Source organism: Musca autumnalis, unplaced genomic scaffold (assembly GCF_047663935.1).
Source record: "Musca autumnalis isolate F117 unplaced genomic scaffold, ASM4766393v1 scaffold_5, whole genome shotgun sequence".
NCBI lineage: Eukaryota > Metazoa > Arthropoda > Insecta > Diptera > Muscidae > Musca > Musca autumnalis.
The window spans coordinates 92,815,076-92,959,254 of NW_027412088.1; the positions used below are offsets into that span (position 1 = coordinate 92,815,076).

General features: G+C 35.4%; 5 protein-coding genes across 6 annotated transcripts; 2 read left to right on the plus strand and 3 right to left on the minus strand.

Annotated features, from left to right (window-relative positions):
• Positions 1-1,243: 1,243 nt before the first annotated feature.
• LOC141405830 (uncharacterized) lies at positions 1,244-12,322 on the plus strand. Its single transcript, XM_073990572.1, has 4 exons — positions 1,244-1,495; positions 11,622-11,716; positions 11,800-11,935; positions 11,990-12,322. Exons 1-4 carry the CDS (start codon positions 1,294-1,296, stop codon positions 12,076-12,078), a joined length of 522 nt encoding a protein of 173 aa, XP_073846673.1. The 5' UTR covers positions 1,244-1,293; the 3' UTR covers positions 12,079-12,322.
• A 26,043-nt stretch (positions 12,323-38,365) lies between these two features.
• LOC141405829 (uncharacterized) lies at positions 38,366-52,085 on the plus strand. Of its 2 annotated transcripts, none has more exons than XM_073990571.1 (3): positions 38,366-38,624; positions 38,695-38,851; positions 51,864-52,085. In XM_073990571.1, the coding sequence occupies exons 1-3, from the start codon at positions 38,388-38,390 to the stop codon at positions 52,010-52,012; spliced, it is 543 nt and encodes a 180-aa protein (XP_073846672.1). In that variant the 5' UTR covers positions 38,366-38,387; the 3' UTR covers positions 52,013-52,085. The 2 variants fall into 2 exon arrangements, 1 of the variants encoding a protein (XP_073846672.1); XR_012413270.1 differs by lacking the exons at positions 38,366-38,624; positions 38,695-38,851 and adding exons at positions 47,223-47,506; positions 47,567-47,723.
• Positions 52,086-68,355: 16,270 nt separating this feature from the next.
• LOC141404719 (uncharacterized) lies at positions 68,356-77,779 on the minus strand. The gene is made up of 4 exons (XM_073988370.1): positions 77,642-77,779; positions 68,863-68,969; positions 68,645-68,804; positions 68,356-68,557 (listed from the first exon to the last, which is right to left on the minus strand). Exons 1-4 carry the CDS (start codon positions 77,763-77,765, stop codon positions 68,433-68,435), a joined length of 516 nt encoding a protein of 171 aa, XP_073844471.1. The 5' UTR covers positions 77,766-77,779; the 3' UTR covers positions 68,356-68,432.
• A 24,803-nt stretch (positions 77,780-102,582) lies between these two features.
• On the minus strand, positions 102,583-114,691 carry LOC141404720 (uncharacterized). The gene is made up of 4 exons (XM_073988371.1): positions 114,415-114,691; positions 103,551-103,663; positions 102,820-102,973; positions 102,583-102,756 (listed from the first exon to the last, which is right to left on the minus strand). Exons 1-4 carry the CDS (start codon positions 114,536-114,538, stop codon positions 102,677-102,679), a joined length of 471 nt encoding a protein of 156 aa, XP_073844472.1. The 5' UTR covers positions 114,539-114,691; the 3' UTR covers positions 102,583-102,676.
• Positions 114,692-123,730: 9,039 nt separating this feature from the next.
• LOC141405717 (uncharacterized) lies at positions 123,731-134,915 on the minus strand. The gene is made up of 4 exons (XM_073990382.1): positions 134,812-134,915; positions 126,329-126,435; positions 124,050-124,209; positions 123,731-123,953 (listed from the first exon to the last, which is right to left on the minus strand). The coding sequence occupies exons 2-4, from the start codon at positions 126,350-126,352 to the stop codon at positions 123,832-123,834; spliced, it is 306 nt and encodes a 101-aa protein (XP_073846483.1). The 5' UTR covers positions 126,353-126,435; positions 134,812-134,915; the 3' UTR covers positions 123,731-123,831.
• Between the last annotated feature and the right edge of the window lie 9,264 nt (positions 134,916-144,179).

Here is a 144,179-nt window from a genome sequence, read left to right on the forward strand (position 1 = left end):
CGTTATCTACATTTTAGGGTAAAATTGGATATCGTTTGGCATTTATGGTGTCCAGTGTTTAAAAACGTCTCCATAAAAATTGTTGACACAGTCCCACGTTGTCGTATAGCCCCTATATAACGGTGCCACACAATTTAAGGTATTTTCAAGTTTTTAGCTGACCAAAGTAGCTACAGTTAGAATTTGGGGTTCCCAGTGGTCAAAAAACTTCCCCACCTAAAATTGTGGGCATTTGTACTTCCGCAACAGAAAAAAACTAACTATTCCACATAAGTTCATGATATTTCATGGTGGAGGGTATATAAAGTTCATTCCGGCCGAACGTAAGGGGTTATGGCCAATTAAAAAAAATAGGATTGATGGCGAAGAACTATCCAATCGAAAGTTTGACATTGACAGTTCATATTTTTTTTGAATTCCTTTTCGTTTAAGGACAAAATTATTATGCTCTTAATGATCTCACAAAAAAAAAAAATGTGCAGATCGGTTAATTCCTTTTCGCACCGCAAACTGCTTTAGCAAAAACAGTGTTTCTTATGTAGTCATTTGTAAGAACACAGTGCAATATTTCAGATGAAAAGAAAATCTTCGAAAAAGTTTAATAGATTTCTTCTAAAATATCATGAAAATGGAATTTTTTGGTGCTTAATAGGTGGCCATAACGCTCATATCTAAGCTAATTTTTGTACGAAGTTTTTTGCACATATTATATTCTATCTATACCATGGCACAATTACCCAGGTAGTGGCATCGTAAAATTTTGAATATGTTATGTCAAAACTTTCTTTATGTTGTTGGGGAAATTACAACAGAAATTATTTTTTATAAAGGGATTTGACTTTTCATATTCGATCAGCTGGTGTGACACCACTACCTGGTAGTTCTGCCATGATCTATACTTTAAAATGAACCAATAAAACATTTTTAGATTTTGTAAAATTTTCAAGTGACCCTTAGCACTTTTCTACTTGTTTTTTTTTTTAATTCGCAAAATAGTACTTCAATGTAGTAAACATCTTGTGCTGATTTCTTTGAATTTCAGAATTCATGTACGTATTTTATACCCACATCATATAAGATATGTATATATAAAGCTATTTTATAGTAAATTCTCTTCGATAAGATCAATAATAGTGGTCAATCGCATTGGCTGAAATCACAATCTATTTTCAAAATCTTATATCTGCAGAGAAACCTCAAAAGACCGTTTTTACTAGCAAATATGACAAAGTATCAATTACTGCTGTCAGTAGTTAATTACCCTTTGAAGAAACGAAAAGGGTCTCCGATAAGATGCAGAAGGAAACCAGAATTATAAAATTAAGAAATAAAATGTGTTCCAAAATTGGTTTCGGTCTATTCATTGGCTATGGTACTCTGATTGCCTTTAGTATTATATTGATCGGAGCTATTGGATGTTTGGCTGATAAAAATTTAATCGATGAGTATGTCCGAGATATGGCTGCCAAGGATAATGGAACAAATATTTTTGCAAGTATGTATGTTTTGATTTATTGAAAAGTATTACAAAAAATATATATACAGTGGCGGCCATATAATTAAGAACGACATCGTATTAAAAAGTATTTGACTTGCTACGTTCCAAATATTTGAATATTTATATGGAACAAAATTTGTTAATAAAGTACACGGTAAGCACTTTCAAATAAAGCCAAAACATGTTTTAATTCTCCCTCGTTTATACGAAAGAAACCACGATTTATTAAAATAGTCATAAATCGACCTGGCCACATAATTAAGAACGATATAAGTAAAGTTTACTTTAAGGTAATTTTCATACACAATATGTGAATATATCGTTATGTATTTTAGAAATCGGTTACTTTGATTCATTTTTAGTATCAAATGTCCTTCAGTGGTACATATTATTGAGTCTAAGTTTGATAATTAGGGCATACCTAACGTTTTCAAAAATTTGCCCATAATTTGACGAATTTATTTTATTTTTGGGATTTAAACCACAGTTTTGGCTTCCTCTCATTCCCTCGATGACGCTCTAAACGATACCCTGTGATTGTCGTTCCATAGTCGGCGCTTACTTACCCTTAAATTGGCTTTTATCCCACTTCTTTGAGTCCTTGACGAGGAAATTGTCTTGGAAATAGTTTCGTAAGAGCAATTTCCACCTTATAAAGCGGTAGGATTTTTGTCTGCAGGTAGTAGACAGGAAATGAAACAATGATATAACGTCTATAAAAAAATTTGAAGAATTCCACACCGAATATAATATTAATTAACATAATGTTTTGAATGCTCGAATTCCACAATAATTTTGTGTATGTACATCAGACATTAGTTTATACAAAAATTGTATTTTCTTCCATAAAAATTATTGATTTGACTGGTTTTGATATTAATATGAGCTTCATTGATTAAAAAGTCTTACATAACTATGCCTATCACACCCACAAAGACATTGTGCAATGAAACCTTTCAAAATATTAAACCTTTCATTTTTGTTCGGTGTACCTTAGGCCAATTTTTTGTACAAAACGAAATTATTTTTTTATTTCCTGTCTACTATCCGCAGACAACAATCCTGCCGATTTATAAGGTGGAAATGGCTCATACGAAACTATTTCCCAGACAATTTCCTCGTCAAGGACTCAAAGAAGTGGGATAAAAGCCAATTTAAGGGTAAGTAAGCGCCGACTATGGAACGACAATCACAGGGTATCGTTTAGAGCGTCATCGAGGGAATGTGAGAAAGCCAAAACTGTGGGTTTAGATCCCAAAAATAAAATAAATTCGTCAAATTATGGGCAAATTTTTGAAAACGTTAGGTATGCCCTAATTATCAAACTTAGACTCAATAATATGTACCAATGAAGGACATTTGATACTAAAAATGAATCAAAGTAACCGATTTCTAAAATACATAACGATATATTCACATATTTTGTATGAAAATTACCTTAAAGTAAACTTTACTTATATCGTTCTTAATTATGTGGCCAGGTCGATTTATGACTATTTTAATAAATCGTGGTTTCTTTCGTATAAACGAGGGAGAATTAAAACATGTTTTGGCTTTATTTGAAAGTGCTTACCGTGTACTTTATTTACAAATTTTGTTCCATATAAATATTCAAATATTTGGAACGTAGCAAGTCAAATACTTTTTAATACGATGTCGTTCTTAATTATATGGCCGCCACTGTATATATATGGTGGCTTTTTGTCCACATAGAAACTAAAATGCAACAAAACCTTCAAAATATGTCATATCGATTGACGACGTTAGTGAGTTTTGAAAACAATTTTGTGTACAGGTTTTCTATCCAATGAAACTGCGAAATTCATATATTTTTTTAAATATCTTGACAAATATGTCCAATATGTTAAAGCGGGCTGATAAAGTAAACGGTCCTCAAAGAAAATGTTTTATATTTCGCACAATGTTTCAGAAATCGCTTTTCCTGGTCAAAATCCCAATATATCAAAACGTACACCTATACCGACAATTCTTTGTAGGAATGTTTTATATTCCCAACGATGACTATATACGGAATTTTAACCTGTAGGATAATGCGGGTAAAACCCAGAAAATACCGAAAATCAGGTGACATCTTTCTATGGGGGCTATACAAAATTCTGGGAGAAAGATTTGTAGCCTCAAGGGAGACTAAATACCAAATTTCAGGCATTTTAGTGTGATAATGAGGCTAAAACCGGCTAAAACGTGGACCTTAGACTGGTTTAACGCAAAGGGAAAAAATGTTAAGTTTGTTAAAAATTAAGATTGCCAAAATTTGAGCTCAATCGGAATATGTTAACATGTGCCACTGGGGTCTCAAAGTTTCCATGGGCCCTTTATATAGCTAATATTAAAATCTAACCCGATTTTCATTTTTTTGTCGAATTGGTTTTTTAGCCACTACAAAGAACTGGTAAACTATTTTCATCAATTGGACAATAAATGTGGCCTGTAGAGCGATTTCTTTAAAATTCGCCTTTGGCCCTATACAAATTTGTATGGGACCAAAGGCGAATTTTCACAAAATCTCTCTACAGGCCACATTTATTGTCCAATCGATGAAAACAGTTTACCAGTTCTTAGCTACATTTCTCAAAATACTTAAAATCGGGAGGTACCGTTATATGGGGGATATACCAAACGACGGACCTATGTTGAAAACTTTTGGTGGAGATGCGTTGTGACCATTGGGAACCTTATATGTTAAACTACAGATAGTTCGGTCAAAAATGCAGCTAAAATCCTCAAACTATCGATTTATGAGGGCTATACCAAAACATGGCAATTTTTGGTGAAGTAGCTTTGTGACCTCTGGGACCTTAAATGCAAATTAAAGGTAGTTCGGTCAACAAATGTAGATAAAAATCCTCTAAACACCGAAAATCGGGAGGTACCGTTATATGGGGGCTATACCAAAACATGGACCCATGTTGAAAATTTTTGGTGGAGATGTTTTGTGATCACTGGAAATCTCAAATGTTAAATTACAAGTAGTTTGGTCAAAAAAAGGTAGCGAAAATCCCCAAAATAGCGAAGAGCGGGAGGTAATGTTATATGGGGGCTATACCAAAACATGGACCTATGTCAAATTACAGCTAGTTCCGTTAAAATTTTAGCTAAAATCCTAAAAAAAACCGAAAATGGAAGGTAATGTTATATGGGGGGCCATACGAAAACATGGACCTCTGCCCATAATTTTTGGAATATAAGTTTGTTGATCACTAGGAACCCTAAATGTCAAATTATAGATAATTCGGTTTGAAAATATGACAAAAAACTGAAATCGGGTGGTACCATTATATGGGGGCTACACCAAAACATGGACACATGTTGAACATTTTTGATGGAGTAGCTTTGTGACCTCTGGGAACATCAACGTCAAATTACAGGTAGTTCGGTCAACAAATGTTGCTAAAATCTTCAAATTACCGAAAATCGGGAGGCACCGTTATTTGGGGCTATACCAAAACATGAACCAATAGTAACAAATTTCTAGGAGACAGTTTTGCAGCCCCAAGGAAGATTAAATACTAAAATTCAGCCAATTCGGTATAATAATGATTCTAAAACCTTAGAAATACCGAAAATCCGGAGGTATCGTTCTATGGCGGCACCAACGAATATTTTGATGCGTAGCAAACGGTTTGACAAATTTCAATATACCCTCCATATTATGGTGTAGAGTATATTAAGTTTGATTTTCCATTTGTAACGCAATGAAATAATTATGTAAAGTATATGACGAAAAGTAAAAAAAAATTTAACATTGATGAAGCCAAGGTTTGCACTGTTATAATTCGCGAAATATTGCAGTGTGCCACGAAATATGACCATAGTTGGATCAAACGAAGTGTTTTTAATCAAAGCTCAAAAATGTGGCTAAAAAAGTTTATTTGCGCGGAAGCTATGACCGCGTAAATGAATCAAAATAGGTAAAAACACGTTGAAGCAAACGAGTTTTTTTACGTTGTTATTCGATTGACGGTTAAACCGTTTAAATTACGGATATCTGTCCAAAGTAAAAGTAGAAGAATACAAAATGAAGATTATACCCTAGACAGACGGCAGAGTTAATTTGCATTAAAAATGTCCTAATCTGAATTAATTGTTCACCCTGATAGACGATAGTATCTGCATTTATGAAACAGCTGTTTGTGTTGTTTGTTTGTACCCAGCAGACCATTTCATAGAGCTTTACAAAAGTTCGTCAAAATATGCGAAACAAATACACGTTCTACCTTTGATCGTTTCACCACGATGAAGCAAAAATAAATTTAATTTATTCGCGATATTTTTGAGTCTTTTTAATATTATAAAAATATTGCAAAACTAGAAACATTGTGGCGTTTTTTATTGGGATAGCGTTTGCAATTTTGTTTTTTCATATTAGTCTGGCTTAATCCCATTGTTGTTGTTTTAATATTTTAAAACAACTAGTTTATTAGTGGAAAAGATTTGGCATTGTTCGCCAAGGGGTAAGGCAGGGAATACTATAGTTTCGATCCACGCCACTGGATCTAATCAGTTCCCTTGTTTCTTGTTTGTGGATATTCTCCACCGAAGTTATTTTTCAATAACTTCTTCAACAAGAAACTTTTTATACCCGAACATCAATCGTCAGCTCGAAGTATAAAGGTAAGCAAAGAAAAAAGTTCAATGAGAAGTTTTTCCTTGGCAACCTCACGCAACTCCGACGAAAGTGTCTGCGAAAACAATTCAAACCTCTTCCACTAGTATGTGTCGTCGAATTTCGACGAATGCACACACACCAAAATTTGGTTGGTCTGCTTTACAGCAAAAACAACACACGTCGTGCCAGTGTCTTCAATTAGAAACATTGTGGCGTTTTTTATTGGGATAGCGTTTGCAATTTTGTTTTTTCAAAATAGTCTGGCTTAATCCCATTGTTGTTGTTTTAATATTTTAAAAACAACTAGTTTATTAGTGGAAAAGATTTGGCATTGTTCGCCACTTTCGTCGGAGTTGTGTGAGGTTGCCAAGGAAAAACTTCTCATTGAACTTTTTTCTTTGCTTACCTTTATACTTCGAGCTGACGATTGATGTTTGGGTATAAAAAGTTTCTTGTTGAAGAAGTTATTGAAAAATAACTTCGGTGGAGAATATCCACAAACAAGAAACAAGGGAACTGATTAGATCCAGTGGCGTGGATCGAAACTATAGTATTCCCTGCCTTACCCCTTGGCGAACAATGCCAAATCTTTTCCACTAATAAACTAGTTGTTTTAAAATATTAAAACAACAACAATGGGATTAAGCCAGACTATTTTGAAAAAAACAATATTGCAAAACTTTAAAAAAACATTTGAGGAATATATAATTTTCGATAGAATTGGTATGGTGGGTAATGAAATTTTTTGTGAAAATAAAAATTTGAAAAAGAGATTTGTTAGAAGGCGTGAAAAACGATTAGCTGCTATTCTACTCGCGAAAGACCACTACTTATTTTGAAGAAACACGAAAATTGCTGATTTCCTTTCCCTTTTTATTTTCTTAAACATGGAAATTTGACAAAAGACAATTGATAAATTCAGTTTAAATTTCCTTTGATTTTGTGCATTAAGAATGTGGATAATGCACGAATTAATTTGAATTAAGGCAGTTAATGCAAATTAACGCTGCCGTCTGTCTAGGGTATTACACTTCTAATATATCACATTTAAAAATTTTGAAGCCAGATTTTAGGTGTTTTTGTATTTTTGATCTAACTGCGACGCGCATTCGGATATTTCAGAGAACATATAATAGAATCAAAGTACTCGCGATTGCGCATTATTTGATATGTATATTGGCTATGTAGCTTAGACAGCATCACAGTAATCCACTGCCAAAGGTCAAAATTTAGTGAGATATTTTTTTAGGAGTTTTCGGGCACAGTATTTACAATATCCTTTTGATTGTGCTGGGACCCCAAGATATTTTAGTTTTTTGACGGTCCGGATCATATTAATCATAGATCGTGAAAATCCATCCACTAGAACGGCGAAAACAGCAACTGCAAAAACCGAAAAATGTGCGTAAAATGTTTTTGAAAATATCGCGGATTAAATCGCGTTTTCTGTGGATCATTTCTTTTTCAATGAAGAAACTAGCACACGACTCGCGTTTTTGCGAAAACAGTGGTTTAAAAGATTCAGTGGCATGGGAGCTTTATCCGATTTATCCCAAAAATAGTGTGTGATGCTACATCCACGGTTCTTGATGGATTTTATAGAAATAGGTTTAGATCGATGTATTTTTTCATGGATGATAGTGAAATCGGATGCGCATAAAAAGTGTACGTATGCACTTTGTGCAATTTATAAGCGTTATACAATTTGTTGCACACTAAACTGCAGGCGATGCTACATCCTAGCGGCCAAAGTAAATCCTAGCAAATGTGTACAAATTAAAAGAGAAGAATTCGCTGTGTTGGTAAACCGCATGCGCATCAAGTGATTTTGAGGATTTCGCGATTTACACGAATTTCAAAATGAACATTACCCGTTACAGTTTTATTTCAAGAGTATACACCATTTAAAGGAACCCAACACTTATTTGAACGATACCCATATGTTCCGCTAGATGTTAGCGTGTATTCGAGAAGTGATTAGAATAAAGAATGTGATTTTTTGCGTGAAATTTAACGAAAATAGAAGAATAAATCCGACCTATTTTTCCTACATTTTTTTTAACTAAGTCACAAAATAAATTTTGATAAATATTTTCTCTTACAAAATTTTTATAAATTTCCTCAATATATTTTGTTGTTGTTGCTATAATATGCAACCTACTAACCGGATTTGTATAGTTTTGGTTTCATTTGAATCTTCGCGCCGTTTAGATTACGTACGTTTTTATATCACTGTGCGACACGAAAAAAATTAACCACATTCTGACACCGCAGCGTGATAGAAGACGAAAAATAAGAAGACACGTGTCTCGGCGTTTTTCCCTGTTACTTCGAATTTCGCGGGTATGGGCCCCCAAAGACCTGAGGCCTTGATGTCAAAAAGGGCCATTTTGTCAGGCTCATATCTTCTAAACCGCCAAGAATTTTGGTTTACTCGTGGAGACAAAGTTGTAGCTCTCATCTTAAAGAATAATAATTGTGAAGACTTAAAACCCATTCAACCTTATCTTCAAGGTCAAAATCGTTAAGGTCAAGTTTCCGTTATAATTTTTTCTCAGATTTTGGCCTACAGATATCAAACCGATCAAAATTGAATCAAACAACCAACTACAAAAATGTACCTTAGATCTCAATAAACAACTTTCTTGAACATGCGAACCCTGTAGAAATGGTTCTTAAAGGTCAAAATAGCAAAACAAATGCAATTTCTATTTTCTTTTTTCGGTTTCTGCTCCATAGAAACTAAACCATTCAAAATTCAAGAAAACATTCAACCACAATAATGTAGCGAATATATCAGTATACAACTTTGTGGAACATCAGAGCCCACTACGAACTGTTCTTAAAGGTCAAAATAGCAAAACACTTTAGAAAATATTCGATTTTTATACTTTTTTCTCCGATTCTGGTCCATAGATACCGAACCGTTCAAAATTCAAGAATACAGGCAACTACAAAAATGTACCTAAGATCTCAGTTAACAACTTTCTAGAATATATGAACATTCTAGGAGCGGCCCTTTAAGCTCAAAATTCGATTAGTTTTACTCATTCTTTCCTGGTCAGGTCCGTAAATAACAAACCTTTTAAATTTTCTAGAGTATTGAACAGTTTGTTATTTCCAGACCTGAGCATTAACCATAATATAATTGTTAGTGAACTTTGAACTTGAAGGACCGTTCCTAGAATGTTCATATGTTGTAGGAAGTTGTTAACTGAGATCTTAGGTACATTTTTGTAGTTGCTTGTATTCTTGAATTTTGAACGGTTCAGTATCTATGGACCAGAATCGGAGAAAAAAGTATAAAAATCGAATATTTTCTAAAGTGTTTTGCTATTTTGACCTTTAAGAACAATTCGTAGTGGGCTCTGATGTTCCACAATGTTGTATACTGATATATTCGCTACATTATTGTGGTTGAATGTTTTCTTGAATTTTGAATGGTTTAATTTCTATGGAGCAGCAACCGAAAAAAGAAAATAAAAATTGCATATGTTTTGCTATTTGACCTTTAAGAACCATTTCTACAGGGTTCGTATGTTCTAGAAAGTTGTTTATTGAGATCTAAGGTACATTTTTGTAGTTGGTTGTTTGATTCAATTTTGATCGGTTTGATATCTGTAGGCCAAAATCTGAGAAAAAATTATAACGGAAACTTGACCTTAACGATTTTGACCTTGAAGATAAGGTTGAATGGGTTTTATGTCTTCACAATTATTATTCTTTAAGATGAGAGCTACAACTTTGCCTCCACGGGTAATCCAAAATTCTTAGCGGTTTAGAAGATATGAGCCTGACAAAATGGCCCTTTTTGACATCAAGGCCTCAGATCTTTGGGGGCCCATACCCGCGAAATTCGAAGTAACAGGGAAAAACGCCGAGACACGTGTCTTCTTATTTTTCGTCTTCCATTACGCTGCGGTGTCAGAATATGGTTAATTTTCATTACACAAAAAATTACACATAGTGTATATTTTTCAGATGTATAAACAGGTTGAATTTTATTAAAACAAGTTGCAAACTACCAATTGTTTGGAATTCTTTTCTAATTTCCGCGAAAATGTACATCTTTTTCACTAAAGTTATGGGACCTCAGTAAACATATAGTATGTAGGAAGCCATAAATTAACAATGTTTATAGCATTTTTATAAGATTTTTTTTCTAATAATCAGAATTGAAACCGCCATAACTTTTGCGCGCAATATCCAAAATTAGTATCTCGAACAGATTTGAGAATGGGAATTTTTTCTCAATCCATGCACCAAAAATCGTTCCTGTAGCATCAAAAAATTTTATTTTTTTTTTCAAATGGAATGTTAAAAATTCTGACTTTTCCTCATATATATCAGGGTAAAATTCTGAGTCAATCTTTGCATGACCGTCTTTCAGTCCGCCCGTCTGTGGTAATTGATCCAGCATCTACAAAAATTGAGATAAGATGCTGAAGTTTTGGAAAGATGCGTCTTTTCTTTGCAGGCAAGTCAAATTCGAAGATGGGTTATATCGGTCCACGTTTTGGAATAGGCCTCATATAATAGTATCCCACTATTTTTTAGCTTAATTTTCGGATCAAATTAGGTATAATTTGACATTAAGGGTGCATAGGGGTCAAGGAAATCGACTACCAAAAATTTTGGGCAAAGGTCCACATAACGGTTTCCCCCGATTTCGGTTATGTTGACGTTTTTAGCTATATTTTCAAACCAAATAAACTATATATATTAGCTACATTTTCAGATCGAATTAGCTATAATTTGGTATTCAGGGTTCTTAAAAAAATTGTGTACATAAGTCTACGTTGTGGAATAGCCCCCATATAACGGTACGACCTTATTTTACTTATTTTCACGTTTTTATCTACATTTTCAAACCGAATGTGTGTTCCAGAATTACAAAAATCTACTTATTTTTACTATTTTCCTTTTTGATATCATAAAGAAAAATTCTTATCGTAGCAAAACTTTGCAGGTTATGGAACAGTCATCGAATTAGCTATAATTTGTCATTTAAGGTTCTAAGTGGTCAAAAAACCTCTCTGTCAAAAATTGTGGACATAAGTCCATGTTTTGGAATAGATCCCAAGTAACGGCCCACACGATTTCAGGTATTTGTATGGTTTCAGCTACATTTTCGAACTGAATTAGCTATAATTTGGCAATTAGGTTTCCTATTGGTCAAGAAACTTATCCACCAAAAATTGTGAACATACATGTAGGTCCATGTACATCTCCATTTAAGGTATTTTGATGTTTGGGCATTTGGGGTTCTTAGTGGTCAGAAACCTTCTCCACTATTTAGTTTGGACATATGTCCACGTTTATCTGTCAGATAAACTACGTATTTGACCTAAATACTTATTTAAGTGCAAGTGTGAAGTGGACCTTGTACAATGCATTGAGTAAAAGAACACACCTAGTATCTTATTCACGACCTAACTGATTTTGATGCCATGTTGTTTGCCTTTAACCATTTCATAACCTCTATGTTTTCAGCTGCGAGTGCCATACGTTTTCTCACTGTCTTCTTGTTGATTGCCGGTGTTTTAATGATAATTGCAGCGGTCCATCTAATAAAAGGAATTGAGAAGGTAGGTTACCGAGAAGATATTATAATAAAGACCTCACCCGATTTTTCCAAGCTTCAAACTTCAAATACTATTCTATTCCTTAGAAACGTCCCACGTATTTAATACCCTGGCTGCTGATAACATTCATTAGTATAGTCGGAGATTTTATTTATAATTTTGTGGTTTTATTGAAATCGGAGAATCCTGCTATTAAGTTTATGTTTGGCATGTCTTTTGTTGGTAAGTTGGAAATTTAAAAATTTATTCAATAAACTCATTCCATTTTTTCATCAGTTCTGCAAGCAGCCATATTCTATCCCATCTATTCTCTGTACCGTCAAATGCGCAAAGCAAAATTCCAAGCAACAGGGGAAGGTCTTTAATATGGATCAATGCAATTTGCCTTGATATGCATATGGTAAAACCTAAATTTCTTTTGCAATTCTATTTGAAAAAATTTAAAAAAATTTTCTGCGAGCAAATCTACGCTTTTTAGTATGGAGGTTAAGAAAAAAAATTTTGTTTTCAAGTTCGTTTGCGTTTTCTTATTCTCACATAAAGAAAAAATATTTAAAAATGTCTTATTTGTTTTTATAAGAAAATGTATGCATTTTCAATCGCTAACAGCATTCCATATCTATTTGTAGATGTTAAAATATTTACTACATTTATTTTTATTTTCGCGAAAAATAAAAAAAGAGTCCTATCCTTCAAAAAACATATAAAACAAATTTATGGAGATTGGGTATATAAATTGCATATTATATCAACAATAAAAGAAGAAATAAACTTATTGTTGGAATATTGTTTTAAATATATTTTTTTGGTTCGATTAGAAACTTTAGGAAAAAAATATTTGGGAGTTCTTCAACTATTTCGCTAAAATCCCATACAATAATTAATACTTACTTACTTACTTAGCTGGCCCATTACAGAACATTTGTTCTATAGGCCGAACTAAGAAGAGATCTCCATTCCTCTCTATTTGTTGCTTTGCACACTGGAATACCGCGCCTTGTCATCTCATCATCCACTTGTTTGCGCCATCTATTCCTTGGCCTGCCAATTCTGCGTGCACCGCCATGTGGCATGTATTCATACGCCTTTTTAGCGGGTTCATCATCGCTCATTCTTATGATATGGCCTAGCCAACGCAATCGCTGCATCTCGATACGTTTAACAATATTCATGTCGTTGTATAGCAGATACAGCTCGTGGTTCATGCGACGTCGATATTCACCGTCAACGCAGATTGATCCATAGATCTTTCGAAGAATTTTTCTCTCAAACACACCAAGCACTGACATGTCTGCTTGCGCAAGTACCCAGGCTTCGGAGCCATACATCAGCACGGGTAGTATCAGTGTTTTGTAGAGCGTTATTTTTGTTTGACGAGATGTGGCTTTGTTTTTAAACTGCTTACTTAATCCAAAGTAGCATCTGTTGGCCAATACAATTCTTCTTTTTATTTCACAACTGATGTCGTTTGTTGTGTTGACGGAGGTGCCGAGGTAGACGAAGTCTTTTACTACCTCAATATTATAGGAACCAACTTCCACAGTCGGTCCGAGCTCAATGGACGCATTGCGCGTCGACACCATCAACTTGGTCTTCTCACCGTTTACCGCCAGACCCACTTTAGCAGATTCTCCTTCGACCTTTATAAAGGTATCAGTTACTTCTTTTACTGATCGACCCATGATGTCTATATCATCAGCATAAGCAAGTAACATGTGACTGTTGGTGTAGATTGTGCCACTTCTTTTGACGTTTGCCTCTCGTATAACCTTTTCTAGCAGGATGTTGAAGAGGTCACACGAAAGGCTGTCTCCTTGTCTGAAACCTCTTTTGGTACCAAACTCTTCGGAGAGGTTCTTTCCTATTTTAACTGAGGACCTCGTGTCAGTTAAAGTCATTTTACAAAGCCGGATGAGCTTTGCGGGAATACCAAATTCAGACATGGCTTGGAATACCTTTGAGCGCAGCGGACTGTCGAAGGCTGCTTTATAATCGACAAAAAGGTGGTAGGTGTCGATCTGCATCTCTTGGGTCTTCTCCAGGATTTGCCGCAGGGTAAATATCTGGTCAATGGTGGACTTGCCAGGTCTAAAGCCGCATTGGTATGGTCCAATAATCTCGTTGACCATTGGCTTTAGTCGTTCGCACAATATCCCTGACACGATCTTGTAGGCAATAGGGAGTAGACTTATGCCCCTATAGTTAGAGCATACAGTCTTATCTCCCTTCTTGTGGACGGGGCACAGGATACTCAGGTTCCAATCGTCGGGTACTCGTTCTTCCTGCCAGATGGTGCTAACTAGCTGATGAATACACCTTATCAGCGTGTCGCCTCCGGTTTTGAACAGCTCGGCTGGTAAGCCATCGGCCCCTGCTGCCTTATTATTCTTCAGCCGATTTATTGCTGTCTTTACCTCATCTTGGCTGGGCGGTATACATTCAATACCATCTTCTGGGATTGGGACTGTGGTATCTTCGTCGTCTTCGCTGCTATTGGATACCAACAGATTTGAAAAATGTTCTTTCCATATCCTGAGTACACTATCTGTATCAGTTACCAAATTACCTTGCTGGTCTCTACAGGAGGATGTGCCTGTACCAAAGCCATCAGTTTGATGCTTGACTCTTTGGTAGAATTTTCGGACTTCATTCTGGCTCCTGTACATCTCGATTTTTTAACACTCCCGCTTTTCCATCTCTCTCTTTTTCCTGCGGAAAAGACGTTTCTCCTCTCTCCTTTTCTCCCTGTATCTCTCTCGTGCGATACGCGTTGCTACAGATTGTAAAGTAGCCTTATATGCCGCATTTTTCTCTTCGGTGGCAGCACGACACTCCTCATCATACCATGGATTCCTTGGTGGAGGTCTCTGGTATCCAAGTATGGATTTTGCGGCTGTTTGCATGGAGTGGGCAATGCTTTGCCATTGCGCTGATATGTTATCGGGATGAGGAGGGCTTTGATTAAGCAATTGGGCTAGTTGAGTGGAATATGCTGTGGCTATCTGTTGTGATTGCAGCTTACCGATGTCTAACTTTCGTGTTGTGTATGTTCGTACTTTGTTTGCTACGTTTAAGCGGGTGCGTACCTTTGCTGCAACAAGGTAGTGGTCCGAATCAATGTTTGCGCCTCGGAACGATCGTACATCCAACACGCTCGTTGAATGTCTTCCATCTATCACAACATGATCAATTTGGTTTCTTGTTTTCTGATCTGGAGACAGCCAGGTGCCCTTATGAATATCGAGATGATTAAATCTGGTACTGCTAACTACCATGTTTTTTGCAGCTGCAAAGTCTATCAGTCTCATACCATTGTCAGATGTTTCACTGTGGAGACTGAATTACCGACTGTTGGGCCAAAGATATTCTCCTTTCCAATTTTGGCATTAAAATCGCCTAGAATGATTTTAATGTCATGGGCAGGGCAACGGTCATATGTTTCTTCTAAGCGCTCGTAAAATATATCTTTGGTCTGTTCATCCTTTTCTTCAGTGGGAGCATGAGCGCAGATAAAGCTGATGTTGAAGAATTTAGCTTTTATTCGAATTGCAGCAAGTCTTTCATTCACTGGAGTGAAGCTGGATACAAGATGCTTTAGTCTCCGACTAACTACGAATCCACAACCAAACTCATGCTTTACGTCATGGCAGCTATAATACAGTGCGTCACCTTTAGGTGTTGTTGTGACGCCTTTCCCAATCCATCGTATTTCCTGTATGGCAGTAATATCGGTCTTGTACTTTTCAAGTACGTCTGCCAATGCGAAGACTGCACCTTCTCTATAAAGAGTGCGAACATTCCAGGTGCAGATTCGCAGATCATGGTCCTTAAAACGTTTGCGGGGTTCGTCAACTTTAGAGGGGTTTGTTTTTCTTTTCTTTCGTTTTTTCATAGTAGGCTGTTTTTTCTAGGGGAGGGTTACTAACCCGACGCCCAAACCCAAGTTTTTAACGTTCTTATGGGTGAACGCGCGGCACATGTTAGCTCACTACCTTTAACGGGTGTTAAAGGCAGTTCCCCAGGTGACACCACGGGGAGGTCAGTGTCCACTTGGGATGAAAGAGGGACCAAGATAAATCCTGGGCTTTGCCATGTTAAAACCGGTCAGGACCGTTCCTTGGTATCTTCCATCCCCTACGTCACAATAATTAATGTACTCTACTAAAACTTCATCAAGAAATATGGTTTACCAACGCGACAGCTTAGTTGCTTACGGTGATAACTTATAAGGATAGGAAAGTAAGAGTAATTTTTGCATATTTTAGCATATAATAGCCAAACCATTGAGATTTCCGATCCAACACTAAGATCAAAATTGTAGCCAACACAATAATTAAGAACTCTCTAGTAGATCGCAAAAGTATTGGAATGCTCCTACAGGCAATTTTTGCCTTGAGACTGCGCAAATTTATCGGTAATATCGATTAATGACACTGTGCTACAAAAGTTGACCACAAAAGTATTCATGCGTTCTGATGCAAAAATTTTATTTTGTTGTAATCACGCTATCTTCCGAACGAGTCAAGCTACACATGTGTTTTGGTCAGAACTTAGATCAAGTGGGTAACAACTTGTATTCACTGCCCTGCATATGACGGTAAAAGTTTCATCAGTGACAAGTCCATCTACTTCGGGTAACCCCCACACAAAATTTCGGGACATATCTTTCCTTCACCGACAGTATAGCGCTTTTTATGCTGATTCCAAGGCTTTTGTTGGGGAAATGTATACTTCCCGAGATATGGGAACTCGGAAGTTCCGAAAATTCCTTTGTTGAAAGGCCGGATACTTAGAGAAAATGTTTAATTTAAAAGAAAATGTTGTTCCCATTCCCGAGATTGGCTCCTGTCCATAGGAGAAAGTTTTAAATCCCCGGCCGAAGGCCGGATATTAAAAGAAGCTTACGATTTAAAAAAAAATTGCAAACTGTCGGTAAAGGAAATTTGTTCCAAGTTCGGATAAGTTCACTTCAAGATCTGCTCTCGGATCACATTGATTTTTGTTGAAGCGACTTGCATTCGCTGCTTGAAATACGACGGTAAAAGTTTTTTTCAGGGGCAAGTCCATACTTTTTGAGAAAACAGCCAGAAAGGTTTAGAAACCCCCATATGTCACCATATATAATGGATGGAGAGCACGAAAACTATCGAACTGATCAAACGATTTGGTCCAAAATTTGGCCTTCGTCATGTTTTGCCCAAACTTAGTTTCAGTTCGAAAGAAGGGCAAAGCCGGTTTCCAACTTCCGGTACTTCCCCGACCTAAACGGTCGACGCCTGTTTTTTCGGGCTCCAAAGCTATAGGATATATATATATATATATATATAGGATGATCGTTTATCGACATACAAACCTTTAATTAGATCGATGCGCTCTTGCCGTGAAAATTGTCGAATATTGTGAAAAAGAATCGGACGAAAATGTTCACACATAAATTCCTTTTTTGTACAAAGTGATTTTTTCAAGTCACTGTAAATAAACAGACACATGATCGTATGTCAAACTGTCCTGAGTACGTTTGGGCTAAAAACTGTCAAACTTTCCAACAAATGTCAAATGGCGTGTGGCCAAACTAGGTGTTGTCTAGGCCAGTTCTAATTCCCCTCGTATACAACTCTTGTGCCAGACATTGAAAATATCACATGACATTTTTTGAACTTTTTGGAGAGAGCGGAGGTTTCACTTCCGGATCTCTTATCTTATATAGATATTTTGCACATACATATGTATATATTTTTTTAAAGAAGTGAAATTATTATTATTTATTATACCCTACACCACTATGTGGAAAGGGTATTATAAGTTTGTTTTGGTAAAAATTCATGTAACATCGCGAAATATTCGTCAGAGACCCCCAATGTGGTATACCAATCTTCATATCTCGGCGAGATAAAGCGATTTTGAGATGTGTGTCCGTCCGTCCGTCCGTCTCTCCATTATAAATTGTAATCAAACTCCAGGCCGCAATTATGGACCGATCGTCACGAACTTTGGTATGGAGGTCGGTTTCACATCAGAATAGATCGCTATTTTAATTAGTGATGATCGTGAAATATTTAGCGGGTGAAATGGACCAAAAACATAATTTTTATCCGATTTTGTAGCTGCTCTGTAGGTTGCAATAATAGTCCGATCGTCTCGAAATTTTAAATAAGGTAAGAGTATATGACAAAGAAGAAGCTTGCAATCTGAGATGGCGATCAGATAATATTTAGAGGGTTAAATGGACCACAACTTTTGTGTGAAAATTGTGAAAATTTTTAATATACAGCTTATACCTTTTTTCCTGGAAGAGACATTCTGGGGAAGTAAGCTATACTTGGAAGAGGAACGCTTGACCTTTCTATTGATTTCAATTGCGTTGGTGTACATGATAAGATAACAGAGTTACAGCCTAATATACCCAGTTATTTGTTTGTAGTGTTATCATAAACACGCTAGTGCTCGCAATTATAGCTCAATAATCACGATATTTTGCACGAGGTAAAAGTTTAGGTAGAAGAAGATGCTTACAATTTTGGATGATGATCTGATATTATTTAGCGCGTGAAATGGACTATTACTTTTGTATGAAAAATACAAAAAAATATTTTTGGTCTATATTTTATTTCCTGGAGGGCATATGCCGGCAAAGTAGACTACATATGGAAATAGAACTACTGATCTTCCCCCTGATGCAAATTGCAATCATGTGTCTGCTAGCTAACGGGCCTACTGCTTATTTTATAATGTGTTTTGTGTAGAGAACCACATTTTCCTATTCCCAGTTTTTGCATTATTGCAAATTACATAGTGCGCTAACGTTTTAATTGTCCATTTGGTTTTTTATACATACATTACAGCAAGGGTCACTTTGCCACCTTTTTGCAAAACTATTCCCCAACCAGGCAAAATCAAATTTTCAACGGAGGCAAAATATCCTTCAGCAAGGTTTGCGACATTTTCTGAGTATTTTAAGGGCACGCCGTTCGGACTTGGAGATAAGCTGTGAGTCCCATATATTGAGCGAATATGAATCGGGGTACACTCACTCATTGATATGAGAGAAAGCTCCCTTTTCCCTTCTGAGATGTTTGTGAAACAATTATTATACACTCCGCGTCAGTAGAATAGAACACCTAAATTTCTGTTAATGTTAGCCTATTTATCCCGAAGCGAATGAATCTACGTTTTTAATCTTGTAGGGATATAAAGCCTATGATGTTCCGTATTAAACACAGAAAAAACTATGTTTATAGCTTTTCGCGAAATGATTTTCTGATCATTTTTCCGATAGTACTATGAAAAATAGGCATTTATTTTCGGTCATCAGGATAGAACAGTCATTTTATTTTCGCTAATTGTAGAGATATTAACGCCGAATTTTCTTTCAGTCGATAAAGCGGGGCTTTCTAATCATTTTCACCAAAGAAAACCTATAAATTATTCCGCGGACATCGAAGTAACAGCGTAAAAAGGTTTAAATTGACAGATAATTGAAAGATCTCGGAATATCAATAAGAGCCGCGCAGTTATGTCATATTTCTTCACAATAAGATAGAATATGACACAGACAACCTCGACGGATACATTCGAGTGCTGCGTATGCTGATAACATGGAACATTTTCAAAATAAGTATGCAAAACGTCAAAATTTCTTATAAAAACCTTGATGCTTTGTTCAATAATATGATTTTTCCGCGAACAAGTCTGCCGTTTAAAGGTTTGGACATGTGCTCCACATTGGAGGATGATAATCTGATATGAAAACATCCGCTATTTTAATACACTGAGGGAAATTTTAGCACATTTTTCAAATTGAACACACCCTTTGGACTTTGCATTTTATATGTGTTCTTATTTCGGCGTCCGCGACTTTTCTCAATAGTGTTATGTTCCAATAACAATGGACCAGGTTATGCTCTCCATATCGGATTTTACGAATTAGTCGTTATTTTAACTGAACTCGCATATGTAAAAGCCCCGTTTTCGCGGGAAAACACAGTCATGGAAATTGAGGTTTTAGGTTGCGTAAGTTGCTTTTAAAATGTGCTAAAATTTCCCTCAGTGTATTAAAATAGCGGATGTTTTCATATCAGATTATCATCCTCCAAATGTGGAGCGTATGTCTAAACCTTTAAACGGCAGACTTGTTCGCGGAACAATCATTTTACGAGGGCGGTTCGGAAACTTCTTAGCCTATTAATGAAAGAGAATAGTTAGTTTTTCAAAAATATTTTTATTTTTCAATATAATCTCCTGGAACTTCAATACACTTAGTCCAACGCTTTTCTAGCAAAATCTATCCCTTGATTAAAATAGTTTTCCTCAAGGTCTTCAAAATAGTGGTTTACAACTGTAATTGCATCTTCATTTGAGGAAAAACGCTTGCCAGCAAGGAATTTTTTTAAATTTGGTAACAAGTAAAAGTCACTGGGAGCTAAATCAGGAGAATAAGGTGGTTTGTCAAGCAAATCGTACTTTAATTCGTTGATTTTAGCCATTGTTAAAACACCCTGGTGCGCTGGTGCGTTGACTTGATGAAAAATTATTTTTTTGTGTTGTAAGCCAGGACGTTTTTCTCGAATTTGTACATTTAATTGATCCAAAAGATTGCAATAGTACTCTGAATTTATTGTTTAACCCTTTTGCAGATAGTCAATCAATAAAATACCTTTGAAGTCCCAAAAAACCGTTTCCATAACCTTACCAGCCGATTGAATTGTTTTTGCCTTCTTTGGGGCACTTCCTCCAGCTTCAGTCCATTGTTTGGATTGTTCTTTTGTCTCTGGAGTATAGTGGTGGATCCATGTCTCATCAACAGTTATGAAACGACGCTTAAAATCCATTTTATTTCGCTTAAAACGATCCAAACAAGCTTGAGAAATGTTCACTCTTATGCGTTTCTGATCGACTGTTAACAAATGCGGCACCCATCTTGCAGAAAGCTTTTTCATCTGTAGTTCTTCATGCAAAATTAAATGGACTCGATCATTTGAGATGCCCATGATATTAGCAATTTCACGCACTTTTATTCGTCGATCATTTAATACCATATCATCCACTTTGGCTACAATTTCTGTTGCTGTTGCTGATTTTGGACGTCCACTACGTGTTCATCTTCAATGCTTGTACGACCACGTTTAAATTTAGCAACCCAATTTTTTACTGTTGCATATGAAGGAGCACAAAACGACCACGAAAACTCGACAAAATCGATTTGTTGTCAATGGGAGCCGTACCTAAAATTTTCTGACCGACATTTTTGCAGAACATTTCGAAGCTGAAAAACGTCATCTTGTGGTACTTTATTAGCGGCTCTTAAAATAAAGGACGAAAAGGACATTGAAGGAAGCGAGCTAGAAGGTCGAAGTGTTCTACGAAAATAATCCTCATTCGATTTAACTGAAGACATGTCATCTCAAAAATAAGCTAAAGCAACAGTGAACAACGATATAACGCTAATTCCTGATGGCTTACAGGGTCTCTAGCAAAAACTTCATCACGCCATATCGCGAAAGTTCGACTCAGGGCGAATCTGTCCTTAGGGGTTCTGTATATACTCACCAAGGGCTTTCATCTCCAATAGGAATTTTCCACCCCCCAAAATGTCGGTTCACAGTGTAATTAACAATATTTTTCGGTAAGTTAGCGACGAAAAGAAAGTAGTCGTAAAGTTCTACCGATAGCAACAGTGTTGTCAACTTTTATTTGAACTTTTCATTCATAATTTTACGTTTTAATTTTACCGACATTTGTCGGTAACTCAAAAAGTGAGTTTGAGAATCGCACTACTGGTTAATTGTGTCATGGATTCGAATACAAATTCGTTCGAACTACAACCAACTTTTTTTTTTGAAAATATTTGAATTGATTTTATTTTGAATCAAACAAAAATGTCCTACAACAATAGGAGTTTGGTGGTAATTCGAACGAATTTGAATTCGAATCTCCTTAGAGAAACAGGGCATTTGTTTCAATTAAAAATAAATACCAAATATTTCTTTTCTCACATGAATATATGTATGTACGTGTACAATGTTAAATTTTTAAATGTGTTACATAAATATTGTTGCTTTATTTGTTCTTCATGAATTGCTCGCAAGAAAATTTTTGATAGCAAATAAAGGTCGGAATTCGCCTTTTGTATCACATTCAAAAATTTGCCTTGATTTGATCCTTAAATTAAATAACATTTATAATTCGTTTTTATTTCCACCTTCATATTGTCGTCCGGGGAAGAAGCACCATATTCCATTTCCTTTTGCAGATAACGATATAGGCTGAATATAGGAAAAAATATTCCACACTGAATAACTGAAAGATAAAAAATTACAGTTTTTTTTTTATAAAATTACGTAACAAAACATATTTACATCATAGATTTTTATTTTTTTTTAATCTAGTGCAATGTAATACAATGTTAACGTATTAATTAGGTTGTCAGGTAGCGAAATATTGCCTACTAAGTAGTTTCCAACATAATTAGCTCCGTTCCAGTACTCTTTTAATAGTGAGACTCGCAAAAGATTGTTCAACAAACAGTCCACTCAATGCACAAGGCTTTGAATTAAAACTTTCATCTACGGACAGATCGAATGTATTTGTGTCTTTCAGAATTTTGTGGCCCTTTTTGGGCATTTAAGCTTGCCGACAAAAATGTGGATTAGAATTAAAGTTCAAAAGTGTTGCGGAGGAGGTATTTAAAGGAATGGACCGACTTGGCCCATTATGGAAGTGGATATCGATAGATATCGCGCACACTAGTCATCTCAGTGGGTCATCGTATAACTTTTGGACCAGTATGTCAGGAAACATGAACTTGTCCCTGAAAAACATAATATCGGTTAATCGAACACCATCTGTATACATTTCCAAGGGATCTTCGAACAGATCCTAAACTAAATTTTGACACAAATTTTGAACTTTTTTGGGGGAAGAGAACCGATATGGGTAATTTTAGAAGTTAAAGTTTGGACCAAATTGGTTGCACCGTTCAAGAGATATCGTGCTTACAATTTTAGGGAAATTTTTTAAATCTTGGGGGAAGTACCGGAATTTGTGAACCGGTATTATCCATCTTCGAACTGAAACCAAGTTTGTATAAAATATGACGAAGGCCAAATGTTGGACCAAATCGCTTGATCAGTTCAAGAGTTTTCGTGCTCTCCAGCCACTACATATGGTGCCATAGGGGTTTTTACACATATCGGGCTGTTTTCTCAAGAAGATGGACTAGCCCCTGAAAAAACTTTTACCGTCGTAATCGAGGCAGCGAATGCAAGTTGTTTCAAAAAAATCAAAGTGATTTGAGAGCAGGTCTTTAAGTGAACCCAGCAAAATGTTCGATGCCAAAGATGCCATTCAATCATGGGTGCAAGTGATGTGGCATGTCATCTTTTTCATCAAGCCTATTGTAAATAATTACTCTTATATATTTAGAAAAAATGTGTATAAATAAAAACCCTAAATTCATCCTTATTGGATCGATGGAATGGGTTCAAATGCTGATGAAAAGATCGGATCTTTCACGAGTTCCTTTGAATGTGTTCAAATGCTGATAAAAAGATCGGATCTTTCACGACTTCCTTTGCATTGGTTCAAATGCTAATGAAAAGATCGAATTTTTCACGACTTCGTTTAAACCAATGCAAAAGATGCCATGAAAAAAACGTCATCGCATGGAATCCCTTCCTTAAAATTCTGCTGGGTACTTATAACAAATTTGTGTGGAAGTTACTCGAAGGAGTGGACAAATACAGTCCATATTCTAACCTAATCTATATATGGTACATATATTAGTATGTGTAAAGTAGGAACCAACTCGATCACTCCCATCAAGAGTTATCGTGAGCATAATTTTTCCGAAAAATTTTGAACTTTTGTGTGGGACGTACCTGAAGGAGTGGACCGATATGGCTTATCTTCGAACTTAAACTAAGTTTGGACAAAATATTACCAAGGCTAAATTTTGCACCGGATCGGCAGATACGATCGAGAGTTATCTTGCTCTCCAAACACTACACACGGTGTCATAGGGATTTTTTGAACCTTTCAGGTTATTTTCTCAAGAATTATGGACTTGCCCCTGATTGAACTTGTACCATCGTATAGGGAACAGTCAATACAAGTGTCTGTAACAGAGTGATTCGAGAGCAGGTCCTAAACTGAACTTTTCCTAAATTTTGTGTGTGAGGCACCCGAAGTAGTGGACCGATTGGGTCCATATTGGAACTTCGTCTATGTCTGGTTACTATACAGAGGCGTAATTAGACCAATCTTAACATACGCGTCTGTTGTATGGTGGACAGCTATGGACAAAAAATTCAATGTGAAAATATTGCAAAAAGTCCAAAGAATATGTTGCCTAAGCATTAGCGGGGCAATGAGGACCACACCGACTAGGGCTCTAGAAACAATTTTGTTTATACACCCAATAGAAATTCAGGTACGGCAGCCATCGCAGCTACAAGGCTAGAGTCGATGAGCGAGTGGATCAGTAGAGACCACCAAACATACCACCAAAACATACTAAAGGTCATAACGGGTGAATCTATAAACCAAATAGTATCAGACCGCATACCTGAAACTAGTGAAGTAGCTTTGTGTGAAGTTTCAATACTAGACAGAGACATCTGGATCGATGGAACTCTAGCACAGATTCCCGCTGGAAGCTGCGGGTTACAGATGGGGCTGTGCTAGAGGGGAGAACCGCACTGGGTCTATATATAATGGAACCGGAAACGAAAATCTCCCTCCGACTGCCGGATCATAATACGATTCTTCAAGGGGGAAGTACGAGCGATAATAGAGTGTCTGAACTGGTTTGACACTCACACAAAGCCTACCACTGCGAACATCCTTACGGACAGCAAAGCAGCCATCATGGCTATAACGGCCAAGACAGTGAAATTTAGAACTGTTTTGGAATGCATACAGTATATTAACAACTACTCCCAACATGGTACGGTAAACATTATATGGGTACCAGGGCATATTGGGATTAGGGGTAATGAAATAGCAAACTCCTTAGCAAAACAGGCAAGGGAGCAACCTTCAATCAGCCTAGATAATGCCAAGCCCTTAAAGGCGACGCGCATAGAGCTAAAGGCATGGGCAAAAGTTGCACATATATTCCTCTAGAATAGAGAAGACAAGGGAAAAACACAAAAATCCTATGGGGGAACTCAGACGAGGACAAAACAAATGACACCTAGGTCTACAAGCGCTCCTGCACAAAATAGCTTGTGCAGGAAGCAGTGAATGCAGGGCATGCAGAGAGGACGACGAAAAGTTGGAACACTACCTCTGTCATTGCCAGGCCTTCACAAACCCGAGAAAACAGCTACTAGGGAGCGACATAATACAAGGACTCGACCACATCACGACAATCGAGCTCAAAACATTAAGAGACTATGTCAATATGACAGAAATCTTAGACTAACGTCAATAGAATAATTAGGAATTTTAACTAATTCATAAACTAAATTTACAACCTCACCCTGACCGCAAATTAGAGCGCACAACAGGCCTACTTTCTGGCTTAAGTGTATGTCCACACAGACATGTGGTGATCCTGCATCACCCCTCTTTTCAACCTAACCTAATTCTGGTTAAACTAAGTTTGGAAAAAATATTACGAATGCCAAATTTTGGACCGAATCGTTTGATCCGTTCGAGAGTTATCGTGCGCTCCAGCCAGCCAGACAGACGGGAGGACATGGCTAAATCAACTCCAAATTGTCTGAAACGGATTTCGTACAAACATACTTGGGGTCTAAAACCATTAATTCAATGAGGCACATTTTGCCCGTATGAAAGTGTATATACCCTCGTTAGCATAAATGCTGAGAGTATAAAAACGTGCGTTTTTGTATATGTAATATTAATAAAAAACAAGTAAAAGAGTATCAGTCGGCTTTGCCGACAGAGATATGGTAATATTCAAAAAAGTTTTACAATCGTTGAAGTTGAGGTTCACCATTTAATAAGTCGCGAACTGTTAATATATTTTATAAAATATGAATATATTTATATTAATTGAAGTGTTTTAGCCGGGGTCTCATAATATAGACCATAATAAATAAATTACGTGGAAGCTGTGTTGGTGGTAATATAAAAAAATGGGTAAAAATGTGTTGAAGTTAGCAAGGTTTTTTGTGTTATTTCTCAGATCTGAGCTCAAAGAAAGAATTGAAGAATATCCCTTGGGCAACATGGTTCTAATGTATGACTTCTCGATATATACAGTGCATCCCCCTTAAATCGACGCTGACATTTTGAAGTTTTGAAATCGGGGGTTTTTGAATTTTTCTTATAATTGGAGGGCGCAACCAGATAATGACCTAATCTATTTATTGGATTGTAGAACTCGTGATTCCACGTCGTTTGATGTATATCTCATGAGTGTGCTCCGTACAGATCCCTAGTAATAGGAGTCCAAAGTCGAATTTTTCGTGCGTAAATTTTCTCTAAAAACCTATTTTGTGGCTTCAAAATTTACAACTGTGACTCAGGTACCCATGAACCCCGCGTGATTTTAGTTTTTTTCCGCGCCGGATTTAATGAGCCCTACCGCGATCGAATCCATCCACAAAAACAGCTGATATAGATACCCTGAAAATAGGAAATTAATCAAAATTTTATTTTGACTAATCCGCATACTAAACCGCGATTTTCCTTAAAATTTTATACATAAATGGAATCCTTTATACGCGATTAAAATATTTGTCAAAAGGTGTGTCATAAATTACAGAGACTCGGGAGTAGTATTCGTATTTAACCAAAAATAGAATCAGGTAGCACATCCGCGGTTCTTGACGAATCTGTATAAAATCTGTCTTATTGACGTATTTTTAACAGGGGATCACTGAAATCGGATGCGCCTTATAATCATATGAACATCGCGTTATTTTTACCCACATGAAGCATTTTGGTGTAGTAAGATGCAACTGATGGCACACTTTGGTCGCTGAATGAAACATGGAAAAATGCGAACATATTGACAGAGATGCACTCGCTCTATACGAAAAGCACATGCGCCTCAACTGATTTTAACTATTTCGCGCGATATACGGTTTTTAACTTTTATGTTTTTTCTTTGATTGTAATATCAATATCACTCTTTATTTCTTAATTCTACTGCTTATCACATTAAGCAAATATACTTTCACGATGATAAACTATTTTCCATGAAGAGGTTTTAGCAAAATAATTCAGGTTTTGTTTGGAAATTTAGCGAAATAGTAAAGTAACTTCCAAAAAATGTTCTCAAATTTTTGGTATTAAACCAAAAAATATATTCTTGAAATAATGTTCGAACAATAAGCTTTTGTCTTTTGTTGTAGCTGCAATATGTAATTTAAAATCCTAATCTATAAAATTTTGGTCTGACATTTTTCTGGGCATTGTCTAGATTCTGTACGTATTTTTAATTTATTTTTTTTAGAGATTTTTATGGACTCTGAGTTAGAATAAATAACATTTACTCCAAGATTCCATCATTATTTTTTGATTTTCCGCGAAAATGAAAATAAATTTAGCAAATATTTAGGCGTCTACGGATAGATATTAAATGTTGTTACCCATTTATATATACATTTTGGTATTACAACACAAAGGGAATTTTTAAATATTTTTTCTTTATAAGGGAATAAAACCCCCCATAACTTTTGGGCGCAGCATCCAATTTTGTGAACGCGAACAGATTTGAAACCACAATTTTTTTCTTAACCCATGTACCAAAAATCGTGAATGTGCTTGTAAAAAATTTTTTTAATTTTTTTTCGATGGAATTGTAAAGGAAATTTGAAATTTACCATATACCCTCAGCCTGTGTATATTGAAACAATTTTTTCCCAAAATACGTACAGTGTCCCACAAATGTCTTCGTACCCCAAATATATTTAGAAATATTCATGAAAAACGCGAAAAATAAACGAAAATGTTCAACATATTTGAGTGTAGATTTGTTTATTAAACACTTAATTTATATATAGATGATGAATAAATGTGTTTAAGTTACTTGTAGGTAAGATATCAACGAAAAACTAAAATAAGATCAAAATTCAATACCACAAAAGTCTTCGTACTTTTTGAGAGTTTGCAATAAAATTAATAAAAAGTGGACAAACATAGTCCATATTTGAACCTGATCTATATCTGGTAGATGTATTAGGATGTGTAAAGTATAGCCCAATTTGGCAACTACCTTCAAGAGTTACCGTACGAACAATTTTTCCGAACATTTTGGAACTGTTGTGGGGGAGGTACCTGAAAGAGTGGACCGATATGGCTTATCTTCGAACTCAAACTATGTTTGGACAAAATATTACTAAGACCCCATTTTGGACCGAATCAGCAGATCCGTTCGAGAGTTATCTTGCACTCCAACCACCTTACACGGTGTCATAGGGTTTTTTTTGCAACTTTCATGCTATTTTCTCAGGAAGTATGGACTTGCCCCTGATGAAACTTGTACCGTCGTATGGAGGGCAGTGAATACAACTTGCTAAAACAAAAATCAAAGCGATTCGAGAGATGGCCCTAAACTGAATTTTTCCGAAATTTTGTGTGGGAGGTACCCGAAGGAGTGGACCTATTGAGACCATATTGGAACCTCATATTACTCTGGTAGAAAGTTTACACTATCCAAAGTATGGACCAAATCGGTCACTCCCTTCAAGAGTTATCGTGCGCACAAACTTTCCGAACATTTTCGAACTTTTGTGGGGGAGGTACCGGAAGGAGTGGACTGATGTAGCTCATCTTCGAACTTAAACTAAGCTTGGGCAAAATATTACGAAAGCCAAAATTTGAACCGAATCGGTTCATCCGTTCGAGAGTTATCGTGCGCTCCAGCCAGCAGGACAGACAGACAGACGGACGGACATGGCTAGATCGACTCCAAATTGTCTGAAACACATTTCGTCCAAACATACTTGGGGTCTAAAACCATTATTTCGATGAGGCACATTCTCATCGTATCAAAGTGTATATACCGTCCTTAACCTAAAGGCTGAGGGTATAAAAAAGTAAAAAAAGTGTTAAACGGACGGAACGAGGTTACAAACGTAACCGTTGTTGTAACTAGTTTCAGTTGAATAAGATAGAATCAATAAGTTATCGTTCTGGTCAGTCTTTTGTGTGTTTTTTTAAGATAAGTATTGGCTCTACTGTGGGAGGTACTCAAAGGAGTGAACCGATATAGTCCATATTCGAACCTGATTTATGTCTGCAAGATATATAACGATGTGAAAAGTTTGGACCAAATCGCGGAAGCTTGGACCCACAGGCGAAAGATATTTTAATATTACCTGACAACCCACTAAAATTACCCACCTAAAGTGATTGTTAAGACAATTATTAGAACTTTGGGATCTGGGTGCCACAGTAAAGTTGAAATAAGACCACATAGGGAGGCAGCAATTTTCATAATAGATAAAACCAAAAAAGGTTTCATGGCCTGGGGATTTATCTATAGGAAAGACAGAGACTTGATAATAATGTTAGCAGATCTGTGAGTTACTTCCCCATGATTTTCAACTTACATGATTAATGCCCTGTATAAGACGTATGGAGACAGTGATCGTGACAGCACAAGCTGTAAGTACGATTAAGCCAGCGATTACAACAAGAACTGAAATAATATTGAAGTATATTTCAAATAATACCTATTTACAAATCAATTTATGACTTACCTGCGATATCATTATCGACAATACGATTTTCTGGTTCGGATTGCAGTATGTCAAAGCTAAAAAATATCAGAAATATGAACGTTGCAAATGCTATCGTTCCACCTGAATAGATGTTAGTGGCAAATTTTGATTGATCTCTCATTTTATAGATAAAGTTTTTATTTTTTAAAATTTTATACAAATTTAATTATTTAATAGATTTTTTACAGTTGTTTTCACTTTGAAGTGCTATCTCTTAATGAATAAATGGTAAGACAGTATGTCGAGAACGATCCTAAACGATTTTGTTTATATTATCATCTTTCAGATCAGTAGCCAAAATTTTACATTAACATCGGCAATGGATTTCATTTCATAATAAAACCAAATAAATATGAAGCTGGTAAAACGCGGCAGTGATAAGTTTGTGTAGGCTTGATTATATGGCTACAGTTTATTTTTTCTGCTGGGTATTTCTACGTATATAATACTAGCAAAATATCCGCTACTTCATATGCGGAAAGGGAATAAACAATATTTGATATGGAAATGGTGAAGTATGACAATTTTGTTGTTAATTGATATTTAATTTCATTTAAGTACTCGTCGCACCCCTTTAGTCCGAATTTCCAAAAAAATCGGTCTATCTCGCCACAAAACATCAACAGCCGTCAATTTATTTAAGGTATTTCGATTAAGGGGTAATAACCTTCTTGTAAAATATTCTCAAATATGTCTACATTTCTAAATGTACTTACTATAAAGTTAAAAAAAAATCAATATTTCAAACCCTTGATCTTATTTAAAATTTAACAGTTTTTGTACTCCTTGTTCGCCTAATGCCTTTAGCATTACATGTAGAAACATGTTATACGTTCCCAAATGTCGAAGCGCTGGATTTAGCCGTTCACTCAATATTCGTAATATGTAGTACTAGTATTACACTTAGCGTTCATTACCCTTTATAAATTTTAGTACACTAATAGTATAATTCCAAATTACATAATTTCAGCTATATTCTCACACGCAATACCAAAATGGTACGCATAGTTATAAGCTTAAAATAATACCTTCTTATATCAACCATATATACCAACCGGGATTCTCATTTCCAGCTTTATCTGTTTTCCCAGAAACAGTTTTCATATACATAAGTACGAATTTTCAAAATCTAATATTTCTAATAATATTTAAAAATTCTATCTCATTCCTTTGCACAAAAACAAAACTATACCAAATTCTGTACCATTCAGTACTTTACTTAAGTCCAAATTTCAGGATTCCAGACCTTTCTGTTCACACAAATCCAAACTGTACCAAATTTTGTACCATTTTGTACTCATAAGTACGAATTTACAAAACCTCAACCTTATCTCCACTCTATACACCAACTGATATCCCAAAATTCCAGCTCTGCTCCTTTAGTACTTATTGTATTTCCAAAACTTCTATATCTCAACCCTACACTTCTACCTCCCCTATATCAAAACCCCACACACAACAAGGGACTCTAATACCAAATTTTAGAAATCCAGGGCTGACCGTACAACAAATGCCAAATTTAGATCGATTTTTTACTTTTCGTATATACATATATGGTGCAAACATATTTCCGAAACCAACTCGATATACCAACGCTTCACTCCAGCTCTATCCCTACATCAAATAACAAATTGACTAACATTTAGTACTTTTCACATACGTATGGAACTTATTTCCACAACAACATCCCAACGCACCAACAGCGAGTTTAATACCAAATTTTTGAATCCCAACTGTATTCCTTAACACACCATCATAGTTAGTAGCATTTAGTACTTTTCGTAATTTCTTATCTCCATTCTACACACTAACACTGATCCTAATACTAAAATTCAAAATTCCAGTTCCTTATTTTAGCAAATACCAAACTTTTCCAAATTTAGTTCGTTAACATCTTTATATATAAAACTCAATTGTCGTTTGTTGGTAATTGAATCAGTTGAAAACGGCTGGAGCGATTTGGATAATTTTTTGTGGAAATGTTAGTCATAGTCTAGTTTAGGTTTTTATGCAAAGAAAAATTGGCCACGCCCACTTTTCCGCCCACTTTTATAAACATGTTATATTTACGAAACTACTCAACAGATTTTCCTGAAATTTTCAGTGAACGTAGAGTGATGGCCCCCTGTTGAAATAGGCTACACATTTGGTTGAATTTCGGATCGGGCGGGGTACCTCCCCTATGCCCTATTTTTGTAAAAATGCAATATTTGCAACAATTACAAATGTATCGCTTTGAAAATTAATTTCCGAGTCAATGGCGATTGTGTCTCCGACCTTACGTGCTTATTTGGGGCATTAAGAATGGACAACGCCCACTTTTTTAAATAAATTATATCTACGAAACTACTGAACCGATTTTCCTGAAACTTTCAGCGAATGTACAGGGTTGGTCCCCGATAAAAATAGGCTACATATTTTTTGACTTTCGGATCGGGCGGGTACTTCCCCTATGCCCTAATTTTGTAAAAATGCAATATTTGCAACAAATACGAACGTATCGGTTCGGAATTTATTTGCGAGTCAATGGCGATTGTGCCTCCGATCTTACGTACTTATTTTGGGACTTAAGATCCGACCACGCTCACTTTCTAATTAGGTTATACCTACAAAACTACTGAAGGGATTTTCGCGGCTTGTCTAAACTTTTAAATCTTTAAAAATAAAAATCAAATGTCGTTCGTTGGTCATGGCATCAGTTGAGAAAATGTACGCCCACTTTTTTCAATTTTCAATTTTTATCATTTCTACAAAAACTACTGAACCGATTTTCCTGAAATTGCCAGGGAATATACAAGGATGACCCCCGCTTAAAATAGGCTACAAATTCAGTTGAATTTCGGAAGGGGCGGGGTACTTCCCCTATACCCAACTTTTTTAAAAATGTTATATTTACAATAATTACGAATGTATCTATTTTGGAAGACCTTACCCACTTTTTTAGGATCCAATGACTTGACCACACCCACTTTTTAAAATATGTTACATCTACAAAACAACTGAACCGATTTTCCGGAAAATGTCAGGGAATGTACGGGCGTATTTTCTTGAATTTTGAAGGGGGCATATTTGAAAAAAAACCTTACCTTTATGAATAAAAAACAAATGCTGTCATAACCCAACTTAGGTTTTTTGGAAAGAAAAGTTTACCAAATGTATGATTCTATCGGTTTCAGCATACATTTTGGTAGGCAATGATGTTGTGTGCACCCTAGGTACATATTTGGAGCCAAGATACCGGACCAGGCCTACTTTTTTTTAATATGTTATATCTTGAAAACTGATGACCACGCCCACTCTTTTCAAAACATTTTTTTTCCAAAACTACTGAACCTAATATTCAGAAAATGTTCAGGTATGTCCCGTGGTCAAAACTGCTATATATTTGTATACGAATTTCGGGGCCGATTATTTGATAATCGCTGTATTTGCTAAACTTAAGAGTGCATCGGGTTGCAAATTAGTTTTCGAGACAACGGTGGTTGCGCCCCCAATCAAGAAAAACTATATATTTACAAATTTACTTGAATGGTGAGGTTCAACGGTCCATCAGCCATGAAAACTAAAACATATAAGTCTCATTAAGCGGGAGAATTCGATTTAACCACTTTTTAACCTTTAAAATTAGATCGATTTAGGATAAAGACAGGGACATGGACGATAATAAATCCTAAAAAGCATAAATTGGCGAAAAAATCCGACAAAGTCCGTAAGAGAAAAAAAGGTTATAGACAAAAAATCCTTCTCGGTTTGACAATAGACCGAAGAAGTGAGGTAGAAAATACCTATTTTTGAATTTTCAAGCATAAAGTCGATAAAAAGTTGTCATTAAAACTCATTACGACGGGCCAGCAACGCGGACCGGGGCCTGCTAGTATTAATATATTAACCCCACACGTTAATATATTAACCTTACACTTAATTCCAAATTTCAAGATTCCAGCTCTATCTAAGTATAAATTTCCAAAACCTGTTCCATATCTCAATACTACACAGTAAAAGTAATCTTAATTCCAAATTTCGGGATTCGAGCTTTATCTTTTCATTAAATTGAAATTGTACCCAAATTTAGTCCCATTTATTACTTTCAGTAGACATAAGATAAGTTTCCAAATCTACATCCATACCTCTATCCTACACTTCAAGCGTAATTTTAGGTCTTAATTTCATGATTCCAGCGCTATTCGTTCAACCCAACTCCAAAATGTACCAAATTTAGTACCATGTACCATCTGGTTCACAAAGGTACGATTCCAAAAATGCCTCCATATCTCAATCCTTCGCTCCAAATCCAAATTGTACCAAATTTAGTACCATTTACTACAACCCAATACGAATTTCCAAAACTTCCTTCATATCTCAATATGACACTCCAAAAGTGATCCTAATTTTAAATTTTAGCACCCCAACTCTGACCGTTCACCCAAATCCAAATTGTACCACATTTAGTCGCATTTAGTAGCTTTGATACACATAAGTACGATTTTCCAAAACCTCATGCTTATACTCCAACAGTAATCATAACTTCAAATTTCAGGATTCCAGCTCTATCCGTTCTCCCAAATCCAAATTATATCATATTTATTACCATTTACTACTTTTCATACACATAAGTACGAATTTCCAAAACTACTCCCATGTATCAATCCTACAATTCAATATTTATTTAAATTCCAAATTTCAGGTTTCCAGCTCTATCCTTTCACCCAAAACCAAATTGTACCAAATTTAGTACCATTTAGTACTTTTCGTGCACATAAGTACGAATTTCCAAATATACCACAATATCTCAATCCTACACTTCAACAGTAATCCTAATTCCAAATTTCACGATTCCACCTCTATCCATTCACACAAATCCAAATTGTACCAAATTTAGTACATTTAGTACCTATCTTTTGGCCGATTATAAAGCAGCATTTGATAGTTCCCTACACTCAAAGGTATTCCAAGCCATGTCTTAATTCGGTATCCCCGCAATGCTCATACGACTTTGTAAGATGACTTTAAATGATACCCGGTCCTCACCTAAAATAGGAAAGAACCACTCCGAAAGGTTTCAGACAAGGAGGCTGCCTCTCGTGTGATCTCTTCAACATCCTGCTGGAAAAGATTGTACGAGATGCAGAAGTTAAAAGAAATTGCCCAATTTACACTAATAGCCACATGTTACTTGCATATGCTGATGATATAGACATCATGGGAGGATAAGTAAGGGATAACTTACCTTTAAGAAAATTGAAGGAGACTCTGCTAAAATGGGTCTGGCGGTAAACGGCGACAAGACCACGTTAGTAGTGTCGTAGTGCGTCCATAGACCTCGGACTGTGGTAGTTGGTTCCTACAATTTTGAGGTAGTTAAAATAGAATAGACTTCGTCTATCTCGGCACCGCCATAAACACCACAAACAACATCAGTTGTGAAATAAGAAGAAGATTTGTATTGGCCAACAAATGCTACTTTGGCTTAAGTAAGCAGTTTAAAAACAAATCCACATCTCGTCAAACAAAAGTAAGACTTTACAAAACACTGACAATACCCGTGCCAATTGTATGGCTCCGAAGCATGGGTACTTGCGCAAGCAGATAAGGCACAGCTTGGTGTGTTCGACAGAAATAAAATTTCGAAAGATCAACGGGCCAATCTGCTTTGTCGTTGCATATCGACGTCGCACAGTGGTTCAGAATCGTTTTTTCCTGGTCAAAGTTCTGTAACTATTGAACGGATAAAGATACAATTTTAAATTTTTTTTGTTCGACAGATAACATAATCAGTAGTTGCAGAAGAATTCAAGGCCAAAGTTAAAAATTTGAGTTTTTTTCATATTTTGCATCAAAATATGAATGTTTTGAGTTCTTCATAAATTCTAACTATTTCATAAATTCTAACTATTTAAACAACCCATAAAAATACAACAAATTAAAAAATGGAAATGGAAATTAAAAAAAATCTTGGAAATTTTTAAAATTTTTTTTTTTCAAAAAAATTTTTTTTTTTCAAATTGACAAAAAACAAGTAAGTACGTATCAGTCAGCTGTGCTGAGGGAGAAATACCCTCAGCCACTGACCAAGAAAAACAACAAAACCAAACCAAACACAATAATTATGCCGTGGGCTTATACCAAATCATTGACATATACCAAACATTTTTGGCAACCAAACTTCCTCATAAAGGACTCGAAATATTAAATTATGTTAAAATAAGTTTGAAAGAAATTTTTGAAAAAGTTTTAGAGTTATCTTGCACAATATCCGACAGGGTTTTGAAGCTTTTGGACCATTATCTTAGGAAGTATTGACTTACTGCGGAACAAAATGTACCATTGTAAATGAGGCCGCTCCAACAATCTACTGAAAAAGAGCCAAAACGATGCGAGAGGAGCTCCTAAACTTTACTTTATCCGAATTTTGTGTGGGAGGTACCCGAAGGAGTAGACCGATATAGTCTATATTTCAATCCCATACTGGACTGGATGAAATAATACGATGCGCTAAACCTGCATCAATCAAAAACTCCCTGCGAGGATTATCTTGCGGATTTGCCATTTTGGTTGGTGCCGTCAGGGTTTCTTGGAGCTTTTAGGCCAATATCTCAGAAATTATTGACTTACTCCGGCAAAAAATTGTACCGTCGTAAAGCGAGCCACAAAAAAACGTACTGAAAAAAAAATTTCAAAACGATCCGTGAGGAGCTCTTAAACTTCACTTTATCCGAATTTTGTGTGGGAGGTACCCGAAGAAGTAGACCGATATAGCCTATATTTCAATCCCATACTGGACTGGATGAAATAATACGATGCCCAAAGCCTGCATCAATCAAAACCTCCCTGCGAGGATTATCTTGCGGATTTGCCATTTTGGTTGGTGTCGTCAGGGTTTCTTGGAGCTTTTAGGCCAATATCTCAGGAATTATTAACTTACTCCGGCAAAAAATTGTACCGTCGTAAAGCGAGCCACAAAAAAACGTAATGAAAAATCAAAAACTCCCTGCGAGGATTATCTTGCGGAATTGCCATTTTGGTTGGTGCCGTCAGGGTTTCTTTGAGCTTTTAGGTCAATATCTCAGGAATTATTGACTTACTCCGGCAAAAAATTGTACCGTCGTAAAGCGAGCCACAAAAAAACTGAAACAACAATTTCAAAACGATCCGTGAGGAGCTCTTAAACTTCACTTTATCCGAATTTTGTGTGGGAGGTACTCAAAGGAGTGGACCGATATAATAAATATTCCAACCTGATACATGACTGGATGAAATAATACGATGTGCAAAGCCTGCACAAATCAGAAATTCCCTGCGAGGATTATCTTGTGGATTTGCCATTTTGGTTAGTGCCGTCAGGGTTTCTTGGAGCTTTTAGGCCAATATCTCAGGAAGTATGGACTTCCGCAAGAAAAAAAATTGTACCGTCATAAAGGGAGCCGCAAGGAAGAGGAGCCCTTAAATTTCACTTTATTCGAATTTTGTGTGGGAGGTACCCGAATTAGTGGACAGATATAATTCATATTCGAACCAGATCTATATCTGGAAGGAATAATACGATGTGCAAAGTTTTGACCAAATCGATTGTTCCCTTTGAGAGTTATCGTTCAGACCATTTTACAGAAACATTTTGAACTTTTGTGGGGGAGGTACCAGAAGGAGTGGACCGATATGGCCCGTTATCTAACTTAAACTAAGTTTGGACAAAATATTACGATACCCAAAATTTGGCTTGAATCGGTTGAACTGTTCGAGAGTTATCGTGCGCACAAGCCCGACAGACAGACATTTTTCGTATCAAAGTGTATATACCCTTCTAGCCTAAAGGCTGAGGGTATAAAAATACTCCATGGGGTTTAATTAAACGTATTAAAACTCATATAACTCATATTAAAACTCATATATTAAAAATTTCCATTTGTCTAAAAAAGCTATAACAAATTTTCAACCAAGTATTTTCAAAAAATTTAAAAAAGTATTAAACGGACGGATTGGGAATTGTGCAGTAGTGTATATGGGCTGAAAGAGGGCACTCTCTGGCATCATTCTGTGAAAACAGAACTTTGTTCGAAGCTGTTCTCTAAAAGTTCAAGTGCACTAAATTTGGAATTTCACTAAAATGTTGTACCTGAGGACAAATAAAATAGCTTACTTCGTGTAAACTAAACGGTATATTATTGGAACGGTTCTTAAAGACAACAATCTTACCTACATAACAAAAAAACAATGAACACAATATCTCTTATAGTTTTCGGAAAATAGCTATTTCTTTTTTCAGAAATTTGCAAAAATGGCGTATTTTCCAAAATTGTAAAAAAATTCTAGTCTTTAGGAACACGCCACGCCCACACCTTCCCATATTTTGACCTAGTTTTTTGGTTCCCTTACTATCGAATCCCATATAGAAAGTAACGACAAAAAAAATGGGATTATGGCCAGGAAAATCGATTTCTGAACCACTGTGCATAGTATGAACAACGAGCTGTATCAACTATACAACGACATCAGTATAGTTAAACGTATCGAGATACAACGATTGCGTTGGCTAGGCCATGTCATAAGAATGAGTGATGATCGCCATATCCTAGATTGGGAAAATACAGATACAAACAGAGAGGTTTGGATATATTTGATAATGGAACAAATGTTCCGTAAAATGCCAGCTACGTAAGTAAGTAAAAAATTCATTTCTGACTCCAGTTAGATGTTAAGATAACATCAAAGTGATTCTGTATGTTCTCTTAAGTGGTCCAAAATAGTCTTGTCGTTAACCACTCACACATTTTTTTGCTTCTTATATGCAACTTAAAGCAACATTAAAGACAAAAATAATTTCTTTTGAAAGATATGGATTTGGGGTCAACCGCAAAATGTATGGCTCATAAATGTCCATAAGTATGCCATGTATCATAGCAAAACTTATTTAAAGCAGTTGCAAGAGAATCAGGCTAGCGGTCATATCGATATTTAATCTCGAAAAAAAAAATTACATAATGAACGCTGCGAAGATATTTTCCCATCCCATAATTGGTATATTTGTGACAATTGTTCACCTTACAGCCTGCTCTCTGTTAATATTTCATTTAGTGTGGTGTTTAAATCAAGCAGTGGATAGTGAAAACGATAATGAAAAATCCGCCATCAAATATCCAACAATTCTTCTGGGATTTGTGGCTTTATGTCTAGTACAAATAATCATGTGTCTTATTTTAATTGTAGGAATTCTTAAGGTACGCCTAAAAATACATTTTGAAATTCATATAATACTGATGTTATGTGTTTTTTTTTCTTGGTCTACAGAAAAATCATCATTTAATGGCGCCTTGGATTGCAACGACATACATTAGTATGGTTGCTGTGTTCTTTTATACGATGGTCTCAATCAGTTCCAGTTTTATTAATAAACAATCACTAAAACAAAATATTGATCGAATTAGACCGGGTCTTATAGATTTTAGTAAGTATTTATTTTTTATTTTTTATACCCTCCTTCATAATATGGAAGGTTTAATTACATTTTTCTTTCCGTTTGTAACTCATCGAAATATTCGTCGAAAACCCTATAAAGTATATATTTTGTTGATCGGCATAAAATTATTAGTCGATATAACCATGCCCGTCTGTCTGTTGAAATCAAGATACAGTTCGCAATTTTTCAGATAAAGCTTTGTAATTTCGTATAAAAGTTTCTATTACTCCTAGGATGTTTGGTATAGAAAATAGGCTATATCTGATCACGTTTTGATATATCCGCCATAGAACGATATTTATACGCCTTTATGGCGGGTTCATTATCACTCATTCTTATGACATAGGCATACAATAGCACGGGCAGTATTTTAAAAGCGTTACTTCTGGTTGACGAGATGTGGCTTTGTTTTTGAAGTGCTTTCTTAAGCCAAAGTAGCATCTGTTGGCCATTACAATTCTTCTTTTTATTTCACAACTGATGTCGTTTGTTGTGTTTACGGCGGTGCCGAGGTATACGAAGTCTTTTACTACCTCAAAATTATAGGAACCAACTTCAATAGTTGGTCCGATCTCAATGGACGCATTGCGCGTCGACACCATCAACTTGGTCTTCTCGCCGTTTACCACCAGACCCACATTAGCAGATTCTCCTTCGACCTTCATAAAGGTATCGGTTACTTCTTTTACTGATCGTCCCATGATGTCTATATCATCAGCATAAGCAAGTAACATGTGGCTATTGGTGTAGATTGCGCCACTTCTTTTGACGTTTGCCTCTCGTATAACCTTTTCTAGCAGGATGTTGAAAAGATCACACGAAGGCTGTCCCCTTGCCTGAAACCTCTTTTGGTACAAAACTCTACTCCTATTTTAACTGAAGATCTTGTGTCAGTTAGAGTCATTTTACAAAGCCAAATGAGCTTTGCGGGGATACCAAATTCAGGCATGGCTTGGCTATTATAAAACAATATCATGGCTGCAATTTCCCAACTTAAAATTATATATCTCAAAAATGGTACAACCTAGGAAAAAATTACGAAAGCCAATCTTGTTTAGAATTTTCACAGCATAAGATTTAGTCCCATTTCGATAAGACTTACCGTTTCAAGCAAATCGTGAAAACATAAAAAAAACTTAAAAATGTGACCTGAACTTCTATGTATCAAAAATTGCAAAACCTAGGAACAAATCATAACGGTCAAACCGCTAGAAAATGTTCACAGCTACAACATTTTCTTTAGCCCCACTTCGATAGGACTTGCGGTTTCCAAGCAAAATGGCAAAAAACCTAAAATAAGCCTAAAAATGTGAACTTAAAAATCCCTCCAGCGATTTTTCCCGTCTTTGGATTTTTCTCATCTATGAACATTACTGTTTCAAAATCCGCAAAAACTGTGCGGTTGTAAGCGGTTTTTACTTGAAGTTAGTTAAGGCGCACCATGTATGACATTGTTTTATAAAGAAGTGATACAGTCAATGTATTGTCCCAATTTAAACTCCTATATCTCAATAACGGTAAACCGTATGAAAGGTCCCATTTCGATAGAGCTTGCGGTTTCCAAGCAAAATCGTGAAAACCTAAGAAACTCATAACAAGTAAGAGAGGGATAGAGTCGGACGGGCCGACCAAGTGATACCCTACAACACTACATATATGTATTAACTCATCGCGTATTAAAACCGTTTTAAAATTTGATTTTGCCTGGCTGGGGAATCGTTTTGAAGGAAGGTGGCAAAGCAAATCATGCTGCAATGTATGTATAAAAATCCAATTGGACAATCAAAACCTTAGGACACCATGTAATATGCAACAATGCAACAACTGGGAATGGGAAAATGTGGTTCTTTACACATAACCCAGTATACATATATTAAGCAGTAGGCCCGTTATCTAGCAGACACTTTATTGCAATTTTCATCGGGGGGAAGATCAGTAGTTCTATTTTCATATGTAGTCTACTTTGCGGGTATATGCCCTCCAGAAAAAAAATATAGACCAAAACTATTTTTTTTGTATTTTTCATACAACTGTAATGGTCCATTTCACCCGCTAAATAATATCAGATCATCATCCAAAATTGTAGGCCTCTTCTTCGACCTAAACTCTCACCTCAGGCAAAATTTCGTCATTTTTGAACTATATTTGCGACCTCTACCCTGTTTATCATTACACTCACGGTGCTCTTGAAACAATTTTAAATGGAAGGTGCTTACACCTCGGAAGTTTTTGCGGATTCTGAAACTACAATGTTTATAGAGCGCTTTTTAAATAAATCGCAATTTAAGTTGACATTTTTAGGGGTTGTTTAGGTTTTCACGATTTTGCTTAGAAACCACAAGTCCTATGAAAATGGGACTGAAGAAAATGTGGTAGCTATGAAAATTCTCTACAACATCGACCTTTACGGTATTTTCGTAGTTTTTACCATTTTAGAGATATAGAAGTTCAAATTGGGATTTTCATAGCTACAAAATTTTTTTTAGTGCCATTTTGATGGGACTTGCGGTTTCTAAGCCAAATCGTGAAAATCTAAACAACCCCTAAAAATGTCAACTTAAATCGCGATTTATTTAAAAAGCGCTCCGGCGATTTTTTTTGTTTTTTGATCTTTCTCATCTATAAACATTGTAGTTTCAGAATCCGCAAAAACTTCCGAGGTGTAAGCACCTTCCATTTAAAATTGTTTCAAGAGCACCGTGCACTACAAACAAATAACATGGTATATTAGGCTGTAACTCTGTTATCTTATCATGTACACCAACACAATTGACATCAATAGCAATGTCAAGCGTTCCTCTTCCATGTATAGCTTACTTGCCCGGAATTTCTCTTCCAGGAATAAAGATATAAGCTGTATACTAAAATTTCTCAAAATTTTCACACAAAAGTTTTGGTCAATTTGAATCGCGATTTATTTAAAAAGCGCTCCGGCGATTTTTTGGTTTTCGGATTTTTCTCATCTATGAACAGTGTAGTTTAGAATCCACAAAAACTTCCCAGGTGTAAGCACCTTCCATTTAAAAGTAGTTCAAGAGCACCGTGTACTCCTTACGATACTTATCGTTTATACCAGTCATTTTAGTTAATCATCGTATGAGTTTTTATAGAGCTTTCGAATCATTATGTCAGGAAACGTGGACTTGCCAATACATATACAAATTATATCGTTATATTGTTTAACTGAACATTTTTAACTTTAATGGGGGAATACCCGAAGGATTTTTCCGTGATGGATATTCTTGATCAGCATAAAATTTTAAATCCAAATAACGATGTCCGTCCGTCTGCCTGTTGAAATCAAAAAACAGCTCATACAACTTAAGACAAAGCTTTGCAATTTGGTAAAGAAGTTTCTGTTACCCCCAGCATGTTTATTTATTATTGAAAATGGGCTATATCGGTCCACTTTTGAACAGTATTAACCGATTTTTGGTATTTACACCACTACGTGGGGAGGGTATTATAAGTTGGTTGTGGCCAAAAAGTTTGTAACGCATCGAAATAATGGTAGTAGACCCATGCTTATATACCAAAATATCTCGACGAGCTGAGTCGATCTGGCTATGTGTGTTCGTCCGTCCGTCTGTCCATCTAAACCTTGTAATCACGCTACAGGTTGCAATTTTGATCGGATCGTCACCAAATTTTGGGTGTTGATGACGGTCCCACAGATTGATTTTGGTGATAGTCGCATAATATTTAGGGGTCGGAATGGGAAAAACTTATGTGGAGACAAATTCAAAGTTTTATTCTTTGTGAATAAATCGGCTTCTAGTAGGGATATTCCAACGGCAAAGCTGTCAATGGAAGAAGAAAATATTACCTTTACATTGGTGTAAAGTAGGTTGGCGAAGATGGTCAAACAAGGTAGATACCACAATAGTCGCTAATGCATCCAATTCTTCCATTTTTGCAATCACGTTACAGGTCGTAATTTTGATCGGATGGTTACGAAATTTTGGTTGCTTATGGGGGTCCCAGAGAGTTGGAGGCATATTATGTTTGGTGGTATTCGGATTATATTCCCTAAAAGAAATGTTTAGCAGTGAAAAGCTTATGCACAGGGGTAGTGGTGTAGGGTATCACATGGTTGACCCCGTCCCGACTATAGCCTTTGCTCACTTGCTTTTTATGAAATAGCTGCAACTTCGTGTTTAATTTTCGATGGGAGAATTAATCTTTCCCCAAAAATTTATTTGTTCGATGACAGAGAAACCGCTCCATAGCCGATATGTCTGAAGAGCCTCTACCAAACATACCGACAAATTTCAGGTGGAAAGTTTTATACCCCCAACGAAGACTTAATAACAAATTTTTAGCCTTTTCGGTGGGATATTAAGGCCACAATCATCAAAATACCGATAATCGGGAGATACCGTTCTATGGGGGCTGTATAAAGAAATGAACCTGTACCGACAAATTCTAATGCTCTATCATAAATATTGCGCGCTGAATCTTGATTTCAACAGATATACAGACAGACGGACGGACAGATGGACATGGTTATATCGACATAGAATATTTATGCTGGTCAAGAATATATAAGTTATGGCTGTCTCAGACGAATATTTCGATGTGTTATAAACGGAATGCCAATTATACCCTCCATATTATGGTGGAGAGTATAAAAAAACCGGAAACTTGGTTGTATTTCGAACAGGCCTCTGTGCCGCTATAGTTAGAGCATACAGTCTTATCTTCTTTCTTGTGGGTGGGACACAGGGTATGTATGTAATCATGCGTTCTTCCTGCCAGAAGGAGCTAACTAGCTGGTGCTATTGTGCACGATAACTCTAAAACTTTTTCAAAAATTTCTTCCAAACGTAACGTAATTTAATTCTTCGAGTCCTTTATGAAGAACTTTGGTTTTTTGGTCAGTGGCTGAGGGTATACCTCTGTCAGCACAGCTGACTGATACTTTCTTACTTGTTTGGTATAGCCCCCATATAACGGTGCCTCCCGATTTTCGGTATTTTGAGGATTTTAGCTACAATTTTAAACCGGAATAGCTGTAATTTGACATTTGAGGTTCTCAGTTGTCAATAAAGTTCTCCATTCCATTCTGACATTTGAGCTTCCCTGCAGTTATACAACTTTTCCATCAAAAATTGTCACGATAGATCCATACTTTGATATAGACTCCATATTAAGGTACCTCCTGGTTGGACGTGTTTTTTAGATTGGATAACTCAAGCATTTGGAGTATCCGTGGTCGAAATTTTTGCACCTAAAATTGTGAACAGAAAGGGAAAATAATTATTCCATTTTAGTAAAGAATATAAAAAGTTCAGCCCGGCCGAACTTAATAAAGTTCTCCATTCCATTCTGACATTTGAGCTTCCCTGCAGTTATACAACTTTTCCATCAAAAATTGTCACGATAGATCCATACTTTGATATAGCCTCCATATTAAGGTACCTCCTGGTTGGACGTGTTTTTTAGATTGGATAACTCAAGCATTTGGAGTATCCGTGGTCGAAATTTTTGCACCCAAAATTGTGAACAGAAAGGGAAAATAATTATTCCATTTTAGTAAAGAATATAAAAAGTTCAGCCCGGCCGAACTTAATAAAGTTCTCCATTCCATTCTGACATTTGAGCTTCCCTGCAGTTTTACAACTTTTCCATAAAAAATTGTCACGATAGATCCATACTTTGATATAGCCTCCATATTAAGGTACCTCCTGGTTGGACGTGTTTTTTAGATTGGATAACTCAAGCATTTGGAGTGTCCGTGGTCGAAATTTTTGCACCTACAATTGTGAACAGAAAGGGAAAATAATTATTCCATTTTAGTAAAGAATATAAAAAGTTCAGCCCGGCCGAACTTAATGACTTTCTACTTGTTTCATAGTAGCATGCTTTTTTCTAGGTGTGGGTTACTAACCCGACGGCCAAACACAAGTTTTTATCGTTCTTATGGATGAAGAACGCACGGCACATGGTAGCTTACTGCCTTTAACAGGTGTTAAAGGCAGCTCCCCGGCTGACATTAAGGGGAGGTGAGAGAGGGACCAAGATAAATCCTAGGCTTTGCCATGGTAAAGCCGGTCAAGACCCTCTATGTCAAGTTATATGTATTTACGATAAATACAGCAAAAACTATTTGGATCGAGCACACAACGCATAGTGTTGCCGCTTCCACACAAAAGTGGACAAACCTAGGTTGATGCATTTTTGCACAAGTATCCATATCGGTTCAGATTTAGATATAGCCCCCATATATCTTTCCCCGATTTTGCCATAACTTGGTCAATTTTGATGGAATTGCCTTCAAATTTACTATGTGTTATTTCCTTACGCCCCTGAGTAGGTTTATTGATTTCCTATGCAATAATAAGTACTTGTACAAAAATTCATCAACCCAGGTCAACTCCTTCTATTTGAAAAGCAAGCGGCAACACTGTAATTAAGTAACAAATAAAGGTATAGTTTTTATACCCTTCACCATAATATGGAGGGTATAATTAAATTTGTCATTCCGTTTGTAATACATTGAAATATTCATCGGAGACCCTATATGATCAGGGTCAAATTCTTAGTCGATATAAACATGTCCGTCTGTCCATCCATCCATCCGTCCGTCTGTTGAAATCAATTAGTATAGAAGTTTCTATTACTCCTAGGATGTTTGGTATTGTACACGGGCTATATCGGTTCACGTTTTGATATAGCCCCCATATAACGGTACCATCCGATTTTCAGTATTTTGAATGTTGTGGCCTCAATATTCCTCCGAAATAACTGAAATTTGGTCTTGGTCTTCGTTGGGGGTATAAAACGTTTCCACAGAATTTTGCCGGTACAGGTCCATGCCTTCGTATAGCCCCCATAGAACGGTACCTCTCGCTTTTCATAATTCTATCCCACTGAAATGACTGACTGACAGGGGGTTATAACACGCAGAGAAGAAATATTGTAGGAGCAATCATATTCTAAGAGCAAAATAGTGTATTTTAAAAATCTGAAAATATATATTGTTGGTGCAATAATATATTTTGTGGCATTATGTTTCCTAACACGAAATATATGGTTGAAACAACAATATATATTTTCACATTTTTAAAATACACTATTTTGCTTTTACAATATGATTGCTCCTACAATATCTCTTCTTTGCGTGAAAGTATTCCTAAAAAGAATTATTAGTATATTTATCCTTTATCCCCCATAGAAGCATACCTCTTAATTTTTGGTATTTTTTAGATTTTAGCCTCATTATCTTACCGAAATATCGGAAATTTGGTAATTAGTCTTCTTTGAGTCTGAAAACTTTCCGTATGAATTTGTCGGTATAGATCAACGAAATTTGGTGATTAGTCTTCTTCATAAACGAAGAGAAACTAATAGTTCCATTTTAGTTCAATATAACTCGTGGTGGAGGGTATAACAAGTTCGGACCCGCCGAACTTAATGCCGTTCTTACTTGTTTATTAATATAAAATGGACTATTTATTAAAATATTGATATAACTCAGAAGGTAGCAGGGATGGGCAGGATGTTTTTACACATTTTACTTCGGAAGAGATATGCAACGGAAACCAAGAGCCAACGTGGCAATAGTTGGCAATCGAAAGATCTACTCTACGAAATATTAAGAATTTATATATTTTTGCAATTTAAATTTTTCATTCTTGGTAACGGTACTTTGCCCATGTCCGGTTGATGTCAACTTATTGTACTAAATTTTTATATTTATAACCCATCCATCAAATCCCCATCCAAAACTTTTAATATTATCAACAAAATTTTCGGAAATTGCCATATTAAAGGTAGTATAATTTTCATCTGATTATCGCTTCAGATTACCTGGGAAATATTTTTCATATTTAAAGAGCTACAACTTCATTAAGGATGCACATATTACAAAATTTTTTCAGATTCGTCTTATCTGATGTGTTTACCGTAAGAAAGAAAGGTAAAAGTTAACATCACATTTTTCGATTTTTGTCCACTGCGACAACACTGTGCGACGCCTCCTTAACAAACTTATATTTTAAATACACCCAAAAAATATTTGTGGTGACCAAGGATAACACAAATCTTGATAAAAATCGCAAAAACAAGAACTGATGAAGAAATACTGTTTCCGGATTTGAAAATAACTAGCCAATTGTTGACCAGTGCACTCCACCTACACTAAGTTCGTGGTCCAAAATAGCCTAGTAATAATAAACTTCTCCGGCATTTGTTTGTTTCTTATTTGTAATGAAAGCATAATCGAAGACAAAAATAATTTCTTTTGAATGCTGTGGTTGTGGTCAACCGCAAAATGTATGGCTCATATACGTTTTTAAATGTGCTTGACATGTATCATAGCACTATTTAATTAAATCAGTTGCAAGAGAATCAGGCTAGTGGTCAAATCGATAATCAATTTCCAAAAAAGAAAATAAAAACATTATGAACGCGGCGAAGATATTTTCCCATCCCATAGTTGGCCTATTTGTGACAATTGTTTACCTTACAGCCTGCTCTCTGTTAATATTTCATTTAGTTAGGTGTTTAAATCAACCCGAGGATAGTGAAAAAACAAATGAAAAATCAGGCATCAAATATGCAACTATTCTTTTGGGATTTGTGGCTTTGTGTCTAGTACAAATAATCATGAGTCTCATCTTAATTGTCGGAATTCTTCTGGTATACTTAAAAATACATTTTGATATAAGAATTTTTCTGAAAATATGTTTTTGTCTGCAGAAAAATCATCACATAATGGCCCCATGGCTTTCGACCACATACATTAGTATGGTAGGTGTGTTCTTTTACACTATGGTCTCAATCTGCTCCAGTTTTATTAATAAAAAATCACCAAAAGAAAATATCGATCGAATTATTCCGGGTTTTGTATATTTTTGTAAGTATGAATGTAATTATATTTTTATAATTTACATAGACGTGGCGATAAAGTGTAGGATTTATCTAAAACGAATTCACCTCCAATGTGTTAATCTGTAAAAGGTCATTGGGAGGTCGTTAATTATACCCTGAGCATTTATGCTAACGATGGTATATACACTTTCATACGGGCAAAATGTGCCTCATCGAAATAATGGTTTTAGACCCCAAGTATGTTTGGACGAAACCCCTTTTAGGAAATTTGGATCACGGATCAACCGATTCGGTTAAAAATTTGGCTTTCGTAATATTTTGTTCAAACTTAATTAAAGTTCGAAGATGAAGTATATCGGTCTACTCCTTCCGGAACCTTCCCCACAAAAGTTCGAAAATGTTCGAAAAATTTGTGCGCACTATAACTCTTGAAGGGAGTGACCGATTTGGTCCATACTTTGCACACCGTTAAATTTCTACCAGGTTTAGATGAGGTTCCAATACGGACACAATCGGTCCACTCCTTGAGATACGTCCCATACAACATTTCGGAAAAGTTCAGTTTAGGACCTGCTTTGGAATCGCTTTGATTTTTGTTGTGGCAACTTATATTCACTGCCCACATTACTATGTACAAGTTTTATTAGGGCATGTCCATACTTCCTGAGAAAATAGCCTGAAAGTAGCAAAAAATCTTTATGACACCGTGTGTAGTGGTTGGAACGCAAGATAATTCTCGAACTGATCTGCCAATTAGGTCCAAAATTTGGTCTTCGTAATATTTTGTCCAAGCTTAGATTACGTTCGATAAAAGCCATATCGGTCCACTCCTTCACAAAAGTTAAAGAACGTTCAGAAAGATTGTGCGCACGATAATTCTTGAAGGGATTGACCGATTTGGTCCGTACTTTATTGTTCCACAAACATCCCATAAGGGACAAGGGAGACTTCTCTTATATCAATGAGTGCACGCCGATTCATATTAGTTCAATGATATGGGACCTACAGTTTATCGCCGAGTCCGAACGGCGTGTCTAAGACACCACTTTTGTAGAGAAGTTTTACATGGCTGAAATACTCAGGAAATGTCGCCAACATTACTGAGGGGTATTTTGTAGAGTTGGGCAATCTCGTTCAATTGAACGATCTGGATCACTGTCCTCGTTCAAATACGAATGAGTAACATCACAAAAACAAACGTGTGAAATTGAGTATACGCAGTTTTGTCAAAGAAATTACCGGTGTCCATTGAACGAGATTGCCCAACTCTAGTATTTTGCCACCGTTGAACAGTGTTGTGATGTTGCCTGGCCGGGAAATCGAACCCACGACCTTATGTGTGCAAGGCCAGTGTGCATACCATTGCACCACGGTGGATGTGTCCATTAGGGTTATGACTTTTTTACAACCTCATATCCCTGTATCATAGCGTTATGAGTTTTGCCATAAAATTACATAAATTCTTAATTATAAGGTGATTCGGTGAAAAAACCTCACGCACAAAATGATTTTAAAATTTGAATTTATCAAAATTATGGACAATTTTTTGAAGTCACTGAAAACAGATATATAATTGAAAATAAACTTTAGAGCCACAGGAGATAATTAAAATGACATAAAATTTATTTCTCACTATTTTTCTTCAATTCTGAGAATCGTAAAAATGTGGTAAACGCTTTTATTCAAAAATATAAATTTTTAACAAAAAATTTAAAATTTTTTCAAATTGACTTTTTTCGCGACTTTTTTTAATATTTGAGTGAAATAAACGTTATTATAGTTATTAGCAGGCTTATATTTATTCATTCGTGCAACAAAAAATAATTATTTGAAAAATTTTTTTTTTTTCATTTTTTGAAATTTTGCCTTTTTAGGGCGAAGATCATTTTTTTAATGATTTTTGTTAATTTTCTCGTTTAGAGTTAAGCTTGATGATCTGAAATTATTTGCAAGTGAAAAAGGAAAGCCAAGGACTCGAACCCACATAGTCACCAAATTACGTTACCTGGTTTCATTGGTGGTAAAGCAAATCTTCGGACGTATCGACTATGTAATGGCTTCTCTGTCCTAGAACTTATCGTTTTTCAAATGCAAATGTGTTTTTGTACATTAACGCGGATACTTGGCCACATAAATGTATTTTCTTCACGACAAACGCTTTTTGCGCTGACTTTGAAGTTATGAGTTTGGCTTTCCTTTTTCACTTGCAAATAATTTCAGATCATCAAGCTTAACTCTAAACGAGAAAATTAACAAAATTTTTTTTCATTTCATATATTTTTTCAAAAAATTATTTTTTTAAAATCGATTTGTGCGTGAACTTTTTTATATTTCAATGGAATAAACGATAGCATAGTGATTAATAGGCAAAAGTTCATTCATTCCTGCTACAGGAAATCATTTTTGAGGAAAAATGTCAAAAAGTCATAACCCTAGTGTCCATACTTAACACATCCTTATTTATCTACCAGATATAGATTAGGTTCGAATATGGACTATATTTGTGTACTCCTTCGGGTACCTCCCACACAAAATTTCGGATAAGTTCACTGTAAGACTTGATCTCGAATAACTTTGTTGCATGCATTAGCCGCCTCAATTACGACGGTAAAAGTTTTTTTCAGGTGGAAGTCCATATTTCTTTAAAAAAAAACAGCCCGAAAGGGGTAAAACCGCTCTGGCACCATATGTAGTGGCTGGAGAGCATGATAACTCTCGAACTGATCAACCGATTCGATCCAAAATTTGGCCTTCGTCATATTTTGACCAAACTTAGTTTCAGTTCGAAGATGGGCAATACCGGTCCACAACTTCCAGTACTTCCCCCCAAATATTAAAAAATGTCACTAAAATGGTATGCTTGATATCTCTTGTTGTTGTAACAGTGATTATTATGTTTGTATGTTGGTTCCTCTGTTCAATCTGGCTCTGGGTCTATCTCCAGTTCCAGGAAAGTGGCTGCTCGATGATTTTTGCCTGATATATCTTGACCGGGGCAACCAAGTTGGTCCAAACTTTGGATCTCCTAATATTTTGTCAAAATTTAGTTTATCTTTTAAAATGACCCATATCGGTCCTCTCCTTAAGGTACCTTCCCCACAAAAGTTCAAAATTTGTGTGTAAGTGCAGTTTAGGATCTGTTCGAAGATCCTTTGGAAATGTATATCGTTGCTGATATTATGTTTTCCGTGGACAAGTCCATGCTTCCTTGCATACTGGTCCAGAAGTTACACTATGACCCATTGAAATGACTAGTGAGCGCGATATCTATAGAAAATATATGACTCCCAAAACAAGACCCACTTCCATAATAGACTATGTCGGTCCATTCGTTCAAGTACCTCATCCGCAACACTTTTGAACTTTAATCCTAATCGACAAATGTCCAAAAAGGACCACAAAATTCTGAAAAGATCCAAGATACATTCGATCTGTCCGTAGATGAAAGTTTCAATTCACATAGGCTGAGGGTATATCTCTGTCGGCAAAGGCGACTGATACTTTTTTACTTGTTTTTTTTTGCAGATTTTTAGGAATACCTTTAAGAATATAGAACACCTTTAAGAATACCCTTAAGAAGTCTTCATCCTATGAACCACATTAAGGAGGTTTTCCTCTAAAGAACATTTTTCTGTGAGAGAATAAATACATTTGGTATTCATACATTCTTCAGAATAACTTTATAAGGTCCTTAATGTTGGTGACATTTTCTGAGTATTTCAGCCATGTAAAACTTCTCTACAAGTGGAGTCATAGGACATGCGATAAACTGTAGGTCCCATATAGTTGAACTAAAATGAGTCGGCGTGCACTCATTGATATCAGAGAAAAAAATTAATTTATGGGGGACCTGTGGATGGCCTCATTTTAATGAAAGATTCTTAGGAGGCCTAAGGCCAAAAATATTCCCATATGCAATTTCGGCATTAAAATTAAATCGTGGGAAAATTTAAATATATGTAATTGTCCTAAGGACCGCCATTGGCTCTTTCTATGCACTCGTGCAATATTTATATGTGGTCTTTGCGTCCTTGTCGTTGTGGGTCTATTATTCAGTCTTCTATCTACGGGTTTGAATTTTAGTTCCTGCCAAAAAATAATATATATTTTCATTTAATTTACTTATTCAATACATTACCTCTTCTTTGTTTCTTTCTCTTTACAGCGATCCATATTTGTTTATTTTATCCAATCTATATTCTGTATAAAAGTATTCTTGTATTCCGGCTCAAAAAAGAGGGCTTGTATCAGGGCTCAACACCATCTATCGCACACGGTGACAGTGAATTAGTCGACGCCAATGAAATTTATTAATTGTAAATTTAGAATACGTTCCTTAAATATGATACTTAAATTAAATATTTAAATTGTTATAAATATGTACATATAGTAATCCGCCCAACCAAAATACACACTGCTATGAAAAAAAAAAACAAGTAAGAACGCTGTTAAGTTCTGCATATCCACGAGTTTTATTGAAGTAAGATGAAACAATTAGTTTCATTGTGCTTACTTATGTAAGTACTAAGCTCTTCCGTCATGCTGACTGAAGAATGCCAGTTTCTTTAAAACAATGTATAATACCAATAAATCTTCTACATTCCAATCTGAGAACTCACAATAAATCTTCTATGAAGGCTATATTAAAACGTGCATCTGTACCCACAGATCTCTTTAATCATATTTTAAACTTACGTACATCGAATATTAAATTCCAAATTTCAGTCACTTTGGTTGTTGTTGTTGTATCAACGCATATATGTTCTTTCGTGTATTATTTCAGTTATCAGGTTCTGGTTCCTCTGTATCCAGACTCAAGAATACTGCAACCTGGACTGGTTGTGTTCATAAAGAATCAGGAGACAGGTAAGTAAGGTTAGCTGGGCAGCTATTCTGGCACGTTTGAATCTTTTTCCACTGCGTAGCGCTAACATTTGCATACCATGCAGGCGTCGCATAGGTTACCACAGACCGGCCTATTGCGTTGTAAGGGGTAAACAAGGGTTCTTTGTCAGCAGCCCAAGTGCTGCCGTCCGCCGACTTGAGGACCTTGTTTCTACTTCTGATCTTATCTCAAATAGCTATGGCTTGCGCGGACGACTTAAACATGCTATCGAACGTTACACCCAATATTTTGGAATAGTTAGTGGTCGAAATCAGTACACCATCGACCAATGTGTTCAGTGGGAGCTTCATTTCTGCCGTCCAAGTGGTGAAACGTGTGGCAGTGGAATTAGCGGCGGATATTTTCATATTCCTCAAATGGAAGAACTGTACTAGGTCAGCTATGTAGACATTTAACCTATCACATATGTCATCGACGATAGGACCCGACGCCAAGATCGTACAATCATCGGCATACATTACGATCTCTATGCCGTCTGGAGGGTGTGGCGTCCGCACATATAGTTGATCACCCAACGTTTCAAACACGTCTGGAGAGTAGTCTTCTCTATATCCTCCGATAGCTTGGCATGGTAGACAGTACGAAGGCTTTCGATAGGCCAAGAGCCACCATAACTGTTCGGTCGCATGGCCTGTTCTGGTTCAGTCCTCTACTGATATGTGTGGATATGGGCAACTGGAAAACAGCTTCTCATCGTGGGGTGGAGTAGTGCCTCTAGGATCTTTGCTGCTGGCGACAGGAGTGAAATCGGCCTGTACAATTCCCCTCTGCTGGTATCCTTGCCAGGCTTCAGTAACGGGACCAACCTGCCAACTTTCCAGGCTTCCGGTACAATATGGTTATCTAACAATAGGTTGAGGACACTTGTCTTAAGCATTACCATCGATATTCGATGTGGGTCCAACGCTTTAGATGAGTTCGCGTTTCGGATGGCATCTGTAACATCGCGCATCGTAAATTGTGGTAGTACCTCCTCGGCTGGGAGGGTTCTTCTTATACGGCGTAGCACACTCCTCTTCGCCCTATGTTCGGTTACTTACCTGTTTGAAGTCAACAGCTCTCTTAGTCTCGGGTCTTCAGGTTTCGTACGACGATGCGCATCACCTTCATTTGCTAGTCCCGTCGCCTCTGCTGGGAAATTTGGTCTTATTGCAGGTATTCGACCAGCAGGTACGTAGCGAGCGGCTGCTGCAGCGATTATGTCCCGGAAAGATCTCTCCTACCGAGGATCTGAGGGGGTGGGCAGCTCTCTGGTAAAATCTCTGAACCCTTGCCTATCAGCTTTCCCATGGTCCAGGAAAGTACGGCGTTCAGAGGTTATGGAATCGGGTGGTCTATTTACGGAGACGATGATAGGGAGGTGGCCCCAGCCAAGGGAAATGACTGGTTGCCAGGATACGTCATTTATCACTGGTGCCACAATGGTGATATCTGGCGAGCTATGGCAATCTCCTCTAATCCTGGTAGGAGCGCCTTCATTCACCGTGCAAAACGTGGAGCTATCAATTTGCTCGGTTAGCGCTGTACCCCCCTAGTCATTACCTAGGACGGAGTGCCAAAGTTTATGATGAACATTGAAGTCCCCTGGCACCAGACGGTTATTGTATGTACAGTAGGGCTATAACCAAAAAAATACCACCACATAGCCGTGTAGAGCATGGAAAACTATTATGAAATACGTTGTCAATTTTTCTCTATCGCGAAAAAAGTTTCCGCACCAAATGCATGGAAGTTCAGAAATGCATTTTTTAATTTTATCTGTTATAACAACATATTTGCTTTTGATTAAAATTTTTATTTTTTTGTAATCTAATTTAAAATCATTATCAAAGCGTTCTGGACCAATTTGTTCTCAAATCGCGCCATTTCGGACCATATTAGGATTTTTTGACACTATTGCAATTTTTGGTTTTTCTTTATAAACTCGCGAATTTTATGTTTATATTTTTTGTACCTATCGGACAAGAGAATTTGGGGTCATTTGCAACGAATTCGCGAAAGTTACAGGCTGTTTTTGTTGACCTTGCCTGTGAGAATTGTATTTGTTTTCTACAAAAATACAACACCAGTGCCATGTGGGGAATTTTGTCCTAATAATGAAAACGCGTTTCTAAGATCGATTCGATGAAAAAAGTTTCAGCACCGACCGCAATTACTAAAACCCTTTTGATATTTTTTCTACTTAAATTTTAAATTTGCTTTGTTTGAATAAATATTTATAGACAAAAATACATTTCTCACAGGCAAAGTCATTAAAAACGGTCTGTAACTTTCGCGAATTTGTTGCAAATGACACCATATTCTCTTGTCCGACAGGTACAAAAGATATAAACATAAAATTCGCGAGTTTATAAAGAAAAACCAAAAATTGCAATAGTGTCAAAAAATCCTAATATGGTCCGAAATGGCGCGATTTGAGAACAAATTGGTCCAGAACGCTTTGATAATGATTTTAAATTAGATTACAAAAGAATACAAATTTTAATGAAAAGCAAACATGTTGTTATAACAGATAAAATTAAAAAATGCATTACTGAACTTCAATGCATTTGGTGCGGAAATTTTTTTCGCGATAGAGAAAAAATTTCACCTTATTTCATAATAGTTTTTCATGCCCTACACGGCTATGTGGTGGTATTTTCGATATCTGCAAAAAAGTGTAAAAAGTTATATCCCTAATGTACAGTGTACACATTAAGCAGCTCTATCTCGGCAGTACCACACTTTACTGGTACCCCCATACATTCCATGTATGGGTCACAAGAGTCAAGCTCAAGCGAGATAGGTCTGTACGGGACAGACTGGTGTATAAGGAAGGCTTCCTCCTCCGCTTCTTGTGCGATTCTTCCGCAAAACGTTGTAACCATCACAACGTTGCAAGCTACAGGTGGCGGTGAGCTTTGTTTACTGGATCGAGGTGACCATGATGTTTTTCATAAAATCCACAATTTCGCTGACCTAATTGCGGAGACATTGTGGTGTTAGAGGCTGCGTTCGTTGTTGTTGGGGAGATTGCGGGGGCGTCTCGTATTCCGACGACGACGAAGTCGAAGACACAGAGGGCGATGTTCTGGCGCAGCAAGTAGCAACATACCAATCGCAATGATCCCGGGTGCGACTAAAGCCAGAGCACCCACGGAAATGCACCCATTCCATACATCCATTACATATCACCGATACTTGCAGGTGGTGGTTGCCGATCGGCAAGCGGAACAGATTCATACTGGCCAGGGGTTCTTCTCTATCCCGGCACGGACCAAAAAAGTTCGGAGCAGGCATTCCGAGATAAATTGCCACTCCCATGGTGAAAAAATACACTAACACAAAGACATAATTGTTGAGTTGGCGGCCCCTGGTCGAAGATTCCTCCGAATCAATCCGGTGCATAGAACCGGCTACCGTGGGATTGAGCCTCTTGGGTAGGATAATCTGGCTAAACTCTTCAAAACGGGAGTTACCTTCTATGGGGGCTATATCCTATAGAAATGTTGTATATCACCAACAAAGAATATGTACTGAATTATGTCCATTTCTGGAGGGTAATATGGCAAAAACTTTGAAAATACCGAAAAACGGATGGTACCTTTTATGGGGTTATACCAAAACGTGGACCTATACTGGACCTAAACTATTAGTATAGGAAAGTTTTGTTAAACACTAAAATTCGGGCGGTACAGTTATACGAGGTCTGACAATAAATAAAACCGTTATTTTCAAATTTCGTGAGTTACGTACATATGTTCGATTTTCAAATTTTTCATATCTTCTGAGTCGATCTATGTTTTCCGTCCGTTCGTCCGTCGGTGTAAGCACTCTTACGTCCACATAAATAGAGTTAGGACGCGAAAATTTTGGAAAAATGCGTCCTTTGTTTGCAGGCCAAGATGGGCTATATCGGTCCACGTTTTGGCATAACCCCCATATAACGGCTATAATTGGTTCTGTGGGTCCAAAAACTAATATACCAAAAAATATAAACAAAGGTACCTCCCGATTTTCGGTATTATAAAGATTTCGACGGAATATTGTTTTGGGGGCCAATAGCAAAAGATATGCACAAAAAACCGTATAGTTTTTACATAATTTGTTGCCAAAAACGAAAAATTAATATGAAATTATTTACAATGTTGGCCTTTTCAAAACATTTGTTGTCTAACTGTATGTCGCACTCGGTACATGAGAACCCTCGCATGTTTGTCTTGCTTGTCTGCTTCATTTCTAACAATTTCTCTGACATTCTTTTTCATTTTTCAAAAACTTTCTGATCAATGAGCACATCTCGAAAGAGAAAACCAGTAAGGAAAGAGCAAAGTCCGGCTGAACCGACTATTTGACAACATACGCCATATGAATATGTATCAATGGTAAGCAAAATAGGAAAAGAGATAATTTAAGGGAGAATTAATATTTAATTTTTCTTGTTGTTTCATTACATATTTTAACATTTTTAAGCACTAATGTTACCTAAAATCGTGCTACAAATGAATTATTAAAGAATTATTACAAAAAATACTTAAATGCCCAAGTGTTGTTGAATTAATTAAATTAAGAGTATTTTACAGAAACCACCAGTGGATGTCCGTGCACACCATTGATATGTATACAACATGGAATAATTACATAGTTTCTCTTCAGCACCACCTTCACGTCATGGCTTATTATTCGGAGGAGAAAAACAAAAGATTTATTGGACGCCTTTCTTGTTTCCGGTACATATAACGGCGTATGAGCTAGTTAATTTGTGAAAGAAGTTGTATGTACATACACATGAAATCGAACCGATTTTCAACTCAATAATTTATTTATATCTTAATACATGTATCTTAAAAATTTTAATAGGTCAGTTTTGCTGAAGACCTTTCCCTATCTGTCCGAATTTCATAATAAATAAATATGGGAGCAATGTTTAACTCCGAACTGATTTAAATTAAATTTTGTTATCCTATCTTTAGTCACACAATTCTGTCACACATTCCAATTTTAATCAAAATTGGAGATACCTACTTTGCATGATCGGAGTATCAAATATATTAAATCGGGCGAAAATATATGGGAGCTATATCCAAATCTGTAGTGCGATTCTCTAATTCGAACAATGTACAGGTCGGATTTATTATACGATTCGGCTAAAAAATGGGGATGATCATTTTTTAGCCACAGGAAGAACGCTATTGCTTTTGGTGAAAATCGGTTTAGGACTTCGATATGTTTCTCGTATACATTTTCGTCCGACTTCAGATATTTGGTGCACCTACGCTATTATGTACAGTCTGTCGCAAAAATTAGTATACACCGTTGAAACCAAAATGTATTAGGGATAAATATCACTATAACTTATTGAAAACAACAAACAATTAGTTTTATTTGATAGACAAGAAGGTTGTCTTCCGTAATAACAATTAAAAGTGCGCAATATTTGCATACATTAGCAAATGTACGGTTCGAATCCCAAAAAGACCAAAATTTATGTCGCAAAAGTTAGTATACAACGGAGAATCCTCGTGGAACTGTGTAAAAAATTCTTGATATTTTTGAACAAAATGAAGCTAAATCAGTACTTAAGATCATAAAGAGTATATTAATTGGTTTTAATGGCAGTTATAGTACTTATAGTGACAAGTCCAACGTACACTGGATCGTAAAATCCACAAAAATTGGTCATCTACAAATACAACAACTGTAGCGGGAAAATTCCGAGTGTTATGTCCTGTTTATGAATTCTAAAGCCATGAAATGCTCAGAAAAGCTCTAAAGTTTCAATTTGGGGTGATCTTTATCGAGTTTCGGCTTGTCCTGTTTGAAAAAACGGAAATTTCTTGAAGGAAATCCATACTTTTGAGGCCATTGTCCTTTTGAAACATGTAATAATCCTTAATCCTTACACATAAGGACTTTCCTTTTGAGTCAATTTTCTCACAAATGTTGCCCCTTTTCATATTCCCACCAAAAATAAATAGTAGGAGAACCTCAAGTTCTGGTGTAAGCTCTACAGTGATACTCCACCACCACAGAAGGATATGATAGCTAATTTAAAATTTTAATACAGAGCTTTCTCTGGTGTTATAACGCATGGATTGTGCAAAAACGTTCTGAAAAGCTGTGTTCGCTTCACTTAGGACCAAAATACAACTAAATGGATCAGTTAGAAGTAGTTCATTAGACATTAGTAGTAAATTATACGCTAGGGATACGAGAAGCATGTCCGATACTGCTGAAAGGCCGGTAGGACAGTATAACTGTAGGGCTTACAACGGACCTTGGGGTTCTCCTACTATTTACTTTTGGTGGGAATATGAAAAGGGGAAACATTTGTGAGAAAATTGACTCAAAAGGAAAGTCCTTATGTGTAAGGATTAAGGATTATTACATGTTTCAAAAGGACAATGGCCTCAAAAGTATGGACTTCCTTCAAGAAATTTCCGTTTTTTTTAAACAGGACAAGTCGAATCTCGATCAAGACCACCCCAAATTGAAACTTTAGAGCTTTTCTGAGCATTTCATGGCTTTAGAATTCATAAACAGCACATAACACTCGGAATTTTCCCGCTACAGTTGTTGTATTTGTAGATGACCAATTTTTGTGGATTTTACGATCCAGTGTACGTTGGACTTGTCACTATAAGTACTATAACTGCCATTAAAACCAATTAATATACTCTTTATGATCTTAAGTACTGATTTAGCTTCATTTTGTTCAAAAATATCAAGAATTTTTTACACAGTTCCACGAGGATTCTCCGTTGTATACTAACTTTTGCGACATAAATTTTGGTCTTTTTGGGATTCGAACCGTACATTTGCTAATGTATGCAAATATTGCGCACTTTTAATTGTTATTACGGAAAACAACCTTCTTGTCTATCAAATAAAACTAATTATTTGTTGTTTTCAATAAGTTATAGTGATAGTATTTATCCCTAATACATTTTGGTTTCAACGGTGTATACTAATTTTTGCGACAGACTGTATATGTATGTACGATTTTAATGGTATTTGGCATGGTGGACGGAATTTGGTCTAACAGTGGTGTAGTGATATAGTCGGCCTCGCCCGCTTTGATCCTTTTCTTACAGGTTTTAGTCTCCATATATACTTTCTAAATATCACTATGATATTGTTATTATCACCATTTTGTTTAAAAAGTAAGTGTTGTCCGTTAACACCAAGTTCCTACATTGAGCAATTGGTCAGTAAGAACTTATTACAAATTCTATCTTTCGGTCAATATTATTACTCAATGATACTATTGATATCGCAACTTTATCGTAACGCAGAACTTCATTCCGTTTAACTAAATAGACAAAATTAACATCACCACTGTAGACATTTACTGTTAAAGCTCTCTAAACAATGCTTTTCTGCCAACCAAAGCTTTCATACCCACAAATTGAATATTTGATTATCCAATCGTTTCGGTGGGATGGTTGTCTGTCTACGAAAACCGAAAATAAAATTGAGATGTTGTCTGGCTATTTATTTAAGAAATTTAAGTATCAATTGTTTATTTGACCAATGGTGGTCTGCCACTAAAAACATCATCGGTGGTATCATCCGAAATATTTATGTATGTTGTTTGTGTTTTGACACACCCCATTTGTCGTATGGGTTATACTATGAGAATACTACTTCGCCACATTGCGTGGGTATTGTATTGTGTGTGGAATTTCTAAAAATAAAAAAAAAAAACAACACCAAATAATATTTAAAAAGAAACAGAAACATATGGCTGGATTGGGGGATTTGTCATTGGCAACAATTCAAATGAAATTCAAAACAAGTTTGTAAATTATGACATTATTTTATTATAAAGTGGCGCTTAATCGCCACTCGGTGTGCCAAGATCAAGGTCATGTTAGATGCCGTTATTTAATTAAAAACGTGAAGTAAGATCTTTCATATCAGTGTCTGTCATCTATCACAACATGTTGTATTTGTGTTCGTACCACTTGTTTGGCATTATGAAAATACATACAGGTTGTCAAGGAAATATTTTCAAACCAAGAATACGACAAATGTTTTTGTTTATTGCGATCGCACAGACGGGTGAAATCTCAAAACCGGAGATTAATTCAATAAAATTAAATTCGGTTTTTGTATAACTGTCGTTACAGGGTTATAGGGTATAAAATTGTACGTCTCTAACCAAAATGTCAAGATCATATGTTGTTTACTTTTACAATTACACGTTGTTGAAGTTGACGAATTTTTTACAATTTCAAAAGTATCATACAAAAATAAATTTTCTTGTGTTTAAAGTGTAATATCTTTTTACTACGCATCAAAAGTGACCATTATAGAATGGAATCGTCAACTTCAGGTAGTTATCAGAATTTTAGAAAATTATAATTATAGCAAAAGTAGTTTCGAAACATATTCCAAATTAATTGAAAATATATCCATATTTTCCCCATTTTTGAAAAGTATATTGAGTATTAAAAAAAGTAGCGCGATAATGATAATTTTGTATTTTAGTCCTGAGTGTTGTCTCTCGAAATCAACTCAGAACTCGTGTCGTTTTTTGCCGTTATTATTTTATTGAAGAAATTGTGAAAATAGTCATACATAATATATTTTGTGTTCGTTATTGGAGCTATGGTTGTTATTATACCTTACTCCACAATGTGGGAATGGGAACGGATAGTTCTTAGAGGGTGAACTTCTGTGGGAAAAATATCCAAATTCAATTTTTGGTCTATATTTTATTACTAGGAGACATACAGTGTCGGCCAAAACTAAAGTTCCCCGTCAGTACATTTTTTTTAAATTGTAATTTTTTAAGAAAACAAGTCGGCACATTTTTTGTATTTTTATTTAGTTATATCTTCATTATTGCAAAATACGAACATAAGGAATTCAGAACTTTATAAACAAAAGTTAGAATTCAAAAAAACATTTTAGGTCACAAACGACGGTACAATATTTTTTGGGGTCAAAGTCCATTATTCTTGGGAAATTGGAAAATTAAAAAAGCCCCGATTGGTCATTATAAAATACGGAATATATATATATATATATATATATATATATATATATATATATATATATATATATATATATATATATATATATATATATATATATATATATATATATATATATATATATATATATATATTATTTTCGAGATATCGCGAAGAATCCGCGAAAATTTGCAAAAATATATTTTGAAGAAAGTTAATTGTTTCCTCACATTTCGTTGGAGGCTTTTGTTGTTGACTTGCTTATTTCCACCTTTTTTAAATTTTTAGCGAAAAGTGTGTATGGATATTTATGTTTTAGTTTTATCAATATTTCAAAGATGTAAAAACTCCACCAATTTACATTCGATGTGTTTTACGATTGTCTTGAAATGTTTATATTTATTCAAGGAACGATCTGACATATTTTATTTTTTAGATGTCGCGAAAAATCCGCGAAAATTTGCAAAATTTTTTTTTTATGAAAGTTAATTGTTTCCTTACGTTTCGTTGGAGGCTTTGGTTGTCGATTTATTTATTTCCACCTTTTCTCATTTTTTTTTTGCGAAAAGCGTAAGTTTTATCAATATTTACAAATTCTAAAAATACTTATGAAGTACAAACTCTGGCAAAGTTTCAACCTTATATGTTTACAAATAACGATCCTATTCAAGAAATGACATTTCGGAAAATAGTATAACATTGCAGATGTTGTTGTAATGAAGGATCCCAAAACCAAGCGTTTTCGGGTTTGGTTTCATTACATACTCCCTTTAGAACATGATTGAAAAATACCCAAAATAATCGTCCTACTAAGATTCAAATTCTATAAATCATTTTTTATCTTATAACGTTTTTTGCTTCTCCTATAAAGTTTTGGTTTTGTGGGTTCCGTCTTCGGGCATTTATGCTGACGATATGCAATATACGGGTTTATAAATATATGAAAGTTGTGGTTTCGAGCAATTATTTTTGGTTTATGATTTGAGAAAGTAAATACATTCCGGTTTTATTGGCCGTAAATAATTATAAAATGCCTTTTATGTGGTTGTGTTATATATTCTGTCATATTCCAGTACCGCGAGTCAGAATCAGTGGTATATAAGTGATCAAGAATACCCAAAGCGCAGTGTTAAATCTGCCGTGTTTCATGCTTCAAAACACTATTTTTTCTGTAAGAAATGCTAGGAACACAAAATACCAACATTTTTTGAGGCTGAACTCCAAAAGTACCGCTATCGGGCGGTGTCGTTCTATGGATGCTATGCCGAAAGGTGGAGCTTCGCCGAACATTTTTAGCAAGAAATGTTTGTACCTCGACCGAAGACCAAGATCAAAATTGCATATGTTCTATTGCACAATGTGCTTAAAACCAACAAAATATCGAAAATATGACAATTTTCTACTACATAGTAGTATACATCTAATTTCCGAAATTCTCCTTTATCTGCCAATCCACAGTCGAATGTTCCCGATCATACAATTACAATTTAGTATTACTATATTTAACTTAACTAATTGTTACAAATATTACTCAATTAAACAACATTTTTATTCTATTATCGAAAGACTTTGGTTTCTGGCGGCTTTTAAAAGACTTCGTTCTTCTTGCAGACCACTCCAAAGGAGTTATATAATTTTAAATAATTAGAAGCTCTATCAAAAATGTTGAGAGCTTTGCCTAATTTTCAACGGACGGGAATACTGGTGGAAATCGAATTGACATTTTATGGAAGAATATGTATATGGGGTCATACATTTGTTGTGTATTTTACAAACATCGAAAATACCACATATCAGCGTAAAAAAGCTCCCTCAACGATTGTCTGCAACTGTTATTTCTTTTACTTTGTCAGTACGGCAGAAAGTCCTTCTTAAAAAAATCATTTTTTTTATTGAATTTGAATATCGGTTCAGATTTGGATATAGCTTTTCATATTCATATTCAATTTCAATGAAATTTGGAATGTGTGACAGAATTTGGTCTACAACGAAATGTACCAAAGTGTATAGAAATCGGTTCAGATTTGGATATAGCTCTCATATATTTTCGTCCGATTTCACGCATCTGGTGCTTCAAAGTCGCTACATATGCCCAATTTCAATAAAATGTAGAATGTGTGACGGAAGTTGGCCTGCAAATAAATGCGCGAAAATATTTCGAAATCGGTTCAGATTTGGGTATAGCTCCCATATATATTTTCGTCTGATTTCACGTATTTGGTGCTCCAAACACGCTGTATATGCCCGATTTCAATTAAATTTTTTAATGCGCAACGGAAGTTGACCTTCAAATAAATGTGCCAAAATATATCGGAATCGGTTCATATTTGAATATAGCCCCCATATAAATTTTTGACCGGTTTGAGGTATCTGATGCGCCAAATACCATATATCTGTCCAACTTTGGTGAGGCATGAAATGTGTAAAAATGAAATCGGTTCAATGAAATTTTATTTGGTCTAGATATAAGTTTGAATCGGCGACTTTGAAGTCAGTACAAGTCATCATTATAGTACCCGGAGAGGAATAAACAAAGACTAAAATTATTAAATATCTTATATCTGAGAGGCTTCTTAACTGGGATGGGCGAAGGGGGAAATTTGTCTAACGTTGGCAGTAATTGCCTTCCAGGAAGAACGCTATAAGATCTCTATTAAAAATTTTACCAATTTTCAGACAAAAATGTTGATTTTTTTAATCCGCCTAATTGGTTGGATTTTATGTTGTTTTGGAAATTGTTTTGTTTTCCCAAGCCTATTTTTGCATCATAAGATAATCGGGACCTTTGTTCATGTCATTTTGTATTAACAGCATAAAACGACTCTTACCGTATACCCCCTCCAGAGGGGAAAGGGGGGTTTCTTAAAACACTTTTCGCAGCAGCACAAAGCTGTAACCGGCGCATTGGCTTGATTTTTACACTCTAAATATTTTTGGCCACGGTGTACGGAGGTTATTCCAAAATGGGAATATATGGGCACGATGTTTCGTAAAAATACTTTTAACCCTTTCAAAATATATACCTAAAATGTTAAAAAAAAAACAAGTAAAAAAGTATCAGTCGGCTTTGCCGACAGAGATATACCCTCAAAATAATTTTATCCCAAAATATGTATGTATTTAGGGGGTTTTAAACATTTTGGGCGTTTGAACCGACAAAAATGTTGATTAGCATTAAAGATCAAAAGTTTTGCGGAGGAGATACTTAAAGGAATGGATTGACATTGTCCGTTATGGAAGTGGATCTCCAGTCACAACATATGGTGCCATAAAGATAAAACCCCTTACACTCTTCGGGCTGTTGTACTCAAGAAGTATGGACTTGCCCCTAAAAAAACTTTTACCATCGTAATTGAGGCAACGAATGCAAGTTTCTTCAACAAAAATCAAAGTGATTCGATATCAGGTCTTACAGTGAACTTATCCGAAATTTTGTGTGCGAGGTACCGGATGGAGTGGACAAATATAGTCCATATTTGAACCTGATCTATATCTGGTAGATATATTAGGATGTGTAAAGTATAGACCAATTCGGCCACTGCCTTCAAAAGTTACCGGACGAAACATTTTTTCAAACATTTTTGAACTTTTGTGGGGGATGTACCTGAAGCAGTGGACCGATATGGCTAATCTTCAATCTCAAACTATGTTTGGACAAAATATTACTAAGGCAGAATTTTGGACCGAATCGGCAGATCCGTTCGAGAGTTATCTTCCGCTCCATCCACCTCACACGGTGTCATAGGAGTTTTTTGCAACTTTCAGGCTATTTTCTCAGGAAGTATGGACTTGCCCCTGATGAAACTTGTACTGTCGTATGGAGGGCAGTGAATACAAGTTGCTAAAACAAAAATCAAAGCGATTCGAGAGATGGCCCTAAACTGAACTTTTCCGAAATTTTGTGTGGGAGGTACCCGAAGGAGTGGACCGATTGAGTCCATATTGAAACCTTATCTAAGTCTGGTACACATTTCACGATGGGCAAAGTATCGATGAAATCGGTTACTCCCTTCAAGAGTTATCTTGCGCACAAATTTTCCGAACATTTTCCAAATTGTTGTGGGGGAGGTACTGGAAGGAGTGGACCGATATAGCCCATCTTTTAACTTAATCTAGGTTTGGGTAAAATATTACGAAAGCCAAAATTTGAGCCGAATCGGTTTGTCCGTTCGAGAGTTATCGTGCGCTCCAGCCAGCCAGACAGACAGACGGACGGACATTGCTCAATCGACTCCAAATTGTCTGAAACACATTTCGTCCAAACATACTTAGGGTCTAAAACCATTATTTCGATGAGGCACATTTTGCCCGTATGAAAGTGTATATACCCTCGATAGCGTAAATGCTGAGGGTATAACAAGTAAGAACGGCGTTAAGTTCGGCCGAGACGAACTTGTTATACCTTCCACCACTAGTTGTATTGAAGTAAAATGGAATAATTAGTTTCCTTTCGTGTATGAAGAAGACTTAATACTAAATTTCAGCAATTTCGGGGGCTATTTCAAAACGTCGATCAAAGAAGTCTAAATACCAAATTTCCTATATTTCGGTAAGAGAATGTGGCTAAAACATAAAAAATACCGAAAAGAAGTACTGATAATACTCTTCTGGAATATTTTATAACTCTTGGAAGACTAAATAACGAATTTCAGCCATTTCGGTAGGATATTGACGTCACAATCTTCAGTATTACGAAAATCTGGAGGTACCGTTCTAAGGGGGCTATATCGAAACGTGGACCTATACCGACGAATTTAAATCGGAAATGGGGCAATATGAAAGCGTGGACCTGTACAGACAAATTTCTGGCGAACAGTTTTATATAACATTGAAGACTTAATACCAAATTTCAGCCATTTTTGTGGAATATTGAAGCCACAACCTTCAAAATCGGGAAAATCGGGAGGTACCTTTCCATGGGTGCTATATGAAGGCGTGAACCTATACCGACAAAGTTCTGGGTGAAAGTTTTATACCACCAACGTAGACTAAGTACCAAATTTCAGCCATTTCGGTTTGATAATGAAGCTAAAACCTTCAAAATACCGAAAATCGGGAGGAACCGTTCTATGGGGGCTACATGAAGGCGTGAACCTATATAGACAAAATTTTGGGTAAAAGGTAAAACCTTCAAAATACCGATAATCGGGGGTACCGTACTATGGGAGCTATATGAATGTGGGGACCTATATGGAAGAAAGTTTTATAACCCAAATAAAGACTAAATACAAAATGTAAACCATTTCGGTGAAATAATGAAGCTAGAACGTTTAAAATACAGAAAATCGGTAGGTATCGTTTTATGTAGGCTACATGAAGGCAGGGACCTTTAAAGACAAATTTATGGTAGAAAGTTTTATACCCCACATAAAGACTGAGTACCAAAATTCAGCCATTTCGAAGGAATATTGGGGCCACAACCTTTTAAATACCGAAAATCGGGAGGTACCGTTTCATGGGGGCTATATGAGCGCTATATGGAACTATGCAGACTAAATTCTGGGGGAAAGTTGTATACCCCCAACGAAGACTAAGTACAAAGTTTCAGTTATTTCGGTGGAATATTGAAGCTACAACCTTCAAAATACCGGAAATCGGGTGGTACCGTTCTAAAACTTTCTGGGGGAAAGTTTTATACCATCAATGAAGAAAAAGTACAAAATTTCAGTCATTTCGATGAAATAATGAAGCTATAACATTCAAAATATCGAAGATCGGCAGGTATCGTTCTATGGGGGACCCCCAACGAAGACGAAGTACCAAATTTCAGCCATTTCAGTGAGATAAAGAAGCTAAAACCTTCAAAAGGGAGGTACCGTTCTACGGGGGCTATATCAAAGCGTGAACCGATATAGCCCATTTGCAATACCAAATTAAAAAAATTACAAGGCTCTATCTTAAAAATAGCGAGCTGTATCTTGATGTCAACAGACGGACGGACGGACATGGTTATATCGACTTAGAATTTTACCCTGATCAAGAATATATATACTTTATAGGGTCTCCGATGAATATTTCGATGTGTTACAAACGGAATGACAAATTTAATTATACCCTCCATATTACAGTGGGGGGTATAAAACGACGTGTTGTATCCATGGTCAAAATTAATTGCAATAAAATGAATTAAAGATATTTGGCATTGACTTGATTTTTTTCATTGTGTGAGTATGAAATGACTTCATAACATAAATGAAATTATACGTTGCGTCAATGAAATGTATGCACTGCATTAATGATAGCATTTCATTACATTAGTGAAAGTATTTCATTGCATTAACGAAGAGGTTTCATTGCATCAATGAAGAAGTTTCATTGCAGTAATGAACAAATTCGTTAATTTTACTTCAATGAAACTTAATGAAACTATTGTCTTTTATTCAATGAAGCTCTACGTTCCTCAGTGGATCCAGCCATTGGCCAAAAATAATAGCTCCTAAATTTTGAACATTTGAGTAATGTTTTTCTTAATTATATTCAAAATATCGCGAAACTAATACGTATTGCAAAATAATTTAAGGGATTTTGAAGGAGAAGGTAATAGCTTAATATTTTTTTAATAATGTATTAACGTATTGTGAATTTCCAGATAGCTGGATGTTTCTTTTATAGTATGAAGCTTTTTCTTTCAGTGTAGGGTTTACACAAAATGGACGATTTTTCCGCCACAATGTGCGAGGGTTTTGCACAGTCCTTTACTTTGTAAAAGTGGTAAGAGACATGAACTGGCATTTTGAATGCTTCGATCCCCATTCTAAGATAATGATTGGAATTAATTTCAAAAAATTACTTTTCTGACATTTTATTATTACCCATTTCTTTGTTCACATAAAAATGCACACATAATTTTTTGTTATGACAACAAGACCTAATTATAACCCGGCTTATGCAGTGGTTGGTTAGTTCTCAAAGCACATTGTTCAGGTAGGACATTTCCTCTGCGTACTCTCTTATAGAGCACATAAATGGGTGAGAATATTAATATTTCCAAACCTGTAATTAAAAACGAAGAAGGAGAGTTGTTGAAAAAAATTGGGGACTTAATAATGGTTTTTGTGTTTTATTTTTGTTTATACTTACCAACACCAACAAGACCCACAACAAAACTGATTATTGACTCTTCTACAGGCTGTTTACGCATAGATAACCTTATAATGAACATAGCAATGACGCAGATAGTGCTAAGAACAATTCCTATTATTGTGACGTAGACATAAACGGCCATTAAACGGTGACGATTCTGAAAAAAATCAATTTCCAGTAGAAAACTTCACTTCTGCATAGAATGATTAACCCACCTGATATATTCCAACCAGCAGCAAGATGTAGATAATGAAGTTAATGAGACACCCTACAAGAGTGATCAATGTTTTTACGAAATTCAATCCATCTTCCTCGGTACGTTCTAAATTAATAAATAAATATAATATGTTTGAATTAGATAAATGTGAAACAAAATATTAAGTAAGTATGTGAACATTTGTTCTGTGGAGTTACATTTAAAAGGTAAGATCAGCTTACACGTAAAATGAAAAATGTTCACGAACCCAACCTTAGAAATATTCCTTACTATTAAAAAACAAGTAAGAAAGGCATTAAGTTCGGCCGGGCCGAACTTGTTATACCCTCCACCACAAGTTGTATTGAGTAAAATTAACGACTAGTTTCCTTTCGTTTATGAAGAGACTAAATACCGACTTTCAGCAATTTCAAAATACCGAATTCGGGAGGTGCTGTTCTATGGAGGCTATATCAAAACTTCGATCTATACCGACAAGTTTCTGGCGGAAAGTTTTTAGACTCAAAGAAGACTAAATACCAAACTTCTGATATTTCGGTAAGATAATGTGGCTAAAGCCTTTAAAATATCGAAAATCAAGAGGTTCCCTTCTATGGGGTATATAGGAAGACGCAGACCTAAACTGATAATCTTCCGGAATATTTTATAACAGCATGGAAGACTAAATAAAAAAATTCGGTAATTTCGGGGGGATATTGAGTTCAAAAACCCTCAGAATTGCGACAATCGGAAGGTACCGTTCTATGGGGGACTATATCGAAACGTGGACCAATTCTGCATTATAATTTCATTCCGAAAGGGTTTTACCTCCAACGTAGACCAAATACAAAAATTTCATTTCAGGGCAATATGAAGGCATGAACCTATACCTACAAATGTCAGGTGGAACGTTTTGTACCCCAAACGAAGACTAAATAGAAAGTTTCAGCCATTTCGGTGAAATATTGAGGCCACAACCTTCAAAATATCGAAAATTGGGATGTACCGTTCCATGGGGCTATATAAAGGCGTGAACCGGTAGCGATAAATTTCTGGGAGAAAGTTTTATACCCTCAACGAATACTAAATACCAAATTTCAAAAATTTTGGTGGAATATTGATGCCACAAACTTCAACTGCCACCTATATTGACAAATTTAGAGGGGAAGGGAAATTTGTTATTTAGTCTTCATTGGGGGTACGAAACTTTCCGCCCAGAAAAGTTTCGGTACAGGTCCACGCCTTCATATAGCCCCCATAGAACGGTACCTCACGATTTTCGGTATTTTGAAGGTTTTAAAGGAAAGGGCGTAGATTCCTAAAATTTTTCAAAAATGTCTCTTATATTAGTTGATAGTGTTTGGCTTAAATTGGGCCACATAGGCCCGCGGTTTCCCGTGGCGTTCATTGCCGTTTTTACGTTGTACGTTTACTTTTCAATCGATTTTACTGCAAATTGATATACCAATTACGTTTTCTATCCGCTGAAAACTATGTATATAGAAAACGTATGTACAAAATATTTTCAATTAAGGTTCGCGTTTAGGTATAGCCCTCATTGCACGGTACCGGTAGATGGGACCTATTTTAAATGTTACAGACACATTTTTCAATGTATTTGGTTGTATTTTGGCATTTTATGTTCTTCGTAGATAGAAAACCACTGTGCGAAATATTAGCATTATAGATACACGTTTTTAGTATAGCCACCATATGACGGGTTCCTTCATGTTAGGTATTTTAAATATTGAAGACAAAAATTGCAACCGATTTTGATGCAAATGTAAATTTTAAGAATAAACATCCTCCTCACATAAAATATGTCAACATAGGTCCACTTCTGGGTGAAGCCCCACAACCCTACACATCCATTAAGGAGTCAAATGTCATTAATTTTTTGTTTTCATTTGTAGCTATAAAGTTCATTGGTCTATTTAGCAGGTCTGTACCATTAATTTTATTAATAATGTCTCTCAGATCAAGTTCAGGTTGAAACTGCATTACAATTTTTAACAGCATCCAAAAATGTTGCACTACATATAAATTACCAACATTTACAGTCAAAACTATGAAAAATTGCGTGAGGATTCTTAATTTAACAGAAATCATCATTTGTTAGAATTAGTGAGTCCATTTCTTCAAAACACAGTCAACAATGGCATTCATTATTAAATACAATTAAATGAAACTTCCGAAGTCATTTAAAAAACTTGAATTTCTCCGAAGACCGCACGTTTCCGCAGCTGTTTTATAGCTTTGTGAACGGAGGAGACCCCAAACTTTCAGATCATATATATCTTAACACGGAAAAATAACTTTGAAAACTTCAAAAAAGCTCTTCTTTCCTATTAAAATTGTATGAAAACAATAAGAGTTGTTTGCATTTTTTTAAAAAGTAAAATATAATTGTTTTGTAAAATATTAAGAAAAATAAATCATGGCATACTGACTTACCATTTGTCCGCGCCACGCTATTTTTTTTTTAATGAATCCAAATTATATTTCTTAGAAAAAAAATTATTAAACAAAAGTGCAACCTTAAGTGCATTTTTATGTCGTTTCGCGGTGTAAATCGCCAAACTGAGTATGGATCATTTGCAGTAGAGTACTTAGCTAACGAATTCAATAAAAATTTAATTAATTTTATGTACTTCAAAACTCTTTAAAGTTCCACTGAACTTCCCATATTTCGCACTGTGCGTTGGAAGTAAAACCCTTTCCGACTGAATTTCGTCGGTATAGGTCCACGTTTCGATATAGCCCCCATAGAACGGTACCTCCCTATTTTCGTAATTGTGAAAGATGTGACGTCAATATCCCACCGAAATGACTGAAATTTATTATTTAGCCTTTCATTGGGTAATTTTTTAGGTTTCAACCACACTATCTTACTGACATATCGATGTTTGGTATTCATTCTTCTTTGAATCTAAAATAGATCGACGTTTTGATATAGCCCCCAGAGAACGGTACCTCCCGATTTTCGGTATTTTGAGGGTTAGCGACATTGTTTTACCGAAGTTGCTGAAATGTGGTATTAAGTCTTCTCCATAAACAAAAGGAAACTAATTGTTCCATTTTACTTAAATAACACTCGTGGTGGAGGGTATAACAAGTACGGGCCGGCCGATCTTAAAGCCGTACTTGTTTTTTTTAATAGTCTTTCTTAATCTCATTGTTGTTGTCATAATATTTTAAAACACCTAATTTATTAGTGGAGAATGTTTGGCATTATTCGCCAATGGGTATGGCAGTGAAGACTAGTTTCGATCCTCACCGCAGGATCTCATCAGTTACCTTATTTCTTGTTTGAGGATATCCTCCACATCAATCGTCGGCTTGAAATATAAGAGTGACCAAAGAAAATCTTCCGATTTTCTTAGGAAACCTCATATGACCCCAACGAAAGGATTTGCAAAACAAAACAAAAATTTTCCACTGTTTTGTTGATAAAGTTATTGTGGAGAATATCCACAAACAAGAAACAAGAGAACTGATGAGATCCTGTGGCGAGGATGGAAACTAGTCTTCCCCGCCATACCCTTGGGAAACAATGCCAAACTTTCTCCACTAATAAATTAGTTGTTTTGAAATATTAAAACAACCACAATGGGATCAAGCCGGACTATTTTGAAAAACAAAATTGCACAAGCTATCAAAACAAAAAAAAAAAAAAACTACGCCACCAATGTTCGATAAATTTCACTATGCGACAACCAACAAAATGTTAAGGAAAACTGACTAAATTATGAAAGTAGAGCTAAAAATTTGAGACACGTGTATCGGCGTTTTTAAAGTTTACGTCATGCGGTTCATCAAAGGGGCCTTTTTGGTCCATTTTTTCAAAATCGTTCAAAACCTCCTTTAAAATGTGATCGTTCGTATCAGTTCAAAAATATTGAACCTAAGAAATGAAATGTCTATTTACATTATATAGGGAGACTCTCCCTTGTCCCATCTAGAATGTTTGTGAAATAATTATTTTTATTATTTTTTTTATTATATTTTATTTACATTATATATCATGAAAGTATCAATATCAAGTTTTCTAAAAAAAAACATGAAAATATTTCCCAATTTTTTACCCTCAGCATTTATGCTAACGAGGGTATATGGTAATATTCAAAAATGTTTTACAATCGTTGAAGTTGAGGTTCACCATTTTATAAGTCGCGAACTGTTAATATATTTTATAAAATATGAATATATTTATATTAACTGAAGTGTTTTAGCCACGATCTTTTAATATGGACCATAACAAATAATTTTCGTGGAAGCTGCGTTGGTGGTAATATAAAAAAATGGGTAAAAATGTGTTGAAGTTAGGAAGCTTTTTTGTGTTTTTTCTTGATTTCTGGTCAAACCAGGGAAAATTCAGACCTGAGCTCAAAGAAAGAATTGAAGAATACCCCTTGGGCAACATGATTCTAATGTGTGACTTCTCGATATATATAGTGCATCCCCCTTAAATCGATGCTGACATTTTGAAGTTTTGAAATCGGGGTTTTTTGAATTTTTCTTATAATTGGAGGGCGCAACCAGATAATGACCTAATCTATTTATTGGATTGTAGAACTCGTGATTCCGCGTAATTTTTCTTTAAAAACCTATTTTTTGGCTTCAAAATTTACAACTGTGACTCAGGTACCCTTGAACCCCGCGTTATTTTAGTTTTTTTCCGCGCCGGATTCAATGAGCCCTACCGCGATCGAATCCATCCACTAAAACCGCTGATATAGATACCCTGAAAATAGGAAAATAAGCAAAATTTTATTTTGACTAATCCGCATACTTAACCGCGATTGCCCTTAAATTTTTTACATAAATGGAATCCTTTATACACGATTATAATATTTGTCAAAAAGGTGTGTCATGAATTTCAGAGATTCGGGAGTAGTATTCGTATTTAACCAAAAATAGAATCAGGTAGCACATCCGCGGTTCTTGACGAATCTGTATAAAATTTGTCTTATTGACGTATTTTTAACAGGGGGTCACTGAAATCGGATGCGCCTTATAATCATATGAACATCGCGTTATTTTTACCCACATGAAGCATTTTGGTGTAGTAAGATGCAACTGATGGCACACTTTGGCGGTTAAATGAAACATGGAAAAATGCAAACATATTGACAGAGATGCACTCGCTCTATGCGAAAAGCACATGCGCCTCAACTGATTTTAACTATTTCGCGCGTTATACGGTTTTTAACTTTTATGTTTTTTCTTTGATTGTAATATCAATATCACTCTTTATTTCCTAATTCTATTGCTTATCACACTATGCAAATATACTTTCACGATGATAAACTCTTTTCCTTGAAGAGGTTTTAGCAAAATAATTCAGGTTTTGTTAGGAAATTTAGCGAAATAGTAGAATAACTCCAAAAAATGTTCTCAAATTTTTCGTATTAAACCAAAAAATATATTCTTGAAATAATGCTCCAACAATAAACTTTTGTCTTTTGTTGTAGCTGCAATATGCAATTTAAAATCCTAATCAATAAAATTTTGGTCTCACATTTTTCTGGACATTGTCTAGATTCTGTACGTATTTTTAATTTATTTTTTAGAGATTTTTATGGACTCTGAGTAAGAATAAATAAAATTTACTCCAAGATTCCTTCATTATTTTTTGATTTTCCGCGAAAATGAAAATAAATGTAGCTAATATTTAGGCGTCTACGGATAGATATTAAATGTTGTTACCGATTTATATATACATTTTGGTATTACAAAATAAAGGGAATTTTTAAATATTTTTTCTTTATAAGGGAATAAAACCCCCCATAACTTTTGGGCGCAGCATCCAATTTTGTGAACGCGAACATATTTGAAACCACGATTTTTTTCTTAACCCATGTAACAAAAATCGTGAATGTGCTTGTCAAAATTTTTTTTAATTTTTTCTCGATGGAATTGTAAAGGAAATTTGAATTTTACCATATACACATTCATACAGGCAAAATGTGACTCATCGAAATAATGGTTTTAGACCCCAAGTATGTTTGGACGAAATCAATTTGGAGTTGTTTTAGCCATGTCCGTCCGTCTGTCTGTCTGGCTGGAGCGCACGATAACTCTTGAACGGATCAACCGATTCGGTCCAAAATTTGGCTTTCGCAATATTTTGTCCAAACTTAGTTTAAGTTCGAAGATGGGTTATATCGGTCTACTCCTTCCGGTGGTTTCGAAAGGTTCGAAAATGTTCGGAAAATTTGTGCGCACAATACCTCTTGAAGAAAGTAACCGATTTGGTCCATACTTTGTACATCGTGATATTTCTACTAGACTTAAACACAGTTCCAATATGGGCTCAATCGGTCCATTCCTTCGGGTACCTTCCACACAAAATATCGGAAAAGTTCAGTTTAGGGCTGCTCTCATATCGCGTTGATATTTGCTGTAACAACATGTATTCACTGCCCCCTTTACGATGGTATATGTTTTATCAGGGGCAAGTCCATACTTCCTGAGAAAATAGCCTGAAAGTTGCAAAAAGCCCCTGTGACACCGTGTGTCGTGGTTGGAGCGCAAGATAACTCTCTAACGGATTTGCCGATTCGGTCAAAAATTTGGTCCACTCATACAGGTACCTCCACCACAAAAGTTCAAAAATGTTCGGAAAAATTGTGCACACTATAACTCTTGATGGGAGTGACCGATTTGGTCCATACTTTACTTTTTGTTGAAGCAACTTGAATTTGCTGCCTCAATTACGACGGTAAAAGGTTTTTTCAGAGGCAAGTCCATACTTCTTTAGAAAACAGCCCGAAAGGGGTAAAAACCCCTATGGCACCATATGTAGACAGCACGATAACTCCCGAACCGATCAACCAATTTGGTCCAAACATTAGATTTCCTAATATTTTATCCAAATTTATATGCCCTCTTCTTAGGGTACCTCTCCCATAAAAGTACAACGTTTGTGCCTAAGAGCAGTTAAGGATCTGTGCGAAGATAGTTTGTAAATGTATACCGATGGTGTTCGTTGTGGTCCTCTTTAGAACGATATTATGTTTTCCAAGTCCATGCTTCCTGACATACTGGGCCAAAATTTATACGATGACCCACTGAAATGACTAGTGGGCGCGATATCAATCGAACAGATATGACTCCCAAAATAAGAACCACTTCCATAATGGACTATGTCGACCCATTCCTTCAAGTACCTCCTCCGCAAAACTTTTTAACTTTAGTCCTAATCATCATTTTTGTCGTCAAGTTCAAATGTCCAAAAAGGGCCACAAGATTCTGAAAAGACCCCAGACATAGGCTGAGGTTATATCTCTGTCGACTGATACTTTTTTACTTGTTTTGATGATTTTTTCCTTATTTTTTGGTGTTGATACATGAAGTAATATGAAACTTGGTTCTGGGTAAAAAGTTTCAGTTTTGAATAAGTTCGACTTTAACCCTAAAACGTGTTTATCATTTTTAGAGATTCCTGGCGAGGAGATAAGATTTACAGTTTTGGTGTATTCTGAAACCTATAGTAAAATTTTATGACGAACAATTTTGTGGAATATGTGGATTTGATATGGTCACATTTTAAAGGAGTTATTGAAAGATTTTCCAAAAAAAAAAAAGATCTTTAACAATATCCTCCTCAGTAAATTTGCCGAAATGCAATGATTCCATGATATTAACTCGAATATTTCGAAATAAAACTATAAATGGGAGGAACTTGCCACTCCTACTTTGGTTACTTTCCGATGTAAACTTTAAAAACGCCCATATTTTTAGCTGTTCTTTCAACATCTAAACGGTTTCCCATCATTTTTAAAAAAAAATAATAATTTTGTTGCACAGTGTTATTTTTCGATTTTTTGAATGTCAAAAGTGGGGGTAATTTTATTGAAATTGCAAAAAGTAGCAAACAAGTTGAATTCCGAACAATTGTGAAAGTTTTAAAGAGATTTGCATCAGTAAAGTGTTAAAATTAAGACACGGTTTTTTTGATTTTTGTCGTTGGGCCCATCCACGGTGCACGGTTATGCACTAAAAGTATGTACAATAGTGGAATGAAGAACCAAGCATATTTTATTCGTTCTAAATAAACTCTCTTTAAAGTCATTTATTAGTAAAATTATGTTTATTAGTAAAATATGTTTGTGATCAATTCGATTTCTAATTCACTGACAATGTCTTCTTAGTTCAGACATTGATAATAACATTTGTTAATTCTCGTTAAATGATTGTCGCTGATATTTTAAATGTATTTATAATATATTTTGATTAAGTATTTCTATCGTTGTATTGCATAGAAGGGCGTTGATTGGTTCAATGTGTAAATGAATAAATTAACGTGCGGTGGCTGCCATTCGTGTTCGAATAATGTGTACCCCCAGTTAATATTCCAATGAAAGATTTTCAATATTCACAAAGTTGTTCTTAATAACTCTATGAGAGTGTTATTATACTTCAGTTAGTGGATAATCGCTCTTGTTCTTCTTTCTTTTATAGAGTTTGTTTTTTTCATAGAAATTCGGGCAATATATTGATAGCGGTTTAAATATTCATTGCTTTGAATTCATTATTTGCACATTTTTTCACAAATCCATACGTTTTTTTATTTTTCTTTAATATATTATTTAGTTCCGAGTTCACTTCAGAAGTCTCTCACAGAAACATACACTGGCTATATAGTTATTTTATTGTATAAATTTAATTTATTCGCTTTTTTATCAAAGAAACACAGTTTAACTTGTTTTGCACTTCGTGTCACTTTTTATATTATTTTAAATTGGATTATTTAGAATACTTCAATAGCGTAGCTCAACGTCATTAATATTTACCATATTCTTTGGCATTTGCGAGGTAAAGTATATAAGATACTCCAACACCAAAGCCAACAATTGTCAAAATCAAGCTTAACCATGCCAAAAATAAACTCCAACATCTGACAGTACAACAACCCATTATGCAGATTATTTATGGGTTGGGATTAATTATATTATTTGCTGTTTTTTTTTTTTGTTTCTCGTTATGTGGGATTTCAAAACGAAGCGCGATGCTTTCGCAAACTTTTGTTTGTTGTGCGTATCGTTTGATCTTCGTTGTCAGACTGATTGGCCAAAAATATTTTTTTTTGCAAACTAAATTTTATGGAACCTAACAAAGTTCTACCTAATGCGATCATCAGCATTCGGAGAGAAAAGAAAGAAGGAATAACAATTTGAAAAAAAAAAAACAATAATATAACAATGGACTGATACATAAAGAAAGAATAAAAAAACACAACAAAATTTTCAGTTGATGATGACATTCATTATGAAAGAGCTTAGCGTTTTTTTTTGACGTTGTTGATATTAATATATGTTTGTATGTTCTTATGCTGCAAAAGGCAACGTGACTAAACGACAATGTATAGTCGATGTTTGGGCGATGCCACCATAACCCAAAAGTCAGATTTTTATATGTCACTGTGTCACTTTAACTGCCTCTCTTCAAATTCCTTAAATATACAGTGGCTGTCACTGAAAATGATGCAACTTGAAATAAAAAATGTAAACGTTGATAACTTGGAAACGAGGTGAGATTTTTTAACAATTTAAAATACAATTTCGATGGTTGAAAACTTGTCTTTAAGATGGTATACAAAAATAGTTCGTTTACAGTACCGTTATACTAAAATTTTACCGGGAAACAGAAAATGGACATTTTTAAATCGAGCATTGAAAATGATGCACCACAATCATCGATTAATAATTTCCAATTTTTCGCTTTTTATGCTATTTTAGTAATAAGAATTGTGGAATAATTGGTTCCCTATCGTTTTCAGTACTTTTGTCATTGATTCCGATAGAAAAAATGTTATTAAGTGTTATATCCAGAGTACGTACAAATAATCTAATGATATATGGAAAGTCCTGGATTAGCCAGACTTGCCCCATATTATACTAGTCTTTAACGGCGTTGCCCTCATGGATGTAAAAATCAGCGCATAGAACAAAATTGTTTGCACTTTTATTTGAAAATAGTTTTCAGAAATATCGATTGTAATGTTTTGACTATGTTTGCTTTTATAAAAGCAAAAATTTCAACACCCTTTGTTGTCATTTAAGCCCAAACAATAATACTTGTCCCAATTTACATTAGACGAGTTTACTTGCGGCAATTGTCAGTTTGTAGGTGAGAGAGGGTGCTGAGAGGCAAAGGGTTACCATATGCCTCACCTCTCTCTCCCACAAAATGACAATTGCCGCAAGTAAACTCGCCCAATGTAAATTGGGACCTTCTTACGAAGCGTTTTGATATAGACAGTTTATTTATTTAAACTCAGGCGTGTGTTGGCTTCTTCCACAAGTAAAATATTGATTTTTCACCAGATATACTGTTATTCATCCGAACTATGAATTTTATACTACCCAATGCCCGGAAAAATACGACATAACTTGAAAAAACCCGCACCAAAAAATAATTGGGGTGATTCTATGAAACTCGTCGAAGGAAGTAGCATTGTTTGGGCTTGAATGGCAACAAAGGGTTTTGAAAATTTTGTTTTTATAAAAGCAAATATGGTCAAGACGTTGCTAACAATATTTCTAAAAATGTTTTTCGAAGAAAAGTGCAAAAAATGTTGTTCTATGCCCTGTTTTTTTTACCTCTATCAGGCCAATGCCGTGGCTGATACAGAACTTTCCATATATCATTAGATTGTTTGTACGTACTCTGAACATAACCCTTAATGATTTTTCATTGTCATTTGTTGGAAAATAACTTCAAAAACTAGACATTTTTAGCCAAATTGCCTACAAAGGGACATTAATTACTATCATGCTAAAATTACGTCTGGAACATCATTTTTTCTATCGCAATCAATGACAAAACTACTGAAAACGATTGGGAACCCATTATTTCACCATTCTTATTACTAAAATGGCATAAAAAGCAAAAAAAGTGGAAAGCATCAATCGATTATTGTGGTGTGTCATTTTTAGAGATGGTATTTACCGGGTATTTACCCGGTAAATACCCACACGGTGGGTAAATACCGGGTATATACCCATTTGTGGGTATTTATTTGGGTATTTACTATATTGAATGGCAAATACAACATTTTACACCCTATTCCTGGGTTTAGGTTGTAAATTCGTTTCAAAATGGATAGTTTTACAATACCTTAAACTAGTGGTAAATACTTGGGTAAATACCCGAGTATTTACCCAAGTGTTGGGTAAAAACTCATTAACTGCCGAACCACTTGACGTGGGCTGACAAAATTTGGCATACATCTTTCTTATGTCAGCAGAACATGGGGTCTCTGGGTCCATGTTTTGATATAGCCCCCATATAACCGTACCTTCCGATTTAAGGTATTTTTTGTCTAGTAGCCACATTTTACAATAATATTGGCTGTAGCTTGGCACAGTGAGTTCTCAATGGGTAGAAAATATCCTTGCAAAAATTTGTCAAAATAGGTCCACGTTTTCTAATAGCCCCCATATAAGGGTACCCCGATTTCGAGTATTTACTCAAATTTTGGGTAAAAACTCTTTAACTGCCGAACCACTTGACGTAGGCTGACAAAACTTGGCATAAATCTTACTTATGTCAAAAGAATTTTGGTACTGAACATGGGGTCTCTGGGTCCATGTTTTGATATAGCCCCCATATAGCCGTACCTCCCGATTTAAGGTATTTTTTACCTATTAGCCTCATTGAACAACTATATTGGCTGAAATTTGGCATAGTGAGTTCGCAATATGTAGAAAATACCCTTGCAAATATTTGGGTAAATACTTGAAATCGGGGTACCCATATATGGGGGCTATAAGAAAGCGTGGTCCTACGTTGACAAATGTTTGCAAGAATATTTTATAATCATTGAGAACTCACTGTGCCAAATTACTGCCACTTTGGTTGTAAAATATGGCTAATAGATGAAAAATACCTTAAATCCGGAGGTACGGCTATATGGGGGCTATACCAAAACATGGACCCAGGGACTCCATTTTCAATACGTTTAATACTATTAGTATAAGAAAGTTTTGAGCCAAATTTTGTCAGCAAACGTCAAGTGGTTCGGCAGATAAGGAGTTTTTACCCAATATTTGGGTAAATACTCGAAATCGGGGTACCCATATATGGGGGCTATAAGAAAGCGTGGACATACGTTGACAAATGTTTGCAAGGATATTTTATACTCATTGAGGACTCACTGTGCCAAATTACAGCCAATTTGGTTGTAAAATGTGGCTAATAGATGAAAAATACCTTAAATCGGGAGGTACGGCTATGTGGGGGCTATATCAAAACATGGGCCCAGAGACCCCATGTTCAGTACCAGAAGTTCTTTTGACATAGGAAAGATTTATGCCAAGTTTTGTCAGCCTACGTCAAGTGGTTCGGCAGTTAAAGAGTTTTTAACAAAAATTGGGTAAATACTCGAAATCGGGGTACCCTTATATGGAGGCTATAAGAAAACGTGGATCTATGTTGACAAGTTTTTGCAAGGGTATTTTCTACATATTGAGAACTCACTATGCCAAATTTCAGCCAATATAATTGTACAATGAGGCTAATAGGTAAAAAATACCTTAAATCGGGAGGTACGGCTATATGGGGGTTATATCAAAACATGGACCCAGAGACCCCATGTTCAGTACCAAAAGTTGTTTTGACATAAGTAAGATTTATGCCAAGTTTTGTCAGCCTACGTCAAGTGGTTCGGCAGTTAAAGAGTTTTTACCCAAAAATTGTGTAAATACTCGAAATCGGGGTACCCTTATATGGGGGCTATTAGAAAACGTGGACCTATTTTGACAAATTTTTGCAAGGATATTTTCTACCCATTGAGAACTCACTGTGCCAAGCTACAGCCAATATTATTGTAAAATGTGGCTATTAGACAAAAAATACCTTAAATCGGGAGGTACGGTTATATGGGGGCTATATCAAAACATGGACCCAGAGACCCCATGTTCAGTACCAGAAATTCTTTTGACATAAGAAAGATGTAAGCCAAATTTTGTCAGCCCACGTCAAGTGGTTCGGCAGTTAATGAGTTTTTACCCAACACTTGGGTAAATACTCGGGTATTTACCCAAGTATTTACCACTAGTTTAAGGTATTGTAAAACTATCCATTTTGAAACGAATTTACAACCTAAACCCAGGAATAGGGTGTAAAATGTTGTATTTGCCATTCAATATAGTAAATACCCAAATAAATACCCACAAATGGGTATATACCCGGTATTTACCCACCGTGTGGGTATTTACCGGGTAAATACCCGGTAAATACCATCTCTAAAAATGACACACCACAATAATCGATTGATGCTTTCCACTTTTTTTGCTTTTTATGCCATTTTAGTAATAAGAATGGTGAAATAATGGGTTCCCAATCGTTTTCAGTAGTTTTGTCATTGATTGCGATAGAAAAAATGATGTTCCAGACGTAATTTTAGCATGATAGTAATTAATGTCCCTTTGTAGGCAATTTGGCTAAAAATTTCTAGTTTTTGAAGTTATTTTCCAACAAATGACAATGAAAAATCATTAAGGGTTATGTTCAGAGTACGTACAAACAATCTAATGATATATGGAAAGTTCTGTATCAGCCACGGCATTGGCCTGATAGAGGTAAAAAAACAGAACATTTTTTGCACTTTTCTTCGAAAAACATTTTTAGAAATATTGTTAGCAACGTCTTGACCATATTTGCTTTTATAAAAACAAAATTTTCAAAACCCTTTGTTGCCATTCAAGCCCAAACAATGCTACTTCCTTCGACGAGTTTCATAGAATCACCCCAATTATTTTTTGGTGCGGGTTTTTTCAAGTTATGTCGTATTTTTCCGGGCATTGGGTAGTATAAAATTCATAGTTCGGATGAATAACAGTATATCTGGTGAAAAATCGATATTTTACTTGTGGAAGAAGCCAACACACGCCTGAGTTTAAATAAATAAACTGTCTATATCAAAACGCTTCGTAAGAAGGTCCCAATTTACATTGGGCGAGTTTACTTGCGGCAATTGTCATTTTGTAGGAGAGAGAGGTGAGGCATATGGTAACCCTTTGCCTCTCAGCACCCTCTCTCACCTACAAACTGACAATTGCCGCAAGTAAGTCCCAATTTACATTAGGCGAGTTTACTTGCTGCAATTGTCAGTTTGATGGAGAGAGAGGTGAGGTATATGGTAACCCTTTGCCTCTCAACACCCTCTCTCACCCACAAACTGACAATTGCCGCAAGTAAACTCGCCTAATGTAAATTGGGACTAAACTCGTCTAATGTAAATTGGGACAAGTATTATTGTTTGGGCTTGAATGACAACAAAGGGTGTTGAAATTTTTGCTTTTATAAAAGCAAACATAGTCAAAACATTACAATCGATATTTCTGAAAACTATTTTCAAATAAAAGTGCAAACAATTTTGTTCTATGCGCTGATTTTTACATCCATGAGGGCAACGCCGTTAAAGACTAGTATAATATGGGGCAAGTCTGGCTAATCCAGGACTTTCCATATATCATTAGATTATTTGTACGTACTTTGGATATAACACTTAATAACATTTTTTCTATAGGAATCAATGACAAAACTACTGAAAACGATAGGGAACCAATTATTCCACAATTCTTATTACTAAAATAGCATAAAAAGCGAAAAATTGGAAATTATTAATCGATGATTGTGGTGCATCATTTTCAATGCTCGATTTAAAAATGTCCATTTTCTGTTTCCCGGTAAAATTTTAGTATAACGGTACTGTAAACGAACTATTTTTGTATACCATCTTAAAGACAAGTTTTCAACCATCGAAATTGTATTTTAAATTGTTAAAAAATCTCACCTCGTTTCCAAGTTATCAACGTTTACATGTTTTATTTCAGGTTGCATCATTTTCAGTGACAGTAACTGTATGAGTGTTTGTTAGATATGTATTTCGCTCAGCCAAGCTTTTTAATCTTCATTTTGAAACAATATTATACATACGTATTCTTCCATGTGTATCGCAAAAATGTGTACATACAGGTTGTTGTCAAACATATTGTGTTTTCAAAATATTTTACAGACAATTAATTGTACACAAATATAGGTATTTGAAAATTCTTAAAAATAATTATGGAAATTGGTTAAAAATATTTATAATTATAGAAATTATTTTAAGGATCACTGACTAGTAGTTTTTCGGAGCACTTTCCTCGATTCCTCTCCAAAGTTTAATGCAATTTTTTTAAGAAACCCAATAATTTTACTTCGTAACAATTCGCCCTATTTTTAATAACAAACACCACATCACAAAAAAATAATAATAATAATAATAACAAAAATAATTAAAAAAATTAAGTTACAGTGTTTTATTTATAAATGCACTTAAAACTATAAAATAATTTTTCATGATGGAATCTCTCAAATAAGATGCTTGCCGTTTACTATCGTCACAATTTTTAATTCAAATGCAAGCGTTTTATTTGAGAGATTACATCATGAAAAATTATTTTCTAGTTTTAACCCATTAATGCCCAGATTTTTTGTTAGAGTTTTGCCTTAAATTTGATACCCGCCCAGCAAAAATCCTCATTACAAACCTCCTTTCCCACCCATTATTTTAACAAGGCCATGTCGCGCGAAATTTCTGGTTATTTTGTAACCACTGAAATAAGTATTCAGAATCTACACAGTATCTACATATTTCAATGGTTCCAATCTACTTTGTTCAGTGGTTACAAATTAACCAGATACTTCGCGCGACATGCCCTTTTTAAATAATGGGTGGGAAAGGAGGTTTGTAATGAGGATTTTTGCTGGGCGTGGTCACATTATATCTCTAAGTATAAAACAGTAATTCTACATATTTTTATAGCAAACACACTTTGCTATAAAATTAGTTACTCTAATAGAAAAACTTTCATTTTAAAACAGCAGTTTCACATGAAATAGGATTTTTGAAACAGGTCAAAAATTAGCAGCTTATAAAATGCAAACACGAGAAGCAATTGACATAAATAAACCAAAATTAAAAATAACATATGGCTACTTAATTATAGTAAAGTTACTTTTCTATTCCCAATTCCCAATTCTTTCTCAGAGTACAACAAAGAGGAAGATGTCATTTGGCAACTTAAGTTGCCAATGGGCATTAATGGGTTAAGTGTATTTATAAATGAAATACTGTAACCTAATTTTTTTAAATTACTTTTTATTTTTAACTTTTCAGCAATAATATTTTTTGACCACTGATAACCTCATAACAAAATGATGATGATTTAGGTCGAAAATGTAGATAAAAACTTTAAAATGTCTGAAATCGTGTGGTACCGTTATATAAGAGCTATACCAAAAAAAATCTAAATGCCAAGTTTCAGCCAATTCGTGTTGAAAATGAAGATAAAATACTTAAAATACTTGTAATCGGTTGGTACCGCTATATGGGGGCTATAAGAAAAAATGGATCCATATTGGTTTTGGTTTCATATTCATGTATTGTCATCCAAATCTGAAAAGTGTGCAAAGTTTCAGTTCGATTGGTCAACTGCAACTATGTGGAAAATGAGTTACTAGATTTGAACTAAACGGACACCAAAGCAAGTTATATAAAACACTATAAAAATGTACCCATATTATTTTTCATGTATTGTCATCCAAATCTGAAATGTGTGCAAAGTTTTAGTTCGATTGGTCAACTGCAGTGGCATGAGGAAGAATGTATTTATTGATGCTAAGCGACAAATTATTTTCTAGTTTTAAGTGCATTTGTAAATAAAACACTGAAACTTATTTTTTTTAAATCATTATTTTTTTATTTTAACTTTTTATTAAATAAATTTGTTGACCACTGAGAAGTCCATAACTAAATTACAGCTAATTTAGGTCGAAAATGTAGATAAAGACTTTAAATTGCTTGAAATCGGGTCGTACAGTTATATGGGGGCTACACCAAAATTTGACCCATGTCTACAATTTTTTGTGGAGAAGTTTCTGTACAATTAGGAACTCCAAATGCCAAGTTATAGCCAATTCAGTCTAAAAATGAAGACAAAATCCTCAAAACGCCTGAAATCGGTTGGTACCGCTATATGGGGGCTAAATGAAAAAATGGTTTTGGTTTGATAATAATGTATTATCATCCAAATATGAAATATGGGCAAAGTTTCAGTTCGATTGGTCACCTGCAACTGTGTTAAAAAATGATTTACTAGATTTGAACTTAATCGGATGGTACCGCTATATGGGGGCTATAGGAAAAATTTACCCATATTGGTTTTGGTTTCATGTTCATGTATTGTCATACAAATCTGAAAAGTGTGCAAAGTTTCGGTTCGATTGGTCAACTGTAAAGGCCTCGGCACATACGGCGCGTTGAGCGTTGCGTTACCACAACCACATGAAAACTTCAAGAACAAACTTAGCATCACTTACACATTACATTTTTCATATGGTTGTTGTTTTTAGCGTTCACATTTTTAAGCTTATTTTAGGTTTTCAGGATTTTGCTTGGAAATTACAAGTCCTACCGAAATGGGACTAAAGAAAATGTTATAGAAAATTTTCACTGCTACAATATTTTTTTAGTCCAATTTTGATGCAATGTGCTGAATCCTGAAATCCTAAAATAAACATAAAAATGTGAATTTTGGCCGCGATTTATTTAAGAATCCCTCCAGTGATTTTTTTTCTTGTTTTTGGATTTTTCTCATTTATGAACACTGTTATTTCAAAATCCGCAAAAAAACCTTCCAGGTGTAAGCGGTTTTCATTTAAAGTTAGTTAAGGGCACCGTACATGGCATTGTTTTATAAGGAGGCGATACAGTCAGTGCATTGTCCCAATTTGAACTTCTATATTTCAAAAATGATAGAACCTAGGAAAAAGTCATATAGGTCAATACTGTAGAGAATATTCACTGCTACCATATTTTCTTTAGTCCCATCACGATAGGTATTGCGGTTTCCAAGCAAAATTGTAAAAACCTAAAAATGTGAACTTTGACCGCGATTGTTATGAAAATCCCTCCGGCGATTTTTTGTTTTTTTTTTTTCTCATATATGAACATTGTAGTTTAAGAATCCGCAAAAACTTCCCAGGTGTAAGCACCTTTCATTTAAAGTTAGTTAAGGCGCACCGTGATATATGTATCTGTGTAAAATTCTACAAAATATTTTGCAAACAAAAATTTTGTATGCCAGAAGTACAGAAAAAACAAAAAGCAGTGAGACTTTTGCTTTTCTCTGTATGTTATTAGAAATAATTTGTTGTCTTACGTCACAATATATATACATATATTTATACATCCATATGTATTTATTTGCTTATAAATTCTGTCTGCTTTAAATTTTTGTCGCTTTATATAGAACTGGTTACTGTACTAAATTAACAAAAATTTAATTTTCAAATATGGTATTGCAAATTTAAATCTTTGAATATTAGCAAGGGAGATACTTTAACGTATTTCCATCAATTTTATGTGTATATATATATGGGTGACGATAACAACATCCAGATGATGTTTATCGTTTGTTTATGTTCACTTACAAAACAACTCAGTGGGCGGCCTCAAGATACTGTCTTTTCAAAGAAGCCTGTCCCTGCTCTTGGCAAAACCCCCATTTTTTGTCGTCTCCGATTGGGATTCCATAGTAATCATATTGAAACTAAGCCGTAGTGTTTACACATTGTGAGCTATTTGATTTTTCCTCGGGTACTAAATTTTAGTAAAATTCCAACATTAGTAGAGTAGATATTTTAGGGAAAAAAGAGGAAAGATGGCAGTATATACTTTTGTACCGTTCGTTTAACTTAAATGTGGTTTTTCCATACCGTTTCCCATATCAATTACAGCTTTTTTTACACAAATGGTTATATTTTGAGTATATGAGCTTTTATAAGAGTTTTATGAAAACCAAAAGATTATTTTTTTCTAAGCTTTGAAAAAATTTAAATTTGGAAGTACCGTTATATGGTGGCTATACCAAAACGTGGGCCGATGCAGCCCATCTTCGAACTTGACCTGCCTATGAAAAAAAGATACTCAGGTGCAAAAAATGTAGCTTTAAAAGCTCAATTATTGCGGACACTAGAGTGATTACAACAGACGGACATGGCTATATCGTCTTAGAATTTTATCCTGATCAAGAATATACATATATACTTTATATGGTCGAAAATGATTAGTTCGATGTGTTACAAACAGATAGAATAGAATAGAATATTTGATGGTGGAGGGTATATAATGTTTGGCCCGGTCGAACTGAACGCTTTTTTACTTGTTTTTTTTTTTATTCAGAAATAGATTTTCCTGGCCGATTTTTGTAGTCAGTTATATTCAATTTCTATGTGTGATTCGATTGTAAACATATCTAAACTAAGGAAACAAAAAAAAAAAAAAAAAAGAAAAAATAAATAAATCAAAATATTCGGATTGTTGTCGTTAAGAAATGTTTTAATAAATTACCGTGACGTTTACACACAGTGGCCTAAAACGTTTGTGCAACAACACGGAACAATGTCCTGTTTTCGTAGAAATATGGCTGTTTATCACTTTGTTTGTTTTTTTGAAATTACAGTTTTAATACATTAATACACACGGTGTGCCTTAACCAAATTTAAATGGAAGGATCTTACACCTGGGAAGTTTCTGCGGATTGTGAAATTGCAATGTTCATAGATGAGAAAAATCAAAAAAAAAACTAAAAAAATCGCCGGAGGGGTTTTCTAGGTTTTCACGAAAAACTTGTAAACCGCAAGTCCTATAGAAATGGGACTAAAGAAAACGTTGTAGCAGTGAAAATCCTCTACAAAAGTGACCTTTAGTTTTATGACTGCAGAGAACTTCAAATGTCAAATTTCGGGTAGTTCGGTCCGCTCAAAATTGAGAGGTACCGTTATATGGGAGCTATACCAAAACATGGACCTATGTCGACGATTTTTGCTGGAGAACCTGAAATGGAGATGCCGTTATATGGGGCTATATCAAAACATGTTGACAATATTTGGTGGAAAACATGAAATAATAAATTTCAGGTGGATCGGTCGAAAAGTGTAACTAAAAATCCGCAAAATACCGAAAATCGGGAGGCATCGTTATATGGGGACTATACCGAGACTTGGACTTATGTTGATAATTGTTGGTGGATATGTTTTGTGACATTGTGAACCCTTAAATGTTAAATTGAAGGTAGGTCGGTCTAAAAATATAGCTAACCTCTCAAAATACAGAAAATCGGAAAGTACCGTTATATGGGGGCTATACCGAATCATGGTCCTATGTGGACAATTTTTGGTGGAGATATTTTGCGACCACTGAGAACCTTAAATGTTAAATTGCAGCTAGTTCGGTAAAAAATTGTGGCTAAAATCCTCAAAATACCGCAAATCGGTAGGTACCGTTATATGGGGGCCGGGGCCCCCCCGATATGATTTTGGTTTTCATATGATATTAGCCATTTATACAAATTTTTTCATTACTAAGTAAATTTTTAATTTTTTTTTAAATTTGTAAAGAAACATGTAAATTATTGTAGAAAGTATTTCAGAGGATATAATTTAACTACATCTGCATATTGTCCAAAATATTTGAAAATATAAAAACTATGAACAATTTATAATTTTTAAATATTTTTTCCATTGTTTATAACAAACTTAATTTGGTTTGAAGGGTATAATAGTAATTTCAGACTGACAGTAGTGTTTATGACTAAAAGCAATACGTATATTTGTGTTTATTGGACGTTTTTGGCAGATACCGTGCAACACTATGGCTTATGAATAATATGTAGAAAAAGATTTTTTGTTATTTTTGGTCTTTGAACATTTTATTAAGAGTAATTCAGCAATAAAAGACAAAATCGTTGCTTTACAAAAACGAAAATTTTGTATTTGTTCATTTTAAAGTACAGGAGGAATAGAATATGTTCAAAAATGTCGAGCCAATCGGACAACAATTAGCTGAGATATGAGCGTTAGAAAGAGAAATCTCATTGTGATTTGTATGTAACATCGAAGTTTAAAACGCGGTTCTCTCGAAATGACATTTTTAAATGCGGTACCCACTGTAGCTTAAAAACTGATGATCCGATCTGCGTATGTACTTAAGCGAGAGACTTAAAAAAAATTAACGGATTTATGGCGAAAAAACTGTCCATTTTTTAGTTAAAATCAAAATGTTGACTTTGACAGTCCACAATTTTTTTAAAAAATGTATATTTTTTAATTCCGTTTCGCTTAAGTACGAGATTATAAATTTCTTAATGATCCCAGAAAAAATATGGTGATCGGTTTATTCGTTTTCGAGCTACAGTGGGCACCACAAACTGCTTTAGTAAAAACAGTGTTTCGTAGGAGGCTATTTGTCAGAACACTGAGCAATATTCTTCAACAAAAAAAATCCGATAGTAGCTTAAGGTGTGATCTATCAGATGTTTTCTTGTAAAATATTCATGAAACATTTAATTTTTCGTGCTCAATAAGTGGCCATAACCCCTTAATCTTTGTGGTTTTAGGAGGCCATTTGTCAGAACACTGTGCAATATTTTTCAACAAAAAAATCCGATAGTAGCTCAAGGTGGGATCAATCAGATGAAATGAAAATCTTCTTAAAAAAATTTGGTAGATTTCTTGTAAAATATTCATGAAAAATTTAATTTTTCCTGATCAATAAGTGACCATAACCCCTTAATCCTTGTTGTTTTCAATTTTTGTATATTTTCTCTAATATGTTTTTTTAATGAACTATTTTGAGTATCATAATTACAAATTCTTTATTGTGTTTAAAATTAAAAAAAAAATATTTCAAACATTTTTAATTATATAATTTCTGTTCCACCGCAGTGATGTCTGTTAAGATAATTTTTAACTGGTCTCTTGCTACAAATTTTCATTACTTCGAATAAGTTTCCGAGATATAGTCTTAGAAAATAAGCCGTATTCTGCACTATCTCTACTAAAATATCTATTGGGCAAAAAAGAATTTTTCTTCCGATTATTCTTTGAACAAAAGCAGAAGAGATAAATTAAAACGAATGCTTCTCGAATTGTAACCCACAACATTTGCATTTTGGATAAAATAGGAAGCTATCGAACGAAGAAGTACTTCTTATAGATGCATATATTTAGAAATTTTCCTTTTTCCGTCTTCGGTAAAGGACTTTGCGAACAAGTAAAAAGAATATACAGGGATACACCTTTGGCGTGTGTGAACTGAAGCGTGCGTCTATTGACAGATCGAATACCGGCTAAACAACCAAAATCCTTTTTCCCAAAAATTATGTATTTAGGGGATTTTCAGAAGTATGTGGCCCTTTTTGGACGTATGAACCTGTCGACAAATTATGGATTGGATTAATGACCCCAAGTGCTGCGAAGGAGTTACATGAAGAAATTGGCCGGATCGACGTTGTCCACTTTGGAAGTTGAACTTATTTTGGGAATTATTGCTTTCAATAGATATAGTTTAGAGCTTTTGCACCATAATGTCAGGAAATATGTAAACAGGTCCAAAAGGAGTACCTTCGGTAAATATTTCCAAAGGATCCTCGAACAGACATCAAACAGCACATAAACAAAAATGTTGACCTTTTGTGAGGAGGGTACCCTAAGGAGCTTAAATTAAGTTTGGGGAAAATATTATTTAATTCAAAGTTTGGTCCAAATCATTTTAACGAAAATTTTCACTATCTTCGAACTTTATCTAGGACCAAAATATTACGATATTGTACCAACGTAGTATCCGTCTCGAAAGTTGTCGTGCGCACTAACCACTACACATTGTGGAAGTATGAACTTGTCCCTAAAAGACTTTCTGCACATTTTTGAAATATTAAGTTCGAACAAGGAGACACATTTTGGTCTTATGAAAGTACGTAAATACCTTTAGCTTTGTTCCCGTTCTTTTTAATAGTAAAACTCGTAAAAGAGAAAACTGTTAAAAAAAAACTGTTCTCACACAAAAGTTTTTTGAAAATCTACGGGAACGGAAAAATGGAAAAAAACTTCAAAAAACTGGAACAAATGTACGCCAATCAGACACCGGCAACCATGTTACTATTTTTTACACGCTCAAATTTGTCGTGTAAAAAGTTTTTAAAGAGAGCGTCCTTCAGCGTAATTTTTGTTTAAAGAGAAGTGAACATTTTACAACTTTTTTGTGTACGGGAACGGTTTCTCGGGTAAAATGTCTAAAAGTCCCAAAAATTGTAAAACCTTTTTAGTTCTTGAACAAAGCTTTTATTAGCCTAAAGGCTGAGAGCATCAAAATGTGTTCATGGATTTTTGCTAAAAAAAAGAATTACACGGATTAAGAGTTTTTGTATACATATATAGACCTTGGATTGGGCGCCAGAAATTCATTTTAATGAATTCAAGTCTGGTTGTCAGAGTTTTGCAATTTATGAGAAGATCCCCTATAGGAAACCAGAAATTCTCCAGAAGAAGGCCTCGTTTGTCTAGAACGCTAAAGTCTATTGCGACAAAATTTGTCATTAACAAACCCACGATTGTATGCCAGAATTTCATGAAGGATTGATTTATTATTGCTCAGCATTAGTTCTCTATCAACAAAACCACAATTGACCTTCAGAAATTCTTTATTAAAATGTCGTTGTGGTAATATCAAGGATTGGGCACCAAAATATCTTTAGGAAAATAACTACGATTGGTTTCTTTATGAGAATAATATGAATATCCAAACATGCATCACCAATATTTGTCGTTGAAAATATTCATGACTGTTACCTATGGAAATAACGCGTTTGGGCGCTAGAATTTGTCACGATTGGATGCAACAATTTTTCTATAAACGTATTTGCCAGAATATTTAAAACACACATTTTAGAAGCCAGAATATTAATATAAAAAAAAACCATTAACATACCCACGGTTGGCTCCAGAATGGGTCTATTAACAAACCCACGTCTTGCCGCTAGATTTTTTTATTTACAGGATCTCGTGTGGAAACTATAATAACACAGTGCTAATTGTTGGGTCATGGAAAATTGAACATATTCTTACACCGCTCCGTGATAGATTTTTAAATATTTCTAAGGGTTTCCCATTGTCTTATATTAAACTACTTTGGAGTTACCGAAATGAAATCACTGAAATAATCTGAAAGTTATATCTATCTTCTGAAGTATTCTCCAATTGATCAATGATATGCCCAAAAATATTTGCAATTATTTATAGATACATTGTTCTCAAATATATATTAACACCGATTTATTGTTCAAAGTGCTCATAAAACAATTCGGACATCGTCAAGAATTTTTAAGTCATTTTAATGAAAAATATCAATTGAAATTATTTCATCTGTCTGAACAAGGTTTACATCATTGTTAAATAAGAAATTGTTAAAATTGTTAAATAAAATTTCGTTAACATGAACTTTCAAAATTTTGGTCAGGTGGGCCCCCCCGAAATGAAATCCTGGCTACGTCCCTGATGGGGGCTATACCATAATATGGACCTATGTGCATATGTGTTGGAATATAAGTTTCTTAGTCGCTAGGAACCCTAAATGTCAAATTATAGCTAATTCGGTCTGAAAAGGTGACTAAAAACGTCAAAATACCTGAAATCGGGCGGTACCGTTATATGGAGGCTACATAAAAACGTGGACCGATATAGCCCATCATCGAACTTTCCTGCAAACAAAATACGCATCTTCCCAAAATTTCAGCGTCCTATCTCCATTTTTGTGGATGCTAGAGTGATTACCACAGACAGACGGGCCTGAACAGATCGACTCAGAATTTTATATATATTATTTCAATGCGTTACAAACGGAAAAACAAACTTAATATACCCTCCATACCATGATGGAGGGTATAACAAGAAAAAATTGCTGGAGGGAAACTTCACTTTTTTAGGGTTTTCTTGGGTTTTCACGATTTTGCTTGAGAACGGTAAGTCCTATCTAAATGGGACTAAAGAAAATATTGTAGCTGTAAAAATTCTATAGAGGATTGACCATTATGATTTGTTCGTCGGTTTTACCATTTTTGAGATATAGAAGTTTAGGTCATATTTTTAGGTTTTTTGTTAGTTTTCACGATTTTGCTTGGGAACGGCTAGTCTTATCGGAATGGGACCAGAGAAAATCTAATAGCTGTGAAATTTCTCTACAAGACTGATTTTCGTAATTTTTTCCTAGGTTCTACCAATTTTGCGATATATAAGTTTAAGTTGGGAAATTGTAGTCATTGGATTGTTTTGTAAGGAGGCGTACAGTCAGTGCATTGTCCCAATTTGAACTTCTATATCGCAAAAACGGTAAAACCTACGAAAATATCATGAAGGTAAATCTTGTACAGAGTTTTTACTGCTACAACATTTTCTTTAGACCCATTTCCATAGGACTTGCGGGTTTCAACCAAAATCGTTAAAACTTGAAAATCCCCTAACAGTGTGAACTTTGACCGCAAGGGCTTTTTTTTGATTTTTCTCATTTATGAACATTGCAGTTTCAGAATCCGCAAAAACTTCCTTCCATTTAAATTTGGATAAGGCGCAACGTGTACATTCTGAACCACTGCACTATAGGTAATTTGCCAAGTTTTTGAGGCAAAAGACGATTTTACAACATTTAATAAAAATATTTTTTTAGTGGTTATCGCGGTTTAAATTGTAGTCAAAGTGAGAATTTCGAAGAAAAACTAAAAAAATATAAATTACAAGCAAAAAACCCGCTACTTCGTATGCGGAAAAGGAATAATATACAAATAAACAATATATAATATGGTGAACAGTGAAAATTTTGATGTACTAATACATATTTGAATTGATATATAATTTCATTTAAGTACTGTTCGTACACGTTTTGTTCGAATTTCAACAAACGGCCTCTAAACTTCAACAACGGCCTACATTTTAAATTCCAGAACGGTATGGGTATTTTGAACATTTTATCGACATTTTCCAATCGAATTTTGGAATTTGTGATATCAAAATGTAGAAAACCTTTATTCAAAAGATGTTACCCTATATAACAGTTAATTTTTGAGACATTTATTTTAGGCCTTTTTATTCTCAGGTTGTAAAAATCTTCTTGTAAAACATTAGCCACATAGATTTTCTTTTTTAAATGAAGATACGTTTGACTTATTGATTTCAGTACATTATTTAGAAACCGAATTCGTGTTAACATAAAAACAATAGTACATTATTCAGTACAATTTTTAAAATTCAGGACTTCAGCTTCATTTCACCCAATGCCAATGGTATTACATGTAGGAACCTTTCATACATTTAAAGGTGGATTTTAATAAACATTCTGATCCTGATCCTCGATTCACTCAATACCAGTGCTGTGCTTCAATATTAAGTATTATTTAATACTTCTAGTACACTTATTGTACGACCACCTCTAACAATGAACCTGACAAATCTATATTAATAAAAGAGTAAAGTGATTGACTGACTGACGCCCAGACGAAACGGCTGAAGCTAGAATCCTGAAATTTTGGGTGTGGATCACTCTTGGTCCGAAGGGGTTAGATAAGGCTGGGTTTTTGGAAATTCGAACTGAAAGGGTACGAAAAGTACTAAAAGGTACTAAATATGGTACCGTTTGTATTTGGCGAACCGGTAGAGCTAGAACTTTGAAATTTTGAATGAAGGTCACTGATGGAGTGTAGGAAAGGTGTGCTAAAGGGTTTTTAGAAATTCGAACTATAAGTGTACGAAAAGTACTAAAGTGTACTAAATTTGGTACCAATTCATATTTTGTGAACGGATAATGGTTAATAGTTGAAATTTGGTGTGAGAATCAAGGTTAAAAGGTACGGTTGACATAAGGAGGTGGTTTAGGAAAAGTGTACACATGTCTACGAAAATCACTAAACGGTACTAAATTTGGTACAATTATGATTTGGGCTAACGGATAGAGCTGGAATCCTGAAATTTTGAATTAAGGCTACTTTTTGAGAGTAGAATGGACGTAGTTTTAAAAATTCGTACTTATGGGTACGAAAAGTACTAAATGGTACTAAATTTGGTACAATTATGATTTGGGCGACCGGATGGAGCTGGAATCCTAAAATTTTGAACTAAGGCTACTGTTGGAAAGTAAAGTGGAAGTAGTTTTGAAAATTCGTACTTATGGGTACGAAAAGTACTAAATGGTACTAAATTTTGTACAATTTGGATTTTGGTTGAACGGATAGAGCTGGAAGCCTGAAATTTTGAATTAAGGCTACAGTTGGAGGGTAGAATGGAAGTAGTTTTGAAAATTCGTACTTATGGGTAAGAAAAGTACTAAATGGTACTAAAGTTGGTACAATTTGGATTTAGGTTGAAAAGAAATTTTGAATTAAGGCTACAGGTGGAGGGTAGAATGGAAGTAGTTTTGAAAATTCGTACTTATGGGTACGAAAAGTACTAAATGGTACTAAATTTGGTACAATAACGATTTGGACAAACGGATAGAGCTGGAATCCTGAAATTTGAGTTAAGGCTGCTATTAGAGATTATAATAGAAGTAGTTTTGAAAATTCGTATATATGGGTACGAAAAGTACTAAATGGTACTAAATTTGGTACAATTACGATTTGGGCGAAAGGATAGAGCTGGGATCCTGAAATTTGAATTAGAAAGAAGAATGGAATCAGTTTTGAAAATTCATAGTTATGGGTACGAAAAGTACAAAATGGTACTAAATTTTGTACAATTTGGATTTAGGTTGAGCGGATAGAGCTGGAATCCTGAAATTTTGAATTAAGGCTGCAGTTGGAGGGTAGAATGGAAGTAGTTTTGAAAAGTCGTACTTATGGGTAAGAAAAGTACAAAATGGTATTAAATTTGGTACAATTACGATTTGGGCAAACGGATAGAGCTGGAATCCTGAAAATTGAATTAAGGCTGCTATTAGAGAGTTGAATGGAAGCAGTTTTGAAAATTCGTACTCATGGGTACAAGTACTAAATGGTGCTTAATTTTTTTACAATTTGGATTTAGGTTGAGCGTTTGGAGCTGGAGTCCTGAAATTTCGAATTAAGATTGATGTTGTAAAATGGAATGGAAAATCGTACAATTGGGTGTAGGGACAGTGCTGGAATCTGTATTTTTTTGATTTAGTGTGAGTGTACAATGTTGGTCTAGCTGTCAACATGTAAGGGTGAGATACGGCTGATCTTTTTGAAAATCGAACTAATGCGGTACGAACAGTACTAAAATAACAATAAATATTGATTAAAATTGGTATAACTACAATAAAATTTCAGTGTTCGCCATTTCCATATTATATATTGTTTATTTGTGTTTTACATCCTTTCCGCATACGAAGTAGCGGGCACTTTGCTTGTTTAATATATTTCGTATACATAACTTCCAAAACTTCCTCTCTATCTCCACTATAAACGCCAACTGCTATACAAATATCGAATTTCACAATATCAGCTCTACCCCTTTACACAATAACAATTTGAACCCAATTCTGTGCCAGTTTCATTTAATTCATAAATTTCGTACACACCACACAATAGAGGAATTTCTATTCATAATACAATTAATACTTTTCGTATGAAAGTTCGATTTTCAATTACTATCTCCAACAGTAATTCCAAATTTTTAAGGATTCCACCTCTATCCGTTACCACAAAGACTAACTTTCGAAACTATTCCAGTCCTACACTTCAACAGTAATCTAAGTTCCAAATTTCAGAATTCCAGCTATCTCCGTTCACCCAAATCCAATTTATACCATATTTAGTACCATTTAGAACTTTTCGCACACATACCCAGCAAAATTTTATTGAAGTGGTTCCATGAGATGCCATGATTTCACTGGATCTTTTGCATTGGTTCAAATGAAGTCGTGAAAGATCCGATCTTTTCATCAGCATTTGAACCCATTCCATCGATCCAATAGAGATGAATTTTGTATTTTTATTTATACACATGTATATGGTAACATGGGGCGCCTTCGCCACGTTTTTGTTCAAAATGTTCTCATACCGACACCGTTAAAGTTTTTTCAAATATTATTTTTGGTACATATATTAGCGTATCTTGACTATAAGTTTTGATATATAAGTGGTTATAATTTTGTTTTTAAAATGTTATTTTTGAGAATTTACAAAATGTCTAAAACGTGGCGAAGCCTCCCCACCCATGGGGCAGCTTCGCCATCGATATTGAACATTTTCCAACGGACTCTAAAACTGTAATTTATCATACTTTTTCCTTAATTATCAACATTATGCGAAAAAGGAACATGTTTTCTATTGAATAATCAAAAATGATTCTAAAATTCACAAATAGTAACCGATTCTAGCGGTTAATTGAAATAGGTTCCTTGAATTTAGGTACAAAAATCATAATATAACCAAAACAAGATACGTTTATGATAATATTTGATTGTAACTGCACATTATAGTGTGGTATATCTATGGCATAAAGAATTGAAGTTAAACATGACAAATTTCTGACATTAACCCACCACACCCCTATCATGGCGTAGGCGCCCCATCCCCAACATATCTCATAATATGAATATATTGACACTTGTTATTGTTTTTTTCATGCAAATTATTGGGATTTCTATTCTTCAGTCGTTGTCTTCTAACGGTATAAAATATGTTTTTGAAATCACAAAAGGTAAAGAAGTTATCACAAAAAACATCCACCATAATTATTTTCTCCAATACCCTAAAAACACAAAACCGCGTGCGTTCTCTATCATACTTATGACACATCTGCCAACTTTTGGGAGATGATAGACCTTCATTAAACTCACAATTTTGCCTTTAACGGATTTTTTCTAGCGCTTGTATTTTGCGAGAAAATCGGCGATGGCGTACCCGCCCCAGTGGCGAAGGCGCCCCATCTTACCATATATTTTTTCTTTTACTTATCTAAGATTTATTAAAGCTATGTAAGATTTATTACGCTAGGAAGTCCCAAAGTCACAATCATTGAACAAAAAATAGAGTCGGACTGCAATCTTTGGTATTATAAAAGTTTCACTGTCTGCTCTAGAGAGCCCTGCTCTACAAGTCGATTTGTAGATCCCTACATTACCAAAATGTTCGTAGAATAAAATTCACGAAATAGTAATTTGCAGTTAGAGTCCATGTCGAAATCTATACTGGTGATGGGAACTGAAAAACCTTTTGTAAGATGAATCAATCAATCAGTTGCGGAGGAATTAAACTCATGGTCATTAGGATCTGAAAATAAATTGCATCTTTTGGGGGTCACGCTCTTGTAAAAAGAATGAGTGAAGATGCTAAAAAAATGACATTCCATTTCACTTGCACCCATTCTTGAATAGCATCTTTGGCATCGAACATTTTGCTGGGTAGGTACGAACTTCTAAAACCACCTCAAACCTACACTCCAACAGTTGTCTTAATTTCAAATATTTGGATCCGTTCACCCAAATCCAAATTGATCCAAATATAGCACCATTTAGTACTTTTCGTACCCATAAATACGAATTTCCAAAACTACCTCAATCATACATTCCAAAAGTAATTTAATTCCAAATTTCAGGATTATGTATTATAATTTCAGGATTCCAGCTCTATCTGTTCACCCAAATCCAAATTGTACTAAATTTAGTACCATTTAGTACTTTCCGTACCCATAAGCACGAATTTCCAAGATTTCATCAATCCCTAACTCCATCAGTAATCTTAAATCCAAATTTCAGGATTCCAGCTCTATCCGTTCACCCAAATCCAATTTGTATAAAATTTAGTACCATTTAGTACTTTCCGTACCCATAAGTACGAATTTCCAAAACTTGTTCAATCCCTAACTCCATCAGAAATCTTAAATCCAAATTTCAAGATTCCAGCATTATTCTTTCACCCAAATCAAATTTGTACCAAATTTAGTACTTTCCGCACTTATAACTACGAAGTTCCAAAACTACCTCAATCCTACACTTCAAAGTAAACGTAATTTCAAATTTCAGGATTCCAGTTCTATCGTTTCACCAAATCCAAATTGTCCCACATTTAGTACCATTTAGTCATTTTCGTACCCTATAAATTTCCAAAACTTCCTCAATCTTCACTCCATCAGTAATCTTAATTCCAAAATTTGAGGTTTCCAGGTCTACCCGGTCACCCAAATCCAAATTGTGCCAAATTTAGTACCACTTAGTATTTTTCGTATACATAAGTATGTATTTGCAAAACTACTCCCATATCTCAATACCAAATTTCAAGATTATAGCTATAACCGTCCAAAATAAACAAATTGTACAAAATTTAGTAACTTTTAGTACACTTATAGGTCGAATTTCCAAAAACCCTTTAGTACATCTTTCTAACTCTCTATCAGTGACCTTAATTCCAAATTTCAGAATTCTACCTCTTCCCTAATACAAAGGGTACCATATTTAGTACCTTTTAGTACTTTTCGTACCCTTTTCGTACGATGTGCAAAGCCTGCACCAATCAGAAATTCCCTGCAACGATTATCTTGCGGATTTGCCATTTTGGTTGGTGCCGTCAGGGTTTCTTGGAGCTTTTAGGCCTATATCTCTGGAAGTATGGACTTCCGCAAGAAAAAAAATGTACCGTCATAAAGGGAGCCGCAAGGAAAACTTACTGAAAAAAATTGCGAAACCATGCGAGAGGAGCCCTTAAACTTCACTTTATAAAATTTTTGTGTGGGAGGTACCCGATTTATATCTGGAAGGAATAATACGATGTGCAAAGTTTTGACGAAATCGATTGCCCCCTATTGTTCAGACCATTTTACAGAAAAATTTTGAACTTTTGTGGGGGAGGTACCAGAAGAAGTGGACCGAAATGGCCCATCTTCGAACTTATACCAAGTTTGGACAAAATATTACGATACCAAAAATTTGGTTCGAATCGGTTGAACTGTTCGAGAGTTATCGTGCGCACAAGCCAGACAGACATTTTTCGTATCAAAGTGTATATGGGAAATGTTGCCAATTATTTCATATTCCATTTCCAAAAAATTGAATTTTTTCTATTCGCGCTACATTAACGATTTTTGGTACATAGGTTAAGAAAAATTCTCCAGTACAAATCCGCTCGCGAGCAAATTTTTGGTTGTTGCGGACAAATGTTATCGCGGTTTTTCTTCTGCTTTTAATAAAAAATTATTATAAAAACGCTAATTATTTTATTGAGCACAATTGTCACTAAAAAGTTATCACGAAGTGATGTCATTAAGTAGATTGCATAATATTTGTAAAATGTTACTCAGCATTCGCGGAATTTACAAAAAATTGACAAAATTTTAAATGTAATCCGAATTTTTTGAAAAACGAGGTCCATTTACCCGTCAAAAATTACAAAAATGTAACAGTTTTAAATAAAGACTTCACGGGGAATCAGATGAGACCAAACTTATAATCATCGGGATAGTAGTTAGGATATTCTAGCCAAAATAAGCACATATTTGTGTTAGAAAAAAACAAATTTTGGTTTGGAATAATAGTTTTCACATGCATTCTAGAGTTGAAAATATTGAAAAAAATCTATAGAAGTACTTCTTTTATTTTTCTTGAAACTCACAAGAAAATGGGCGGATTTTGATTTATCTACAATCACATAGAAGGTTTCCCATTGAGGAAAGTTATCGGGTTGTTGAAATAAATCATTAGACTTCTTAAACGGAAATAGAGTTCAAATAAACCGCTTTAACTTATATGCATTATTAAAATATGTGTAAATCGCGTAATTATAAAAATCGTTTTGCCCGCATGTGATTTTCATGTACAGCAAGACGATATCTTTTAATTTGTATATATTTTTCGAAATATAATTTGGACGCTAAGATGTAGCATCGGCTGCATCATAGCATTAAAAAACCTATAAAACATCGCTAATTTGCGCAAAGTTCATACAATTTCGTTCCGCATCCGGTTTTAGTGTCACCATGAAAATCTGCATCGATATATACCTATTTCAAGGCAATCAGTCAAGAACCGTGGATGTAGCATCACACACTATTTTTGGGATAAAATGAATGTAGGTCCCTTATCAGTGAAGTTTTTAAATCTCTGTTTCCGCAAAAAGAAAGATGCTGCACTAGTTTTTTCATAGCAGTGCAAGCGGCCTACAGAATACGCGATAAAATGCGCGATATTTTCAAAAACAATATTAGTAGATTTTCCTACCTTGAAATTTCTCCTATCTCTCGTTTTAGTAGATGGATTTTAACGAATAATGATTTATTAGATACACAACGTAAAAATCCAAAATTTGCAATCATGCACGAGTAAATCGAATGCCAATTGTACAAATTAGACCCGAAATATATGATTTTTAGAAATTTGTTCGCACAAAATTTTCTTATTTGGGTACAGATTTCTCTGAAGTTGTGTATGCTACATTCACGACTTATATATCAAATAAATCAGAATCGTGAGTTCTTCATTCCTATATATGATTTTTTAAAAACCAGTTTGCGGAACGAAATTGTAAGAAAATTTCAAAAAACACTTAAAATGTGGCTTCAAAATGTCAGCATCATTTAATGGTAGACGCAGATCAAATTTTGAAAAGTTATACATTGGTGGGATGATCCTTATTTAGTTGGCTTCTACTTTCACTTTGACAGGAAAATCGGGAAAAATGTGGTTTAATCACAAATCGAGAGAAAACAAAAAAGTCACGTTGGCTTCAACCCATTTTTACCCATTTTTTAACATAAATATAGCCACAGCTTCCACGCAAATCAACTTTGAAGGCCAATATTTTTTGCCAAGTCTAAAAACATCCCTATCCCTAGACACCTGATTTTAACATAACTTTCCTTCGCCTTCGTTCGGGAATATGAGGAATATGATAAATAAGTCTTATTTGAATATTATTACATAACTGTTTATTATGTTATGTTATTTATTTCATTGATAGATTTAAGAAAAACAGCAATGCTTAATTTTTCCTTCGTTTTTATTGGTTCCTTGCGCTTGCGAAGTGGTCTGGATCGGCTAGTATAATATAAATCGGAGTGAAGATTAATATTTCAAAGGCTAGAAAAAACAGAATACGTTTCAATGATTTTACATTTTTAAATTACTTCTGTTTTGAATTACCAACGCCAAGAAAACATAAAACACCTTCCATTATTGAAAAACGTCGCTTGTCCATAGCTAACTCCATAATGAACAGAATAATAACACCGATAGTGCCAACAACTATTGCACTTATTGTAATGTGGATATACACGGCCATTGAACGGAGACGATTCTGAAATTAATAAAAAGAAAAACAGATAAAATTAAAAAAAAAATCATCCAACTTAGACCTTCCACAATATTTTGTATAATAGTACATAATGGCTGAGAGAGCTGCTCCCATACTTAATTGTTTACCAAATCGCTGCGAAGAACTTTTTTGTGGCCTGGGGTTTGATTTCAATATTTGAGTCGTACAGTGCACACATCGATTAACTTCACTTTTTGTAAAATCTTACATTTAAGTGTCAAAGCCCTTGATATAGTCATAACTTTTTATATTAAAAATAACTTTCCTGAATAATAAATATTAGTACCTTTAAATTACAAATACACAATTGCAGATATACAGATACACAACTTTTTGTTTTATGGAGTTAATCGATATGTGCATCGATGCTCATTTTGCTGGACGGACTCACTTTTAAAAATCGGTTTATTTCGCAAAAAAAAAAAATTCCGCATTATGGTATTGGGTATTTATACCACAATGTTATGTTTGTAGTTTTTTTCTGGTAAATCGCAAATGACCAAAATTGGTCCCATATGGTACCGTCGCAGCGATTGGGTCAATATGTATATATACGCACCTGATATATTCCAACCAGCAATAATATGCAGATAATGGAACAAATAACACATGCTATGAAGCTAAACACGGCTTTTACCATCATCCATCCAATATCAGCAAACACATTTATGGCTTGAAAATATGAAACAAAATCAGTTTTATCGGTGAAAACCTTTTTATACCCTCCACTATAATATGGAGGGTATCATTGAATTTGTTATTGCGTTTGTAAATATTCTAAATATTCCTCGGAGTCCCTAAAAAACTTCTAAGTAGAAAAAACCATGTCCGTCCGTCTGCCTGTCTCTGGAAATCAAGATAAAGCTCGCAATTTTTAAGATAGATCCTTATAAGATAGAGTATTATTCTATGATTGGTATTAAAAATGGACTATATCGGTCCACGTTACCTCCCGATTTTCAGGATTTTGAAAGTTTTAGCCTCTTTATCCCACCGAAATGGCTGAAATTTTGTATTTCAGTCTTCGTTGTGGGTATACAACTTTCCACTTGAAATTTGTCGGTATAGCTCCAGTCATTCGCATAGCCCCGGTAGAAGAGTACCTGCCGACTTTTGCTATTTTGAAGGTTGTGGCGTCAATATTTCAACGAAAACGCTGAAATTTGATATTAGGTCTTCGTTGAGGGTACAAAAGTTTCCACCTGAAATTCGTCGGTATAGCTCCACGCCTTTTTATATCCCCCATAGAACGGTCCCTCTCGGTATTTGAAGTTTGTGGTCTCATTATCACACCAAAATGGATGAAATTAGGTATTTAGTCTTCCTTAAATGTACAAAAGTCATAACCTGCAATTTGTCGGTATAGGTCAACGTTCGTATAGTTCCCATAGGAAGGTACCTTCGGATTTTCGGTATTTTGAAGGCTGTGGCCTCAACATCCCACTGATATGGCTGAAATTTAGTTTTTAGTATTCGTTGGGTGTATGAAACTTTCCACCAGAAATTTGTCGCTATAGGTCTTCATATAGCCCCCATAGAACGTGAGTGCCGGATTTTCGATATTTTGAAAGTTTTAGTCAGGTAACAAAACATTATATATAATAAGAATAGAAAATAGAAGATAGAAAACTTACTTCCAAAAAAAAAAACTATTCATTTTATTTCATACTACACTGTGCGACACGAAAAAAATTGACAATATTTTGAGACCGCAACGTGAAAGAAGACGAAAAATAAGAAGATATAAAACTTCACTTTCTCCGAGATTTTGTGTGAGAGAGTAGACCGATATAGTCAATATTCGAACCCGATCTATATATGCAAGGAATATTAGAATGTTTGGACCAAATCGATTGCTCCCTTCCAGAGTTATCGTTACCACCATTTTACAGAAAAACTTTGAACTTTTGTGGAGGAGGTCCCGAAGGAGTGGTCCGAACTCCGAATCGATTAATCCCTTCGAGAGTTATCGTTCGCAGCAGCCAGCCAGACAGGCAGACAAATTGTCGACTTTAAATTGTCTGAAACGAATTTCGTCCAGACATACTTGAGGTATAAAACCATTATTTCGACAAGGCACAGTTTTGATCCTATCAAAGAGTATATACCCTCTTTAGCCTAAAGTCTGAGGGTATAGATATTGATAATACAGGGTGTCCCAACTAGAACACAATTTTTAAATTTTAAATAAAACACAGATATTAAAAAAAAAAAAATTGTGAAACTTTATTATATCGTAAAGTAGACAGTATGAGGTTATGTATGGAACAATATATGGCGCAGATGGCCGCCGCGGCTTTGCTGGCACACACGCGATCTTTTAATGAAATTTTTAATGACCGTTTTGCATAAATGCTGCGGTATTTCTTTAATGCAGCGTCCAATTTCCTATTTTAAGGCTTGAGTCGTCGTCGGCTTATTTGCGTAAATCTTCGAGTTCAAAAAAACCCCTAAGAAAAAAATCTAAAGGTTTTAAATCGAACTATCTAGGCGGCCAATTCTGGTCTCCAAAACGCGAAATAACACGACCGGGAAATGACTGATGCAGCAATTGAATTGTTTCTCTGGCTGTATGACATGTGGCGCCGTCTTGTTGAAACCACATGACCTCTACATTCATTTCTTCTATTCTAGGCAAGAAAAAACTGGTTATCATTTCACGATACCGAACACCATTGACTGTTTGCGTTTGACCTGCCTCATTTTCATAAAAAAAGGTCCAATGATTCCTCCAGACCATTTGCTTCTCGTGAATCACTCGAGGATTTTCCTCACCCCAAATGCGACAATTCTGCCTATTGACGAAGGCATCAAGATGGAAATGGGCCTCGTCACTGAAGATGAATCTATCGGCAAAATCAGCATTTTCATGTTGTCTCTCCAATACCAATGATAATGCCTTGTTCATTCGTGTAGCGCTCCATTTTTATTAACCTCTTACCTTCTACTTACAAACAATAACAACTGTTCAAATGTCAAATTTAAAAATTGCGTTCTAGTTGGAACACCCTTTACCTGTAATTTTGCGGTACCGTTATATAGAGGCTATACCAAAATGTTGACCGATATAGCCCATGTTCAAACTTGACCTGCTTGTAAACAAAAGACTCTGTACAAAATTTTAGAGATCTACCTCAATTTGTTTGGGTGCTAGAGTAATGACCACCGACTGACGGACGAATGGACATTTTTTGAAGCGCCTTTTCTCTAGTCTTTTTTCCCATTTGATCCTAAAAACTTTATATGTATATTAAATTTTATGGCGATCGGTTAACGTAAACACGTGCCACATGAGCGATCATTGTATCCATAGTACCAAATGTGACTTTTTTCGAAAAGTCTCTTAAGGCGGCATTTATGGCCCAATGGATGAAAAAACTTTATATGTTCATTGTTGTGGCTAAGAAACGAATCCTACAAAAATTTGTGAAAATCTGATCGGATTTTGATATAGCTCCAATATGCATATTTGGCCGATTTTGGGCCCTACATAGCTATATCAAAATACGATGCGATTCCCACAAATTCTTGTAGAATTTTATTTAGCAAAAAAACTACCGATTACGGAATTTGGAATATAAGAGGTTTAAATTGAAAAGAAACCGAACTGACATCGATTTTCAAAGGTTCCGATCACGTAATTTTCTTTTTATTACAGTGTTTTATTTAATTTGCTTTGGTGTCTGTTTAGTTCAAATCTAGTAACTCATTTCCACACAGTTGCAGTTGACCAATCGGACTAAAACTTTGCACACTTTTCAGATTTGGATGACAATACATGAATATGAAACCAAAACCAATATGGCTATGAAAAGCTTTAACCTTATGATTTTTTTGGAATATAAGTGCATATTTGCATCTTCTGAAAGTCATTTAGGACCTGGTGACCAATTTCAAGAAAATTAAAGGCGCTTTAGCTGCAATTTTTCAGGAGATTCCTGTACCTTCCCTCCCAGTCCTTGGTTTTGGATGGCTTATGTGATTCATGAAATATATTATTTGCATATTTTCATGGGTTTTGCACATGGTTACAAATATATTCGACTAAATATTCAAAAATAAGCTATGAACGAGTTTTTCCTTAGCGCTAAATTATAATAATTTGCTATAAAATATAACAACAAAGATTCTGTTCCCGATTATTAAAATGTATACTAATATTGCAGAAAAATTTCTGTTTTTTTAGCAACATATTTAAAAAAGTTACAAAACCGAATATTTTTAACGCATAGAAGAAAGGTTTAACAAATTTTTATTTGTTATTCTCGCTATGGATTCATGTTATATACATTTTGTTAATTGCCACAGGACCAAAATTTTTTAAGTATTTGGTTTTTTGGTTATTGCGTATGGGCTTCTAAAATACTGAGGTATTATTATTGGTAGGGTGACGTAGGGGAAGAGAGATACCAAGGAACGGTCCTGACCGGCTTTAACATGGCAAAGTCCAGGATTTGTCTTGCTCCCTCTCTCATCTCAAGTGGATACTGACCTCCCTGTGGTGTCACCTGGGGAGCTGCTTTTAACACCCGTTAAAGGTAGTGAGCTAACATGTGCCGCACGTTCAAAGAACGTTAAAAACATGGGTTTGGGCGCCGGGTTAGTAACCCTCCCCTAGAAAAAGCAGCCTACTATGAAAAAAACTAAAGAAAAGAAAAACAAATCCCTCAAAAGTTGACGACTCCAACAAACGTTTTAAGGACCATAATCTGCGAATCTACACCTGGAATGTTCGCAGTTTACGCATTGGCAGATGTACTTGAAAAGTACAAGGCCGACATTACTGCCATACAGGAAATACGATGGAATGGAAAGGCGCCACAACAACACCTAATGGTGACGCGCTGTATTATAGCTGCCATGACATAAAGCATGAGTTAGGTTACGGATTTGTAGTTGGTCGGAGGTTAAAACGCCTGGTCTCCAGCTTCACACCCGTGAATGAAAGACTTGCTACAATTCGAATAAAAGCAAAATTCTTCAACATCAGGTTTATTTGCGCTCATGCTCCCACTGAAGACAAGAACGAAGAGACCAAAGATATATTTTATGAGCGGTTAGAAGAAACATATGACCGTTGTCCTGCCCATGACATTAAATTTATTCTAGGCGATTTTAATACCAAAATTGGAAAGGAAAATATCTTTGGCCCAACAGTCGGAAAATTCAGTCTCCACAATGAAACATCTGACAATGGCATGAGACTGATAGACTTATCTGCGGCAAAAAACATGGTAGTTAGCAGCACCAGATTTAAACATATCGACATCCATAAGGGCACCTGGCTGTCTCCAGAGCAGAAAACAAGAAATCAAATTGATCACGTTGTGATAGATGGAAGACACTCATCGAGCGTGTCCGGTGTGCGCTCGTTCCGAAGAGCAAACATAGACTCGGACCACTACCTACATGCAGCAAAGGTACTCACCCGGTTAAACGTAGCAAACAAAGTACGAACAGACACAAAACGAAAAATAGACATCGGTAAGCTGCAAACACAACAGACAGCCACAGCACAGCGTATTCCACTCAACTAGCCCAATTGCTTAATCAAAACACTCCTCATCCCGATAACATATCAGCGCAATGGCAAAGCATTGCCCACTCCATGAAAACTGCCGCAAAATCCATACTTGGATACCAAAGACCTCAACCAAGGAATCCATGATCAGGAGTGTCGTGCTGCCACCGAAGACAAAAATGCGGCATATAGGGCTACTTTACAATCCGTAGCAGCGCGTAGCGCACGAGAAAGAAATCGGAAGAAAAGGAGAGAGGAGAAACGTCTTTTCTGTAGGAAAAAGAGAGAGATGGAAAAGCGGGAGTGTGAAAAAATCGAGATGTACAGGAGCCAGAATGAAGTCCGAAAATTCTACCAAAGAGTCAAGCATCAAACTGATGGCTTTGGTACAGGCACATCCTCCTGTAGAGACCAGCAAGGTAATTTGGTAACTGATACAGATAGTGTACTCAGGATATGGAAAGAACATTTTTCAAATCTGTTGGTATCCAATAGCAGCGAAGACGACGAAGATACCACAGTCCCAATCCCAGAAGATGGTATTGAATGTATACCGCCCAGCCAAGATGAGGTAAAGACAGCAATAAATCGGCTGAAGAATAATAAGGCAGCAGGGGCCGATGGCTTACCAGCCGAGCTGTTCAAAACCGGAGGCGACACGCTGATAAGGTGTATTCATCAGCTAGTTAGCACCATCTGGCAGGAAGAACGAGTACCCGACGATTGGAACCTGAGTATCCTGTGCCCCGTCCACAAGAAGGGAGATAAGACTGTATGCTCTAACTATAGGGGCATAAGTCTACTCCCTATTGCCTACAAGATCGTGTCAGGGATATTGTGCGAACGACTAAAGCCAATGGTCAACGAGATTATTGGACCATACCAATGCGGCTTTAGACCTGGCAAGTCCACCATTGACCAGATATTTACAGCCTTTCGTGTGACCTCTTCAACATCCTGCTAGAAAAGGTTATACGAGAGGCAAACGTCAAAAGAAGTGGCACAATCTACACCAATAGTCACATGTTACTTGCTTATGCTGATGATATAGACATCATGGGTCGATCAGTAAAAGAAGTAACTGATACCTTTATAAAGGTCGAAGGAGAATCTGCTAAAGTGGGTCTGGCGGTAAACGGTGAGAAGACCAAGTTGATGGTGTCGACGCGCAATGCGTCCATTGAGCTCGGACCGACTGTGGAAGTTGGTTCCTATAATATTGAGGTAGTAAAAGACTTCGTCTACCTCGGCACCTCCGTCAACACAACAAACGACATCAGTTGTGAAATAAAAAGAAGAATTGTATTGGCCAACAGATGCTACTTTGGATTAAGTAAGCAGTTTAAAAACAAAGCCACATCTCGTCAAACAAAAATAACGCTCTACAAAACACTGATACTACCCGTGCTGATGTATGGCTCCGAAGCCTGGGTACTTGCGCAAGCAGACATGGCAGTGCTTGGTGTGTTTGAGAGAAAAATTCTTCGAAAGATCTACGGACCAATCTGCGTTGACGGTGAATATCGACGTCGCATGAACCACGAGCTGTATCTGCTATACAACGACATCAATATTGTTAAACGTATCGAGATGCAGCGATTGCGTTGGCTAGGCCATATCATAAGAATGAGCGATGATGAACCCGCTAAAAAGGCGTATGAATACATGCCACATGGCGGTGCACGCAGAATTGGCAGGCCAAGGAATAGATGGCGCAAACAAGTGGATGATGAGATGACAAGGCGCGGTATTCCAGTGTGCAAAGCAACAAATAGAGAGGAATGGAGATCTCTTCTTAGTTCGGCCTATAGAACAAATGTTCTGTAATGGGCCAGCTAAGTAAGTAAGTAAGTAAGTAATATTTTGTCCAAACTTAGTTTAAGTTCGAAGATGGGCTATATCAGTCCACTCCTTCCGGTACCTCCCCCACAAAAGTTCCGAAATGTTCGGAAAATTTGTGCACACCATAACTCATGAAGGGAGGAACCGATTTGATCAATACTTTCCACATCATGAAATATCTACCAGACATAGATGAGGTTCCAATATGGACTCCATTGGTCCACTGCTTTGAGTAGCTCCCACACAAAATTTTGGATAGGTTCAGTTTAGGACCTGCTCTCGAATCGCTTTGATTTTTGTTGCAGCAACTTGTATTCACTGCCCCCCATACGACGGTACAAGTTTCGTTCGGGGGCAAGTCTATACTTCCTGAGAAAATAGCCTAAAAGTTGCAAAAAAAACCCTTATGACACCGTGTGTAGTGGTTGGAGTGCAAGATAACTCTCGAACGGATCTGCCGATTCGGTTCAAAGTTTGGCCTTCGTAATATTTTGTTTAAACTTAGTTTAAGTTCAAAGAAAAGCCGAATCGGTCCACTAGGAAAAATTATATATAGATATAAATATATCTACCAGATATAGATCTGTTTCGAATATGGACTTTATTTGTCCACTCCTTCGGGTATCTCTCAAATAAAATTTCGGATAACTGCACTTTAAGATCTGCTTCCGAATAACTTTGATTTTTGTTGAAGCAACTTGCATTCGCTGCCTCAAATGCGACGGTAAAAATCTTTTAGGGGCAAGTTCATACTTCTTACGAAAACAGACCGAAAGGTATAAAAAACCCCTATGGCACCATATATAGTGGTTGGAGAGCGTCTTAACTCTCGAACTGATAAACCGATTTGGTCCAAAATTTGGCCTTCGTCATATTTTGTCCAAACTTTAGTTTCAGTTCGAAGATGGACAATACCAGTCCACAGCTTCCGGTACTTCCCCCAATATTTAAAAACGCCACTAAAATTGTATGCACGATATCTCTTGAATGGGTCAACCAATGTGGTCCAAACTTTGGATCTCCTAACATTGTGTCCAAATTTAGTTAAACTACTAAAATGGCCCATATCGGTCCTCTCCTAAGGATAACTCCCTCACAAAAGTTCAACATTTGTGTCTAAGTGCAGTTTAGGGTCAGTTCGAAAATTCTTTGGAAAGGTATACCGATGCTGTTCGATGTGGTCCCGTTTACAGCGATATTATGTTTTCCGTGGACAAGCCCATGCTTCCTGGGATACTGGTGCAAAAGTTATACAATGATCCACTTTAATGACTAGTGTGCGCGATATCTATCGAAAAGATATGACTCCAAAAATAAGATCCACTTCGGTAATGGACTTTGTCGGTCCATTCCTTAAGTATCTCCTCCGCAACACTTTTGAACTTTAATCCTAATCCACATTTTTGTCGGTAAGTTCAAATGTCCGAAAAGGGTTTATCTCTGTCTACAAAGCCGACTGATACTTTTTTACTTGTTACAACTGAGAACGCCAAATATCTAATTTAAGATTATTTGGCCAGCTAAAAATAGTATGGTAACTCCAAACGATATTTTACTGGACAACCAGGTTATAAAATCGTCAAAGAAGTTAAAAATCTGGGAATACATTTCAATTATAGACTAACATGGCACAGTCACATACAAACAACCTGTGGAAAAGTATTTGGTATGCTCAGAACACTTTACACTACTTTATTACTACTACTACAGTACTTTATTTTATATTTATCATACAAGAGTAATGGTCCATTTCACCCGCTAAATAATATCAGATCATCATCAAAAATTTTAGGCATCTTCTTCGACCTAAATTCTTATCTCGCGCAAAATCCCGTGACTATTGAGCTCTTATTGCGACCTCTTGCGTGCTAATGACAACACTTCAAACAAATAACTGGATATATTAGGCTGTAACTTTGTTGTCTGACCACGTAGATCAACATAATTGGCATCAATGGAAAGGTCAAGAGTTTGCCTTCCAAATATTATTTACAGAGGCGGAATGTGTCTTAAAGGAATAAGGATATAAGCAGTATATTAAAAAATTTCACAGTTTTCACACAAAAGTTGTGGTCCATTTAACCATCTAAATATTATCTGATCACCATCTCAAAATGCAAGCTTCTTCTTTGTCGTATACTCTTACCTTATTGATCGCGGCGATCAGACTATTATTGCGACCTACAGAGCAGCTACAAAATCGCTTAAAATGTTTGTTTTTGATACGCTGCCTCTTTTACGTCGGCAAGAGTTTTTTCAGAGGCAAGTCCATACTTTTTGAGAAAATAGCCTGAAAGTAGCAAGAAACCGAAGATGGCAATATCGGTATTTCGCTCAATATTTCAAAAATGTCACTAAAATTGTATGTACTATATATCTTGAACGGGGCAACCAATTTGGTAAAAACTGTGGATCTCCTAATATTTTGTCCAAATTTAGTTTAACTTCTAAAATGGTCTATATCAGTCCTCTCCTTAGGGTACCTCCCCACAAAAGGTCAACATTTATGTCTAAGTGCAGTTTAGGGTCTGTTCGAAGATCCTTCGGAAATGTATACCGATGCTGTTCGTTATGGTCCCGTTTACAGCGAGATTATGTTTTCCGTGGACAAGTCCATGCTTCCAGCCATACTGATGCAATAGCTATACTATGACCCACTGTATCAATCGAAAAGATATGACCCCCAAAATAAGATCAACTTCCATAATGGACTATGTCGGTCCATTCCTTCAAGTACGTCCTCCGCAACATATTGAACTTTAATCCTAATCCACATTTTTGTCGGCAAGTTCAAATGTCCAAAAAGAGCCACAAATTTCTGTACGTAGATGAAAGTTTCGATTCATATAGGCTGAGGGTATATCTCTGTCGCCAAAGCCGACTGATACGTTTTTACTTGTTAATAAATATAATTACACTTTAAAAAAATGACCAAATATGATCTCCGCCAAATCGAGTTTGGAAGCTAGCAGGGGTTCTGTACTAACTAATTCATTAGTCATTTCTTGCCACTTTTTGCCCCTTTTTTAAAAAGAGGCATGTTTGTATATTAAGATGGGGGGATTTTGTATAAACATTTTTTATGACTGTATGTAGTATCCAATTGAAAATGATCATAGCTTCATTCATTGAAATAGTTTTGGACAGAAAATTTGGATATGAGACCATAGTGCGGGGGCTGGATTCTTGTTATATGAAAATTAAAAATGAAAAATATTTGCTTTATAATATGTTTCATGGGTGCCACCGTTGTGCAATGGTATGCACACCCGCCTTGCACACATAAGGTCGTGGGTTCGATTCCCCGGCCAGGCAACATCAAAAAACTTTTAAACGGTGGCAAAATACCCCTCAGTAATGTTGGCGACATTTCCTGAGTATTTCAGCCATGTAAAACTTCTCTACAAAAGTGGTGTCTTAGACACCCCGTTCGGACTCGGCGATACACTGTAGGTCCCATATCATTGAGCTAATATGAATCAGGGTGCACTCACTGATATAAGAGAAGTCTCTCTTGTCCCTTATGGGATGTTTGTGGAACAATTATTATAATATTTTTCATTTGATAGTTTTTTCCTTTATAAAATTGTTCATCTAAATTTTTTATAGAACGAGAATCCAGGTACAGGTCTGTTACGCAACTTTTGAAAGGGCTATGTGGCAAAAGGGAAATTGGGCCTTATTACCGCGGTGTGAAGTTTGTAACGTCCAAAATTATTTTTGGGCTTTATGTTATTTCGCGTTTAATAAGCGGAATCAACCTCTGTTGTTACGATATCTTTGATAATGCGATTCTAACCGCTAAGACTATGGAATACAAGTCCAAATCCCATTATTTGCATGCGGCATTTTGAGCTGGGTGGTAACTTATGCATATAAGGATCTGAAAGGAGAATTATGTAATTTTCTCAAGCGTAAAAATACCGGCTATATAAATATGTACTTCTTAGGTTAGAAGATGGAGGAAGATGTGTTCTATCTGAACATACTTTCATTTTGCTATTTACTGACACTTTTTCCAATACTTTGGTTCTTCAAATCAAATGTCATTAATATTTACAGTATGCTGTTCCACTTGCGACGTAGTGTAAATACAGTACCGCCAATACGGAGCCAAGAATTGTTAAAATTAAGGCAAACCAGGCTAAGAGTAAACTCCAACATCTGACCGTAAAGCAACTCATTATGACGACAAAATTCGAGACCTAATATTTTCAATACAAGAAATTTTTATTTTTTAATTTTGTTATCTTCTCTTTTTAAATATTTCAAAACGAAACGAGATGCTTTTGAAAATTTGTTTGTTGTGCGAGCCGTTTGATGTTCGTTCTTAGACTAATTTGCCAAAAATTCTTTGTATTTGTAAACCGAATATTATGGAACTACAGAAAATTCAAATGAAAACAAAAAATGTCGGAGTGATATTGGCATTAAGTTTGTCGGAGGCGAACATTTTATACCCTGCACCACATCGGAGAGAATAACATTTAAAACTCTTGAAAGTGGAATAACACAAACTTGCAGAGATACCAAAAAGTTGACCCACCGCCACTACTTGTGCTCGAACATGTCCCACGTTTCAATCTATCGTTAAATATTAAAAGGAGTGACATACATTGGTTCAAATTTTCCCATGAACATATTCCTCTCAAACATAGATCAAGTTCCAAGGTGGACTATACCGGGCAACTTTTTGGAGTATCTCCCCCACAAATGTTCAACAATTTTGTTAAGTGCAGTATAAGGGCCGTTCGGGGACAGTTTGGAAATTGTTTATGAAGTTAGTCTTTGTGATCGATATAATGTGGCAGTATCATGTTTTTGGCAATTCTATACTTCCTGACAGAATGATCAACTAAGTGCTGGGGAGTTTGTGGGAAAATTATGTACAAATATAATTTCGATGCATTACAAGTGGAAAACTAAAATTAATATACCCTTTAAAATAACGCGAGTAGACTTTTAGCCACATACATATGTATCTCAATTCGTGTGGATGCTAGAGTGATTACAACTGACAGACGGACATGGGCAAATTGACTTAGAACAAAATACAAAGTTCGCTGTTGCATAAAGAAATTTTTCAACAACATTTCTTTTGTTGTAATGCCATTAATTATGAAAGTGCTTTACATTTTTGTCGTTCTTGTATGTACTATTTATATATCGCTCATTTACCCAAATAGTATCCTAACTCAAAACAAAAGAAAATCAATTTTATAGAAAATGTTTTTGAAATTTGTTACATCTCGAGATTAAAAAATTTAATTAAGAATAATATGGAGTGCAATACTGCTTCTAAAGGTCGAAATTAAAATTCAATGAATTTAGGTACCTTAGCCAACCCCTACAAAAAATTGTGAAAATCAGATCAGATTTCGGTATAGCTATATAGGGCCCAATATAACTAAAATCGGCCTATCGGAGCTATACCAAAATCCGATCCGATTTTCACAATTTTTTGTAGGATTCATTTTTTAACTACAACAATGAACTGATACAAATTTCATCGATTGAACCATAAATGCAGATTTTAGGAAATTTTCGTGAAAATGCAACTTTGGCCCAATACAAATTACTATGGAAACAAAGGTCCTTCTGGTGGCACGGGTTAACGTTAACCGATCGCCATAAAATGTCATATACATACATATAAGGTTTTTTAAATCAAATGAAAAAAATTAGGTGGTTTTCTTTTAAAAAAAAGAAGCTTTGTCTTTTTTGCGCCGCCCTAATATACCCTTTCATACGAGAAAATGTGCTTCAACGAAGTATAGGTTTTAGTCCCCAAATAAGTTTGGACGAAATCCGTTTCAGACAAATTGGAGTTAATTTAGCCATGTCCGTCCGTCTGTCTGTCCGGCTAAAGCTCACGATAACTCTCGAACGGATCTGCCGATTCGGTCCTAAATTTGGCCTTCGTACTATTTTGTCCAAACTTAGTTCGAAGATGGGTCATATCGTCCTTTCGCTACCTTCCCCACAAAAGTTCAGAAATGTTCGGAAAAATTGTGCGCATGGTATCTCTTGAAGGGAGCGACCGATTTAGTCCATACTTTACCATCCTAATATATCTACCAGATATAGATCAGGATCAAATGTGGGTTATATTTGTCCACTCCTCCTAGTACCTTCACACAAAATTTCGGATAAGTTCATTTTAAGACCTGCTCTCGAATCACGCCATTTTTTACATTTTGAGATATAGGTGAATTCTAGAGTTTTCCGGTATGCTTTTTCTGAATTTTTGGTCGGCTTTCTCCTACCTGCTCTAGTTTCCGAGATATCCACGCTTCGATGCGAAAGCTTAAATTATTTTCAGTTATGAAATTAATATTGTAAAAACTTACAAGTTTAAAAACACAATTCAAAAATCAGAACTATAATTTTCAATTTAGAAGGTGGGAAAATTTGTTTGTCACTTTGTTCCATGTGAAAACAATATTTCACATTTGTGTCATAAGTGCGGATATGGAACAAATCGACAAAAATTATATTTTTAAAAAAATCTCTATAACTTTTATATTCCAATATGAATTCCTCTATATTTTTGCAAATTTGTTCTACATACTATTATTAATAATTCAAGTCAAAAATATAAATATTTTCTTAACAAAAACATTAAAATGCGATTATTTTAAAACGGGAAATTGACACTTAAGCTGACAGAAAGTCGGACATGGTTATATCGGCTTTATGCGGATCAAGTATACATATATAAACATCATAGGGTCTCCGACGAACATTTCGATAAGTTACCAACGGAATTAATTTATTTGTAGCCTTCATATTATTGTGGAGGGTATAAAAGGTTTCTTTTTAAGTTAGGACACAGTTTGATTAAATGAGCGATATGTTTATATGTATGTATGTATGTTCTATATATGTTCTAAAAGGCAGCGTATAACAATGACAATGAATAGTCGTCGATGTTTGTGGGTGATCGGTCACAAAGTATCGCACCAATGCACAAGACTTTTGGATCTCATTGGGTAAATTGGAAAAAGCGTCTTTCCGGAAACGTAAATGTGTAATATACGACGCATCATCTGGGTGAGGTGTCTCACAGAGGACGACAAAGTGCCTGGAGTAGACAAATAACCTATTTTGATGAGGTTTTTTACCTAATATTAGATAAGATCTTAAATTAAGGTTAGGTTCGATATAGGATGTTCAATATTCACGTTGTCATTGGAGAGGATGATTCTTAGTGGGAGGCTGTCATTGTTACGGCAGGAGTTGTATAAGTCTTTTCGCACGCTTACAATATTTTACTCACAACACTCCACAGGTCTGTAATCTCTATGGCAATTTGTGCGATCCTCTCCGCCCGTTGTTTGGCAGTGGACTGAAGAAATTTGAATTTGATAATTAGGCTAAAACCTTCAAGTTACCGAAAATCGGGAGGTATCGCTCTATGGAGGCTATATAAAAACATGGACTTATAGCACCAGATTTCTGATAGAAAGTTTAGTGCTCCCATCGTAGACTAAATACGAAAATTCAGCCATTTCGGTGTGATAATGTTAACCACATACCTTGAAAATGTCGAAAATCGGAAGTAACCGTTCTATGGGTGCTAAATCAATACGTGGAGTTTAATGTCCCCAACGAAGACTTAATTCGATATTTAAGCCAATTCGGCGTGATAATGAGGCTAAAATCTTGAAAATAGCGATAATCGGGAAGTACTGTTCTATGGAGGCTGAATCAAAATTTCTGGCACAATGTTTTACGCTTCCAATGTAGACTAAATACAAAACGTCAGCCATTACGGTCTGATAATGAAGCTAAAATCTTGAAAATACAGTAAAATCGGATTAATAGAAACATCTGTACCAAATCATAAAGCTCTGCCTTAAATATCACGAGTTGTATGTTGATTTTGACTGACAGACGGAAGCACCAAACAAACTTATGTAGGACGCAAAAATTTTTGATGGATGCGTCTTTGGTTTGAAGGCAGGTCAAGTTCATAGATGGGCAATATCGAACCACGTTTTCGAATAATACGGTATTTAGGGTTCCCAGTGTTAAAAAAATTAAAATCACCAAAAATTTTGGACATATGTCTACGATATTGCCCGATTTCAAGTATTTTGAAGTTTTTATCGACATTTTCAAGCCAACTTGGATGCAATTAGGCATTTAGGGTTCCTAGTGGTCGAAAACTTACACACGAAATGTCGTGGACATAGTTCCACGTTTTGGAATGGCTCCCATATAAAGTTACGGTGCCCGGACGTAACTCCCACGGACATTACTCCCAAAATGATTGTGGGCGTTATGTCCGTGAAGCAAAAGTCAACATATTTTTAAAAAAATCGCATGATTTTGTACAAAAATATTTTCGCCTGCTGCGCTTTTCGATTTTAAAAAATATTTGCATATTATTACAAAAAATTTATATTTTCTATAGTGAAAATATTTTTAAAAAAGTCGCTCAATTTTTTACAAAAATATTTTCGACTGCGGCGCTTTTCGATCTTAAAAAATATTTGCATATTTTCACAAAAACTTTATATTTTCGTAAATAGGGAAAATGCTTTTGAAATAAGTAAAAAAGTATCAGTCGGCTTTGCCGACAGAGATATACACTCAGCCTGTGTATATTGAAACAATTTTTTTTCCAAAAAACGCATGTATTTAGGGAGTTTTAAAAATTTTGGGCGTTTGAACTGACAAAAATGTTGATTAGGATTTAATATCAAAAGTTTTGCGGAGGAGATACTAAAAAGAATGGATCTCCAGCCAGTACATATGGTACCATAGGGGTTTTTTTAGAACTTCAGGCATGTTTGCTCAAGAAGTATGAACTTGCCCCTGAAACAAATTTTACCATCGCAATTGAGGCAGCAATGCAAGTTGCTTCAACAAAAATCAAAGTGATTCGAAAGCAGGTCTTAAAGTGAACATGTATCCGAAATTTTGAGTGGGAGGTACCGGATGGAGTGGACAAATATAGTCCATATTTGAACCTGATCTATATCTGGTAGATATATTAGGATGTGTAAAGTATGGACCAATTCGGCCACTCTCTTCAAGAGTTATCGCACGCACAATTTTTTCGAACATTTTTGAACTTTTGTGGGGGAGGTACCTGAAGGAGTGGACCGATATGGCTTATCTTCGAACTTAAACTATGTTTGGACAAAATATTACTAAGGCCAAACTTTGGACCGAATCGGCAGACCTGTTCGAGAGTTATTTTGCCCTCCAACCTCCTCACACGGTGTCATAGGGGTTTTTTGCAACTTTCAGGCTATTTTCTTAGGAAGTATGGACTTGCCCCTGATGAAACTTATACCGTCGTATGGAGGGCAGTGAATACAAGTTGCTAAAGCAAAAATCAAAGCTGTTCGAGAGATGTTCCTAAACTGAACTTTTCCAAAATTTTGTGTGGGAGGTACCCGACGGAGTGTACCGATTGAGTCCATATTAAAACCTGATCTAAGTCTGGTACACGCTCCACGATGGGCAAAGTATGGACCAAATCGGTTACACCCTTCAAGAGTTATCGTGCGTACAAATTTTCCGAACATTTTCGAACTTTTGTGGGGGAGGTACCGGAAGGAGTGGACCGATATAGCTCACCTTCGAACTTAAACTAAGTTTGGACAAAATATTACGAAAGGCAAAATTTGAACCGAATCGGTTCATCCCTTCGAGAGTTATCGTGCGCTCCAGCCAGCCAGATAGACAGACAGACGGACGGACATTGCTCAATCGACTCCAAATTGTCTGAAACACATTTCGTCCAAACGTACTTGGGGTCTAATACCATTATTTCGATGAGGCACATTTTGCCCGTATGAAAGTGTATATACCCTTCATAGCCTAAAGGCTGAGGGTATAAAAATCGTGCGATTTTTTACATAAAAACTTTCGCCTGCGGCGCTTCTCGATTTTAAATAAATATGTGCATATTTTAACAAGAACTTTCTATTCTCTTAAATAGTGAAAATATTTTTGAAAACATCGCGCTTTTTTGCAAAAAAGAGATCGCCTTCTGCTCTTTTCGTTTAAAAAAATGTTTACATATTTTTACACTGTGTATTTTCTTAATTTGTTAAAATATTTTTGTAAATTTCGCTTACAGCATTTTTGTTATTTAGAAATGGTAATTGCATACTTTTAAAATGACTTTGCATTTTCTTAAAATGGAAAAATATTTATGTAAAAACTCGTGCGATTTCTTCAAAAAAAAAAAAAAAAAAAAAAAAAGAATTATTCTGCGGCGCCTTCTTTATTACAAAACGTTAATTGCATATTTTTCAAATGCAATTAACAAAGATTTTTATCAAAAAAAAAAAATTAAATTAAAATTACTTAAATTTTAAAAACGGTCCGCGAGGTGGGGTCTGACATACATAGCTCCCAAAAATTTTGGTAGTTATGTCCGCCTTGGTTTGCGGTTTCGCTCCTATGTGGAGCGTAATTTGGCAGGTGAGGTTCAAAATTGTCAAAAAACTTCTACCCAAAGATAATGGACATAGGTCCACTTTTCAGGAATTTTGAATTTTTTAGCTACATTTGCTGACCGAATCAGCTATCAGGGTTCCTAGTGGTGAAAAAACTTCTCCACCAAAAATAGTGGACTTAGGCTTACGTTTTGGTATACCCTCCATATTACGGTACTGCCCGATTTGGGAGTTTTTCGGCCCGGCCGAACGAACATAACCATATTTTAATTGTTTAACCTAATTTTGTTTTTTTATTTTTGCCTTAGTAAGGCGAAGGTCATTTATAGTGATATTTAATTAATTCTCTTTCGAGTTGAGCTTATTAGACCTATTATATACATTGAAAAATTAGGAGTCTACCGAAGTCCCACGCATTCAACCATTACGCTACGTTTCACGGGTGGTTAAGCCGATCTTCAGGCGTATTGAATGTTGTTTTTGTGGCAGACGAAGGCAAAGCTTGGGAACTAGTATATATATCGCAATTCATTAGATAAATGCATATGCGAAATTATGTCAGTTAATTGAAACTCCAAACTTTTCCTATAGTCCTGCTTGGTAATCCTATTTTTCAATGTTTACAAATACTATGGTAAGTTTTATTCCTACGTCATTAGTAATTGCTCTCCTATATCAGAAGATTTTTGGTCATCAATTATTGTCTACTAAAGTTTTGACAAGTTGATGTTGGCTCAGAACGCTAAGACGCCGGCAACTTTGTTTTAATTGTTTAACCCAATATGTTTACTATCGAATTCCGTATAGAAATTTTACATTTTCCTCATGGCGGATACTAAAAGTTTATATCTGCACGTTTTGACATTTATTATATTTATTACTAGCAAAGTGCCCGCCACTTCGTATGCCGAAAGGAAATAAAAAACAACAACAATTAGTATTTAATACAGAAATGGTGTACTACTACCATTGTAATGTAATTTCATTCAAGTACTATTCGTAACGCTTTAGTTAGATTTTCCAAATTATGGCTTTCTGTCCCCAGGGTGCAAAAACGTTCTTGCAAAAAAAATATATATTTTGGATTTTCTAAAGCGTTTGGAGAAAACCCCAATTCTGTCGAAAAATGAAAACCATATTTGCGTTCACAAAAAAATGGTATAATTAATATTCAGCCTTACCTCAAGTTTTACAGTTCTACTTGTTCGCCCAATTCCTATGGTATTACATGTAGAAACATGCCATACATTTTAAGTTGGAATTTTCGTAACCATTCTGCTCTAATCCCAACATTCACCCTCATAACAAATTTGAGAGTGCTGGATTAACCACTTTATTCAATATCACTGCTTAAATGTGTAATACAATTAAGTAATTCTAAAACACTTATTCTATATTATCCTTTAGAATTTTGTGTACACTAATAGTATTATTCCATATTATATAATTTCAGCTTTAATCCCACACCCAGGAACAAATTTTGTACTTCGTGTAGTCTTAAAAGAGGTATTTCCAATAACCGCTGTTCACTCAGCTATGTGCACAGCGACCTTCATACCAAATTTCAGAATTTGTACGCAATAACCGTGATTCTCATTGCCAGCTCTATCTGTTCCCCCACCATAGCTTAACCCCACACACGAACAGTGGCACTAATTTTAGAATTCGAGCTCTGCCTCAACACCAAATACCAAAATGAGAACGATTTAGTACTTTTCATATATTTATGGAACGTATTTCTTAAACAACCTCCATATACCAACGCTACACACCAGCACTCACTCTTACACCAAATAAAAATTGAGTACCATTTAATACATTTTGTATACTTATGGTACGTATTTCCACAACTACATATTTTAACATTACCTACAAACACCGAAATTAATATCAAATTTCCAAATTCCCCCTCTATTTATACACCCGATATGAAATTTATTACAATATAGGCACTTATTTCCGAGATTTCTTTCTTATTTCCATTCTACACATTAACAGTGATTGTAATACTAAAATTCAGAATTTTAGTTCTATATTTTAGCAAATACCAAAATGTTCCAAAATTTAGTTTAACTTAACACTTCTCAAACACATAAATATGAATTTCCAAAACTATTCCCATATCTCAGTCCTACTCTCTAATCTCAATTCCAAATTTCAAATTTCCAGCTCTATCCGTTCACCCAAATTCAAATTGTACCAAATTTGTATGTATGCATTGTAAGTATGCATTTTCGAAACTACTTCCATTCTGCACTCCAACAGCAATCTTAATTCCAAATTTGAGGATTCCAGCTCTATCCATTCACCCAAATCCAAATTGTACCAAATTTAGTACTTTTTGTACCCATAAGTATGAATTTTCGAAACTACTTTCATTCTGCACTCCAACAGTATCCTTAATTACAAATTTCAGGATTCCAGCTCTATCCGTTCACAAAAATCCAAATTTTACGATTATTTATTTAGTGCCATTTGGTATTTTCCATACCCATAAGTACGACTTCTAAAACTACCTCCATATCTGAATCCTACATTCCAACAGTAATATTAATTCCAAATTTTAGGTTTTCAGCTCTACCCGTTCAGCCAAATACGATTTGTACTAAATTTAGTACTTTAGTACTATTTAGTACTTACATTTCCTTATATCAATACCACTTCCCAACCATGATTCCAAGATTCAAGCTATAACCGCTAAAAATACACAATTGATACAGAATTTAGTAACATTAAGTACTTTTCGTACACTTGTAGGTCTAATTTTCAAAAACCCATTAGTTACCCTCATTCCAAATTTCAGAATTCTAGCTCTTCCGGTTTGCCTAATACAAAGGGTACCATATTTAGTGCATTTTAGTACTTTTCGTTCCCTTCCAGTTCGAATTTCCAAAAACCCAGCCATATCTCACCCCTACACACCAACAGCAACCCACACTCAAAATTTAGCTTGAACCGTTTCGTCTGGGCGATGATCTGGCACTCACTCACTCACTTATCACTAAGCTCTTTCATATAATAAGATTATATTGTTCACATTACATTCTTTGATCACATTAGAAATACAAATTGTTTGGCTTATTTAATATTTGATTAGTTGTCACTGGACATTGCTCATTTCCTTTACGTACTCGCTTATAGTGAACAAAAATTGGTGTAAATATTAATATTTGGAAACCTGTAATTAAAAACCAAGGAGGAAAGTTGTTTAAATTCAAATTTGGGATATTCAAAATGTTTATACAGTTGTTGACTAATTTTTGTTTTCACTTACCAACAGCAAGAAGACCCAAAATAATTGAATCTTCAACCCCTTCAGCCCCTTTCTTACGCATAAACAAATCCCTAACAAACAGAACAAGGACACCGAAAATGCTAATAAGAATTACAAATAAAGTAATGTTGACATAAACGCTCATTAAACGGTGACGATTCTGAAATTAATAAAAATTCAAATTTCATATATATTTTAAGAATAACAAGTGAGCAAAGGCTATAGTCGGGATGGGGCCGACCATGTGATACCCTACACCACTACCCCTGTGCATAAGCTTTTCACTGGTAAACATTTCTTTTAGGGAATATAATCCGACTACCACCAAAAATAATATGCCTCTTTCTCCCTGGGACCCCCATAAGCAACCAAAATTTCGTGACCATCAAAATTACGACCTGTAGCTTGATTGCAAAAAATGGAAGAATTGGATGCATTAGTGACTATTGTGGTATCTCTCTTGTTTGACCACCTTCGTCAACCTGCTTTACACCAATGTAAAGGTAATATTTTCTTCTTCCATTGACAGGCTTTGCCGTTGGAATACCCCTACTAGAAGCCGATATATTCACAAAGAATAAAACTTTGAATTTGTCTCCAAATGAGTTTTTCCCCATTCCGACCTCTAAATATTATCCGATTTTCACCAAAATCAATAGGCTTCTTCCTCTGTGGGGCCCCCATATATCCCCAAAATTTCGTCACTATCCGAACAAAATTTCAAACTTGTAGCGTGATTACAAAAAATGGAAAATTGGGTTTATTACTGAATTTTGCAATATCTCGGTTTGCTCGGTTTGCAACATACGTTGCATCAATATAAACGAGATCTTTTCTTCTTCAATTGACGGGTATTCCTTTTGGAATACTCCAACCAGAAGCGGAGATATTCGCATAAGAAAAAAACGTTGACTTTTCTCCACATAAGATTTTCACTTATTCCGACTCCTGAATATTATCCGACCATCACCAAACTAAATAGGCTTCTTCCTCTGTGGGACCCGCATCCACTCCCAAAAAATTCGTGACGATCCGATCGAAATTGCGACCTGTAGCGTGATTACAAACAAATCAGAAAATGGGATGCATTACCGACTATTGCGATATCTCTGTTGTTTGAGCAGCTACGACAACCTAATTTACATCGATGTAAAGGCGATATTTTCTACTTTCCTTGCCAGGTTTTGCTTTAGATATACCTCTTAAAGAAACAGAGATATTGGCTTTGAAATAAAACGTTGAACTTCCTCCAAATAAGTGTTTGCCCATTCCGACCCCTGAATATTATCCGACCATCATTAAAATCAATAGTCTTCTTTCTCTTTAGGACCCCCATTAACCCCCAAAATTTCGTGACGATCTGATCAAAATTGCGACCTGTAGCGTGATTACAAAAAATCGGAAAATGGGATGCATTATCTACTATTGCCATATGTCTGCTTTTTGACCACCTACGACAACCTTCTTTACATCATTGTAAAGGTGATATTTTCTACTTTCCTTGCCAAGTTTTGCTTTTGATGTACCTCTTAAAGAAACAGAGATATTGGCTTTGAAATAAAATGTTGACTTTTCTCAAAATAAGTGTTTGCCCATTCCGACCCCTAAATATTATCCGAACATCACCAAAATCAATAGGCTGCTTCATCTGTGAGACCCCCATTAACCCTCAAATTTTCGTGACGATCCGATCAAAATTGCGACCTGTAGCGCGATTTCCAAAAAATAGAAAAATGGGATGTATTACCGACTATTGCGATATCTCCGTCATTTGGTTACCTACGCCGACCTAGTTTACATCATTGTAAAGACGGGATCTTCTACTTTCATAGTCAGGCTTTGCTTTTGGAAAGTTTACAACCAATGCTGTGATATTCGTCAATATAATTAAAATCGCAAAAATGAAAATTGGGGTTTTATTTGCTACTATTGTGATATCTTCGTTGTTTGATCACCTACGAGCACCTACTTTACGTCATTAGAAAGGTGATATTTTCTACTTTCATTGTCAGGTTGCTATTGGTATACCCCATATAGAAGCTGAGATATTTGCTTTGGAAGAAAACGTTGTCTTTTTGCCCACCTAAGTTTTTTGCCCTTTCCGACCCCTAAATATTATCCGACCATCACCAAAATCAATAGGCTTCTTCCCCTCCGGGACCTCCATCAACATCCAAAATTTCGTGACGATCCGATCAAACATCCGGACAGACGGACGGACACACATAGCCAGATCGACTCAGCTCGTCGAGACATTCATTTTGGTTGCATTAACCTACCTGATATATTCCAATCAGTAGCATGATGTAGATAATTAAATTCAGGGCACACACAAAGCCCGTGAATAACGCTTTTATAAAGGGCCATCCATCTTCGTCAGTGTGTCCTAAAAATAAATAAAAAATTTGCATACAGTTAGACAGCAAAAGAATTGCAAAGCCAAAATTTTAGTAAATATAATATTTAGTTATAGCCCCAATAGAGCGTTGATTCCCTATTTTCGTATTTTGAAGGTTGTGGCCTCAATATCATACCGAAATGGCTGAAATGTGGTATTTAGTCTTTGTTGGGGGTGTTAAATTTTTAATCTGAAATTTGTCGGTATATGTCCATGCCTTCATATAGTCCCCATATAGCGGTAGCTCCGATTTTCGGAATTATGAATTTTGTGACCTCAATATGCCACCGAAATGGCTTACATTTGCTATTTAGTGTTTGTTGGGGGTATTCGAGTGTCCATCAAAAATTTTTCGGTATAGGTCCACGTCTTTATTTAGCCCCCATATAACGGTACTCCCCGATTGTCGGTATTTTGAAGGTTGTGGCCTCAATTTTCCACCGAAATGGCTGAAATATGGAATATCATCTTCGTTGAGGGTGTAAAACTTTCCACCTGAAATTTGTTTATATAGGTCCATGCCTGCATATAATCGCCCTTGAACGGTACCTCCCTTTTATCGGTTGAAGGTTGTGGCCGAAATGGCTGTAATTTGGTATTTAATTTTCCATGGGGGTAAAATATATTCCAGAAGAGAATTATCAGTATAGGTCCACGTTTTCATAGAGCCCTTCTAGAAGGGTACTCAATCCTTTTTGGAAATTTATCAGAACAGTTCCACGTTTTTATACAGCCCCCCCCCCTCGAACGGTACCTTCCGATTTTCGGCATTTTAAAGATTGTAACTATTGTGGGCGTCACCGTGGTACAGTGATATATACACCCGCCTTGCATTCAGAAGTTCCGCGGTTCGATTACTCGGCCAGGCAACATCAAATTTTCAACGGTGAAAAAATACACCTCAGCAATGTTGGCGACATTTCCTGAATATTTCAGCCATGTTAAACTTCTCTACAAGAGTGGTGTCATAAGACGAACTCGGAAATAGTTTATCAGCATAGATCCATGTTTTGATATAGCCCCCACAGAAAAATAGCTCCCAATTTGCGCCAATAGGGCGTTGATTCCCTATTTTCGTATTTTGAAGGTTATGAGTAAAGGAAATGAGTAAAATTTGGTATCGATCGGGATGTAAAGCATTCTTGTTAGGAATTGTCGGTATAGGTCTACGTTTTGATGTAACCCCATAGAAGGTACCTCCCGATTTTCGTTATTTGATGGCACTGTGCAACATTTTTGTGGTAATATTGTGCAAACAATTTGAGCTGAGGATTTTTTGAAAGTACAGATCCAAACGACAAAAACCCTAGTTGGGTTTTGTTGTGTCAGATCCAGCTTGGATTTTTTGGCCCCATCTAAACATGGTTAAATATTGACTTTTTAAAGTAATTCGGGCCTATATCTCTGAAACCAATGCGAAGTTTCTTCAGACCTCTGAAGCAAATTTATAGATGAGAACAAGAATAAAATGTTTGGAGAAATAGTGTACCCGAAAACAACATTTATTGTAAAATATCGAAAATTTTCATAATTTGTATACATTTCGCACCATATCTCCAAACCCGTTAATTTTTATACCCTACACCACTATGTGGAAAGGGTATTATAAGTTTGTTTTGGGAAAAATTCATGTAACACCGCGAAATATTCGTTCGTGGCCCCATCTAAACATGGTTAAATATTGACTTTTTAAAGTAATTCGGGCCTATATCTCTGAAACCAATGCGAAGTTTCTTCAGACCTCTGAAGCAAATTTATAGATGAGAACAAGAAAAAAAAGTTTGGAGAAATAGTGAACCCGAAAACAACATTTATTGCCTTAAATTTTGTAAAATATCGAAAATTTTCATAATTTGTATACATTTCGCACCATATCTCCAAACCCGTTAATTTTTATACCCTACACCACTATGTGGAAAGGGTATTATAAGTTTGTTTTGGGAAAAATTCTTGTAACACCGCGAAATATTCGTCGGAGACCCCCAATGTGGTATACCAATCTTCATATCTCGGCGAGATAATGCGATTTTGAGATGTGTGTCCGTCCGTCCGTCCGTGTGTCCGTCTGTCCATTATAAATTGTAATCAAACTCCAGGCCGCAATTATGGACCGATCGTCACGAAATTTGGTATGGAGGTCGGCTTCACATCAGAATAGATCGCTATTTTAATTGGTGGTGATCGTAAAATATTTAGCGGGTGAAATGGACCAAAAACATAATTTTTATCCGATTTTGTAGCTGCTCTGTAGGTCGCAATAATAGTCCGATCGCCTCAAAATTTTAAATAAGGTAAGAGTATATGACAAAGAAGAAGTTTGAAATTTGAGATGGCGATCAGATAATATTTAGAGGGTTAAATGGATCACAACTTTTATGTGAAAATTGTGAAAATTTTTAATAAACAGCTTATATCTTTGTTCCTGAAAGACACATTCCCCACTCGTGAGTTATATCTGCAAGACGATCTCTTGACCTTTCAATTGATGTAAATTATGTTGATGTACGTGATCAGATAACAGAGTTACAGCATAACATATCCAGTTTTTCGTTTGCAGTGTAATCAGAAACCCGCTAGAGGACGCAATTATAGCTCAATAGTCGCGAAATTTTGCACGAGGTAAGAGTTTAGGTTGAAGAAAATGCCTATAATTTTGCATGATGATCTGATATTATTTAGCGGTTGACATACACCATTACTTTTGTATGAAAAATATACAAATTTTATTTTTGATTCATATTTTGATTCCTGGAGGGCATATACCGGCAAAGTAGCCTACATATGGAATAATAACTACTGACCTTTCCCCTGATGCAAATTGCAATAATGTGTCTGCTAGATAACGCACCTACTGCCTGATATATAATGTGTTTTGTGCAGAGAACCACAATTTCCTCCCATGCTACAAATTGTCTCTTTCATGACAGAGAAATTTTCAGTTCAGTTGTCAAATAGGATTTTTATACAAATATTGCAACATGGGGTCGCCTCGCCACCTATTTTATACCTCAGGATTTAGGGTAAAGGGGATACAAACAAAATACGACCAAATATGTGTCTCATCGAAATATTGGTTTTAGACCCAAGTATATTTGGACGAAATTCGTTTCAGACAATTTGGAGTCTATTTAGCGCTGTCCGTTCATCTGTCTCTCTTAATGTATAACTGGCTGGTGCGCACGATAACTCTCGAACATACCAAATTTTATACAACGTAATATTTTGCCCAAACTTTGTTTAAGTTCGAATGTAGGCTATGTCGGTCCACACCTCCCCCAAATAAGTTCAAAATTGTTTTCGAAAAATTGTGTGAACGATAACTGGCGAACTGAGTAATCGATTTGCTCCAAACTTTCCATATATTATAATTCTTTCCAGATATAGATCGGATAAGACTATATCGGTCCTTAGGGTATCTCCCACACAAAATTCGAAAAAGGGAAATTTAAGAGTCCTCTCGAATTGTTTTGAATTTTCTTCAGCAGATTGTACTTGCGCCGCAAATCCGCAAGTTAACTCTCAAGGGGATTTTTTGATTGGTCGAAACTTTGCACATCGTATTATTTCATCCAGTCATGTGTCAGGCCAGAATATGGACTATATCGGTCCGTGCTTCGAGGATCTTCCACACAAAATTTAGGAAAAGTATCGGATCTATTTGATCATTATTTTCTTTTTTTTGAAGAAGAAGAATGTTCTTTTTACTGTCCCTATTCTGGTCCCTTTCCCCGGGTAAGTCATACTTCCTGAGATTATAGTCCAGAAGCTCCAAAATCCCCTGCCGGCTCCAACTAAATTTACAAATCTGAAAAAAAATAATTCTTTTCCAAAACTCAGAAGTTAGCTTAATAAAATTGATTCGGTATAACCCCATATTACGATACCTACAGATTCCACGTATTTTGAAGCAAACTCGTGTTACATCTTATATCTTCTTTACTGTATAATTGAACATGAATAATTTTGGGATTTAAAAATTTGTTTGCATGCATGTTCTTGAATTTCTATCCATTGTTATTTATTTCTACCGGTATAAAATATATTTTTGATATCACAATATGTTATTTTCGAATATTTTTTAGAAATGTAAAATTTATATATTTTTCCACAAACATCCCAGTAAAGACAAGGGAGGCTTCTCTTATATCAATGGATTCATATTAAGTTATTGATAGGTGCCCTTTTTTTTATCGCCGAGTCCGAACGGCGTGTCCTAAGTTGCCACTTGTAGAGAAATACTCAGGAAATATCGCCAACATTGGGTATTTTGTAACCGTAGGCAATTTGATGGGAATTGAACCCGGACATCCAGCGTGCAAGGTGGTTGCACATAGCTAATTCCTACAGGTTGTGGTGTAGGGTATCACATGGTCGGCCCCGTCCGACTATAGCCGTGGCTTACTTGTTTCTTAATGTTTTCTTTCGGAGAAATATTCGCAGGAATGTAATACACAACTCTTCACAACATGTCATTGTTTGTAAAATGCCTTTATCACGTTGTTTTCAGTACATTTTTCAACGACCGTTTAATAAATTAGTTAATGTGGTGAAATCGGAAATGCGAGAAAAAACTGTTGCACAGTGGATCCACTTGTATGGAGAATGTGGCCAAAAATATTTAGAGTGTAAAAATCAAGCCAATGCGCCGGTAACAGCTTTGTGCTGCTGCGAAGAGTGTTTTAAGAAACCACGAGAGTAACATTCTCTCCCCTTTCCCCTCTGGAGGGGGTATACGGTAAGAATTGTTTTATGCTCTTAATACAAAACACGTACCGCCAACGTAAGACAAATTTTGAAGAAGATTTCTTCATCTTGCCACTGATGCCAATTATGTTAATGTACGTGGTCAGATAACAGAGATATACGCTAATATCTCCATAGAAACCCTATTCCTGGGGCAGCTTTAGTCAGCGACCCACCATTTATAGTCTGGCACTAGATGTCAGCTGATTTTAATACTGAATAATCTTAAACCCATGAGCTACTTTGGAAAATTATTCCCGAGGTGGGCGCTGATGGGCATCATGACTAAAACCTAAGGTCAAATTTAAGTATATGATCGAATTGGCATTACAAAATACATTAAGAAAATATGCAGCTAACTAGAATTCCACAACACGATAAAACACTATTTTTTAATGAAAATTAAGCTAATACCTCCTACTTCAAAATCCACTATAATATTTTGCTATACGTATTAGTTTCGCGATAATTTGAATATATTTACTTGCACTTAAAATATATGTAGGTTGTACTCACAACAAAAATTATTAGTCAAATGTTCCGACTTTTGAAGCTATTCCGAACTAAACAAAAACTAATATATTTTTAAAAAGGTCCATGTCATAGCTGTCAGCCTTGCCAGATGTTGTACCAAAATTTTGACATTCATTTTTTTATTTTTGGCCAATGTGTGGATCCACTGTGTGTTGGTTTGAACTGTGTTTGAAATACGTGTTGTAAAAGATATGATGCAATATACCGCTAAAAAACATGAAGTAAGCATTTTAGAGTTTCAGAATGTTCTCAAGAATTGCTGAGAACTTTATTTGGAATATTTTTGTAAAACGTTACTTGGTTCAACTCCCAATAGCTTAGCTGATACTGACCAGAATTTCAGCAATTATGTAAATTTTTTTTTAGATTTTATCGATATTGCCAAAGACAGCATGGTCAAACTCCTAATCGTTTCGGAGATAAACGTCAGATAATTGCAAAAAACTGTAGTTTTAGCCCGGTTTAGATGAGGCCATAAAATCCAAACTGGACCTGACAGGACAAAACCCTAGTAGGGTTTTTGTAGTCTCAATACGTACTTTCAAAACATGCATACTAGAAGTTGTTTGCATTTTCAGTGTTGCATAGGTTTTAGCCGCATTATCCTATCGAAATTGTTGAAATTTGGCATATAGTATTCGACATGAGTATAAAATATGCCTACAGAGAATTGTGAGTAAAGAGGCGCGTTTTAAAATAGCAGCCATTGAAGAGATATTGCGGGTTCATAGAAATCGGTAGAAAACCTCCACGCAGAAAATGATCAATAATATTGGTTAATATTTTGGTATGTACGTAGGTACCTCCTGCTTTTATATGTTTAAAGTTTGTACACGCATCGTCGGAATTGAATGACTGTAACATGGTATTTCCGATTCTGAATGTGTATAAAACATCGATGCCACATTGGTATTAAACCTTGTTTAAAAGAAAGATATATACTCCAGTTATATACTCCTAGGAATTTAGTACTTTCATAAAAGAAAGAAAACTAATTATTTCATTTTATTTCAATATAAAAAGTTCGGCCCACCACAAGGGACGTACGCAGGATTTCATAAGGGGTTATGGCCACATACTGAGGATCAACAAAGAGATTTTTTACAAGAAATCTTCCAAATTTTTTAGAAGATTTTTTTTTCATCTGTAATGTTACACCTTGAGCTACCTTTTAATATCTTTATGGTGAAAATCCTGAATAGTTTTGTGACAATGACAGCCTACAAAACACTGTTTTTTTTTACTAAAGCAGTTTGCGGTGCCTATTGTAGTTCCAAAACGAATAAATCGATCGGTATATAATTTTATGGTTTCATTACGAACCTAATAACTTTGTCTTTTTGTGAATCGGAACGAAAAAATATCAATTTAAACACAACAAGTAAGAAAAGTCTATAGTCGGACGGAGCCGACCATGGGATACCCTATACCACTATCCCTGGACAAACGCTCTCCATGGAACTTATTTTCAATGATTGTGAAAATGTAATTAACAAATATCAGAGATGTAATGTATAATACTTATGACCAAAACCAAATAGTTATCTAGCATAACAAAGACATTTTTGTAGCAGGAAAGGAAAATTTAGTTCACACAAACTAAAATATAATGAAACCCACTTATATAGTACTACTACTTCCGTTGTTTAACCGCTACGTTATTGAAATTTTTACCAATTTCACACAAAAGTTTCAGTCCATTAACCCGCTAAGTATTATCTGATCTTCACGTTGGTTTGTACGCTTCTTCTTCATCATAAACTCAAACTTTGTTTAAAATTTGTCGGGTTATTATTTTGACCTACAGAGCCGCTACAAAATTGGTTAAAATTTTGTTTTTGGTCCATTTCATCCCCTGAACATTTCACGATCATCACCAAAAACTAATCATTTCTATTCCGGCATGAACCCAATCTCCTTAAAAAATCGTTACAATCGGTCCATAATTGCGGCCTTAAGCTTGTTTACAATTTTTAATGGACGGACACACAACGCTAAATCGCTTTATCTCGTCGAGATATGAATTTTGGCATACCAAATAAGGGGTCTAGGATGAATATTTCGTGGTGTTACATAAACTTTTGGAGAGACAATATGTAGCATGGTATAAAAATGTGGTTCTCTACACAGAACCCATTATATATTAGGCAGTAGGCCCGTTATCTAGCAAACACTTTATTGCAATTTACATCAGAGGAAAGTCAGTAGTTTTTTTCCATATGTAGGCTACTTTGCGAAATATATATGTCCTCAAGGAATTAAAATATCGACAAAAATAAATTTTTTATATTTTTCATACAAAAGTAATGGTCCATTTCACCCGCTAAAGAATATCAGATCATCATTCAAAATTGTAGGCATCTTTTTCGACCTATACTCTTACCCTGTGCAAAATTTCGTGACTATTGATGTATAATTGCGACTTCTAGCGAGTTTATTATTACACTTCAAACAAATAACGGAATATATTAGGCTGTAACTCTGTTATCCGATCATGCACACCAACATAATTGGCATCAATTGAAAGGTCAAGCGTTCCACTTTAAGGTATATATCACTTGTCCGGAATGTCACTTCCAGACCTACAGAGCCGCTAGAAAATTGGATAAATATTATGTTTTTGTTCACGATCATCACCAATAAGAATAGGGATCTATTCTGATCTGAACCCGACCTCCATACAAAATTTCGTGACGATCGTTCCATAATTGCGGCCTGGAGCGTGTTTACAATTTATAATGGACAGACGGACGGACGGACGGACACACATCTCAAAATCGCTTTATCTCGTCGAGATATGAAGAATGGTATACCACATTGGGGGTCTCCGAAGAATATTTCGCGGTGTTACATGAATTTTTCCCAAAACAAACTTATAATACCCTTTTCCACATTGTGGTACAGGGTATAAAAAGGGAACTATTAAAATCAAAATTTCGATTTTGACCATTCGCCAAATTCGCCAGGCCGAAATTATTTTTTTTATTTGTTTAACTACGAAACTAAACCCATTTTGACCTTAATGCACTTCCTTGATTTGATATACATACAAATTCAATAGGGTGACTCAATGTACATAGTAATTACCTGGTACACTTGACAAAAAAGTCACTGCATAACCGAAGCCAATAATTGTCAAAATCAAGCTAATCCAGACCAAAAATAAACTCCAATATCTGAGATTGCAACAACCCATTATTGCGACTAAATGTAGGGAAAATTAATTATTTTAGTTGGTGGTTTTGTTTCTCGTTATTTCTGATAAAACGAAATGCGTTGCTTTCACAAATGGTTTTTGGTTGTGCTTATCGCCTCTTTTTACAAACTACATTTTATAGAACCATACAATTAAGAAAATTAAAATAAAAAGAAATATTTAAATAAAACGCTAAATAAAGATAAAAAAATTAAACCACATTTTAAATTTGTGATTACTTATATCGTGAAAGAGCATAGCGTTGTTAGAGATGTTGATATTAATATAAGTATATTAGGGTAATGTATTTTTTACTTTTTTTTCTCAAAATGATTTCCTGTCGCAAGAATGCTTGAATTTTCGCTTGTTAATGACTAAATTATCTTTTATTCCATTTAAATATTGAATAGGGTCACTCACGCACAAACAACTTTTAATTGATAAGATATATGAATTAAAATATATGTATATCATATAAAATTATCATATGATGGTAATGCGGCTCTAAAGTTTGTTTTCAGTTATATATGTATCTATATGCTTGCCGTGACTTAAAAAAGAAAAAAAATGTAAAAACCACTTATAAATAAATAATCACTTTGTGCATTCGGGTTTTTTTATCGAATAACTTTATAATAAAGATTTTATGTAATTTTAGGTAAAACTCATAAAAATATGATACAGGAATACGAAGTTGTAAAAAGTCATAACCCTTATGTGTGAATATACTTTTATTTCGAAAGGCAATGTGACTAAACGGCAATATATAGTCGATGTTTGGGCGATCCGACCACAACCCAACAGTTAGATATTGATGTGTCACAGTTTACATTTAATAGCCTCTTTTTAAATTCATTTTGAAGCATTATTATCCGCATTCATCCGTGAGTATTGTTATTCTAATAATTGCAAAAATGAAGGTGATTACTAACCACAGAACGATACCGACCGCTTTGAAGCTATTAATATGTAAATACATATATTAAAGAAAACAATTTTCGTGGATTGTTTGCTTGATTCACTCTCTGTATTGTGGATTATGTTCTGCTATAAATGTCAACTACTTAACTAAGCTTTGACGTTGATGTACAGAGTTCGAATTGCTCTACAGGAATGAACTGTCTCCTTATATCGCCCCACACGCAGAGAAGAGATATTGTAGGAGCAATCATATTCTAAGAACAAACTTTAAAATGTGAAAATATATGTTGTTGGTCCAACAATATATTTTGTGTCATTATGGTTCCTTACACAAAATAGATGGTTGAAACAACAATATATATTTTCAGATATATAAAATACACTATTTTGTTCTTAAAATATGATTGCTCCAACAATATTTTTTCTCTGAGTGCACGTTGCGCCGCCAATAAAACAACACGATTTTGTGGATTGTTTGGTTGATTCACTCTCTGCGGATAATGCTCTGATATCCGTTTCAACTACTTAAGGAAGCACTGAAGTTGATGTACAGAGTTCAGATCGCTCGACAGGAACCTAGCAAAATGTTCGATGCCAAAGATGCTATTCAATCATGGGTGCAAGTGAGCTTGCATGTCATCTTTTTTAGCATCTTCATCGATGAATTTTGTATGAGCGTGGACCCCAAAAGATGCTATTCATTTTTGGATCCAAAGCATATCATTTACACCAACGCTTTGACATGTCATTTTCACTAATGCTTTGGCATGTCATTTTCACCAACCCTTTGCAATGACATTATCATTACGACGAGAGTTTTAACAACGTTGGTTGTGATTTCGAGTCTCCGACAACATCAAGCCTATTGTTAATAATTGATCTTATATATTTAGAAAAAATTGTTTAAATAAAAACACAAAATTCATCTCAGTGGATCGATGGAATGGGTTCAGATGCTGATGAAAAATTCGGATCTTTCACTACTTCTTTTGCATGGGTTCAAATGCTGATGAAAAGATCGGATCTTTCACGACTTCCTTTGCATTGGTTCAAATGTTAATGAAAAGATCGGATCTTTCACGATTTCGTTTGAGCCAATGCAAAAGATGTCATGAAATCACGTCATCGCATAGAACTCTTCCTTCAAATTTTGCTGGGAATGAACGAATTTGTTGAATTTCGTTCTATTTAGCTTCTACTTTTGAGAAGCGATATTGTCATCTAGTATTGCTTGATAAATTTAGTAGTACATAGTTGTTTACATTAGTAGTATTAAATATTTTTTACAGAGGTGTATTTTATCAGTTAAACTTTTAAAATGTAAATATCAATCACAATAGGAAATATGATAAGATATAAAATCACAATGACAAAAGTACAAAAGCCTAAAAGTGCTACTATAGCATTATAGAGAGCGTTGCAACTGATGATAATGTATCCGTTTAGAAAATATAGATTTTTATTAAAAAAATTGCGGCACACTCTGCACCGTGAAGATGAATTCCAAAAACATTAAAAATAATATATAAAAAAGTAAAAAAAACATTTAATATTTGGGTTCTTTGAACGTTACTGAATCCCTGAACCAACTGAATTTTCCTTGACTCCGTAGATCGCTGTTAGACAAGATTGAAATACCCTCAAAATTGAAATATGTGACAGAAAACAATTGAAAACGGCGTTGAGGTTGGCCGCGCTGAACTTTGTATACCCTACACCATAAATTGTATTTGAACCAGATTTCAGCCGAAAATCGGGCGGTACCGTGTACAGGTGTGAGAATAACGTGGATAAAAACTTCAAATACCGAAAATCGGCAGGTATACAGTTTTATGGGAGGCATATCAAAAAGTGGACCTGTACCAACTATTTTCTGCACAGACAAATTCCTAGAGACAAATGTTGTACCTCAAGCGAAGACTTAATACCAAATTTCCAAGTGATCCAATGCTATAGTCGGGTCGGGGCCGACTATGTGATACCCTACACCACTACCCCTGCGCATAAGCTTTTGACTGGTAAAATTCAAAATATTAAATTGGGATAGCTTAGCGCCTTTGCTCTGAATGTCTTCATTAACATAGGTACATTTTGGTGAAACGCGTTTAAGTGCATCGTCAGTACAACTCAAATAAAAACCAGTAAGGAAAGATTAAAGTCGGGCGGGGCCGACTATATTATACCCTACACCACTGTGAATATGTAAAATATATATGGGAGCTAAATCCCATATAATTTTTTAGTCCAAATTTCATCAAAATTGTATATACATATATAGCGTGATTCGTGCATCAAATACCTCAAATCGGTCGGAAATATATATGGGGGCTATATCCAAATCTGAACCGATTTCGATATGATTTGCCACAGTTATTTCTAGACTAACCACTGTCACACATTCCAAATTTCATTGAAATCGGACAAACATAGCGTGTTTCGTGCATCAAATACCTCAAATCTGCCTAATATATATATGAGAGATATATCCAAATCTGAACCGATTTCGATATAACTTGTTTCTAGGCAAAATCCCGGCAAACATTCCAAATTTTATTGAAATTGGACATATATAGCGCGTTTCGTGCATCAAATACCTAAAAACGGCCGAAAATATATATGGGGGCTATATCCAAATCTGAACCGATTTTTAAATAATTTGGCACACTTATTTCTAGACTAAATGCCATCGCAGATTCCAAATTTAATTGAAATCGGACATATATAGCGTGTTTCGTGCACCAAATGCCTTAAATCGGGCGAAGATATATATGGGGGCTATATCCAAATCTTAACCAATTTTTATCAAAATAAATAGCGTTCGTCCTTTGGCCAAAAAAAAAACTATCTTCCCCAATTTTCATGCGAATAGGACAATAAATGCGACCCTTACTTTGCTTACAAAAATACATGGACAGACGGACAGACAAACGGACTACTCAGAAAGTGATTCTATGTATATCCCTAAAAGGAACTATGGGTCTAACTCGTTACAAACTAATGCACAAAAACATAATACCCCTTACCACAAGGTGGTGTTGGGTATAAAAATGGAAAAGTGGGATGTACGGCAACTATCGATAGGCTTCTTTCTCTGTGAGACCCCTATTAACCCCCAACATTTCTTGAGGATCCGATCAAAATTGCGACCTGTAGCGTAATTACAAAAAAAAAAATGGAATAATGGGATGTGTTACCGACTATTGCGATATCTCCGTTATTTGGCCACCTATGCCACCTACTTTGCACCATTGTAAAGATGAAATTTTCTATTTCTATTGCGATATTTTCGTTGTTTGACCACCTACGATACGGTGATATTTTTTACTTTCATTGCCATATATAACCATTATAGAAGCGGAGATATTCGCTTTAAAATAAAACCTTGACTTTTTCTCCAAAATTTAGTGACGATCCGATCAAAATTGCGACGCGTAGCGTGATTAGAAAGAAATTAAAAAAAATGGAAGGTATTACTGACTATTTCGATATCTCCGTTATTTGGTCACCTACGCTAACTTGTAGAGATGGGATTTTTCTACTTTCATAGTCAGACTTTGCCTTTGGAAGGTCGTCAACCAATGCTGTGATATTCGTCATTATTATTAAAATCGCAAAAATGAAAAGTTGTGTTCTATTAACGGCTTTTGCGATATCTTCGTTGTTTTACCACCAACGACAACCTACGTTACATCGTTGCAAAGGTGATATTTTATACTTCTATTCCCAGCAAAAAGTTTGCCTCCAAAGAGGCTGTTAAATTATATGTACAAGTGATTTGAAAGGGCATCAAGTTATGTATTTTCACTCATTCTTTTTACAAGAGCGTTACCACAGAAAGAGGCACTCCATTGCATTGCATTTTAACTGACCCTTTGGCACTGCATTTCAACTAAACTTTTGGGGTAGAATAGGATGCAGTCCAAAGCACATGTTTTGATACAGAATGTGTGCAAGCCAGTACAAAATATCCCTGAACAAATAAAATGCATTTACTATTTGTAAAACAAAAATATTAAGAACTTTATTACATTAACACAAATTATGAAAATTCTCCATTGAATTCAATCGCAACCATGCATGTTTCCTCCGCTCTCCATTTAATCTAAGCTGAACTGATTTTGCTTCATTTGCTAAATGGGTTTGATATTGTCTTCCCATCACCAGTTAACATTTCGACTTGTACTCCAACAGCACTCCATTGGGAAATTTTCTTCTCGTGAGTTACCGAAAAAATGTTCGCAAATTAAATGTTTTTAATTTCATATTAACAATTTTTGGAAATTTTAACACACTTATCGCTTTTTGGAAAATTTATGCCGATGCCTGTATAGATGTACATACTGATTTATGTTCTTATAGGGATCTCTAACAACTGCTAATAAAATGTAGCGAATGGAGTGCCTTTTTCACGACTCCGTTTGGACTGCATCCGGATGCTGTTAAATTGTGATGAATTGAAGTGCATTTTTCACGACTCCGTTGAGCTACATCCGGATGTTGTTAAACTGTGACAAGTGGATGTGATTCTTTGCATTGCATCCAAATGCGGTTAAAATGTGTGGAATGGAATGCCTTTTTCACGAATCCGTTTGAACTGCATCAAAACATGCCGTGAAAGAACTAGTCCACGTTGCACTACTTCCAATTTATTTTGGTGGGTTAGCAGGTTTTGCTTTTGATATACCCGATATTGAAGCGGAGATATTTGCTTTGAAATAAAATGTTGACTTTTTCTTCAAATAAGTTTTTTGCCCATTCCGACCCCTGAATAGCATCCGACAATCACCAAAATCGATAGTCTTCTTCCCCTCCGGAATCTTTATCAACATCCAAAATTTGGTGACGGTCGGATTAAAATTGCGACCAGTAGCGTGAATACAAAGTTTAGATGGACAGACGGACGGGCACACATAGCCAGATCGACTCAGCTTGTTGAGACATTCATTTTGGTATACGAGTATATGTATATGGGTTTACGGCCATTATTTCGATGCGTAACAAACATTTTGGCCAAAACCAACTTATAATACCCTACCCACATAGTGGTGTAGGGTATAATAATTACCTTCGTTCTAATAGAACAATAATAAATATATTATTTTTAAGTTTTTGCCTTTTTAGGGGCGAAGACGATTATTTGTGAGATTTTAATTAATTTAATTAATCGAGCTTTTTATGACCTGATGGAGATCAATTTTTCAATATTAATTCATATTACAGTCAATGGTTTTAATTCATAATTTTTGAAAATTATGAGAAATTCATTTATAGTTTTTTTGTGGGGGTTTTCAGACAGAAACCACGATAACTTAGCTATTTGTGAACCGATTAAAAAAATAATAACTTGTTCGAAAGATATTATTCACCCTTTTAAAATGAAGAAGGATCAATAGAAACCCGTTGTGAAAAAAAGAAGATATGCCCGTTTAAATTTGAAAATGTAAGAGACCCAGATTTTCACTACTTTTACCGTTATAAAAAAATAAAACGAAGTGACCCAAACGAACTAAAGCCATTTTCGTTGTCCATGGATCCCAACACGATAGAATTTTGCATCAGAACGCTTGAATATTTTTCTGGCCAACTTTTGTAGCACAGTGTCATTTATCGACATTTTCGGAAAATTTTGCATTTTCCAAGGCCAAAACTGCCTAAAGGAGCATTCCAATGCTTTTGCGATGTATTAGAGAGTTCTTAATCACTGTCTTGTCTACAAGACAATGGTTTGGCCGTTATATGCTAAAATTTCCAAAAAACGTGGATAAACAATTTAAAGTCAAAATCGGGAGGCTCGATTTTCGCGGTAGACCTATGGTCTAGTGGACTTTTTTGCTCAGTTCAATCCCAGGAATCAGAAACGCGAAGGGCCCATTAAGGTTTTTTTCCTTCCATACAAATCGCCCCTCCCTAAAATACAGTCTACGATGGAAAAAAAACCATTGGCTGTAATATGAATGTAATATTGAAAAATTGTTTTCTGGAATAGAAGAGGGGCAAATGAGTCGTCTTTGGAAATAAAAAGCTTGAATTTGAAATTCACAAATGCAAATTTGCAATCTTGGATGTATAAATATGGGCTCCAAATGGCGAAAATTGTCTAGCAACAACAACATCTAATATGCCTGAGGATGTTAGCCTAACCAGCTAACGAAACGATCGTCGCACAGTGGTTCAGAATCGTTTTTTCCTGGTCAAAATTCTGTAACTTTTGAACTGATAGAGATATATTCATAATTCTTTTTTGTTAGACAGATAACACTATCAGCTTTCAGACGAAGTATAACCGGTAAAGTTTGGTCCGGCAGTTGCAGAGAAATTCAAGGTCAAAGTCAAACTTTTGAGTTTTTCCACTATTTTTCATCAAAATATGAGTGTTTTTGTGGTTTTTATATCTTCCTATATATTAAAGATGGTCAAACACCAACAAATAAACAAAATAATTACCAAAAAAAACTAAAAAAATTCGAAAAAATTTCGAAAAAAAATTTTACAAAAAAAATTTAAATTTTTTCAAAAATTAAAAAATTCTCCTTGGGTTTTAATAAAACTTATATAACTCGTATAAAAACTCATATACTCATAATTTGTGTCAAAAAACTGTAATTCATATGGAAACAGTATAGAAAAAAAACACACATTTTTACCCATGTAATTTCAATAAATTGAAAAAAGTGTTAAACGGACGGAACGGGACGGGTACAAAAGTATATATGGGCTGGAAGAGGAGACTTTCGGGCATCTTTCTGTGAAAACAGAACTTTGTTCCATGTTGTTCCACAAAAGTTCTAGTCCACTAAATTTGGAATTTCATAAAATTTAGTACCCGAGGAAAAATAAAATATATCATGTTGTGTAAACGCTACAATAATTTACTAAAATGATTTTTAAAGGCCACAATCCTATCTACCTTACAAAAAAAAACAATGAACACAATAACTGTTATAGTTTCAGAGAAATAGCTTCGTCTTTCTCCAGAAATTTGCAAAAATTACGTATTTCCCAAAAATGGGGAAAATGCTCGTTTTTAGCGGCACGCCACGCCCACACCTTCCAATATTTGGGCCTAATTTTTTGGTTTCCTTAGTTTCAATATGTTTACTATCGAATCCCATATAGAAATTAAAAATCTTTGACAAAACAAATATTTGATTTTTGGCCAGGAAAATCGATTCCTGAACCATTGTGCGTCGCATAGCGGTTGAAGTGTGTGTAGTACTTCGCTAGATAAAATTTTCAATGTAATCTCCTCAGGTCATAAAAAGCTCGATTAATTAAATTAATAAATATATTATTTGGTTTGGTTAGAATAAATAGACAAAAATATGTAGGAGTTTTCCAATAATGGCGCTAAAATCACATACAATAATTACAAAATCGGTCGGGGGCCGGGTTTTTGTTAACCGATCATCATAAATTTGTGTAGAATTCGTTTTTTAGCCACAGCAGTGGACTGGTAATGTTGTTTCATCGAATGGACACTAATTGTCTCATACAGATTACTATGGAATCAAAGATCGCTAGATTGGCAAGGGTTAACCTTAACCGATCGCCATAAAATAGGAGTTTTCCAATAGTCTCGATAATCCGGAAAACGCGATAATCCGGACACTCGATAATCCTTACCTCAATAATCTGGACATCAATATTTTTCCGATCTTAAGCATTCGATTCTTTTTTATTTCATTGACGTTTTCGTTCTCAACAACAGCAAAATCGATGTCAAAGACGTATAGCAATAAAGACCCGAACAAATGCATTTTCCAAAAACATATGCTAATAGTTCCACATTTTGGTTACAGATGGCTACACAACTCACTGGAATTTATAACAGCAATGCCAATCGTTTTTGATTCCCATTTCTCGCGGCAGAAAACATTAACGTCGTGTTTTGTGGCTGAAATTTATTTCTTCACTATTTCTGATTTTTTATTTAATAAATACAAATAGGTAAAAAAAACTTTTTAAGTTAAACGGTTTTATGTTAAACATACATTGCAATGTTTAAGATAAATGTACTAAAAACCAAAAAATAATAGAATAGATACAGTCGTGGGAATTATAAACATATGCATAGACTAGACTAAAATAAAACCGTGGGGCACGTCAATTGTCTACAATCGTTGATTAAAATGTTTGTTTCACTTGATACCCATATTGATGGGATTGATAAAATCTACGTTATCCGCCATTTTGTAGCGGCCGCCATCTTGGATTTCAATTTTTTATAGTATATTGTTGTTGAGCTTGTTGAGCCCTTTCATTTGATACCCATATTGATGGGATTGATAAAACCTACGTTATCCGCCATTTTGTAGCGGCCGCCATCTTGAATTTATAA

Bases quoted from the DNA above. Each gene is read 5' to 3' on its own strand.
- LOC141405830 (XM_073990572.1), top strand. From the start codon at position 1,294: ATGCAGAAGGAAACCAGAATTATAAAATTAAGAAATAAAATGTGTTCC. The intron at 1,496-11,621 runs GTATGTATGTTT...CTATGTTTTCAG, and splicing joins TGGAACAAATATTTTTGCAA to CTGCGAGTGCCATACGTTTT. The intron at 11,936-11,989 runs GTAAGTTGGAAA...TTTTTTCATCAG, and splicing joins GTTTGGCATGTCTTTTGTTG to TTCTGCAAGCAGCCATATTC.
- LOC141405829 (XM_073990571.1), top strand. From the start codon at position 38,388: ATGAACGCTGCGAAGATATTTTCCCATCCCATAATTGGTATATTTGTG. The intron at 38,625-38,694 runs GTACGCCTAAAA...CTTGGTCTACAG, and splicing joins TAATTGTAGGAATTCTTAAG to AAAAATCATCATTTAATGGC. The intron at 38,852-51,863 runs GTAAGTATTTAT...TTCTCTTTACAG, and splicing joins ACCGGGTCTTATAGATTTTA to CGATCCATATTTGTTTATTT.
- LOC141404719 (XM_073988370.1), bottom strand. From the start codon at position 77,765: ATGGGTTGTTGTACTGTCAGATGTTGGAGTTTATTTTTGGCATGGTTA. The intron at 68,970-77,641 runs GTAAATATTAAT...TTATTAATTTAG, and splicing joins CGCAAATGCCAAAGAATATG to AACGTACCGAGGAAGATGGA. The intron at 68,558-68,644 runs GTAAGTATAAAC...TTTTAATTACAG, and splicing joins TGTGGGTCTTGTTGGTGTTG to GTTTGGAAATATTAATATTC.
- LOC141404720 (XM_073988371.1), bottom strand. From the start codon at position 114,538: ATGAGTTGCTTTACGGTCAGATGTTGGAGTTTACTCTTAGCCTGGTTT. The intron at 103,664-114,414 runs GTAAATATTAAT...CATATTTTCAAG, and splicing joins CGCAAGTGGAACAGCATACT to CCATAAATGTGTTTGCTGAT. The intron at 102,974-103,550 runs GTGCGTATATAT...TATTAATTTCAG, and splicing joins TGCTGGTTGGAATATATCAG to AATCGTCTCCGTTCAATGGC.
- LOC141405717 (XM_073990382.1), bottom strand. From the start codon at position 126,352: ATGCTACTGATTGGAATATATCAG. The intron at 124,210-126,328 runs GTAGGTTAATGC...TATTAATTTCAG, and splicing joins TACTGATTGGAATATATCAG to AATCGTCACCGTTTAATGAG. The intron at 123,954-124,049 runs GTAAGTGAAAAC...TTTTAATTACAG, and splicing joins TTTGGGTCTTCTTGCTGTTG to GTTTCCAAATATTAATATTT.